Here is a 142,901-nt window from a genome sequence, read left to right on the forward strand (position 1 = left end):
CACTGCTTCCCTGGGCAGCCTGTTCCAAGGCTCAATAACCCTTTTGGTGAAGAAATTTTTTCTGATATTCAAACTAAACCTCCCTTAGCACAACTTGAATCCATTTCCTCTTTTCCTGTCAGCATTTTATGGTTTCAATACCAGCATGTGGAATACAAGGTATGTGGAGTAATGAACTGAATTCAGCTGGTAATACCCATCTGTTTATCAGTGGAATTAAATGACACCTTTTTTTCTTTTCCTGTAAGAGAAGGGGTGAAGGCAGCCTTACAAAAGTACTCCCAGCATCCTGAGACGTTAGGCCTTTCACATAAAGAGAGATTGTCTCTGCACCATATCAATAACAAAATAAAATTACTTTGTGAAGGAAGAGGAAAATCCAACGGTTTCACATTACAGAAAATCCCTTTCATCTTACAATGGAAAATAACAATAACAGACCCCCCACAGCTCAAGAGATTTCTTGTTCTTGCTTTTCCCCCTAGCCGTCCCCAACCTTCAGACTCTAAAACTGGCAAGATCTGAAGAAGTTGAATGCTTCATCTTGGCACAGATTGGAGCCCAAGCATGATGTCGTTTACAGAAAAAAAAATTAAAAAGAAAAGAAAGAATGAAAAAAAAAAAAAGAAGAAACTTAAGAAACATGGACAGATTTCACTCATGCAACCTACTTTCAGCATGGCAGAACAGATAGCACCAACCCCTCAGAGCTCATGTTCCAGACCCTTCACTGAGAGGTCTCAAAACTAATTTCACCCAAAGATGCTGCTGGGTGATGGCCCACTTCAATAGATTTGGCATTCCACGTGCACTGGTGCTCAGGCACACCGAAGGAGGAGATCTCAGGCAGTGCCCCTGTGCTGGGCTCAGCTCTCTCCCTCTGTTCAGCAAATGTTTGCTGGGAATCCTTCACCTGGCATCATTCCCTGGGCACTACGCTCCTCCACCACCCTGGGCTCGAGGAAGTCCTCACTGGACCTGTGAAAGCCGTTTTAAACCTGGGAGAAGGGCTCAGAGCCAGTGTTTGCCCCTGCAGAGCGCTCTGGGCTTGGTGCACCGTTGTTCTGCAGCCTATCTGGTGTGATCCATGCTCCAGAGATCAGCAGTCCTCTGGCCCTCAGGAGTGGTTTGTGTGCTGTGGAAGGGCTGAGAGCTCTGCAGCCAGGTAACATCCGAGCTAGCAGATTCTGCTTCCCATTATTCCTCAGCTAATCAATCCCACAGATTCTTTATTTCAGTAATGTGAAGGGGACAAACTCTGCCCTCTTAAGACCAAGGCAGAGTGCCTCTGCTATCAAAGTGTGCTGGGGATGGGACAAGTGCCACAAGATCAGTGCCTGGCTGGGACCAGAGTCCTGGCATCCCCAGGACAGGCAGCACTGCTTGGCAGACAATGTGCTTTGGTGCCATGGCACATTACAAAGCACAGGTAGCATGTCTGCTGTGCCATGGTATGTCAAGAGTGATGGATAAAGCTTAAAAAAAATCTCCTGAGAGGGGGAAATGTGGGAAATCAATTCAAGTAATGTAAATGAAAAATGCACACACACTGACGAGTGTAACTTTGACCCGATTACTGCTTGGATATTTGATTTTTACTGCTCAAAGCACCAGGGCTTCTTGACAAAACTGCCAGAATAATCTGGGATTAACCTTCTTCAATTACCCTCACAGCAAACTGCTGTATGGGACCCACTGGATTGCTGTACCTTGTTGCAGTGAGGCATCCCTGTTCGTGCAACCACCCCACAGAAGGACCCAGCTCACCCAATGCATGCAGGAAAGAAAGAATGAGCAGGTCTCTGCATGCAAGCTGGCACTTACAGCTGCCCTCATCCACACCTTCCCTCCAGGCTGGATCCTGCAAGCTTTTCCCTTGCAGCAAGGGTGCTCACAAAAGGAGAACCCAATCTCCCACAGTTTCCACCCCAGTGAGTGAAGAAAGGGCAGCAAATACACGCTGGTTCCCCTCAATAAAGCAGGATGCGCTGCCTGCGATGGCTGTGCCAGACCTCCCTGTCAGGGAGTCACAGTACCAAGCTGGGAAGAAGACACAGGCTGATTTTTATTGTTTTTTAACGTTCACACCAGCTGTTTCAGCACACAGGTGGCTCAAACTTTGTGTCTGGCTGTGCTGTAAATTACTATTTGAGCTGGTATGTTGTAGGCTTCTGCTGGCTCATAGGGCTGGGAGCACTAGTCCTGTTTTCACAAGCAGCTTAGGCTGGCAGGGAACTGCAGCTCTGTGGCTGAGATGGCCTCGTCCTGACTACCCTCACCATGACCCCAGGACAGAGAGTAGGGACAAGGCAGCACCACATGCAGCAGCACTGGCTGCTAAACCAGGCGAGAGATCAGGTAGACACTGCTGGTATCCAGCACCTGGTAATACAGCCTGGGCTGCGTTTTCCTTTTTTCTTTTTATTTTTGGTGCTATTACATGGGAAAGGTTGAAATGCAGCAACGATCAGGCATTCAAAAGGGACCTGCCTGAGCTCAGAGGGCTACAGTGTTGTAGGCCAGGGTGCACATTTACAGCATGCCCTGTCCTGTTCCCCTGCCTCAGAGGGCTGCTGGAGCCCTGCCTCTCCCCACAGGCAGGGCACCTGTGCTCCCTGCTCCGGGCATCAGCAGTGCCAGGGTGCAGCTGAGGACAGCCGGCTCCCTGGAAAGCCTGCCTAATCAGGCATTTTGCTATTTGGCACAAGTGACTGCATCGAGGGGAAGATGATTTTCAGCCTGTTTCTTATCCAGACAGGACAGCAGTGCCCTGTGTTACCTGGGGAGCAGAGTCTGACCTTGCATTCACGGGTGGGGCGTGGTAAGTGTGAGGTTCTGAGCTGGCTTCAGTGTATCACACAGAGGCAAGGCCTGAGGACTTTGGTCCTAGAGGTTTTGCAGGGATCCACGGAAGTTCAAACTGTTCTAATCTTAAAACCACAGTGACAAGGAGAAACCGAGACAGTGCAAACGTAAGGAAGTAAGTGTGTGTCAGGATGACGACACGCAGATATGAAAATGCCCATGTAAAAGGGATGAATCAAGGTGTGAAGTGGCATATCTGAGAAGCAGCACTTCAGCTCTGCCTCCTGCATGAGGTCTGCTGGGCATTTGTCTCGCCAGCTTGAGAAATACAACTAAAGACTGACAACCTTTAAGTGGGTTTTGCTTGTGAGAATGTTGTTTTGATTTTAGTAATCCACAGTTGATTCCCATGATGCTTGGTTTCCAAGATGCAGGCTTGCAAAAATCCCAAGAATTACTTCCACATGGTTGATCAGAGACGGACAAATCTCACTCTGGAACATTTATCCCTCAGTGCCCCCTTGGAATCTAGTTCAACACTCTAACCCAGGAAAGAAAAAAAATAAACAAACTGGCTTTTCTTGGACATCTTTGTGAGTCTCATCAATTTACTGGCACCTGCATCAGCAGAGGGATCTGGTGGATTGAGGGCACAGGGAAGGGACAGGTCCCTGTTGACAAAACACAGGCATTAAATCAGCTCCAAATGCTTTATGTAATTTCACCCAAACCATTGTGTTCAGTCCTCTCCTGCCTTTAAGAGTGAAGTAAGGCAAAATCACCCCTGGTGTGCCCTAGGAGCATGTAAATGAGGAGTTAATTAGAATCAATGAGCATGCTGCTATCTTGCAGCCCACATTCCTACCTGCAATTTTCCCATATGGACAAACACTGTATATTCAAGTGTGAACACCATTCTGACACAGATTTGTATATATAATGCAACACTGATTTCCATGGGAGTCACCTCCAAAGAGCAGAACTATAACCTTTGCTAAAAGCAGAGTTGAAAGCACTACCTGTAATCAGTGCTGCTAGGCATTGTTGATCTCTGCTTTGGTTGTGGTTAGGTTTCATTTTAAAAATTTCATCTGCTGGGATGATATTTTTCTAGTCAGATATGGTTTGGACTGATCTATTAAAAAAATCCACCAAAAAAAAAAAAAAAAAAAGAAAAGAAAAGAAACATCTATCTCTAAGACTAACAATAAGAAAGTAAGAAAGTTTTCTTGCTTATGCTTGGGTTGTACTTGTATATCCTTAATGGGCTCTGGCTTGTTTCTGCGTTGGAACAAGAAATTCAATGGTCAGAAGAGCATTGTCAGGGCCCCTGCTTTCTCCAAGACTTTGAAAAACTGTGCCCATATGTGTGTTAGAAAGCATTAGATGGCTTCAGTTTGCATATGTTCAGTAGAGGGATCGGTACAGAAAGCCTCCAAAACCTCCATCTGCAGCAAGGTTGTGCTGGCAACCTGCACACTGGTCACTCCTTGCATTGGAGTGGTTTTCTTGCCAAACACAACATTCTTTTGGCAGATTTGCTTTCTTAGAGATGGCTATGTGTCTGTCCTTGCTGATGCATCAGCAGACATAGCTCACTCTGGTGTACACACGAATCTCTTGGCAACATGGGAGGTGCAAACTCAGGGCTTTCAGGAAGCAAAGCTCAAAAGGACTCAATTCCAGAAACCTGCCAGGTTGACATTTGACGGTGGGAGGGGGAGTTCAGGACAAAACAAACAAAAGCAAAAGCCCCGAAAGCCTGAAACAAGAACCAAACCTGAAAACATTCGAACCTCAAACCTAAATGTGGTGTCCAGCTTTGGTTTGTTTCTTTTCCATTTGAACATAAAAAACATACTTTTCTGTAAGTGTGAGATGTGGGATTTCCCCCCTTACATGGGCATTACACTTTTTTTGATGGAAACTCTCAGACTGCTGGGGCATGGGTACCTTTTACTCGGATCTGCCTTCCTTCAAAGGCCCCATCCACTAGCTGTGGAACACCTTCCTCTTTTTCTTGGCTACACAATGGTGAGAATTCATCATCAATCACTCCAAACTCCCCTTACTCTGTAATTTCCGAATGACAGTGGAAAAGCTGGGAGCAAAACATCTTATGGCTACTCTCTGCATGCACAAGCTTGCACTTTGTGCTGCTGACTTGCTGATTTGTATCCTATTTCCCCTATTCCAGTCCTTGGTGCCATCAGTTCTTCTTGTCCTGTACGCTGAGAAATCTTTGCAGTTATTTAGCCCTGGCAGAATCTGATTACAGCTTGTTTTCCTGCTGGGTAAACAAGATCACCCCTTTGAGGAGCATCATTAATAACCCCTTTCCACCCAGCTCACTTCCCTTGAGGCAAACCTTCTGACATCTTTCCTTTAGGTAAATCCTTACAATGCTCACATTAATCCCCTGTTTCTCCAGCTTAATGTCTTTGCCTGTAGCACTGTAAGGACTGCCTTTCTGAAGTCCACTGCCTACATAGTCAATTATCTTATCAAAACAAACCTACTATGATAGCCAGGCATGAGATAGCCTTGGTAAACTCATTTTGCACTTGATCTCATTTCCCATTTACCGAGGTCAGGCTAGTTGGCTGCTTGGGGATCCCAGCTCGCACACCTCACCAGCCTTAGTTTCTTAATGATAACAATGACCTTTGCTATGTTTCTCACTGCTGGTAGAAATTCTTACCACTGGACTGTGTTTTCACATGCCAGTTCCTGAACGTGGGGGTTATGCTGCCCCCCTGATTTCCCGCTACCATCACCCATGTATACCAACCAGCCTTTTCAGCAAGGAGTGCAATCAGCTCTTCTGGTTTGCTTCCTCCTGGCCAGGGCCCAAGGTGCTGACAGGTTCCTCGTTTATGGCTGGACACAGTTGTGCCAGTCCAAGCGTGGCCTCACAGGTTTCACTATCACAGCCAAAACAAGTGGAGCCACGCATGGCTAGGTCACATCAGAGCGGCTGGCATGTCAGGGATATTCAGGGGAAGAAAATGAGAAGGCTCTGGAGGCTGAGGACAGGACAAGCAACATTTTGCTTTTCAAGCACCAGTCCCAGTGCAAGCAGATGACTGAACAGCATGCAAAAAGATCTCACACTCCTCTGTCTCTCACAGCTCCCCAGCTACGCCAGCGCGGCGGCAGCTTTGACAGACCGGGAACCAACGCATTTCACACACTCAGCAAATGCCGGCTCTGACACAAAGCCAGAGCCCTGAGCTCGTGCTCTTGTCACATCCGTTTCAAACAAGAAGCTGTCCTGTGTTCCGGCTGCTGAGGGTTTGGTGTGGAGCACAGGGATAGGTGCTTTCATACAGGATGAAATCACAAGTGTGACCTTCTCCTCTGCTTCAAGCAGAAGTGACTGCTCGGAGGCCGTGCAGAGCCACAGGTCCATACTGCAGAGGTATGGATCACAGCAGTGCTGGACCTATGAGAGGGGCAGCATCTTTATTGCCATACTTCTCTCTGTCTCCTGCAGTTATTTCCTTAACTTTCAACTTTTGATCAATCAAATATGTTTGTTTTTTTCCCCAAACCAGAACAGTGTCTTACAGCTTTGTGCAGTCACATACCTGGCAGATCACTGACAGACCAGCTCCTCCCAGACCTCGAATACTACCTCAGTTTTAAGAGCAAGAGGTTTCACAGTCAGAAGCTTCCTTTCCCTGGTCATTGCTGCCAAGAGCTTGCCTATCCTTTCTGCTGGACCAGGGTCATCCTGGCAACACACCAGGGGACTAACCATAGCACAGTAAGGTCTTTGGTGGCCTCCTCTAAGGCCTTCATTGCCCTGCAAACTTGGGTGAGGGTGAAGCTGGAAGAGGGAATGCCAGCCATTGATGGCCTTGCTCCTCCTTCCAGGAGCACTTTTCCGTGCATCAAGGCAATGTCACCACTGAATGGCATCACACGAAGTACGTAAACAGAGAAAGGAAGCACAGGCAGATATTTTTAAGCCTTGTCAGACCAATGGATATTGTCAGACATATGAGCAGATAAGTGGTCTTGCTCATATGTTCCTCTTCTGTCACAAGCCAGCACTTCCCAATTCTCTGAAATCCAATTCATGAAGAATCAAATGCAGAAGTAACTTTCTGAATGTCCTGTTCTGCTGTTCCTAAGCCCTTTCCCACGAATTCTCATGCCCCTTTGTTTTTCTGGCATATGGTCAAAAGAAGGGGTCATTCCCAGGAACAACAGTGTTATGAGAGAGAGCTATGAGAAGAAATAGCCAGAAGAGAAAGACAGGAGAAAAGGCTTTGGTCACAACCCAACATCAAAGAAATCCCTGTGGTGGAAAATAACAGCCCAATTAAGTAACTTAAAGCCACAGGGCTTTTCCTAACCTATCATACCTATGATTTTGCCTAGTTTCAGATTAAGTCATTCAAGCTGAGGAAAGTCATCCTTCAGCCTAGTTGGTCCTGGTACTATAAGCCCTCCCTGATAAGCCAGTGTGAATTTCTGAGCACCATTCTCATCCACCTGCTTTCCCAGACCTCAGCTAGTGCCTCCAACTCTTCCCTCCTCAAGGTTAGCTCTTCACCTAACACTAGTTTGGCAGAATTGAGGGTCAAATGAGCTTTACACTGCAGACCCTCATAGCAGGAGGTGGATGCATGAAGCTGGGAGGGGGGGAAGCTGGAGGGAAAGAGGAGGAGCAGTAGTTTTTGGAGGAGTACAGTGGTTGATTTTCCTTGGGTGTTATGTGGAAGCACACTCTGCCTGTGTGAACCACACATGCTTGGCCACATCTGCTGCTATTGTAAGACCAGAGACTCAGCAGGGGATTGCTGTGCTTTCTGTCCCAGAAGGCCGAACTCCCTCTCCTGTGGCTCTATTCCTCATATTCCTTGCACCTGACACATCTTTTCTACGCTGTGGACCGCAACTGTGTTCCTCAGACTGTGTCTTTTCCCACAGAAAGGAGAAACCTGCTCTGAAAGCAGAAAGCACATTCAAAACATCAAACATCGCTGCTTGCACAATGCAGGAAGAGCATCACTGTTTCAAAACCTATATCATGATGCAACCTTCTTCCCTCCCATCGTCAAGCAGATGGCCACATGTAACCCAGCACATCCCGTTAGGGCTTACTTTCATTGCTGAGAACATCCAAGTTTAGCCTGCTGGTGCTGTATGGTGAGTTGAGACTGAGTGTAAGGCAGGCTTGATGGGCCCCTCTGCTTGCAGGCACAACATCCCTCTGATGGGCTTCCCCAGTCCCGATACTCTCAGAAGGAATATGGACACAACTGCCAGCAGCACATGGAGAGAAAGCGGCAGAAGGGGCAACAACACAGACCCTCAGACTCTGTTACCATGCAGATGGGGAGCACAGTGGGGAGCACTGGCATGCAATCCAAAATGAAAATGTCACTGGATTTACATCAAGGAGCAACCGGCCTGTCAGCCCTGGAGCCTCAGATCCACCGCTTGAGCCAAACCCCAGGTCCACAGGAACCATCCGAGGTTGCTTCGCTGATGGCCCCAGGCTCAGAAGCAGGACTTGGAGACTACTAGGGAGGCCTCTGGATCCACACACTCTCATTTGCCAACATGTCAGTTATAAACCTAACAAAGGGCAAGTAAAGATGAGTTTGCAGTTCCGTTTGTTAGATGTGGACAAGGGAGAGGCGATCGCAGCCCTTAGCTCGCCACAGATGTTCCCTGTGTCCCTGACCTTTCTGGTTGTCCCAAGCTGGCATTGCAGTGCCTCTCTCTGTGGTAAAGCAATTATCCTGCTTATCTTCTGCCCTGCAGAATTGTGGTTATCTGAAAAAGCTAGTCTACGTTGTATTTTTTTAAATTTTCTTTTTAAGTCTGTGTTAAAGATGGCTTTTGGAAGCATTCTGAGGAGAATGGCAGGTACCACAATGAACAGATCACACTGATTTTCCACCATTTCCCTTTTGCCCTGGGCAGTGAGTCAGGCCTGCTCTCGGACAGTTTGTGGAAGAAGGCAAGCCTGGAAAGAAAGAGGTGGCTATTTCTGCAATGAAGTCTTCTTTCTCCAATAAGAGACCAAAGTCCAGTGCTCCCTGCAACCAAGTTGCTTGCCCAGAGGCGCCTCTTTTGCTGCCATGTCCAGAACTTGCTTCAGCCAAGCCCTTCAATTCCTCTCCCACTATTCCACACAGGATCTCATGTCTAGGCAAAAGCCTCTGCAACTGGCTTTGCTCAGGCTCAGGCTATACTTGCAGCTGAAGCTCTCACCAGCTGTGTTGCTCTGGACAGCACAGAGGGATGCCATTACCACGGGATGTCAGGCAAGAAGTGAGGGTCAGCCTACCCAGGTTAGATGGAGAGAGCAAGGCCCTGTCCTGCTGAGGGCGAAGGAAGTGCAGAGCCAGAAGTAACTGCTGCTGCTGGTGCCCATTCCCTGCTGCAAACATCCAGCCAGATGAGCACAGCAGCCCTGAGCATCCTGAAACAGCGAGTGCTTCCCTCACACATGCACCAGGGTCACGCACCGCTGCCTCAGCAGCACTCCTCACCGAGCTGCTGGTCCCAAGCAGACCTCACGTGGTGTTTGCTGCCCCTGCTTTGAATGCCCCTGTTATAGTAGATTGTTATCTTTGTCACTGGCCAGTGACAGACATGCACCTGGGGACTGAGAATTGGGGTAAGCCCAGAAATATTCCCCACTCAAATAAAAAAAAATCCTGCTCTCATTACAGAGAAAAAGGTGCTATTAAAAGAATGAGGGACTGTTAAGAGTTTGGCGCTGGTGCAGAATGAACATGTTTTAGAGACCCAGAAGGTCCCGTGGAAAGGCACCTTTGAACCTTGGGGGGGAAAAAGAAGATGAATAGGAGAGGTGAAAAATGAGAATTCTAGATGTTCCTTTACAGTCCCGTTTTGAGGACAGCTGTAGGATGTAGAACTCTGCTCTGACCCAGCCATGTTTAAGAAGTGTACCATGCATTTTTAGTGCTCAGCACCTGGCCTGAAGGCCTCACGTAGTTCTGAGGAAATATCCCACAGGGTCTAAACCAGTATGTAGCTCCAGTGCTGCAGTGCTGCCCTTCACAGCCCCTCTGAACAGCAGCCCTTAATCCTGGGCTCATCTAGAAAGGTACATTTTTTTAGTCAGAAAGAATTACCCTTTTTTTTTCCAGATGAATATAAAGGAAAATTCTGAGTCTAAGCAAATGCTAACCACAGTGTCCAACACATGGCAGGGGCATGCCAGCAAGCTGCTCCAAGGTGGTACTTTCCAGAAGGCATATCCTGGCCACTGGTCCAACGCAGCGTAAATTTTCATTAAAAAATTTTCATTAAAAAAAATACAACAAACCCCCCAGAATGGTGCAACATAGTAAGTCTTTAACTCTTTGCATGGGGCTCAGCACTAGAAGGCCCTTATTGCAATGGGGGAGCAATCGTGCCCACCTCCCCATGCCATGGGCTCAGTCAGGGCAATGCTTCTCTGCAACATCTTGGAGCTGGAGGTGCTCCCTGATGGAGAACACTCTCCTTGTACACTTGTGGGCATCCCATAGGACTTACACAAGGAGATCCCTTGGGGATCAATGCATGCATTGGTCCCAAAGCCTGAAGACTGCTGCTCTCCCCACCCGTGGTTTGCAGGCTCCTGCTGCTGGTTCCTGCTGCTGGCTCCTCGTCCACTGTCTGCCTGTGAGGAGCCCTCAACATTTTTCTGTGATATATCTCAGACATCACTTAACTGCACTGTGCACCTTGGTTTCATTTTTTAGGAAGCTGAAAGAGTTCAGGAAACAGGAAGCAACAATGAGATCCAAACATCCCAGTGTCACAGGCATTTTTTTGCTGACATAGAGGTGTTCTCCCATCTTCCTGTGCTTTTGAGGAACCCTGCAACTTTCCTCTCTGTTCCTCTGCCCTTCAGGCTGGAGTAGAAGCCATTCCTCAAAGACTGCAAGTCAAAAGTGGGAAGGATTTTCCCTCTCACAGGCCCAAACCTTAGGAGAGAAAAACCCCACTTTGCTTTTAAGCATTGCACCAACCTAAATAAATTCAGAGCTGTCCTAGAGAAAACAAAATGAAGCAGAGAAGCAGAAAAGGTCACCAGGCACTGCTGGCAGTGTTGCCACACTGTCAGCTTCTTTTCCCACTTCCTTTTCTGTTACTATTTTCTTTACCAGATGCTTCTCAAACTCCACATTCGTAGCAGGCTGCAGAGGCTGCCCACATGAATGGGCATGGCATACCAAACTGCTCCTGCACAGCACTGTGCTCTCAGCTACCTGAATTCCCCCAGGACCCCACTCCAGCCCTCCGCTCTCACTTGCCCCCAAATTCCCCAGGGACTCTTCTCTGACCCAGCGCTACATTTGTGATTGCCCTGAAATCCCCCAGGGCTTCAGCTCATAAAATACCATGGCTTTCTCTCATAGGCATCCAGGGGGAATTTTTTTTTCCCTTCATGTAAGAGGTGCTGCTGCCTTCAGAGGTGAACCAGGGCTCTGGAGATCTGGCACACAGAATATCAAGTGACTGCCGGTTGGTAAAAAAATTTGTCTTCCACAAAGTGCAAGCCCAGCCGTGCTCTGTCCTGTTTCTTACTCCTGATTTGTGCTCCTGTCTCTTCCTCATCCACTGACTAGATTCCCTCAGCCACCTAGCCACCATCATCATTAAAAACAAAGGATAAAGCAAGGCAGTGGGATCACCAGGCACCTCAGGACACTACATAAAGCAGCACCATGGGACACAGCAAAGACCAGACCTGGTTTGGGAGAGGTTGGGATCACCAGGGAGCTGAGCTGGGCCACGCTGGGGCTGTGGGGAGAGCACTGGCCCCAAACACCAAAGGAGGTTGTCTCACTGAAGGAGATGGTCTAGAGAAGAGGAGGCTTAAGAGAGACCTCATCGCTCTCTATAACTACCTGAAAGGCTCTCTACAACTATCTGAAAGGAGGTTGTAGTGAGGTGGGGGCTGGTCTCTTCTACCATGCCTACAGTGAGAGGACTAGAGGAAATGGCCTTAAGCTGAGACAGGGGAGATGTAGATTAGATATCAGAAAAAAATTTTTTGACTGTTCAGGTGGTCAGGCGTTGGAATAGGTTGCCCAGGGAGGTGGTGGGAGTCACCATCCCTGGAGGTGTTCAAGAAATGTCTGTTTCTGGAACTGGGTGATGTGGTTTAGTGGGTTAGGGTGGTGATGCTGGCTGGCTGGTTGGACTGGATGATCTTGAGGGTCTCTTCCAACCTCGATGATCCTATGAGGGGGCAGGCACACGAGCAAAGGTAAAGGCTGGAGAAAGGAGTGGAAACACAAACCAAGGCCAGGGAAGAAAGGTCTGTCCCCAGAGCAGACACCGAGAGGGGCCCTGCTCCCACCACCCCGCAGGGGCTCAGCCAGCAGGAGGGAGGGAAGGAGGGAGCCGCTCACGCAACCCGCGAGCAGGGGAAACGCTCAGAGCGCCTTTCATTTTTACTTCATTTTATATTTTTTTTTTTTAAATTAAACAGCCCGTTTCCGAGCGGTGACTTCACCTCCCACGTGCCGGGAGCCCCGGCTCCTGAGGGCGCCCAGGACCGTCCCGAAAATGAAAGCGGACACAACCCGCGCCGGGCCGACCCTCCGCCCGCGCCGTGACGGGCCGGCCGCGGGCGGGGGGGTTGTCAGGGCCGGCGCCGGCGGGGCGGACCGGGGGGCGCGTCCCGGGCCGAGCGGGGCTGCCGAGGCCGCGCCGTGCCCCATGTCGCCGGGCCGCCGGTGGCTGTCGGGCCGGCACAGCCTCCGCCGGTACCTGCTGGCCGCGCTGGCGGTGCTCGCCGGCCTGGGGGCGCTCGCAGGGCTCGTCGCGTAAGTACCCGCCGGGGCCGGGCAGGGGCCGCGGCTCCCCGGCTCGGCCGGCCCCGCCGTCCTGCCCCGCCTGCGCCTGTCCCGAGGGAAGGCGAGGAGCAAACGCCGAGCTGGGGAGCGGGTGGGAGCTCTGCCTGTGCCAGCAGCCGGCTGTTGCAGGCCCGAGGAGCGGGGCCGGGCGTTACCGCCATGGCCCGGGCCTGCCAAAGCCGAGGAGCTCAGCATCGCCTTACCCCGTACTTACCCCGTACCTCCCTTGCTTTTGTACCCTGGGGGTCAGCCTTGCCTTACTTCCATACTTACCCCATAAAACCCTTGGTTTTGTAGCCCTGAGGGTCCGTCCCTCCTTACTTCCACACTTACCCCATAAATCCCTTGATTTTGAACCCCTGAGGGTCAGTCTCACCCCATACTTACCCCTTAGATCCCTTGGTTTTGTAGCCCTGAGGGTCAGCCTCTCCTTACTTCCATACTTACCCCATAAATCCCTTGATTTTGAACCCCTGAGGGTCAGTCTCACCCCATACTTACCCCTTAGATCCCTTGCTTTTGTACCCCTGAGGGTCAGCCTCTCCTTACTTCCATACTTACCCCATAAAACCCTTGGTTTTGTAGCCCTGAGGGTCAGCCTCTCCTTACTTCCATACTTACCCCATACCCCTTGCTTTTATACCCCCGAGGGTCAGTCTCGCCCCATACTTACCCACACATCCCTTGCTTTTGTAGCCCTGAGGGTCAGCCTTGCCTTACTTCCATGCTTACCCCCCACCCCTTACTTTTGTCCTGAGGGTCAGCCTTGCCTTACCCCAGAGTACAAAAGTCGCTGGGTGCAGTTCTGAGCTGGCTGCCCTTAAAAGGGTGGGGAACATGGTTGTGGTCACATAAGCTGCACACGCTTCTGCAGTCCTGCCCTTGGATCTCGACCTTTCAGCGAGGTACGACACGTGGCGTTGTCTTGGGCTGCTGCCACCGTCCCAGCAGGACATGTCTGGCTGCCCCTGGCCCAGGGCTGGGCTGTCTGGGAGCTGCCACGCACTTACAACAGTGGGTGCACAGGGAAGCATGTGCTGTGAAGAAAGAGATCCTCCGAGTGAGACGTAGGTGCTAGGCAGGGTATCCAGCCTGCTGGAGCTTAGCAGTACAGGCCTGTACTGAACTGGGAAAGACTCTATTTTCAATGTCTCTCTCTCTCTTTTTTTTTTTTTTTTCCCTCCCATAGGGTTTTCTACTTTGAATCAGTCCGGGGGCAAAAAACGTCTCTTAAGAAGCTGGAAAACTATGTGGCAGCGATGGTGCTCAGCGCAGTTGCTGACACGCTGGGCTATAACAATGGGAAGTGGGAGTTCCAGCAGAGTGGCCCAGCCATCCACAGGGAGCTGGCAGAGCTGGGGGGGGTTGGCAACTTGAGCATCGAAGGTTGGAGAGTCAGCGATGACACGGTGATGCACTTGGCCACGGCCGAAGCCCTCCTAGCTGCTGGACGTTACCCCAGGCTACAGGATCTCTACTCTCTGCTTGCAAAGAACTACAAGGAGTGCATGAATGACATGGAGGGCAGAGCTCCAGGTAACCCCTCCATCACACTGTCTGGGCAGGGCTGTGCTGTCGCTAGTGTCTCTCCTGCAGCTTGGAGCTGAGGCTGGCCCTGGCCCTGGCCCTGCTTTTGGCTGTTCACCTAAAGGCAAAAGTGTTCCATGCTCAGTATCTGTTTCAGGAGGAGCTAAAGAGGACAGCATAAGGCAAGCTGGAGTGGTTTGGGCTTCTCCTGAAAAAGATACTGTGAAAAAGTACTGTTTTGCCCATGTTTACAGAACATTCTTACAGGTGTGTTTGAGGCCTAGCCTTGAACGCAAGGGAAGGATGATGGCTTTTGCACTGAGGATGCCTACACTCAGTGGATAAAAAAATGCAAATCCAACCACGTGTAATGCACAGCCTGAGATGCTGTGTTAATGCAACACATTTAAACAGAGAATTAATACAGAACTTCTCCTAAAAAATGCAAAAATTCCATGCAAAGTATAATTAAAGTCACAAAGATCTTTGCTTGGAGTAATTATGTTTATTAAACCCAAAGTCTGCTTGTGGCTTGCTTGGCACATCTACTTTCTGCGACAGGATAGTCAGGCCACAGTCTTCTTCCCTGAACCCTTTATTTCCAGCATCTCTCTTTTCTCTGCCTAGACACAGTGGTGCTGGGTCTGTGTCACAGGCAGTGGGCCTGGCATTATTCAGGAAGGGCACCTTCACAGGCTGCAGTAGTCAAGCCATGTACAACATATCCCTGTAGTTCCTAGTTCAGCCAGACCTGCTGACCCAACTCTTCCCCGAGGATCCTGTCTGTCTCTGTGCTCATGGCCCAGCCTGTTCTGGATGCTTGAATTAAATTGGAGTGCTGAGGCTGGACCTCTAATTTGACTAGTGCAGGAAGTGTGAAGTATCCTGGAAACACTCAAATTCAGCAATCCTAGGCAAAGTTTATACATTGGAATTGTATGTATGCCTGGACCTGCTTATTTGGAGTGGTCAGAATACATGAAGAATGTTCTTGCTTGACATTAAACATGGGAAAGGCCAAATCCTGCATTGCCACTGAGCATTTCCAAAATAAACCAGGTTGGAGACTTGAGCAGGAATTTATTCTGCTTACCTTTCCACAGTGACCTCCTACCCATGGGTAAAGAATTAAATTATCAGTCTTCTTTAACACAGGTAGTTCCAGTTGTTGGCCTAATTAATAAAATATTTAGGAAGGAGTAATGATGCTTGTCAGGATAGCAGGAGTTGGCAGGTTAAAATTCCAAGAGATTCACTGCTGTTTTGGCAAAGGAGCATCATTTAGTTTCCCCAGCTGATGGGGTCTGCCAAGGTGGACTAACCACGGCAGGGAGCGAGACAGCACGTGGAAGGTATTTTCACCTCCACCATCTAAGCTTGGTGACTAAACCCTGAAATGAAAAGAAAAAGGACCTAAAGTTTAAATGTTAGTAATTAGTAGCTAAGGATAATAACACACCTGCTGCGGTCCTTCTGGGAGTAACTGAACAGCAATATGCCCAAAAGCAGCTCCCATTTGGAAGTGAAGAATTTGAAAGCAAATTTGCTATGGACGCGAAGTGGAGTGACAAGGAAAGGTCAGGTTATCTAGCTAAAGAAAGAAATGCGCATTCTTTAGTGGGTCCAAGGACACTTGAACACCGTAAAAGTTTGGGGGAAGTGGGGAAAGAAATGTGGAAAAAAATGGAAGTCTGTTGGGAATGTTTTTGCAGCAGCCTTCCGGATTGTTCCTGATGCAGCCACAGGAAAGGCACTCAGTTCTGAGAGCTTAAATCCTGACCCTTAGCAGTTTAATGCCCACTGATGTGCTATCAAAGGGAATACCTAATCCACATCCTCAAAAGCTGTCTGCAGTCTGGAGTCTCCATGCCGTATTGATAGATCCTGATGATAGAGGTTGCACGCCAATAACTTCTTTTGGCAGCTCAGAATAAATGGATTTTAACTGAGAACATAAACCATGGTGGTGCTGTTCTGGCCTAAGTAAGTGCTCACTGGGGAATTGCAGCCCTGAAGGCTGAGAATGGAAAGTTGCTGTTGGAACTTTCATCAAACAGAGAAGAGAGTTCCCTGTAACAGTAGGGGAAAGTCACACTGATCGCCCACGAGGGAGCCCAGACCTGAAAACCAAAACCTGCAGAAACAAAGGGATTCCCACAACGTTATGAGTCATTGGACAGCCACAGCAGAGTCCCTCAGGGATGCAGCCCCTGAAGTGAAGTCATTATTGCTATTTGTGATGCACCACAGCCCCAAATTCATTGTTCCTTGCAGATTACAAAGCCAATGAATTAAGCAACACAAGCATGGAGGTACTTCTTTTTTCATGGTTCAAGTTACATCTGCCTCTCCAGGAGGCCTTCTGCTTCAAAACTCTGTCTTTCAGTCCAAGTCCTCTGCTTGTGGAATTATTTACCACTATGTGGTTAACTCACCTTTTTTCAGTGTATTGATCAGTCTCAAACAACTGTTACTGTCTGTGCTCATGATGAGTCTAGATAAGTGGAATGGAAGCCTATTCCAGAAATAGTTGTTCCTGAAACTTTTTCAGGTTGCCTTTCTTCACACACTGCTTTTTGATTGTATTTCTCCTTTCCTTAGACCAGAAACCCCCTCAGGTTACTTTTAGCACAAAGGATTCCTAACCAGGATTTGGTGGATTTCCAAAACAATTTCCTGATTCAAAAACTCCTACAGCAGTTTTTTTTAAGAACTTGTTTTTAAAAAGAGAACTGACGTGATTCCAGCTTAGTCTTCCTAAATCGGCTTTCAAATGTTTTAATATTTTAACTGTTTAAAAGCATGAGGATAATACTTGTAATACTTCATAAATCCTCAAGAGTCTTAGCTGTCATATGTTGGTTCGTTCGATTTTTCCACTTGCAAGTTATCAGTAGTCATCTCCTAAAACGATACGCACGGGCTTAAAGCTGCAAGCAAATTGTAATGCAAAATAACCAGTCTTTCTTTAGTCTTAAAGCCTTGTCATCTTCCTCATTTTAACTACAGTTAATGCAAGAACAATCTCACTTTTTATCAAGGACTGAGGTGTGTGGTCTCAACCTGCCCAAACATGTCCTAAAGAAACGTTTTTCTCAAAGTTCCAGCCAGAACATGAAAAGTCGATACTTCTTGTAAGGGTTAGAGGGGATTTTAAGGAAATTGTCTAATGGTGGTTTAAAACAAAAGGAAACGCCTTCCATAACAAAACTGTGGGTCTGGTTACCACGGGATATTCAGACAAACCTGAACTCCAGCAAGGGAGAGCTGGAAAACATTTCCTAACAGTGAGGCAGTGGGGTCTCTGCCTTTAAAAGATCCTGTAAACAGGTTAAACAACTGAAAAAGCAGAGTTACTTAGACTTGCCTTGTGTTAGGGATCCTACAAACCCTTTTGGGGGGGGAAAGGGGTGAGAAAGAGAGAGAAAGAGATGTGTATATATCTAATCTATTAGTGTATATGTTTTATAGATAAGTTATTAAATATCATGAAATGTAAACATAAACAATGCCAGTAAATCAGCAGTGGAGTGTTTCTTACCTCCTAGACTTATAAATTATTTTCACAAGCAGTAATTATCAGGTCTGTTTGGGAGGATACAGGGTGCTGCAGCAGTTTAAGGCAGGATACCCAGGTGTGCAGACAACTGGTGTTTTTAAAAGGAATCTCAAATCCCTTACAGAGTAATGCTTCCTTCCCCACCACCTTGCCTGTCTTCCCCTAGTTCCCAAGCTACGCGACCCTATGTCCTACTGACGTGTTTCCTTTTGTTTTTCCCGGGCTCTGCCGCTCCTGTCCAGGTTTGACGTCTATGGAAGGCACAAAGAAGCTGCGCCCGGAGAAGCCGAACGGCTGGAGGATCCCGTTCAACCCGCGGGCGGGAGGCTGCGGGGGTGCCATGCGCGCCATGTCCATCGGGCTGCGCTTCTACCACCCCGATGAGCGGCACACCCTGCTCCAAGTCAGCATCGAGAGCGGCCGCATGACCCACCACCACCCCACAGGCTACCTGGGGGCCCTGGCCTCAGCCCTCTTCACGGCCTATGCGGTGAACGGCGTGCCCCCCCAGGCCTGGGGCAAGGGGCTGCTGGACACGCTGCCGCGGGCGAAAACTTACGTGCGGAACAGCGGCTTCTTCGTGAAGGAGAACATGGAGCACTGGTGAGCTGCGCTCCCAGCACCGCGCTTTCCTAAAGCCCTGCTTACCCTGAAGTGTCAGTAATTCTGTTATGGTAAACTCTAGAGCAGCACATGCCTGCTGTGGGATCAAATCAGTTCAGAATACCTCTAACCTGGGGGGGAAAAGAGACAAAGGCAGCTTGTGTTTGAGTCACATAGTTGTGACTTTTTTTTGATCCGGTATGAGGTAGGTAGACTTGTCATCTCAAGCAACCATGATCTGATGAAAGAGGTGAAGCAGGGCTGGGGAACAGCATCAGGCTTAGGGCTGAGCTCAGTTTGAAAGTTATAATCAAATGTGGCTGCAGATCCACTGTGGCTCTGTGTGCAGGGGCACAGAGGTAGAGTTACTCTGAATTTGGGAGGATGACTCACCTCTCACTCTGAGCCTTTGAATCCTGTGCAGCACGACAGCAGCAGGTGCTGGGCTGCCTTCTCCCATGTGGCTGGAGGGAGGGAAAATCTAACTCACCGAAACATGTCCTTGTGCCTCTTACTGTAAATCATGTCCCTAGTCTGACCAAGGGGGGACACCTACCATTTTGCCGAGCCATTGCTCCGAGCTCTTGGCGTGGCGCCTGCGCAGAGCTCAGGTACGCGCTCCTGCCCTGGGACAGCTCCATCCCGTCTCCTGTTTTACAGGTACTACTTTGAAGAACAGTGGAGAAGATACCTGGTGGGGAGGGGCATATCAGATGGGGTCTCGTTGCCCACCTTCCCCGCCAAGTACGGCGTGGAAGAGAGGGACAAGTTCTACACATCGCTGAGCTACGACGGCTGGGCGGGCAGCAGTGGGCACGACGCCCCCATGATCGCCTACGACGCGCTGCTGGGCGCGGGCGACTCCTGGACTGAGCTGGCTCTCCGCGCCTTCTTCCACGGGGGCGACAGCGACTCCACTGCCGCCATCGCAGCCTGCTGGTGGGGGGTCATACATGGCTTCAAGGGGGTTCCCCTGCCCCTCTATGCCCACCTGGAGTACAAGGACCGCCTGGAGAAGGTAGCCAAGGGCTTGTACGAGCTCTAGGCAGGGGGCAGCACGGGCGCGCTTACCCACCGCCCCTCCCCGCTTGCTCTGCAGACCCACTGGATTAAAGCTTGTGAGCCTTTTCTCTCTGCATGTGTGTTGGCTTCAGTGGGGAGGCCATGTCGGCTCTCGGTTGGGGCTGGTGGGTGGGGGGAAGCAGTCACAAGGTGGTTTGATGGGAGCACACAGCAGTCCCTTGAGCAGCCAAGCCCCGAGACATCCCTCCTCCGCTGCAGGGCGGCTGCACATCGTCTGGTCCTCAGGGGGAGCAGGAGCACCCACTGCAGCACTGCTGGTCCTGCTGCAGCAGCAGGGCAGGCAGCAAAACTCACTCAGGCTGCCCCAAACCTGCCCATAGGAGCGTGCCAGGGAATCAGGGATGCACACCTGACCACAGGGAGTGTACAGTGGGCTGGCAGAGATGCCTCCTGGCAAAGCTGCAACAGCTCTGGCCCAAGCTTGTCACCTGATACAGGGACACACTGCCACAGCACTGGGCACCTGTGGAGCTAAAACCTCTGCTGCTTAGCACAGAGACCAGAGCAGATGCACCCCAAGGCAACCTACTGCAGGGAGAAGGGGGGATGACAAGAGTTTTGTCATACAATTATTTTAGCAGAGAGTATTTTTTTGTTTTAAATGAATGTGGAAAAAAACCTGCTCAAACCCGACCTGTGTGAGCAGTGTGTTTTGCACAATTCCACAGCACTTCTGCACTGCAGGTAGGGATGCATCATGCTACTTCCCCATTTCAGTCAGTGTGGGAATTCAAGACTCCTGATCAAATCCTTACTCACAGTAAAAGTGGGTAATGAGAATGAACAGGTTGCATTTTGCATCAACTTCTGTAGTGAACTATATTCTTCTGCTTTCATCAATGTTACTAAAGATTACTTGCTTCACATTTGCTATGCATAATTCTATATAAAAGAAGGGTTTTCTTCAAATCCAGGCTATGACACAGCAAAGTACTTACTGTTTTCGGAGCAATTAAAAAAACAGTGTATCCCATTCAACAAAAAGACCTGACAGGCCTCTTTTAAATGTTATATTCTGTTATGGTATGAATTAAGGGAGATAGAAGGGAGAAGTATGAAGAGCCAGAGGGTGCATGGAGTCTGCAAGCTCCAACCTGCAAGAGAGGAGAAGCTCTACTAGGGTGAGAGTTAATGCACCAAGGAATGGTGGCAGTGGAAGAGGGAGAGGTTGCCCAAGAGGGGGCCTCCACACCTTTATGCAGGGAGTGCACATAAAGGCATAACAAAAGCCCAAATCTGACAAAAAGCAGCAGCAATAGGATTCACAATTTCAACACAGTTTACTACAGCTCTCGGGTGTGTTGTATAAAACATGTTTTAGTGCAACATAGTACAAAGTTTTTGTTGTTTTCTTAAAAAAAAAAATCCCAAACATTTTTCCACATCATGCATGGATAGGGTATCTCTCTTTCTTCTCAGGTTCATTACAGAAAGTTACAGCAGAGAGAGTGGTTTGAAAAGCTCCACGTTAAAACTTGTTACAGGAAGAGAGTCTGCCTTATAAAAACAGAGAGAAGTCTGAGACTGGGCAACACACTGCCAGAGCAATGGAGAAATGTCACTGGCAAGGTACATTCAGGGACCAGCGTGGGAGCTGCTTCCCAGGACAGCCTGGGCTCTGTGCAGGAACCGCCAGGCTGGGAAGGGACCCGTTCCATCCAGGGGGACGGGGCCATGGGACAGCCCTGCTGCGGGGCAGACAGGCTGGCGAGGAGGAGCGTGGCTCAGACGCAGAGCAGGGCTCTCCCAGGGAAGAATGGCTCCTGCTGACTTCATTTTCTCTTCTTCCTTGGAGTTGGAATGAGTCGCGGTCCCTGCCCGGGAGCAGTATGTACAGGAGATAGTACATATGAAACAATACCCACTGGCTGCAGCTGCTGCTGTTTGCACCTCGGTTCTTCATTTCCATTCACTTCTCACCCCACTCCTCTCTTTGCAGACACCTCAGCCAGAAAGGGGAGACAAGTGTGCGGGTGTGCGATACATACATACATATATAGGAGTGTGACTTTATGCATATGCTGGGGCCAGCAAGCAGTTACGTCTCGAGGAGGCAGACTTTACAGAGGGACGAGTGAAATTTGGGCTTCCCAGCAGAAAAAGAAACCTATGCTGTTCTGGTAGAGGTGCAGAGGTGGCCAACTTCAAATGCCTTAGCACGGGTTAATCTGCAGCCACGTGGGTCCTCTCCCACACAGGAGAGGCTGCGTGGTGTAGATCTCCTACCTGAAGCTTCACCACCTCTGAAACACCAAGGCATCAGGGTCTGACTAGTGCTACAGAGCATCTGCTGACGTCCCCTCTGTTCACAAAGAGCAGTCCGACCCTCCCAGAGAGGACAACGGCTGTGGGTATATGGCACCTCTCACACGTGAGGCAGGGGGGTCTTGTGGTTGTGCCCATCCACCCCTGGTCGGCTTCAGCCATGCTGCAAAAATACAAATGGCCGGATTTGCCAGGAAGACATCGAGGAAGACAACAAAAGGTCGTTTTTGGCAAACATTTCCTTCCGCCAGACGTAACGCTTAGGCCGTAGGGGGGAGGAGGCGGTTTCCTCCACAGGACAGGGCAGGGGTTCTTGGCATCAGGGGTACAGGAGTTCAGGTGCCCCACGTGGCGAGAGCCCTGGTTTGGTTCATGAGAGCCATATCTTTCACAGAAAGAACAAGCATTTCCTGCCACAGCGGCTCTTACAAGAGCAGGTGACTTTGCCAGGAGGGGGAGCTTACGGAGAAATGGTTTTTCCTCCTGAAGTCCCAGAAACGAAAATCAGCAGATGCACACACACACAGGGGAAGATTTCTCTTGGCCAAAGGGCAGGGAAGCCCCCAGGGTGCTGATGTGCTGCAGGCTCCTTGCCTTGTCCAGGCTTGCACCAGGAAGTAGTGCAAGCCACAGGAAAACTCGTGACCCGTGGTGGTGAACTGCATGTCCCCGCTGCATGGCACGTTTGCTACTGGGCTCCTTGGCTGAACCATCTGGGGACTGTGAACCCAACCCGTGGAGCTTCCCCTTTCCTCCTTCCTAGAGTCATTACTTTGGTCATGTTGAAGCCTTCAGAGACTGGATCAAGCCTCTCATCCCCAAACGACTGGAGCACAGAGGGGATCTGCCTCATCAGAGGTGGCAGCATGGACACCAGGGAGGAACATGGCTCTGGTAAGCCAGACCACATGAGGACCCTCTTTGCTACCAACCAAGTCAGGGCTTTCAGGTGTCCTCCTTCCTTTCCCCCCTTCAGTTCTCTGAGACACACTAAACTGCTTTTGTCCTGATCACAAGCGCGCTGAATGTTCAGTCTCTCCAAGACCTGGGAACTCTCCCAAAAGGTGAACTGCTCCCTCCTGAGAGAACAGTAAGGTGGACACAAGAAGAGGCTGAGGCTACAGCCAGTCTTTGCAATGGACCTCCCAGAAGACATCCCAGTTAACCCCTCTGGGGACAGACCTGGCTTTGTCTGTTTTGGAAGAGCACACCTTGAGAAAAGACCTTCTTCATCATGGCACTGAGTCTGAGAAGGAAAAACAGTCTGTTTTGGAAAACATAAACATTTACTTCCAAAGAGATTGTCCGAGGACCAAATGACCCCTGGGAACTCCACACTGTGTGGAGGGCAGGGGAAGCCTACAGTTCTCTGTGTGACTGAAAAAGAAACAATAAAAAAGTAACAGCCCAAAAGACAGCAACTGATGGGAGTAAAGTGAGTCCAAGAGGAACATCCTCTATGTACAGCAAGTGCCTCTGTTCATCAGGATGAGGGGGTGCATTTCCCGGGTGCTGGAAGAAGTCTTGGACCTTCCCGCTCCTGCTGGCTGGGCACCCCACACAGCTCAGCCTCTGCATCAGAGCACAGACAGGGAAACAAATGAAACAAGAACAACAAAACCCACTCTGTTCCTTGGGGTTCCCAGTGTGTCTCTGCTTTCTTCCCTCTGTGCATCCCCCCAGGTGCCTCTGCCTCTTTAGTCCATGGTTCCCGGGTGGATGCTGAGCACTGGTGGCTCCAGGCAAGTGGGAGAGTAGTTGAGGTGGGGTTCTTTGATCCACAGCAAGGGGACCCCGTTCTTGCCCTCTGAGTTCTTGCTGGAGTTTCGGCTCTTGAATCGCACCAGGAGGATGGTGATGATCAAGATGCCGAAGATGGGGAAGGGGTAGAAGAACACGAAGTAGAAGAGGGCATCGTTGGAGCAGATGACTGACTGCAGGGTGGAGCCTGGAAAGAGACACAGCACGGTCACATTTCACTGTTTGTTTGTAATGCAGGGCACACAAACTTCTTCAGAAATGTTAAAAATCAGACGCTCATTAATCTGTGTCAATGCAGGAGGTGGGGCTCTGAGAAAAATACCAATGTTAGAAAACAGAGCAACAGAAGAAAGTTATCACAGGGCATGTTTCAGCTTTACCCCCAAGAGTCTAATGAGTGATACAGTCCTACCTGGTGGAGATTTTATAATATCTTATAAAGCAGGGAGCCTTGCAAAGCCTTGATTTCCACAGTGGTGCTACACAAAAGCAGCAGCACCCCAGAGTATCTCCCTTAAGGGCCCACAAAACCCTCATGACCTCAATTATCTCTGGGGCCTGTACACCCCCCGAGACTCTTGTGCCACAGCCTGCACCCCTGTGCAGAGCTAATCCAACTTCCAGGGTGTTTCCCAAAGGGAAGGGTTAAACCTCAGTGGGCGACAAAGTCTGCCCCTACTGAGTGAGACACACGAGGTGGTAAGTGCCATGGGCTGGGCAGCCCTAGCACAGAGCTCAGTGCAGTATGGATACTCCAGCCAAAGTAAGAGATGGGCAATGAGCCATCGAGCTGATTTGGAAAAGCACTTGGCACCACAGACTTGCCCCGGTGCAGGTGAGACCCAGGTCCCACTCACTCCTCGGCCTTTTTCTCTTGGCTGAACCGAAGATGCAGGGGATGGCAGGGCCACGACCCCAAGGCAGTCGTCACCTCTCCTCACCTGCGCCCTGTACGTGAACAGCGACCGTGCCCGACTCCTCCTCTGCCAGCCGGTACCACACGCCGTTGGGGTCTGCCAGCCACTCCTCCACGCGGCACGAGTAGTTGCCCGTGTCGGCCCCGCCAGCCTGCAGCACCGTCAGCCGGAAAAGCACCGCCGAGAGCCTCTGGAAGCGCAGGCGGCCCTCCCAGCGACCGGCCTCGGGGCTGAACACGGCGTCGGGGCCCACGCTCAGCACCGCTTCCCTCTCCTCCTCCTCCTCCTCCTCCTCCTCCTGCTGCTGCTCTGCGTGGTCGCCCGCCTCTTTGGCCCGCAGGCTGTACCACGTCACTGCAAAGTGGGACTCCGGGCTGGAGCGGGACAGGATGCTGCAGTCCAGCGGGAAGGACTCCTTCTCCTGCACCGTGAGGTTGGCGGTGGCTGTGTCCACCTGCAGGGTGGGATCTGAGGTGACAAAAGGAGAGGAGAGCACTGAGCAAGATGCTGTTGTCAAAGCCATCCCGCAAACTTGACTGGCACAAACCTGGTGCTGGGCATGATCCAGACAGAACCCAAAGGCTCGATGCAGCCTGCCAAGACCTCTGTGGTCAACCCCACAGGCACAGCATCGTACCCCCCTGCCCATACAGACCCTCACACCAGCTGAGGGGGGTGTGTGGGAGAGGACAAAGCTGCCGCAGCTCATCCCAACACACTACAAGAATGTGTCAGGAGATACCAGAGTTTGGTGCCTGTGCTGAGGAGCAATGTACTGCTCCTCCCCAGCTACTCCTGCAAAGAGCATTGCACTCCCTGCTTATTCTTTATTGCTTTGAGAGCACTCAGAGGACTTGAAAATCAGTATGACAGAAGAGGAGAGGATTTTTTCCAGCAGTTTGGAAAGTTATTTAGGTAAGAGGTTCTTCCATGGAGATGGCCTCAACACTGACACAGCAAGGACACTCCAAAAGTCTTCCTCTCTTGCTTTTTTTCCCCTCTAGTGCTTTCTGCGAGGCTAAAGAGATGTTTTTACCTAACTGAGATACAGTGGCCAGAACCCAAGACAAGCTGATTAAAGGCTGACTTCAAGAGCAATTAACATTTGGTTTAGTCATCTTGCCAGGGAACACGTACTCCAGGGATCACAATCAGTCTGGATCTAAGCTTTCATTTAAAGATTAAAAAGCCCTTCCCGATGCGGCAGCTGAGCAGGAAAGGACCAGCCAACAGCTCACTGAAGAGAGGTGCTTTCTCCTCCAGTAAGGATAGCTGGGCAAGACCTCCCTTGTGCAGACCCTGGGTGTCCCTGCAGGAGGGGGCTGCTGTCCCCCAGCTCTCATCAGCCAGCCCCAGGGCTGCTGTGTCCAGTGGGCTTCTCATTATGGCCCCTGCCCAATGCTTATTTTAAATGGTCCCACAAGGAAAACCTTCATTAAGGCCAGAGCTCTTCAGGCCGTAGGCAACGTGAGTATTTTCAGTTCACATCTTCCCCAGGAAGACTCCTGAGCAGAAGCAGAAATGAGGTAAATCCTGAGATTTCAGGGACTACTGAGGTGAAAGGGAGGAAGGGAAGGAAATGGCTTGTCAAAACCAACACAAAGCCTCTCCCATCTCAGCAGAAAGAGGAGAACTGCTGTCTGAAGGTGCTCAGAGGTTTTTTTCCCCCCTCTTCGCTCATGATTATAGTCCTGATAGATGAGCATGGAGATCCTCACTAATGAGACATGAGTCACAAGCAAGATTAGTCATTTTGTTAAGTACTGACTGCTATGAAACAAAAACAAACAACAACAAAGCACTTCTAGAAAAAAATTATCTCCTCTCTTCTTCCCACTCCACATCCTTCTGCAACTCAAAATGAGCCTCAAGGATTTTCAGAGTTCACTCCCCCCTCCATGAGGGCTGGCAATTTTCTCAGACTGGATGGAGAGCTGCACTTACAGCCGAGCGGGCATACAGGGCACAGGGACTGCCCGGGGAGGTGTCTCTGTCCGAGCCACTTTGGCCAGCAAAACTTCCCGAGCAAGGACCTGGCAGGTAGGAGCTCTGCTGTCCCATGAGAATGCTCCTCCTCCACAGCACAAATCTCTGCCAGGAATGACCACAAAAGCCTTTCCAGAACCTCACCCTTTTGCCAGCTCTGCTGCAGAGTTAAGAGGCTGACACCTCACTGGAATGGGCAGGCATGAAGCACCACAGCAGTACTTGCAGAGTAGATGCTTTACAGGCTGGAAAAGTACCCAGTGAATGAGGACTGTGCTGTAATTTGACCCACAGCCTTCAAGGCAGACATTTAATCTTGAGTCATATGCCTCAAAAACTAGGGAATCTGTATTTGCAAAGGTAAACTGCCCTTGCAGCTTATCTTAGCAGCAATTTAGCAGAGTGCTCTGGAAAACTGCTTTTGAGGGTTTAGGAGTCCATCAGTGCTGGTTAGTCTCAAGAACTGCCTTTTAGAAGTACAGGAGCAGACAATTCCACTGTGTCCTAAGATAAGCAAGTGGGCTAGAAGAGCAGCTTGGCTGAACAGGAACGTCTTGTGGAGCTCAAGGGGGGAAGGAAATTGTATGATCTCTGGAAGGGAGGTCTGTGTAATCTTCCTGAGAAGATTACACAGCTGTGATTCATTTATGCGGGGAGAAGACACAAAAGGCCAAAGCTCATCTAGAGTTGAAACTCACCAGTGCTGTGTCAGCTAACAAGAAGGGCTTTTTTAAGGATGTTAATAGTCTAAAGAAAATGCTGGACTGATACTTGTTGATGATGGTCACCTGATTAATAGGGATGAAGAACAAGCAGAGGCATTCAATGCTTTTTTGCCTCAGTCTTTAACAATACTGACAGACCTTGGGGTGCCCACCTCCCTGTGTCAGAGTACCACCAGTGTGGGAACAGCACCTTTCTATCTGCAGACACTGAAATTGTGAGGGGTCAGCTGTATCATCTGAATGTTCACAAGGCCAAGGGGCCTGATGAGATTCATCCCAGAGTACTGAAAGAGCTAGCAGATGTTATGGCAGGACCCCTCTCGAACACAATCCAAAGGCCTTGGGAGTCTGGGGAGGTCCCTGATGACTGGAAGGTGGCCAACGTTATTCCAATCTACAAGAAGGACATGAGGGAAGACTCAGGAAGCTACAGACCTGTTAGTCTAACCTCAGTTTCTGGAAAAATTATGGAGAAGATTATACTGGGTATTACTGAAAGGCATTTAAAGAGCAACACAATCACCAGGCACAGAAACATGGGTTCACAAAGAGAAAGTCCCGTTTAACTAAATATCTTTCTATGATAAGGTCACTCGCCCAGTGGATGAAGGGAAGGCACTGGATGCAGTTTTTCTGCATTTTAGTAAGGCTTTTCATACTGTCCCTCACAGCATCCTTTCACCTGTCCAGCTGTGGGATGAGCGGGTTCATGGTGCACTGGGTAAGGAACTGGCTGAAGAGCAGGGCTCAAAAGGTGGTAGTGAATGGGGCTACATCTGGCTGGTGACTTGTCACCAGGGGAGTTCCTCAGGGTTCAACGTATTTATCAAAGATCTGGATGCAGGAGTTGAATGCACTATTAGCAAGCTTTCTGATGATACCAAACTGGGAGGTTCTGTTGACTCTCTTGAGGAACAAGAGGCCTCATGGAGTGATTGAGATAGATTGGAGCACTGTACTTTGATTAATGGAATGAAAAATTTAACAAGTTGAAATGTCTGGATTTTGCACCTAGGACAGAGTAATGCCAGGCACAAATAAAACTGGGAGAGACATGGCTGGAGAAAGGCCCTGCAAAAAGGGATCTGGGGGCGCTGGTTGACAGCAAGCTCAATATGAGTCAGCAGTGTGCCTCTGCTCTTTTCCTGCAAGGACTTTGCCCCTGGGGCACACACCTGGGAAGCACAGGTAGCTTCTTCTGTCTTACTCTCAGTCAAAACACGAGTAAAATCAGAAGCCTATCCTATTAAACCTGCCAAAAGTGTTGAAAAAAAATAACTTGCGGATGCAGTGGTGACAAAATCCCAAGCCCATATAGCTGTGTTTGCAGGACTTGCTCTACACCCTTCCCAGAAAAACAAGGGTGCACCCAAGAAGACAAGTCAAAAAGGATGAGCACGGTCTGTCGAGCAGCAGTCCTGCCCTCAGTCCAGACCCACTGCTTCTGACAGATGGTGTCTTGTGCATTTGCTCCAAGAGGGCACAGCGCTGCTCAAAGTCGATGGCACGAAATCCTCCTCACCTGGCTGCTTGACAGTGAGGGTGATGAGCCCGGAGATGTCCTCTGCCCGCTTGTACCAGCGGTCGCTGGGGTCGAGCAGCCACTCCTCCACGCGGCAGTTGTAGGCCCCGCTGTCCCGCACCGTGGCGTTTTGGATGGAGAGGAGGAAGAGACCCGGGGATGGGCTCTCCAGGTGCAGCCGGCCTCGCAGGTCTCCTGGCGTAGCCAGGTCCCCGTAGTGCAGGGTGCTCTGCCGGCTCAGCCAGGCCACCACCTCCTTCTCCGGGTGGCCCGGCCGCCACACGTACCACTCCACCGAGAGCTGGGATGAGGGGCTGGTCCGGTTGCTCACCAGGCACTCCAGGGTCACCCAGTCGTTCTCCAGCACCGTGATGTTCTTGTGGGTCTGGTTCACCTGCAGGCGGTTATCTGTGGGAAAAGGCCGTTAGAAACGAGGTGACCGAGGGCTTGCAAGGGTCCTTTGTCTCCCCACGAGCCTTTTCCTGCATGGCCACAATCCTGGAGTGTGATGAAAGCAATGAGGAACTAGAGGAAGAAACTGATGGAGAAAGGAAAGGAACAAAAAAAAGAAAGAGGAAAAGAAAATAGGACTCATGTTTTTTTAGGGTCTTCTGAAAATCTCAGGCTAGACACCAACAATGCCCCATTCGGCGCGGGGAACTGGAAACTCACAATCTCCCAGTAGGACCTGGGAGGTCCTACGTGCACAGACACCTTATGAAGGGAGATCACAATTCATTCTTTTCTCACTCTCCTCCTGGGGAAAGGCAGTAGCCTGGTCACACCCCAACCAGTAAGCCCTCCTGTTATGGAAAAAAAAGGAAAAAAGCAAGGTGGAGAACAGACAGCTGATTACAGGGAACCGCCACTGCAAAACGAGAAGTGGCATAAGGGCAAAGTGACACACAGTGTTCTGCTGTCTTGGGAATGTCCCTGGTTTTTGCTCCACAATTTCATTGATAACACAGTGGGGATGAGTGGAATCAGCTCATTTATGCGAAATGACGTGTTGTACACTCCTAACTCCTTCATGACATCTTTCCAGGGGCACTGCCAGGACTTCCCTGGGATGGCTGCTTCAGCAAGCAAGAGACACCGTACTTCCCAGAGAGAGGTGGGTGATGTAGAGGGGGCAGATCACAGCTTTCCCTTCCCTGACCACCCCTCAACTGTCTTGGGACTTTGCAGACAGAAATGAGGAGTGGGGACTGGTGGCAAGCAGCACGCTGTGGCCTGCTGTGCTTCCAGAAACAGGCACCTGGAGCAAGCAAGGACAAGGCAGGCTTCCTCATGAAGTACCAATGCTCTGCCTCAGTAGCACACATGGAGTGCAGGCTGCTCTCAAGAGATAGTGCTTGCCTCCCTGCCTCTCCCTTTGCACAAAGGAAGGCTCTGTCCCAGCTTGTGGGGGCCATATTCCATATTTAGCTCCTTCATGAGCCCACCTTTACCAGTGCTGTCCGCTGCCACAGAAATCACTAGCAGAGCAGATTTCTCCTTTCCTGGCAGCCAGCTCCCCACCTCATTAAACTTGTCATTCCCATCTCATGTGCACAGCACAGAGGGAAAAGAGACAAGGCTCCCCGTGCCTGCCAGGATACAGGCACTGAGTAAAATTAAACTGTGTGCAAGACATAAAAATGCTTTCCTAGGCAGGCACACACGGGTTCTCTCTCAGTAGGTCGCTAGTCGACACTCTTGCTACATGATGCTCTTGAGGATAATGAAACCTGGCTGGATACAGTGGCCCTCTAAACTGTGGGGGATGGACAGCCTTCATGTGGGGACACTGAAATGCACACCAGCCCAACCTAAAGGAATGAGGGTCACATCAAAGGAGGGAAAACGCTCCTTTTGTGCAGGGACGTGCAGGCATGAGGATGCAAGGACAGGGTGACAAGGCTGCAGCGGACAGAAGAGCAGAGGATCCTTGTTGCCCAAGAAAAGCTTGCCAAGCGCACAGGAGTCGATGCCAAGAGGGCCCCACTGGCAGAAGCACGTGGTACCTGGCTGCTTGACGGTGACCTCTGTCCGCCCCGACACCTCCTCTGCCAGCTTGTACCAGGCATGGTTGGGGCTGAGCAGCCACTCCTCCACGTGGCAGTAGTAGCTGCCGCTGTCCCGGACCTCTGCCCGCTGCACCGTCAGGCTGAAGAGCCCCCCGGACGCGGAGCGCTCGAACTGCAGCCGGCCCCGCAGCCCCTCCTCCTCCGCATAGGTGCCGTACTCGAAGGCCGAGCTGTGCGTGGTCTTCAGGATGAGCTTGCCATCGGCGTCCGAGGGCTTGTGGACGTACCACAGCACGGCAAAGTGCGAGTCGGGGCTGGTCTGGGACTTCACCGAGCAGTTGAGGGGGATGGGCCGGTTCTCCACCAGGGTGATGCTCCGCTTCGACTTGCTCACCTGCAGCTTGGTCACTGTGAGGGAGAAAGGGCAGAGGATGGGTCATTAACACAGAAAAGAAACTCACCTGATTTGGAATAGGCCAGTGAGTACCTCCAAAACTGCAGGCATGGCTGCTCTTGCCAGGGTCCCGCCTGCCTTTAAGACAAAGGCATTTATTTAGATATTCTTCTACCAAATCTTCTCTCCTCTTTCTCTCCTACTCTACTCCTGGATCCTCCCACTGTATCCCTCAGCAAGAGGCTGCTTTTTCACAGTCTGACCTTTAAAAGAGTCTCTTTCTTAACTCACAGTGGTCTCAGGCACCAAACATAGCAAGAACACTACACCCAAACTCAGTGGTTTTTCTGATGGGGAAATCATACCATTTGCACCTCAGGGCAATGAACTGTAGACCAATTCCAGAGAAAACCATTTCCACGATGAGTGAATTAACAAGACTCTACCGCTGTCACATGCCAGCCATCTCGGTGAGACACAACCCCCACACAAGCAATACCTACGGGAGCAAACACAGGCACAACTGGAAAAGAAGAAAGAACACCAGACTGTAAGGGATCAGCAGGGAGCAAGCTCTGCTCCCACGTCCAGGAGATCTGGCTCCAGGTCCACCACAGACTGCACAACCTGGGACAAGTCACAGGTATGTCGCCTCCCTTGGCTTCCCAAGCACAACTGCAGCTGCCACGCAGGTAGCGAAGCGGTCACACAGCGCCGAGGATGACACGGTAATGTCATGAGCTCTTGTCCCTGCACGGAGAGAGACACAGGGGTTTCCACTTCCTCTCTCCCTGCAGGATCAGAAGCCAGAGCCTTCGTTGCAGTGTGTGCTCAGGCTGTGCTTGTCACCCAAGCCTTGGCCCAAGGCGCTCCCGTCAGCATGGGAGGGCACGAAGCGCCCTCCTGTGACACTTGTGCTTGCTGTGCCCTGGAGCCCTGCTGGACACAGACAGGGGAGAGGGGCAACCCAGCCAGGCAGACACACCACTCCTCCTAGCAGCTCTGCCACCACGGTCCTCCCCTCCTTTGCCTCTCCTCACAAGGCAGCTCCCCTGTGGAAGGGGAAATGCTGTCTTGCTGCCAGGCGAAGGGATTCTGCTGGCAAGCAGCAAATCTCTTAACAAAACCTAACTGAGAGCACAGGGCACAAGTGGCACGACAAGAGTGCGGCCCCACAGGTACGAACAACGGAAGGCTGCCAGGGGAGCTGTGCCCATCCGCACCCTGGAAACACATCCCACGCATCCTGCTTTTGCGAGAAAGCAACGTTGTCTCCTCTCCCTTACCGAGGCATGGGCTCCTTGCTTTCCATCACGCTTTGCTTCCAGCTTCCCTTAGGCACCAGGGTCTCGGATGCCTGTCGGCACAAGTGATGAGTGATGGTGCCAAGGGAGAGAACGGGCACAGGCAAACAACTTCAAATGGGAGGAACTCCCACCACAGCGACACTTTCTGCTCCAACACAGCATCTGAGACAGGCACCCTGGTACCGCATCAGACGTTCCCCTGGAGCCTGGATTGCCCGTGGCTTTAATCAGTATGCTAATAAAGACTCCATGGCTGTGGTATGGCATGCAGACACTGGAGGAAGGGAAGGAGGGAAATCGTCCCTTGTTTTACCTCCCTAAGGACTGCAACCTAATGGAAAGATTCAGCATCACCCTGTTGTATTTCTGCCACACCCCAGACACACTTCTTCCCTTTTGTTTCGCTTTAGGATGGCAGCTTTAGCCACCACACCCACACTCATCCCACCTTCTTGGCTCACCATTGGTTAAAAACGGTTGTTTTGAGCATTAATCAATTTTCCAAGTCCCTGGGAGATGAACCAATAAAGGGGGAAGGTGATTCTCAGCAGTTTCCTTTCTCCCCCAGCCCCCTTTCCAAACAGTTTATTTTTAATTGGTACTGGATTATTTTCTGCAACCGTTACTAAGGAAACCTCTGTTACTATAGCAACTGTGTATGTTAAGTCAGTAGCCCTATATCTATTAAAATGCAGTATATACACACGCCGTGTGTGTGGTGGGGTTGCTCAATATCAACACACCCACACAGACAAAGCCAGGGTCTGCACAGAGCAGAGCTGCTGAGATGCAAGCACCCCTCAGTGCTCTTCTCACATCGTGGCACCTCCAGGAGATGAGAACAAGGAGGATGGGCACGGAGTAATTCTGAGCCTGGTGTTTGGGGCAACAGACCTGCACCTTGCACGTGACAGATGTATTTCACCGAAGCAGCAAGGGCTTGTTCCCAGATCATAATCACAGCAATTCTCACTGTGCAGAAACAGCACCAACCCCCCAGGTCATCCAAAGACCCTTAGATGGCCCCTGTGCAGCTCTCCCCACTTCCATTCAACCTTTGGGAAGAGGTCTTCTTTTGTGGGGGTGAGAGTGATGAGGAAGCAATCTTCTTAACTCCAGCAAAAACGAGATCTTAAATTCCACGTGTGCACCTCAGCTCTCCAAGCCATCCCTGGCAGCCACTGCAGCCCGCAGTCAGGAATTTGCCCACAAATTGCACTGAGTCCCCCAGATACTGATGAGATGATCACTTCTGCTGCTGCTACCAGTCCAGCCAGCCCTGGCAGGGAATGACAGGCTTTCCCTTTGCTGGCCCGCACACACTTGCAGAGGTTCACAACACCGTGCGCAAAGTCTCCTCTAAATTACAGGTATCAGTGATATGTAATGACACCCCTGCCAATGCACTTTTCACCAAACATGGCTTATTTTCCTAACTCAGGCACACCACGGAAGATGCAGGTTTAGGTTTTGTTTCCCCTCCCACAGAATAAGAGAGGACATTATCAGTCTTTTCCGATCTGTGAAAGCCAAATTCTTCCAGATCCAGGTGCTGGCTCCTGCATAGTGTGCACGCACCCACCTCTTCTTCATTACCTTTTGCAGATCCTATAGGAATAATTCACGGCTTTTACAGACCACAGGCTGAAAACTACTATGTTGGAAGCACTGTGGCACACAGGTTTACCTTGGGGCAGCTTCGCCTTTGGGCTGTTGGTTGGTTCGTTTGCTTGTGCAGGGGAGAGATCCTCTGCCCGCAGTCTGGTTAAGACATGGGAAGCTTTGTGGTGCAACCCGCACTTCTGCTGTCCCACAGGAACGACCATCAGCCACCATTCACAGACATGTAAATTAATCCAAAGGGTTCATTTTGCATTTGGGAAAAAATATTTAAAAGAGGGGAAAAAATAATCCTGAAGTTAGTGGTCCAGGGTGATGAGAACAGTCCAGTACAATGCCAGGAGTCCATCTCTCCCCATTCTGGTGATAACTCTACTCCAGTCTCTCTGTGCCCTGTGCAGCTTGCCAGGTCATGTTTAAAGATGCTGCCATGACACGGAAATGATTGTAAACGAGTGAGATTGCAAGAAGTCTGACACCCCAGGCACTGAGCCAGCTAAACCTCACCTACCTGACACAGGGGAAACTCCCTTTCCTGGCTTGAGGATTTGCCTGGGCAGAGAGCCAGTAAAGGGCTTGGCCTTCAAATACAGAGTTGATCCAGGCTGCCCCAGGGGCTGGGGTTTCGGTGACCCATGGCAGGGTTGCTCCAGCTCTCCGTCAAGCAGCAGAGGTGGTGGGGACAGCGGTGTGAGCAGGCAGGGTTACGCGGCGTTTTCTGCTGTGCTGTCAAGAGGCTGATGTTCTCTTAACAGCCTCCCGAACATCTGCTTAGTGAGGGAAACAGGTGCGTGTGTCTAGGTGAAGTTATCGTGCATATCATCTGCAAACCGTAATCCTGTTGCCACAATGTCTCCTGGCTCCCTGGAGAGTGCCAGTAAAGAGGATATCGTACCTTGATGTACTGTAACTGGCCCCGCATACGCTATTAAGGCTTTCAATTTACACCGGCAACAAGTCATGGTTACAACCCTCTTAGTTTCTTTAAGCCAGGGGTTCCCAGCCCCTGTGAAGCCACGGAAAACGCGTGAGGAACATGTGTAGGTGCCAAACCCTGCAGTGGTGCTCAGGCAGGGTCCTAGCAGGCAGCACCAGGACAGGAGCTCTCTGAGGGTATCCTAAAGCAACTGCTGGAGCAGCTTCAGGAGGTTCAATGGGTGATGACTCCAGAGCCTGATCAGGACGTGGGGGAAGGCTGTTACACGCTTGTTGGGGTGGAGAGGCTGGCAAAGATGTTTGGTGTCCACAGCAAGCCCATACACTTACTTAGACACTTCACCTCACAGACAGTCCTCCAGCACCACAGTCCCCTTGCACTAATTCCCAGGCTGAGAAAAATGTCCTCACTCACAGATACCCTTTGTCTCAGGATGCCTGTGGCATCTTCTGGTCCTCAAAGTTTGCACCTGTGGCTGGGGGGCCAGGTCAGTCACACCTTACAACCACAGCAGGCTATGACACAGATAGGTCCTCTACAAGCTGATATTTAGTAGGGGTTTTCCACACACCATCAAGCAGGCAATCGTTCTCCTCCGGCTGAGCATGTGGTAAGCACAGTTATACAAATATTTGGGGGAAGGGAAAAGCAGTCATCAGAGGAGGAGGACAGAGACAGTGATGTGATTCACAGCTTTTCTGCTGACTTGCTGCCATACTGAAGCCACTCGGCTCCCTCTCCTCTGTTTCCTAATCATCAAGCTGGGGTTGCAACACTTACCTTTAGCAAAGTGGTTTGCAACCTGTACCTAAAAATGCTGTGATGAAAAGATGCCCCATCTCAGACTCCTTACATCATCTTGCCTTGTAGGCAGCAAGAAAATAAAACAGCAGGAGTTTACTTGCCACCTGGGAGCCACTATTACCAAATCACGGGAATGGCAACGTTTAATTGCATCTGAAGATACCGTTCCTCCAAAAGAGCCCCATACAAAACTCCAGGATGCTGCCCTGCAGGGAAGGAGGAGAGGGGCAGTCAGGGGAGGAGTGAGCTCCACATGAGCCAGCAGCCATGGCACAGAGGGAGTGGGCAGGAGGATGGCCACCATCAGCCCACAGAGCCACCAGGGAGCCCTGTCACCACAGTGGGGAGGCAGCGTTCCACTTTGGAGGCTGCTGCCCTCTGGGGAGAGCTCCTCCAGAAGACACTCTCGCCTGGAGAGAACTGATGAAGTGTTGCAAAAAGTTTTCCCGGGGAATGTCCTACTTTTAAAAGCCTCCATTGGGATTTCACTGTGCTGAGGTGTGTGCGCAGGGGGGAGCAGAAACGAGGCCAACCCAACCTGAACCCAGCCCTGGTTTAACACCATGCACTGGGTTTAGCAGGCTGATCAGGAGAGACTCCTTTCCAGGAGCACAGCCCCAAGGTGACCTCCTGCAAGGAACCCATCTCTCCCCAGCACCCTCAGTGTACAACCCTGAAGGGCGCTGGCCAGGCTTTTGGCTCAAACTCAGTCATCCCTCCAGCCTGTGATCACAAACCAGAGGTGCCTCATCGTTTCCCTCACTATGGCCCAGAAAGCACTTGGTGTCAGAATTCCCCTCTGGGGGATGTTTGCCTGGGATTCAAGAGACCAGCGTGCAGGTCACTGCCACAGGCTTAGACGTGTACTAATGCTCAGTCCTCTGCCAGCCCTTCTCCCTTCCACAAAGCACGGCTGAAGAGCCTCCTCCACCTCTGCAGACACTGCAAGGGCTCCTGCATCAATGACCATGGGGAACTGGGGCAATGGGAGTCAAACAAGCACACACCAGCCCTCTGACTCAGCACGGTGAGAGCTGGGTGACTCACGTTTGTTAGGTTATTTGAAAGCAAACCGGTGTTCAAAAGGGAAAGATGTGCAAGCCCTTTCAGAGAAGAGGCATCAGAGGAAAGGCATTTGCAAAGGGAAGAAGACGAGGCACTCCTCGGAGGACTGTGCTCATTAGGCTTAACCATAGTACAGAAGGAATCACAGCAAAGACAAAGACGTCCAGCAATAGGGCAACCTCCCCAGAGATGCCAGGAACATGGCAGCACAGCTCCTGACTCTCGCTATTCTCTTTTAACAGAACACAATTCCTCCTGAAACTGGATTAGTGGGATTGCAAATTGCATTAGCCAACCTGGGAGGCTGCTGGTGCAACAGGAGCAGGAGAAAGGGAAATAGCATTAGACTTTGCCTGCCATTATTACTGCCATTATTAACTTGTCACTTTACTGTAGTGTTCCTATAACAATGAATTATTGCCTGCAAACAGGCTGACATGATTGAATTACTGGGAGAGCAGCTCCACGGGAAGGAAGGACAACATTAACCCTTTCCTGAGGAAGACTCAGCTGCTGCCCCCTCCCAAGCAAGCAGACAAAAGAGGTTTTGACTTTGAACACCACCAAGTGACCTGCATTTCAACATGTTCAGCAAGCTGCTGCAAGGTCCACAGCCCAGCAGGCAGCCCAGACATCCCCCAGTCTCCCAGCCTGCTGCTGCAGCAAGATGAGCTGGGTACTCAAACAGCTGTGCATGTCCATGCTGACCATCACCCGCCCAACATCCAGCCCCAGGCACAGGCACGGGCTCTGAAGGACACTGCACTACTGCAGCTTGGGAAGCACAGCTTGGTGCACTCAAAATACTGCACAGGAGCTGTGGCAAAGCAGAACAGGCATCTCCCCTCAAACCCTGTGGTGGGACCCACTTGCTCATCCGCACCCCTGCCAGCTGCAGCCCCACAGAAGGTGAGCACCACAAGCAGCCTAACGCCCTCCCCCTCCCCGAAATCAGCACAGTCAGCCTGCAGACCCACCAAACACAGAGGCAGTGGGTCAAATCCATCGCTGCACGCCTCATGCCGTGGCACAAAGACTGCAGGCAGTGACAAGGACATCTGCTCAGCTAGGGAACAGCCTGGGATTACCAGCCATGCCATGCCTGAGCCTGTGGAGCAGCCAGCAAACTAGCAGGTAACCAAGTGAGGCCTTGGGGAGGAATGCATATGTGACCCAGAAAGGCTCTTTAAAGCCCAGAAGCCATACATCTGTCAGCATATACAGAAAAGGCTGTGTGTGTATCTGCAAGGAGGGAGAAAGCTGGGAAACCCACAGCCTCCCAGGTCCAGCCATGTATAAGCCAGAGACCACCGGCTGGGATGTGCCACTGGCCTGGAAAAAGCAAGACCTTCCCCAAGAAACTGAAACCACATCTCTGTAAAGGATAGCAAGAAACAAATATACCCCAAAGCAAAATGCCCCACAAACCTAAAATCAGAAACCCTCCTGCAAAACCCTAAAAGGCACATAAAAGTTCTGCACAACAGAGAGGAGGGGAGGAATAAAAGATTCCCAGCGTGAGTTGTGCCTGCTGTCAGAAAACAATATACGGCTCACTGATCACTTGTAAATTAAAATATGGAGATAGGATCACTGGAAGATAAATTCAGTACCAAGCTACAGCCACTGAGGATAAAGAAAGAAAAAAATAACATACCAACATGTTTAATCAACTCCTTGTCAGAAAGATTTCAAACAAAGGAGCACTCCCTCAATTAGGGGGAAAAAAAGTAATTAAATGTACCCAAAGAGCAAGTTGTAACACACGCAGAGAGCAGCACCACACACCAACTCCCATGCCTTCTGGAGGCTGGCTGTGAACGGCTTGGATTTCCTAACAGGGTGTCACAAAAACACTCGACAATTTTGTGTAGGCGCACGCCAAGAGTACAACTGCACTACTGCTGAAAGGCTGACTGCTGGGCAGGGAGGGATGAGCTGCTGAGGGCGGTGTGAAATGTCATCTTCTTGCCATGCAGAGAGCAAGGTCTCCAGACGGACCTCAGGCAGGATCGGGAGATCTTTTCGGATGCTGCCCGCACCGGCCCTGCCAGCCCCGGGTTGTCAGCGCTGCCCTCCGTGCAAAGAGAAAGTCCTCTGAGAAGGACCCAGCTGAATCCACCCAAGCACTACCTCATTCCACTCACCTTCAACTATTCCTTTCCACTGGGCCAGTTTTCTGCAGGTTTACTGAACTGAGCTGGCACAGAGTGGGACTGATGCTGGCACAAGGAATGGGACAGGACCCTGCGGCCAGCAGCACGCATCAGGGATGAGGATCACCTCCTCCTGTGCAACCAAGGGCTACATCAGCTCCACCTGCACCCTGAATGCTCATGGTGCTGCTGCCTCCATAACTGGCAAATCTGACTGCTGTGCAGAAGAACAGTCGAGTGAGACAAGCCATCTGTTGCTTAACAAATTGTCTTGAATGTCTTAAGAACCAAGGAAGTATTTCAGCAGGATGGGCTACAGATCCCTGCTTCTCTGCTATATGCAACTATAGGAATTTTCTTTACCAGCATCCCAAATGCCTATTTAAGAAAGTAAGATGGCCCTGAGAGACAGCTTTTATGTATACCTGTTAAAATAAAACACCCTGAGCCATAGGGTCAGCATATTTGGGGCCTGCCATTTTGCTGTAAGGAAGCAGATCTCAGGTTCAGCAAACCCAGGAATTCAGTCTTCAACCAATGCCAGAACAAGCAGAAATACCAAAATAATCAGCCCCTTATGACTCAAAGTTCTGAAAAAGCATATACATTCATATATTCTGCTGACACATCCGTATTAATCTCCCAAGGTAAAAGTCACCATGGGAAGAAATGGCCCCACGGCCACTCACCTTGTGAACACCAGTGGGGCAGATGAGGGGCTGAGGCTTCATGCCTGGCCTGGAGAAGGAGAACGGTGGCCAACACTTTGCTGGAAACCCACCGATCACCAGTGCTCCCTGTCCCCCAAGGGCTGCCCCTGCTGACTCTGCTTTTCAAGTCTTCAAGGTCATGAGGGATGTACAAAAGCTTTAGAGCTGGACACCACCTAAGTACTGTTCACTGCAGAGTGTTTTAGTCCAAGGAAAGCAAATAGAGAATCGATGAGAGGCTAAAGTGTGTGGAGAGAAGCTGTTCAAGACAACATCAAAGAAGCTGCATGTGCACAGACTGCAAACAGGCTGACACCGTGGTTTTGTATATGCATGCTGCAAACGGGAGAGGAAAACCGCTCAGGAGATATCAAAGACAGAAGTAGAGAGTGCTTTGAAATGGAAGGGAAAAGATTGGTCCTAAAAAAGTAACCATGAAGAGAGTTAATTTGAACAGAGTAGCATATTCTGAACATGGTCCAGGCCTCCTGGCCTTATCAGTCTTGTTGGGGGCTGAAAAGCAAGACTGCCTGCAGTAAGATCAGTGGGCACACAGAGTACACCGAGTCGGGTTAGGGTCCCACCAGGTGCAAGGACGCCTTCCCACACTCTTGTGAAATGCATCCAAGATGCTTCATACATTAAAAGTTTAACTTCTCAGGTCACGGCTTTGGGTGTATTTTTCAGGCTGAAGCCCCAAGGGAAACCCTGAATGTAACCAACTGCAATCAGCTCAACAAGCTTGGCTCTGACAGAAACATTTCCCAGGCAAACCTGCAGAGGAGCCACGTATCACTGCTCCCAGATGGAAAACCAAAGGCAGGGGATGGTCAATCATAGCTCTGACCCCACAAGGCCAGTGTCACCATCCCCAGTACAGGTCAGGAATGCAGCAGCACATCCAGCACCAGCCCCCTCCCCTGCAGCTTGCACTGATGGACTCCTTTTGATGTCGTAACTTTTCTGTGGGGTCAAGATGGCATTTTCTCTGGGTACTTCAGCTCTGCTGACACCGGTGCTGACACCATCCTCACATGGATCAGTCGCCCACAGGCAAACCCCACAGTGGCAGTGAGAAGAGGAGGTTCTCAGGTGTGTGTGACAGTGATGGTACACGGGGGAAAGGGGATGTCTGGAGCAGGGTGTGATGGCCAAGCGTGGAGAAACAGCACCCCGGGGTGCTGGCCTGGGATAAGTAACTGTGCCAAGGAGATGACAGCAAATCTAAGTGGGAAATCTGTCCCAGAGGGCCTGGCAAGTGTGGGGACAGAGCTCCCCAGAGCAAATGGGCAGGGGTAGGAGACTACCAGAGGTATGAGGTGGAAGAATCAAACCCACCTCTGCTACCTGGAAAAGAAAATGGGCTCCAACTGGGTCACTAATGCAGGTCTATGCAAGGGGACAGCCCTGGGTCACGCAACACTGCGCCCCTACATTTTATGTGTTCAGTGTGCTGGAAGCTGACAGAAAAGGCAGAACAGCAGGTCTGACCCCACTGGCAATGAAGGGAAAGGAACAAATCCCTGAGCACACTGGGAAGAGGAGACTGCTCTGCACCACAGTCCCAGCTGCTGATGAACAGCCTCATCTCTCCTGAGCACTTCTCAAATTCCTTCATCACTCAAGCAGGAGCACAACTATTTGCCAGATGGAGCAGGCAGCTGTAAAGCAGGGAAGCAGTGCTATTCTGCAGAGCAAAACCACTCTGGGATCAAGCAAGCAGCAAACTTAAGTTTCCAGACTTCATTTCTGTAAGGAAGTTTCCAGCTCATTAACTTTCCTTGTTTAACTTTATTGCTGGATGCTGCCAGAAGCAAGAAGTGTCAGGTTTTTAAGAAGGCACTTTGTGGCCCTTGAAAACACTTGTTTGAGCTTCCATTCTGGAGTCTGGTCAGTACCCCACTGGCCACCCATCATAGAAAAGGCATCTTTCACATTTATCCATCAGAGCATTCCTCACACACAGATATTACTAAGAAATGAAACAGAAGAGAGGCAATAATGGTAATACCTGATTTTCATCCATTGGAAAAAGCCTCTCCTTATACTCCACAAGTGTCTTGGTAATTGTTTGAAAATCGAGACTCCTCTCCCAGCATTAAGTGTGCCATAAAGCAGTCTCCTTGTCCAGTTCTCCTCTGCCTTGTCTCCTCCTCTTCCTCCCAGTATCCCCATTCTGCACAGTCACAACAATCCCCTGCTTGGTTGCTTGCTGGTAAGACCAAGAAGAGTCTTCTTGGTCTTCAAAGAGAAGGAAGAGTGCAATACTGAACAGTCTCTCTGGCTGCCAGGGATGGGCTTGAAGGAGGAGGTAAGGGTCCTCCACTCTCTGCTTGTTAGGTTTCTCTGGCCATTGCTAGCTCGGCACAGCCAGCCCCCACTGTTTCCTGTGGACAGCAGGAGAGTGGCAGAGCACTCTGCACTCACCTGAGTGCAGGGCTTCAGAGGAAGCACAGCTCTGGCTCACTCCACCCTCAAAGCAAGGTTCGGGTAAGAAGCCACCTCCACCTTCTCCAAGGCCAGCTTGACGAGCCTCTGCCCTCCCCCTTCATGATGTTTTCAACTTGACAGCTCCTAATAAACCAAACTTTAAGAAGCGGCCCCTGGAGAGCCCCTGGAAGCTAATTAATGCTCTAATGAAGAGCATGACTGCCTTATTTGCTTGATGGCTCCCAGGTCAATCAATCTGCTGTAGACAGGCTTGCAAAAAAGCAGTGAGGAGCCCAGCACCCCTGGTGTCTGCTCAGTTATCATCCCCTGCCATCCCTCCCCATCTCTCCTCCCATGTTCATTACTGTCAAAAACCCAGCAGCAAGAGGACAGATTTATAGAGGCGACTGCAGCTTCTCCCTGTGCACCCGATCCAGGATTAGTCACAAAGGAACTGGACGAGGGACAACGCAGGGATGGAGGGATGGGAAGATGCATGGGGAGGTGGGTGTGCTGAGGTCTGGGCCCGAGGATGAAAGGGAGGAGAAGGTGCTCTGGGGGTAGAGGTGTTGCCACAACCCCCCGCTTGTGTGAAAGCCCTGCTTTTTCATTCTGCTGTTGCCACAGAGACTCCCCAGTGCTCAGACTCCAGCCCCTCTCAAAGTTCTGCCGAGTCACCCCCTCACTTGTGCTGCAGGGAATGGCAAGTGTGGTAATGCACACAAGGACAGTGACAGTTTAATACACCAGTACAAATCTGCTGAAGCCTCCTTGCCAAAAGAGAGCCCTACCCAGACACCCTGGCCTGGCCAGATTGCAGCACAGCCCCCGTCGTGCACTGTGCTGCCAGAGACTGTCTGCTGCCCTTGTCTGAGCCCTGCAGACCACAGGGACACGCACTGCTCCCAGACAGCACCTGCTGTCTCAGCCACTCCATCCCAGAAAACCTGGCAGGGAGAAGCAAGATACAAGGAGGAGATGGGAACAGAGCCTGCCTGACAGCCCTGAGGTCTCCTCTAGACCCACATTCATCTATCTACCACCTTCCTCCCTCAGGCAGGACCCAGACAGAGCCCAAGTACTGTTTCCCCCCCATGCTGCTTGAGGAAGGGGGTAGAGAACAGCAAGGAGAGCTGGCATCCCAGCATGAGCACTGAGAGCTCAGCCTGAACCCAACTGATTCCAGGGTCACCTGCATTCAACAGGAACCGCCTGTACCTCTGTTTCCCCTAAACCCCAAGAGACCTGTAAGTGCCAGGGAGTCACCACTCCTGTCCCCTCCCCAGACAGGACACAGCTATCCTGATGGATCTCTTGCAGATCAGCCTGGTAAAGCTTGCACGGTGGATGCTCTTCTCCACCTGGAAAGAGTCAAGGCAGTGTGTCTCTAGAAGGGAAAATGGAAAATGAAACCTCAGGGGACAGGGATGGTGGCCTCCACTATCCCTGATGAAAGAACCAGGTTTACAGAGGCAGGCCAGATACCACAGCAGAAGGGGAGCCCCAAACACGAGGATGCAGGAGGGTAGAAATCTCCACCCCTGCCCTTAGGGCTTACTCCAAGTTCAACCTGTGCTCCTGTGCATGGTCTCCTGCCAGCTTTGGTTTCGGGAAAGCAGCTGGCGTGAACCGAGATGTGCTTTTATTGTTCCTCCCCCCCTGCTGCAACATGAGCTCACCAAGAAAGCAACAACAGGCAGCTTGAGAGATGGAAGTCAAAAGGAAAGCACGGCATTGGAAGGACATCAAACAGCCACAGGCAATCTAGCCAGTCAGGTCCACAATCATGTCCAACAGACCCTCACACCAGGCTGGATTTCTGCCCCAGCCCACAGAAGTTAAAACCCAGCACTCGCCCTAAAGCAGTGCAGGTTTCTGTCCCTGAAAAGCACACACAAGTTACCTGGGCCTGTGCCCCTACCTGTGCACAACCCTCCCTCTACTTTGCAGCCCAAGGCATGCAGGCTTGTGTGACACTGAGGAGCAGGCCATGAAAGGGAGCTTCAGATGCCATTGCTGCTGCTGGTGATTTTTTACGATACCTAAATTCTCTATAAGCTCTCACACATACAGCCAGCACTCTTTATAGGGCATTTCCTCACAATGCCAGTCCTTACAACAGCTTCATGCCCAAAGGGTCAGGAATGTCACACTCAAAGGCTAAATGTGGCCAGATGTCATGCAAGACACTTGTGCCATCCTGCCTACAGACCTTGTATTCAGAGCTGTGTTAGTGCTGCCATTACCTCCCTTATTCCTTCCCTCCTTCAAGATCTATGTGTTTCGTTTCTCACACACTGCTGATTTCTTCCTGGGACCAGGAAAGGACTGTATTGCTGCTGACATTCCCTCAGCATTACCTGTGGGCCCATTGGTGAAATTACTCTGCACCCACATTAATACATGCAATTTTAAACCAGCACTGCCAACTCTGCAGTTACCTCTCAGCACGGATGACATCTAGAAACACTACCCACTGCAAGAGTGCCAGGGAGAGACAGCCTGGGCACTGAAATGGCAAACCGACATTCCAGGAGAAGCTCCAGCAACCTATTCCTTGAGAATGTGGGATTTCATAGAGCAAGGAGATTAATGAAGCAATCAGGCAGCCACTATTTTACCTTTCTCACCTGAACACACTTTAAAGGCTGACATATATTGATTGTCATGTCTGCACCTGGAACCTGTCAAATAGAAAGGTCACTCTGACAAATAGGGAGCAGGGGTTTAAGAGGAAACTAGAATCCCAACAATCTGGAAACACACTCTGGCTTCATCTGCCAAAAGACCCCCAGACAAGCCTTCTTTACAGTGTCCCTCAGTGGATCAGTAGTGGAGAAAGCTCACCCCAAGCTTACTGGCATATAGGTCAAGGCAGAAACCCAGGGGTAATGGCAAGGGAAAGGAGAAAGGTAGGACCAAGACATCAAATAGCAGCCTGGGGTTATCTCAGATTAAGGTGGACGTACAGGCACAGACAGTGCTCTCAGGTGCTCAGTCGTTCAGGTGTCCTGAATGACCCCTTCTGAAGAAGCCCTGGATACCAATCTGAAAACCAGTATCCCCTTCATCAGCACAGGTTTGATTGTGGGGGCTCTAGGACATTCATTCAGAAGTGTCTGAGGAAGGCATCTCCCACATCATCCTGGATCCTCTCTGGAGATTATCCAGGCAAACACCTGGCAGTGACACAACACAACCTTCTGCAGCCTGCAAAACCGGAGAGAACCAGAGCAGCCACTGGTAGGACTGCCAACACTGCATTCATGTGGAACATCAACCATCCGCTCTCAGAGACTGCCTGGGACATGGAAACAAAACACAGAGAGTGCAACCACAGTGCTGGGAATGCTCTGAGGAGTCCCTCTTCTCTTCCATCCCCACTTGTGAGCCATAAAGCCTCAAACATTATGCAAGGCTCATTGAACTGACAGCTGAGATTTGTGTCGCAGTAGTTTGTTGAGCAGCTGGGAGACAGGGAAAGTAAAAACCACGGAGACCTAGATGACTTGTTCTGTTAAGGCATCACTTGATGGTTACTGCTCCAGTAAAGAAAAACTGGCTGCCAGAGCACAGTTTAAATGTCCTGCTTGCCACCCCGAGCTGTGACACACAGGCTCTCCTCTGGAAGCTGTTATCAAAGATTTCTCTTTCTGTCTTACACAAGGGCTGCGAAGAAGCATATTACTCCAGGGATCATATCCATTCAACACTGTTTCCTAGGGAAATAAGCTAAAATGATGAACATCACCAACTTGACCTTGCAAGCAGTAAAACATGTATTACAAGGCAGGATAATCAAGATAAATGGAGAAGATTAACCTGGAGATGAGGGCGAGGAAGAGAGAGGGAAGAAGGATGATGGTGAGCTCATGAGGTGCCTGGAGCTCACAGCAATCCCTGACTTTTCTAAAGACATGCTAAGGGTTGGGGAAGGTGGAGGAGAGTGTGGAAAGGGATCCTAATGGGAAAAACACAAAGCTCAAGCTAGAAAACAGACCCTACCAAGGAGTCCTTCTGCATAGGAACATAAAAGGAGGACTAACATGGACAAGCAAGGACCTGAGCCAATAGTCTTGAAGGTGTTAAAAGCCTCACTCCAAACATCAACTCCAGCAATAAGGCCAATAAACTGTTCAGCTCAGTGACGGCCCAGAGCTACCCTGTGACCACATATCTTTGCACTCTTCATGCACAATACAGGCACCACCAAAATACCAGTGATGAGGCCTACACAAGGCACCTCACTCTCTCCACTGGCTGTACAGGGAGCATAAGCACCTTGTAGGTTTTCTGACTCTCCCTGCCACACCAGGTGTTTGCTGCCTAGTTCTTGCACACTCTGTGTGGACACCCATGGCCCTGGTGACTTATAGCCAAAAGGGCTCAATTTCTGGTGGGGACGAAAGTCAGGCTCTTTGATCACCATCTGCTTTTGAAGGTGCCCCCAGCAGACAGAGAGCTGCAGCACCTTACCTATGGTGCATGTGCATGGGCAGGCTTTGGTGACAACATGTCTGTCTTCTTTGATCCTCCTTGTCCTGTTCCTCTCCTCTCTTTCCTAGGTTGGTCTGCCCTGATCAATGGAGGTGGCAACCTGAAAACCACCTCTGTCTCACAAGAACAGTCCAGAGACTGGACTGAGCTTCAGCCACCTCTCTTCCCAGAAGAAAACCCTATAAAGAGCATACAAGAGGCAAGGAGAGGACCCAGTTTCCCATCCAGAGATGGATAAAGGAACTCCAACATATCTGTGGCTGAAGAGCTGGGCAGTTCCACTTGAGCCAACCACAAGTGCGAGACGTCAGTCACAGCCACAAGAGCAGTCTTAACTCAGGACTGAGACCAAGCCCTGGCACGTGCCCCATCCCCACAACAGCCTCCCCAGCCCTTCTCATGCACTCCTGGCACTCACCTGGCCGCAGGACCCTGATTTCCAGCAGGTTGGAGGTCCTGTCCGCCAGCCTTGTCCAGCTGCTGTTGTAGTTCTTCCTCCAGAGCTCAGCCACGCACTGGTACTTGCCGGCCTCTGTGTCGCTGGCCCGGCTGATGCTCAGGCGCACGTTGTTGGAGGACTCGGCCTTCTCGATGGCGGTGCGGGTCCGGAAACCCGCGTACCTGTCGCCCCACTGCACCCCGCCGTCGCGCGTGAAGGTCACCAGGTCGTGGAACTCGGTGCTGCCCGCCGGCTGGAAACGCCACGTCACCGACACCGGCACCCAGGACGGGTAGTGGGGCTTGATGATGCACTGGAGGTCGAAGGACTCGTTGTAGGTGACGCCGGGGGTGCGGGAGATGGCTGTGACGGCAAAGCCGGCCTCTGCGGGGAGAGAGAAAGGGGCTTTGAGAGACGCCTGCCTGGTGTGGTCCTGCTGTTAGCATGCAAAAGCTAGAGCGTGGCCATCCAGCTGAAGGCCTGGAATAATCAGCTGCCCGTGCTTGTGCTGTGTTGGCTTCTCATGTGCAAGTGCGAAGTGGCATGAAAAGCGGTGGTGAAAACAAACTTAAGTGCCTGCATAGTGGTGACTGCCTGCCCAGCAGTGACTGCCTGCTGAGCACTGGCTGCAGTGTTAGGACGACTGTGCTCGATTTCTGCCCAGACGAATGGGATCCCCCGAGACCCAAGGGCGGCCACAGCCAGCCTATGCAGGCTGCCGAAGCTCCGTATGGAAATGCAGCAGCACGGAGACAAGGGAGCAGCACCTGGCAGAGGAATTACCCAGCACCAGCCTGGCTGCTCTCAGATCCCATGATTCACATCCACCTCTTGGGCAGGGGGTCCCACCCCATCCCCCACCCCAGGCAGGCAGTGGGTTGCTGCAGATGAATGAAAAATGAGGAAAGCAAGAAGCAGCAGCCTTCACTCATGCATGGTAGAGGTGGCAGTGGTTACAAAACCCCAGGACGGAGGGAAAACAAAGAGAAGCTGGTTGCTCCTGTTCTTCCCTTCCCACAGCATGGCTTTTGTTCTCTTCCAGATCACGGCTCCAGGACGGCTTTATGCAGTTATCCTCACATGCCTGCCACTCTGCAGGCCAGTCAATACACTTTGACTTGTCTACCCCCAGCACTTTGTTTGTTTTGGGGAGTTTAAACCAGCAGTCCTTTAGTAATTTGAAGATAACATCTTCCCAGTTAGTCAACTGCAAACCAGTCAGGCTTACATTTTGGGTCAGAATATTTCCATTGCTCATTTGTGCCAAGCTGCAGAGAGAAATATTTTCTTCTCTTCCAATCATTTCAGTGTAGCCAGCAGACTTAGTAGCAACCTTGTTTTCTTCTGCCAACATCCCCAAGAAGTGCTCCCTTCCTGGGAAGGTCTGTGAGGTGTCCCACACGGGCTGACAGTTCTCCTCCCTCTCCCTGCTGACCCTGCCAGCCCCCAGCACAGCCTCTGCCGCTTGGGGAGACCCCAGACAGTGCCCAGTAGGAACAGGAACATTTTCTGATCAGCACGTGCAGTATCTGCACACTTTCAGCAAGTGCCTCTGCAACCCCACGACGTCACTGTGCCAGAGCTCCAGGATGTGTTATTACTGAGAAAACAGGTCAGTCTTCGGGATTAAAACCTCTCACAACATGTTCAGTGATCTCCCAGGAGAGGAGAGTGAGACCCAGGCTGTCTCCCCTGCAGGACTGCTCTGCGTCATGCCCATGTAAGCTCTTACTTTCAGACCCTCCTGCCCCAGCACGTGTGTTACCAGGCCCAGCTCAGAGCACCACTGAGCCATCAATGGCCCCAGAAAACACACCTAATTTCACCAAGACCAGCTGACTTCGACAAGTGTAGCCAACCAGCTGGCCTGGGCAAGGAAGCTTCATGGAGAGACTTTCACACAACTTCTGTGTGAAAGCCAAGTGTGTTTCTCAGGACCTCAATTCCACCAACACAGTCACGGCTCTTAGGTTAACAGGCAAAGGCCCTTCTTCTTTTGGGAGCTGGTACAAAAGGAGAGAGAGAAGCCACGCATAAAAGTGGGGAGATTTTCTGTAAAACCTCCCTACTACTAGAATACAGCAGTCTCCTGTCCCCTCCTTCTGTGGCTAGCCAGGGACTGAAGGCCCTGCCATGCAATCCAGATCCTCAAAAGTTCAGGGACATCTACTCTCATCCGACAGCACATCTCTCTTCTGGCTATTGCTTCTGAGCCACCCTGTAGACAGATTTATGGGTTTGAACAGCATCTGTGCTGGTTCAGCTAAAGAGTTTCTTACCCTGGCAGACTGGCAAACGATTAGACCTTAACTTGAAATGTGAGTGTCACTGAATTTACTGCATTTTTTTTCAACTAGCAATTTCTGAAGCCATAAACCTCTCCTGCTCTTTCTTAGCACCTTCCATTTGAGTATCTCAGGACATTATGCTCTCTCAAAAACAGTATGCTTAACAAAAAATATCGGATTCAGTAACAATGAAACAATACTTGGTAGTTTCTCTATTATATTTTACAAGCTACTTTAGCTTTCCTAGTTATAGAAAGGGACCTAAGAACTTCTTTGGACTTGACAGAACATGCTCAACAGCCGGTGATTTCTTCGGGATGAGGAGTGGAGGATGAGGGACCTTTCCATCACATCTTCTGGAACTGCTGTGCAATTCTGAACATCTTAAATTTTAATAAGAGTAAAAATGTCACATTTTAAAATCTCAGTACTTAATCTCAACACTGCTGCAGGTGGCAGAGTAAAGAGAAGGGCTGATACTTGAGACTTGTAGAGGGCCAAATGCTGCTGACCTCATGAGGAAGATACTATTGAAACCAGATAAGAATTTGCCTGTTGTTCTTTACAAACGAACATCCCTACTTGCTTTTGGAATCTATACAGAAAAGATTTCTAGCTCCAGACAAAACAGCCTCTGAAAGAAGGTCAAAAGTGAAAGGGAGGAAAGGAGGAAAAAAGCAAGATTTTAATCAGAATACAATACAACTTTAAAGTCTGGTCTCATACATCTTGTCAAAGCTTAAGATTAATACTGCAGAGCATCAAAAAACTACACAAAATCCCCAAAAATCCTATCTTGACCTTTTAATAGAGCTCCCAGCATTCTGCAAATCAGTGGCCTCATAGAAGCAGTCATCCCTTCTTCAGCCTCCTGAAAATCACTTTGGGAACTAGTCCAGGACTTAATATAGCAAGGCCAGAGCAGGACCAAAGTAATTCACCATCCACTCAAAATCCCTACTGCCCTACCTGCCCTCTCCTAAACTGATGTGGTTTCACTGCATTTGAAATGGAGGAGCCCCTTGGCAGAGCAGAGCCCCAGGTGCAATGATTCCAGGCACTAGTTCACCTTGGTCACGGACAACGTTGCAGTTCTGGACCAGCAGCTCAATGCTTCCTTGCACAGGCAGTGAGGACCATTCCTGACTCAGGCTTTCTGAAGGCTTCTGGTGCTGTCACAGATGCTCACCATTTCTGGTGGCTGGGCCAACAGACACCCAGCATTTTCCTCTCCTGGTCTGGAGAGCAGAGGCAAGGAGGCTTCGATGCCCACAGGCTGCCAGTGGAGCACCACCACTGCACTGACCATAGCCCGGCTCCAATGCTGGGGGGACATGACATGGGACTGGAAGCCTCTCCCCTCTGAAGGACCCTGGAAGCACTGTCCCTCTCCTTAGCCACCCTCTGCTTTGCTCCTGCCAGCCACAGCCACCCCTCAGACTCTGCCCCCAGACGCAACGGTGCACGCAGACGTTTTGCACCAACCTACCAGGAGCCGGGCACCTCCATTCCGCTGCCAAGCAAGGGCAAGCATGCCGAGAGCAGCCCCAGTTATTCGCAGGTGACCTTCTGTGGGACAGCCAGGCACAGGGGGGAGCACGGCCCCGCGGCCCCCCGTGCCTCAAGTACTCACCCAGAGCAGTGATGGACACCGGGGTGCCCGCGTGCCGCTCCCCAACCATCTGCCACTCCCCATCCAGCGTCCGTGTCCACTCGGCCACCCGGCACTCATAGTGGCCCTCGTCCGCCTTGACGCTGTTGAAGATCTCCAGGGTGAAGGAGCCGGGCCGGACCTGCTCCACCTGGATGCCCCCGTAGCTGCTGCGCTCAGCGTACGAGGGGCCGGGGTGCAGGGTGCCCTCCCGATCCAGACGCACGATTTCGCTGCGCCGGTTCAGCTTGTCCACCAGCTGCCAGGTGATGGAGAGGCGGCTCTGGGGCCCGAAGCCCGAGCGCACGTTGCAGCCAAAGCGCAGGCTCTCTCCTTCCAAGACATTGCTGGCGTTGTTGATAATCTCCAAGGAGATGCTGGTCTCTAAGGAGAGAAACGCATACACACACAGGGGAGATGACACACACTCGCCACTTCTCGGGCTGCAAGAAGGACGCTGCTGGCCAGAGACGCTTTCCACCAGGTGCAGGAGACTGCCCACACATTTGGGTCCAGGCATGTTTTAACCTCATGCCACGTTTTAACCACATCCAAAACCAGCCTGTGGGCAGCGAGCTGCTCCTGGTGACTTGCACACTCAAAGCAGACGTAGGCCAAAGCTGGGAGCCTGCGGCTCACGAGACATTGCCGTGTCTTCTGGTCACAGGTCCGGGACGGGATCTCAGCAAAACTTGAGGGAATTTCTGTTGCTACAATATGCACTGCATGCAACTGGCTCCTCCCAAAAAAAAAAGCTTTCAGCTCTCTGGGGTTTTCAATTCATGTCACCCTGGTCACCATCTTGCTACATCCGTTCCTGTAACACCTTTTGGGAGAAGGTCTCCCAAAATCCCACAGCTAGTGACACTGCTGGTAGCTATCACTGTTTGGTAACATTAAAAAAAAAAATCTGGTATCCTGAGCTTCCCAGAGATGTAGAGGCTTTATGGCTGTTTTTGAGAGATAGTGAGTGCTGGTTACTCCTGCTGTCTTCCGTTGGAGTTTTGGACACTTAGCACCCTTGAAAAATCATCACATTTTTTCCTAGAGCTGGTGATTTATCAAATGGCAAGAATGAAGCCTGTCTGAAAGATGGCTGTGCATAGAAGCACTACATTTTAGACACTTGTCAAGTGCAAGATTTCTAGCTAGAGTAATTTTCAAAGCCAAACAAATGAGACCAAATATCAGTAGGAGAGGAAAGAAACAGAATTTCTCTTGGAGAAATGAGGAAGAGGGGAAAAAAAGCTAGAGGAAAGGGCTGCATTTCCTTACAAACTTAAGAGATAGGAGACAAACATGGCACAAAATCCTCTTTCAGCTACCCTCTGTTTGGCCAAAGCCTCCTGTCAGGGTAGCCTGGGCAACACGTGCACGGTTCATCATGCCATGGCTACCTGAATTTCAGAGAGCAAAACAAGGAATGAGTCAGTGGACCCTCTTCTCTTGATCCTGTTATTTCTGTGTTTTATCATGTTTGTCTGACAAACACAAAAAGCATTCAGGCAAGACTCCAGCAGCTTGTTTTCATCAGAGCTGGATGACACACGGTGACCAGTACAGAGCTCCCAGAGTACTGGGGCTCAAGGAGCACACAAACCCTGGTTTCTCCCAGTACAGCTGTCTTGCCAGACAGCTGAACAGCCGCCACTGAACAGCCTGCAGGAACCCAGGATTAGGATTATTAGGATAAACCAAGGCCAAGCCAGTCTCCCCACTAGGCCTGCTGAATACTTTAGAGCACCCTTACTCCCAGTTGAGTAAGGCGAGGAGAGAGGTGTGAGGAGCAAGGCTGTCACATGTACCTTCAGCTCAAGGACAAAACTGCCAGCTTGGTGAGGGCGTGATTCCCCACCTATGAACCTGACACACAATCCCTCCTTTCCATACCCTCCTCAACAACAAAAATAAATCTTGCCAGTTGGGATCCCAAGCCTCCACAGCACGCAAACTCGGATCCTCCCTCTCCCCCACTGTCTGGGCACAACACAGCTTCCCCAGCTGGCTGCCCAGGACAGCACAGTCCCCAGGAGGGGATGGGCACGTCTCTACTTACTGAGCGGCATGACAGTGATGGGGATGTTCTTTGGCCGCTTGCTCTCCTTGTCGATGAAGTCCCCCGTCACGGTCTTCTCCCGCTCGGTCACCCGGCAGTTGTACTTGCCGCTGTCCTCGAGGCGGAGGCGGTAGATCTTCAGCACAAAAACGTTGTCGCTCTCCTTGGCCACCTTGAGCTGCCCCAGGGCCTCGCGCTGGGCAAACTCGTTGTTGAGCACCGGCACGGCGTTGGGCCCCAGGCTGGCGATGAGGGAGCTGTTGAAGGCCCAGGAGATGGAGAAGTAGCGGTCGGGGACGTTCTGAGCCTCCAGGATGCAGCGGAATTCCACCGGCTCCCCCACGATGTACATCCGCTTCTCCGTCTCCAGCCGGACGCTGAACTCCTTATCTGGGGAGAGACATCTCTCATGCATCAGCACAGCAAAGCCCACGAGGACAGCCAGCACACCTCATGTGATGTGTTTACAACTTGCTACTCCCTCCATGGCCAACATCCCTTGGATGTGCATATCCATAGGTGAAAGGGTTTAGGGACTTGCTTTTGCCGTGAGAGGCCAGATGGGCCATTGCTGTCAGAGAGACAGCTTCCGGCCCAGCAAGCAAAGAGCTGCGAGGCTTCCTCAGTCACAACCCTTCCCTCCAGCCTCTCCTCCTGGGAGCAGCTCTGATGTGACAGCAGCATTCAGCAGCACTGTGGAATATGACCTGGAGCCTAGTCCTAAATCACACCCTGCTCGGCTGGAGTCAAGAGGCAGAGCCTTTGGGGATATCACAGAGGAAGAAAGAGCTCAGCTGGATCTTCAGATCCTTAGCAGGAACTGTGCTGTGGGCTAGAAGGATTTCAACTTGCAAACGGACCTTGTGCAATACAGAAGTGCCTGCTGAAAAGTTTTAGTTTTATTTTCTGCTGTGTCACTCTTACCTCTTCACTTACCAAAATTCTCACTGTCTGTGCTAGCACCAAGTGCTTAAGGTAAATGTTTCAGCTTCTGTGTCAGCCAAGATGGCTGACCACACCAGGAGACACCCAGGCCACCCAAGCCCCCAAATTTAAGTTGCTCTTTGCCGACATTTGCCGTGCCCACAGGCAGTGCTCGGGCCCTCCTTTGCCCTGCTACACCCAGCCAGCAGCCTCGCAAGTAGGGCACGTGGCAAAGCAAGAAGCCAAACCCCAGCCACCTAACAAGGCACAGCCCCTTTTTCCACCTCCTCCCACCGCCCAGCCCAGTGAGAAGAGGCCGAGGAGACACTGACCAGTGGCTTGCACGTTGACGATGGCGCCCTGGGAGCGCTTGCGGGTCATGGCGTACCAAGAATCGTCCGGGTCCTGGATCCACTCCGCCGCCTCGCAGTAAAACTCTCCCTGATCTGACGGGTGGAGGTTGTAGATGGTGAGCTTTGAGGTGGTCTCCCCAACTTTGTCCAGGCGAACGTCCCCCGTGGCCTGTCGCTGGGCGTAGGCGCTGCCGGCCCGCAGGACGAAGTCGCGGCTGAGGGAGATGACCTCCACAGGCGCCTCGCTGCCCCGCTGCCGGTACCAGGCGATGGAGACGTGGCTGTGCTGGGCTGTGCTCTTGGACACCTCGCACTTCAGCTCCAGGGAGTCGTGCTCCACTTTGTTCAGCGTCTGCGGGACCGCCGTCACTCGCAGCGAGTCGGGGATCACTGCAGCCAAGGGGGACAGGGAGACACAGCCCCGGAGTCAGCAATGCCAAAATGCTGAGTCTAAAGCCCAGACACACTAAAAGAGAGCTGGGGTTTCTTTTTACAGTGGCAATTAATCATTATGTATTAGCAAGGCCTTGTTAACTCACATCTAGCCCCTAAAAAGAGGGGAATCGCCCCAAAAGCCGTTAGCTGGGAAAGGCCATATCCTGCTGCACATACTCCAGTGCAGTGCTCAAATTCCTGCTCAGTGGGCCCCAGCAATGGAACAGAGTTTTCCATCACGCTACAGAGCAGTACAGCTTAATATATCCACTTCCCATTGAGGCATTTTGTCACGAGCAGCCTCCCCTTCATCATGTGCCCCCCCAGCATGCTCTGTGACCCCCCCCTCTTGCCCACATCCCTCAGCCTCTCCTTAGCCCTGGAATGGTCTTTGCCCCTCATCACTGGTGGGGCCAAGCTGAACATACTCAGTTCCTTTAATCTTCCCTCATAAAAAAGTCAGGAGATCCAACTCCCCTCTCCTTTGTTTATATCATTTCATCTTTTAATGACCCCCTCAGGCCAAACGAAGGGGTTTCTGCATTCAGAGGGAACTGGCTCCTCTGAGGGCAGCAATGCAATTGCACCCTGACCAATGCCTGCTCCCGGGACACAGCTATGTCAAGGCACTTGGTAATAAAACTGCTGGCTACTTTTCCAGTTGATTAACCAGAGGAAAGGAAGTCCAGCTGCTAAAATCAGGATGAAAAAAAAAAAAATTGCAGCACCTCGACCTTGCTTGATTTTAGCAAGAGGCTCTTCTGCCACCAGATGATAAGACTTATTTTTTATAAAGAAGCCTTTCTAGACTTTGCTGTCTCAAGAAACATCATGTGGAAAGACAGAAGAATGTAAACCTTCTCCCCAGCTCTGCAGACGAGGCAGTGTTAGCAAGCCTGTTAATGCCCACGGTTTTGCCACGTACCAGTGGAATATAATTAACATATCTCAGTTCAGTTTCATTGACAGCACTGGGTGGTTTGACAAAATTAGCTGAGCTGCCAGAAGCTGCATCTGTTTCATTCAGGCACTGCTACAGAAAGCAATGAGCTGTAGTGAAGACAACCACTGGGATTATTTATGGCAGAAAAGTCAAAAACGGAAGAGAGGAAAGAAAAAAGGCATGAGTTGGGAGTAAACGAGAGGGAAATCTTCTCATATCCAGCCTGGATGGGAGGATTTGTTTTTACCACATACTGACTACCCTGACTGCCCCTGTCAGGGAAAGTACCTTTGTAAGGCTGTTCACATCACAGGCTATTGCCTCTGTCCCGCTGGCCACATCCCCTACTCCCTCCCTTCCCCTCATCTTTCCTGCTGGAGCTCCTATCCCCTGCTCCCTGGTAACAGCTTCTGGCAGACCATGGCCAGGATCCTGCTTGCTTCACCTTTCCCCCTTCCCCTGACTCCCAAGCCAGTGGTGATAGCAGCAACTAACCTTGCCAGTTCACACTGCCTGCACAATAAGCTTTAAACTTCTCATTTCAAACCTCACTGAATAATTTCCAGAGCTGCACAGCTCCTTTCTCTTTGCCCTCCAGCCACGAGCTCCTACAACTTTCCTTATGTTATTTAAATAAATTAAACCTGATCATCATCTTGCTGAAGTGACTTTCCCGCTGAGGTGCTTTTGAAGGCAGAGCTCCCCGCTACAGCAGCCTCCACGCAACAGCTTGTGAGGTGAAAGCGGGTATCTGTGAAGAAAGTGTGCCTGCTCTCCTTCCCCCAGTCTGAGAGCCCTGTGCACCCCACCTTGTGCCCCCCAGCCTTGCTCAGCAGCAGAGCTGCTCTCTGGGGAAGCACAAGGCAGAAAGCAGAGGATCCCAGGAGCCTGCCTGGCTATGTGGGACAAGCCAGGTCATGCTCGAGTAGGGGCCAGGCACTTGGCTTGCCAGACGTGGAGCTGCCCATCCCTGGGAGTAATGCTGGGAAGCCTGTCTGAAGGCTGGGCCGTTCCCTGAGCAGGTTGGAGGTTGGCATGGGGGTCATTTTGCCAGCTGGAACCATGACTTTGTATTTCCAGGTCATAACCCGGCTGGAGGGTTAGCACCTTTTGTACAACACGGGCAAGTTATTGCAAATTGCACTCATGGAGAAGAATCAGGAGGTGCCAGCGTGCGTTAAAGGTGTAATTTAACTGTGGGAATGCCTGACACACTGTGCTGCATTCTTCCTGCTCTTTTGGTCAAAAGAGTCAATCAAGATCCTCCCAGTTAGAGGAGTCTGTAGGAGCTTTTGGGTTGCACGCAGCCTGGAGGCCGTGGTCTTAAATCAGCCTGGCAAGAACACACGTTCAGTCAGTGTCACCTTCTTAACCAGGAGGACTAGAGACCTGCTGGCTAAATGAAAGCCCATTTTCCAAAGGATCAGATGATCAGGGAGGGAGGGACAAGCCAGAGTCCTGAGGTGGCCGGGCTGGAGGGAAGGCTCTGTGCTTCACACCACCACCCTCACGCTTGGCCAATGATGCACTAACGACTGTTTTATTTACACTGCAAGATGCGGCTCGGGTAGCAGGTTTGGGGAGGGGGAAAGTTGGCAGGAGAAAGGGGAAAATGCTGTTTTCCAAGCAGGTCACAGCTCATTTCAGAAGCCAAATGAGCATGTCATTCCGAGTGCTGCAGAGCACTGGGGACTCCCACAGCAGGGACACAGGTCTGCTGAGACCCACACACCACCCCACGGCACAGACCCCGCTGGCCTGCACCAACAAGAGGGCCACAGGCACGGCATAGCCCATCAGGCTGGAACAGACCACAGCTGGAAGTCACAGAGAGGGAAGCAAGCAGGGAACACTGCAAAGGTGCTCACTAGGGTGGGACACAGCATCATGAGAGTTCCTTCCAAGCCAGTCGCCCTGTTTAGGCTTCAGAGACACCAGTTTGCATATCAGGACACGAGTAACTTTGCATGGTGCTCACCTGGGAGCCCTGGCTCTGCTGCCAGCCATCACACTGCTGAGCTGCCCACACATTTATCCTGCAGCCACCTGCCACAGAAGAACCAGGTTTTCTGGGGACATTCTGCAAGCTGAGCTTCATTTGAAAGCAAGTTGGTAAGCTTAGATGAGAGTCACTTCACTGTGTGAAGGGGAGCAGAGCCACATCTGAGTCATAGCTGCAGGACATATCCTCTTGCCCACTCTTTTTCACCCAGCTCCTGCCTGTTTCTCTCCCCTCTTGTCAAGGTGCCACCCAGGCAGACTGCTCTGCACTTCCCCTGCATCCAGTCTTGCTTCCTCCTTGTCCTCCAACACAAGTCCATCCCTGCAGCTGTCAGGACCCTTCAGAGGTGTCAGAAGAACTCTGTTCTCTCCAGCATCAGTGTTAGATTTGGCAGCAAGTGGCTGGACAAGGAGATGAGTGACTGAAAAGTAATCTCTGGGAGCAAACCTACTGCACTACCGCCATCCCAGATCCAGTCACAGCTGACAGGTTTGAGCTTGTACTTACAACACTGAAGAACAAGAAATACAGCATGTCCTATTAGTCCCCAAGCCACAGGTCACTGCAGAGGGCACTGGGATAGACACTCGGTGCTGGGTGGGGTGCTAAGCACAGGATGCTCACAAACCACCGTCAAGTTTTGAAAGCTCCTGAAATATTAAATATAAATATTTCCACTAGAGGGTGTCAGGGACCCAGCCAGGGAGAGTCCCAGGGCCCAGCTGCCAGGACAAGGAGTGGGGAGCCTGGAGATGCTCCCCTCTCGCCAAGGCATCCCTCCTCAGGAGGGCTGCACACCCAGCTCCAGCCAAACCCACCTCAAATGCACACACTTCACAGTCAAAGAGCACTTGGTGAGCTAATTATGGCTATTAACTTTAGGACAAGGAGCTGGCTTACAGTCTCCCAAAACACAGGCAGGGAACAGACTGGAGTTCCCAGGTGCAGACCTTTCCTCCGAGCCCCAGGACCAGCTCCATTTCCAGCAGCTCCCGGTGCCATGCTGAACTCTGCCCACGCAGACAAAGATGATCCAGGCATCTCCTTTTTCCCTGGGCTGGCTCTGGCTCAGCCCTGGGTATCCAGAATCACAACCAGCTCCAAGGGGTAGGCTATCAAAGCTTCTATGAGCCAGACACAAACAAGAGCGCTACCAGCATCTCATGTAGTCCCAGGCAAGGCAGCAAACCTGCCCGAGGTGCTGTTTCCTTGCTAAGTGATGCAGGGGGAGCATCAGGCTGGGAGCCAGAGGCTCTCCTGCTCCAGCTGGTAAAACAGTGCTGTGAAAAATCACTTAGCACCATGGTAGGTTTACACTGCAGGCTCCTCAGGAGTAAAACAACTTAGACAGGCTATCCAATACAGCTGGACCATCTCAGGGCCACTGCAGGACATGCAAAACCCACCAGTCTCTTCTCTTGGATTTTGTTATAGCTTTTACTCACTGATACACTTTTGAGACAGTCTATGGTGCTACCCTGTGTCCTCAGCTGCAAACTTCATACTGCCTGGACAGAGCTAAGCTTACCAAAATCAAGCATGAATTATTCAGGAAGAACAAATACATGTTTTCCCCACTCCTAAGCAGCTGCTTCTGGCTAAAAAATACCTCTCTGGATTTTGCAGGGAATTAGTGCTAGAGTTATGTTTCCATCTGCCCCACAACGTGTTGTTGTCCTGCAGGGATCACAGCCCAGCACCACCACCAACCTCCTTCCCAGCCCCTCTGGTTGCATGTGCAAGACAGAAACAAGCTGCTCAAAGGAACAGCAACGCCAGAGCCACCCCGGCGAACCCAGAGGTGAGCACTGGCATGCACCTGATGGGTAACACGGGTGGGAGTGTGAGGCACAGGGACACAGCCTTATGCCATCAGCCTCTGCAATCTGCTAACCCTTCTGTGGCCACCCATGCCAGAGAAGGAGGCAGGGTCTGCCATGGGAACAGCTGGAAGGGATCTGCTGTCTCCCAGTCACTGCAAGCTCTCAGTGAGCCATGCTCCTCACACCCCTCCCCACACCGCTCCTGATTGCCATTCCTCATGGGATCCAGACGTGAGTGCCCACGGGTGGCAGCAGGAAGGGGGTGGGAACAGTATGTAGATTAGCAGTGTAATCCTCTCGAGCTCTCGTGCCTGACAATTAGCTGTACATGCTGATCCATACCTGCTGCAGCACATCAGGCACTGCTCTCCCTCATCAGTCAAGTGCCTTCAGCACGGGGGAAAACACAAACTGTGTTACGCTGCAAAACTGATGAACACCCTCAATGTCACCTTTGTAAGAGGAAAAAATCTGAGCTGATCGTGCCATCTTTAGCTTGTCTAATTTTTTAAGTATCACGTAGAGATTCACAGGTGGCTGCAGGCACAGCAAAGCTTTTTTACTTTTAAGTTTCCCCCACTGCCCATGGTCCTACCGGAGACCAGAACTTGAGGAGGCAAACCTACCACCCCAAAAGGTGCTTTCACTGTGACTGAGGGTGTGGGGTCTCTATGCAAAACTTTACCTCTTCTCTTCTTTGCTCACCAATATATAGCCACAGGCTCCTGGTACCACGGGGAAAAGCAAGTGTTAATAGTCTGGTTCTCTGGGGATTATTTTCCCTCAGTAAAGCCCCATCTGCGCCGAAAAGTAAGGATGGTTAAAGGCAGGTTTAAATGAGAGGCACATAAAAGACTACTAATTAGTTAAGAAAACTAAAAAACAAGGAACATGCTTTTCTGAAATAGTGAATTTCCTTCAAGTTCCTGAAGGGGTGAGCAGAACTTCTGCTGTGGTCTAAAGAAAAGCAATCAAAATATACTTTTGGTCTTCACAGAAATACTTAAGCCTTATTTTAAATGAGAAATTTAACTATGAAGTCCCTGTCAGTTGCTGCACACTCAGGAAATGCACGGTGAAGCACTGAACTTGCTCGCATTTGTATCACTGCAGCATTCTGTGGCAAGAGCAAGAAAAAACAGAATAAAATAAAATAACACATTCCCAGTTTGCATGCAGCTTTCTAAATTAAGGGCAATTTGCTACTGATTCAGCTACTGGCAGAGGACAAGAGGGGAGCTGAAGAGTTAAGTGAGACAGCATGGCAGTTGTTTCACAGCAGTAGTAATAAATCCTCCAATTACAATAGTATCCTTGTTGGTACACTAACGACCGGCTGGAATGATTATGCCAATAGAAATGCGTCTCCCAACGCAACCCTGCGAGTTGAAGCAGCCAGTGAGAAAGGGCACAGGAAAAAAACCCCAGAAGTAACTAATGTAGGAGAAAGGGGAAATGAGAATCAGACAGAAGATGCAAGAACTGGAAATTAGGTCAGCTTTCCGACTCAGGGCCTGAACTTCCCGCGCTTGCTGCGGGCTCCGTTAGTCACCCAGCCTACCCACTGGAGGATGTGGCTATGGTCCCTCCCAGGCAGGGGCAGAGGATCCCACTGCTCAATCTGCTCTGTCTCCGCCACGTGCCTTGCAACAGGAGCTTCCCAGCCAAAGCTGCACACACGAGGTGTCTCAGACCCCCCCAGTCGGATGTTGCATTGGAAGCCAGTGCGCCCACCCAGGGCACGTGGGACAGCGATGCTCTCCTGCAGCTTCCCGTGCCCCCACACCATGAACCCACAGGGGCTGGCAGCAGGTGCCCCATGACCCCAGCAGCAACGCCCTCCCTGTGTGCCTGGGCTCAGCCCCAGCTCCTCCTTCTCCTTGATGGACCCCGGGGAGTTGAGGATTTCCCAACCGCCTGTGAGTGCTTCAGCTCCAGGAGAAAGGACACCTGCCCCCACGCTTTTCCCCCGGGCTTTACTCTGGTGCTCCAGCCCTGCCAGCACAGCACGGTTTAGATGATTTCCCTGAGTTTTCTCCTGCCTAGTGAGCGGTGGGTGCTCCTCCCAAAAAGCTGGTCCCCTTCCCTTGACTGCTTTGGGTGCAGAGTGGCAGATGCTGGGAGGGCACTCACAGCCGCTGTCCCTGCCCTCAACTAAAACCACTCTGGGGAACAGCAGAAGGCAGGCTCCTGCTAACAAGCTCCTCCCTCTATCCACCCATGTCCCAAAGCATCCCAAGGAGCATCTGGTTATTAGGACAGCTAATTTAGGTGGAGAAGTTCAAGTGACCTCATTAAAACTGGGAAAAAAAAAAGAGGAGAAACCAGAAAGGGGTGGTAAGAGGACAAGGTGGCACCCACCATTGTTCATTAAGCAAAAATTATCCGGAGCATCGGTGGAGCAAACCCTGACAATAGGCAGCCCAAGGGGTAGAGACACTAGAGAAGGAGAGGTGGCCAAACAGCACAGTGAGCCAAGGTGTGTGGCAGAGGCAGAGAACACAGGCTTCACATCGGCCTCCATCTCCCAGCCATGGCAGAGAGGAAAACTTTTCCTTCCTTGCACATGCACACCTTTTTTTTTTTTTTTGCAATCCTGCTTGGCAAGGCAGATATTCCCTGTAGGAACAGTGCAAACCAGCCTGCAAGTAAAAAATAGGCTCAAGGTGGTGGCAGAGATGATGTCCAAAAGGACAGGCGTTTTTCCTTCTCTGCAACAAGGAAACCTGTGCTTGGTGACAGGCTGGATGTCCCTACTCTGCCACCTGAGAGGACATGGTTCCTGGATGGGCTCTGTGCTCGCAGCACAGCCATTCAGCAGGCTGGCACTCCAGGCAGACCTGGACAAGATCCAGGCACTGCCTCACTCCCAGAGCTCTGTTGAAGGTGACGTTCCTACACTGGCCTCTGCCTCGTGTGACCCTGGGATCCCCCCGTGCCCTGGCTGCATTGCTCAGTGTCACCTGGCCAGGCTGCCAGCCCAGCCCAGCCCAGCACTGCCAGGCACCTCACAGGCCCCTCTGAAACAGAGCCCAGGGGAGACACCCAGGCAGAGCAGCAGCGGGGTGCAGACCACCGTGCACCACACCGACCACTCACCTGTGGAGGCAATAACCTCCAGCAGCAAGCCAAGGTGAGTCAGCTCACAAATCCCTCCTCTGCCTCCCTCCCTCTCCTACAGTCTCACCTCTGTGAGGGTTTAGCTCTACCACTGATCCTGAGCACCAGCAGTGAGCTACCACAGCTTAAGGCAAGCCTAAGCCGCTGCAAACACGGAGAAAGAGAGCATCAGCACGCACCTCTTCCACCAAGGGTTAAGCTGATGTGTTTTCCTTAACAGCACTAGTGAGCTGAGAGCAGGGATGTGGGAATCTGCTGCGGCTTAAACCAGCACAGGGCAACCTGCTAAGCCACAGCCTCCTGTAGCCCACAGGACAGCCAGGGAAAGTAAAAAAACCAAAAACCCAGGAAACATGGAGCTGAGGAGCTGACACAGCCCAGGCTCCTCTGAAGCTGTGCACGCACCACTGTCTTAAAGTTTTACACCTCTGAAGCCAAAGTTAAGAAATGACAGAAAGTTGGAGGCTTAGAAAAACCTCTTTTCTCCAATTTTTTTTTGAAAGCTTGATTTCATTCCACCCAGCGCACTCAGGCAGGCAATACTAACAGCACCGCAGGGAGAGTCATGTGGTGTTATTTCAAAATGCATCTCAGGCCACATTCCTCCTGGACTATAATAACATTTGTGGTGCTCCATAGTCAGGTAAGTCGCCCTTCTCAAAAATCAATCTTCAAGGAGGATTCATTCTCCTTTACTTCAGCTATACAAGTAACACCAGGAGATAAGAGTGCAAGAGCTGCTTTCAGAGATTAGTGCCCCCACTTCAACAGCTCAGCAGAGATCACACAGGAGGTCAAAGTGTGCACGTGAGAGCTGTTTTTCCTTCATTTATGCAATAATGAAGGTTTTGAGACCCTTGAGTGACTGTCTCCCATCTGCTTTTGAGGGTCTAAGCTGTTCTTAGAGCTGCAAAGCCCAGGACCAGAACTTCCAATGTCCCATTCTCACTCACTCAAAATGTCCCAATGGCTCCTTAGGCTCAGCAGCAATGATTTATTTTTGCCTCTGGGGCAAGACAAAACAGACCAAGACACACTTGGGAGATGATTTTTGCTAGCAGCAGTTCTTAAACTAATGACTCTAAAGGCTCCCAAACCAATCCTCAGTCCATCCCCTCCAAAACCCAGTTTCCTGCCGAATGTGCAACAACGGAGCGCTTCAACCCTCACAAGGAAAGTACCAAAGGAAGCACAGAACTAGGCTTCATTCTCTACTACAGTCCAACTTTCTGTTCAGCCCGGAGTTTAAGTTTCCATGGAAAGACAGAGTGAAAACACTGGCAATCCTGATGCACAGACAAGGAAGGAGAGAATCGCATCCTTCACGTGCAGATTACCAAGACACACAGGGTAGCTAACGAGTAGATGAGAAGAAGTTTTGAAACCTAAGAATGAAAGAATCCCCCAAGCAAACTAAGACAGTGAAAATCTTTTCTTTGTCTATCAGTCCTGTTTAAAGTATGGAAACTCCTCAAAACACATACATCCTCACCAGACAATAACCATCTAGTGAGCCACAAAGTCAGCATGAGCTAGAGGGCTTTCTGGAAGCCGAAATGAAGGGTGGTGGCTCTTTTGCACATTTCCAAGCTACCTTCCTCCAACAAGGTTTTGGCAGCTCAGAACAGTTATTCTGAAGCTGGCACTCTCACGATGAATGAAAGGCACAGTCTGGCTCTTGTAGGATGGAGTCCAAGTTCCCCAGCCACGAGGACCACCTGCTCTCCTCCTGCACTAGAGACTGAGGAAAGCAGAATTAAGATGAGTAAAGCAAATTCAGTCAAACAGTTGGCAGACTTCTTCCATCTGGTCAAGGTAATATAGATAAAACCAGGTAACATCCACTTCTGCAAATCTGTTTCCTTGATGAGAGTTCTTCTACTGTACTTTTGCAATTTTGCCTCTCACACACATGGCTATGGTCACCTCTCCTATCCAAGCTCCCTGCTTCTTCTGGTTCAGGTGCTGGTAATTTGGGGGAGAGAGGATAAGTAGAAGGGAGGTGAAATGTTGTGATTTAAAGGGCTTTTGAGACTGTGCAAAAAGGTGTTCTCTTGCTCCCATGTAGCAATCAGCTAAGTCTGGAAAAGCTAGTCTGGCACTCACGAATAGTTGACTTTTGATGCCTGGCATCACCTCTTACTGAAATCTTTTAATAAATGTATTTATTTTTATATGCATTGATCCGAGCATTTCAAAGCACACTATACCCTTCCTTTCTCCCCCTTCTCCCATTCCACTTCCTCTCAGATTTCTGTGAACCTCTCTCGTTATCACCCCAATGACAGATGGCCAACACCAAGTTGCTCTCCCTGCAAAAAGGCACTGTCACTGTCTGTAAGGCTCAAACAGCATTCCCACACACAGTTTTATAAGGGGACACCACTTTTCTCTACAAACTGTGCTCTGTTTGAAGGAGATGAGGAAGAAGACAAGGTGTGTCAAGTCAGTGAGAAGAGCTGTGAACAGGATCAGCTGATGGAAATAATGACAGCTTTCTGTCATGACATTCTGCACTGCCTTGGTAAGGTATTGAGAAGAAAGACTCTTGTTCCCCCAGGTAGGTCTCCTAGGGCACAGTGCTCCAAGTTTTCCAAGATACCCCAAATCCTTTGCAGGAGCCTGCAGGTGTTTAAAAATAAGCATTCAGGAAACAAATCTCACATTAAAATAAGAAGGTGCTTTTGGTGCAACTTTGGTGCAACTCCAAGGCACACACTGGATCAAAGCAGTGCATTAAGAAACCCGCTCAAAACAGTAAAGTCACAAAATAAACTAGTAAATAGGAAGTTTCCATGGTGTCTCCAGTGCAGGATCAATAGCAGTGACTCCTGCAGAACCCAGGACTTTATTTTTAGAGCTTCCAGCCTTCTACTGGTGCAGCCTCTGAGTGAGAGCCAAGCGCAGTTGACACGCTGCCGTCCCCAGGTCTACAGACAGCTCCTGTTTGCCCAGTCCAAGCTTGTTTCACCACTGCACCCGAGTGCAAAAGGCTCTGCAAGCTGTCAACTTCCCAGCTGCTGCTCGCTGTCCTGTAGGTCAGTGGCAAAATGGGCAGCACGAAGTGTTTCGCTTACGCAGCAGCTTCTCGGGAATGCCCTCGGCAGAGGTAGGTCTGGAGCTGTGACTGGCTGAGACATCCAGGGAGGAATGCCCAGGAACAGCAGCACAAAGTCTGCTGGTTGGTGTCTGCTCAGCACACTGAGCGAAGTACAGCACAGTGAAAACATCACCAACTCACATCAGCCTGAAAAGACCCCCAAAGCAGGAGGAGGGAGAGGGAACTTCTTCTCTGCAGTTATGAGAAGAGGGATCTCTAAATGTCCCGGACTCCTGTGAAAGAAAAACGAGGGAGGAAGACAGAAGATAATGCTTTTAAGACTGCTGAAAGACAGGAGTCTTCAGGAGGCTTCTCAGCACCTCAGGATTCTTGGACAGTATCTTCTTGCAGATCTGCCTTTTGTACCAGCCTCTGGCTGGTAAGAGTTCCCAGGCTGACCTGCTCCTACGGATATTTAGGCTTCCAGAGGAGACAACACCACCTGACAATGTGTTCACCTGTCTCCCACAGAACTGTAGCAAGTGGCTACTGCTTTGAGAGTGGCTAAAGCTCTCAAAGTGAGAGATGGACAGGAGTTTAAGAGTAAGTTTCACAGGTTTCATTAAATAGCTAGAGAAGTAGAGGAGATACCCACCCCAGTAATATTTAACTATGGGAAACAATGCAATGTTTGGTCAACCCCCAGATACCAAAGAAGTCACGTGGAAGACAACCATGGGGGGTACCACAATCAAGGAAAAGCAGTGACTGCACTTGATTAGATACTTAACAATTTGACCATGAAGCAAAACCCACGAGAACCCAAGCTTCACCAGTCCTCAGCTCACATTTACTCTCCTTTCTTTTATAAAAATAATCTTCATCAAGGTTAGCACTGGTATGAGCATTCTATCCTGTCTTAAAACAGGGGACCCACTCATCCAGTCAAACAAAAAAATCACTGAAGGCAGATTCAGAAGCCTTGCTTTGTAGCATAGCTAGGACATGTCCTCCCTCCTTGCTTATCAGTGTTTTGTTCCCTGTAACAAAGCAGGACAGTTTTAAAGGCTAATGTATTTCAGATCACAGCTAAATTCCTATAAACACAACCTTCAAAAAAGAAGAAGAAAAGAGCTTTAGACTGTTTCTTTTTTTTCTGTTACATTAAAATGGCATGAAGGATTTTTCCCCCCTGTTAATTATTCTGCTTTTTTTTTTTGTTTTCTAAAACCCTTGCTTGAGCACATTAGGTATTCAGGTCTCTTGTGCCCTGGCCGACTCAAGGGACACTGAAGAAGTAGTGGAATCATGAGAGCACAGATGGGAGAGTGGGAAAAATCAATAAGGGAAGGGACCTTCAGTCAGACTCTTACAGCTCCCAAGTCCTGGCTTGCTCCTATTAATAGGCACACTTGGGAAAGAAATTCCTTGGGAAAGACTCACTACCTGTGGTCTGTTAGCAGAGATGGCCACACCTGAGGCTCCAAACACCTCTTTGAGGCTGGTTCTTTGAAATGCCACCATTTTATAGCAGAACAGATTATACAGCAACACTGTACGCTACTCCCCCAAAATAAATAAGCAGGGGAATGATCTAAAAAAAGAGAAAAATCAAACAGCCTTGCTTAAGAAAAATGTCCATTCTTCTAGCCATCACTGAAAAAAAAAAACAAAAACAACACAACATAAAAGGGACAGAAAGCTATTTCCCCTTAAAATTCATTGCAAGTTTATTTGAGTACTCGATCATCCTTCGACATTCTGGATCTATTAAGGTCTGGTTTATGTCAGAAAAATCCACACAAAGTGATTTCAGTTAAACTAATGCAGCCTCTTACACTTGCCTGTTAAAACAGTTTTGCAGCAGACTTTAATCCACACAGTTCACCTTGTTAATTTAAGGACTTTAAGGGTACGTTGGGGTAACAGGATTGTGGAAGAGACACACAGGCCAAATGCAAAAATTCACTACCTCACAAGTTGCAAGTGAAAAGCCAATTCCTTTCATGCCACCAATGCAAATTCGACCCCCAAGAGTGCCCAAGAACAATATGAGAAAAATGTGAAGATTAAATTCCTAGGAGTCTGACAAATGCTCCTCCTTTATGCACCGAGCTGCTGAGGTGCACACCACCACAATGAGAACACTGGGAACACAGCCTCCCACGGGCTTCGCTTCTGTCTGACTCGGGAGCTCTTTCCTATGGCCCACAAGGTGCTTACACCCTGGAAACACAGGCTGAGAGTAGGCAAGAGGCAGCTACATCCCCAAAAAACACGCCTCGTTCGCTCCTTAGCAAGCAGGGTGCCGTGATCCCTCCCTGCCAAAACCACCAACCACCTCCACTGAAACACATCAAAACAGACCAAAACAGGACAGACAGCCCCCCGCAGCCCAATACTTTTGGGTGGAGAACAGCAGGATTTCACCAAGGTATGATCCAAGTCCCTTTCCTTTGCTGTCTGGTGGGGAGCCAACCTTGTTGGCTGTGCAGTCCCAGGCAAGCACTGGACTGCTGTCTCTCCAGCCTCCCTGCCCCTGGAACAAAAGCCAGCAGTGCCCTGGGAGAGGCTCTGCTTACTGTTGGCAGCAGCAGCTCCTGACATACAGTCCCCCAGGCTGGATTGTAACCTGCAGCCCCAGAGACATGCAAAAGGAGGACAATGTCAGCTTTACGTGCTGAGGAAACTTCACCTCATTGAAAAAATAATTGCAAGGTTTGGGCTATGTTTGTTTTTACAAAGCCCCCAGTACCTGTCACATTATTAGAGCACATTACAGAGCATCTCTGCTGACATGCTCAATCGTACACACCTGTGAAAACCTCTCATTTTCCTTTAAAATATTTCCCTCCTTCCTGTCTTCCAATTCTTATTATTTTCATTGTTTCTTTGCAGCCTCATTTATCTTCAGATTCAGCCATTTAACTTTTAATAAAAGGCTTCACTGTCTATCCCCTTTCTTCTTCAAAGGCCCTGATTTATTTTCCTGCCTCTTCTTGGTTCCCCCAGCTTAATTGTTGTTATTATTTTTAACCTTCAGTAGTTTCCTGTGCTTTCTTCTGCATTCTAATCTCTCCCTGCTCCTGTTTTCCCCTCTCTGTACTAAGCCCCTTTCATCCCTCACCTCCCTCTCGCCCCCCGGCCAAGCATCCAAATACTCGCGGAGCAAGCGTAACCAAACATAAATATGAAAGGGATCATCCAATTTCAGCAAAACGCTTGCCCCTACCTATTCAAATATTTAAGTTGCAATGACTAAGTCCAAGAAGATCATAAATTTTTTTTTTACAGAGCTCTGCAGGTCTTTAATAAGCCTCAGCCTCCACCTCGATGACAGCCAGGGCTGCAGTTGCTGAGCTGTTTCCTATGCATTACAGCAGATTTGCTCCAAGGTAAGGGAGAGACAGGACGCCTGGGCTCGAATTAGAAGCAAGGAGATTTCATTCCCAGTTGCTGGTTTATTGAAATTCCATGCTTCCCTCTCACCTGCCGCTTTGTTATGCTAACCCCTTCCAGCCAGCCGAAGATTTCCAGTCCCTGGTGAAAGGCAAGCAGCACTCCCGTCAAACCCAGGGAATTGTGTCCTGCAGGTCACGCTCCCACCACGCCTGCGGAACTGCACCCTGCAGCAAGACCCGTGGGTGACACTGCCTCTTGCAGGGCACATCTCTGTCCCATCACCAGACCCTCTCCTCCTAAAGGGAGGCAGACATGGGGGTGTCACTAAAGGCACTCGGTGCCAGGGGACACCGGACGACGGCCACATCTTGTACCACCCGACGAGAAGGGCACGGGGAGCTCCTACTGCCTGAGCAGGGGACCCAGGGGTGTTCCCAACCCCTCGCACAGAGCAGGGATCCAGGGTCTTGCACTTCTACTGCACAAAGCCTTGCTATCCCCCCAAACAGCAGGAACAACCCTTCATCCCTGAGGACAAGGAGGAGGAGAGGAAGCCGTCTCCTGCTGGTAAGGTACAGCTCCCATCACGTTTCCACCTCCTGAGAAGTGCAAGGGCTCGTGCACCTGGCAGAGCAGGAGTTCAGGGTTGGGCAGCCAGCTGGTGCCTGGGATGCCAGCTACCCCAGCCCAACTCCCCAGAGCCCTGTGCCACACAGTGACGTCTGAGAAGAAAGATTAAGCCCACAGGCAGCTCACAATGCCCTGGGATAATCACATTCAGGAGCCTCCAGCCCCTTTCACCCACTGCTCTGCCTGGGGAAAAACACAGAGGGCACAAGGAGGGCATGTCGAAGACACAGACAAGGAAACCACATTTGATGTGTAACGGAGCCCTTGCTGGAGACTCATGCTGCACTTTGCAAACATTTCATTAAAAGTAAACCCTCCCGAAGGGAAGGAAATAGCATCTTTCTGTTCCAAAGCAGGGAAAACATGCAAAAGCTGAATCGTACATGCCCGTGGGTGAGGCAGTAAGACAGAGCCTATTCTATAAATGCCCACCAAGGAGTTTTGACATAGCACTGCCACAGCACTGGCAAAAATACTGCATTTGCAGAGCAGAACAGAACAAAGTAATCTCCTAACTCTCAACGCCTTCTCCCCGTTTCTAGAGGAGACAGAAGGCTGCTGCAAACTGTAGTGAAGATTTCACTTGTGTCCAATCTGGGTGGACAAACCCAGCTGAAAAACAAAACAGAATACATCTATTTTTGTTTTACCAAGATTGTGAATTAATTCCCATGCAGTCACTAGGTTTGACACTGGCTGTTTACACCCATGCCCTCAGCCATGGAGATACGCTCAGTAACGTGGAAAGCCTTGGGTGAAGATTTGCTAGAGCAAGCCTACCTCACCCTTCCAGATGCTGCTGCCCCACAGCAGCGCCGGAGGGGGCTCTTGCCTGCCCAGCACAAACCCTGCACCACCAGCAAGGACCTCAGGCTCTGCTGGGAAGAAGGTACATCCCACAGGAAAAGCAGGTCCTGCCAGTACAACCAGCCGGCTGTGAGCTCCACAGAGGGAAAGCTTTTAAAAACACCCCGAATTCCCCAGCATCCCTTCGTCTGCTTTCCCACACGGCAGACCTCAAACCAGCCTCTTTGCTGGGAGGAGATAAATAAATAAAATAAAATACACCCATGTGTGGGCTCATGCAATTTTAATCAAACTAATGTCTGCAAAAAGGGGGGTAAGAGGGGCGGGGGGCAGGGAGGGATTACAGTGCCACTTGTTCAAAGCACTCCCGTTTATTCCACATCTGTGATCCCTTCTGAGCTCCCAACAGCAGCGAGGGGCACGAGACGCACAAAGTGAGCGCGGCGCTCGCGGAGTTGTCTCTGTTCCAGTCACCGTCTGCTGCTCATGTCAGTGAGAGAGCACCCCGGGGAGCCACTCCTCGGTGCCGTGCCAGCTAATTACACACCGACAAAAGCACCTGGAGGGGGGGAAAACGATAGGGAGGAGGAAACCGAGCATTCTAAAAAAAAAGGCCAATGGGTAACACGTCAGGGGGCAGGAGCCAAGGAGACCAGACCTGCTTCCCGTGGGGCTTGGAGAGAAAGGGTAGTGCGCAGGAGGACAGAACTCCACTGGGAATGGTCTTGCCCCACAGGAAGAGGGAAGGGAACAACATGAGAGCCCTGACCAGGCAGCAATGCAAGGGGGTTGCAGAGGAATGCTGAAAAGGCAGTTGCAGCTATCTCTAGGGGTCCTGGCAGAAGGAGATGGCAGCAACATGGAGCAGTGGCCTGAAAAGTTTTGGGGATCACTACCTGCAGAAGTGCCAGGCAAAAAGCTGCAGCTGCAGGAGGGTGAGAGAAGCTGGTGGCTTGTGGGGGTATAGTGATGTTTATGCAAGCTGTGTCCATGCCAGGTGTGTTTCAGAGGTGAAGGAGAGGAGCTCCTGGCAGAAGCAGGAGAAAGGAAGCTGCATCTCTTGCCGGACCACACAGCCCTGTGAGCCCCCATCCTTGACTCTCTGCTGCTAAGCCAGCAATACCAATGCTCACCAGCCTCACAGGGAACACAAAATGCCTAATAACCATTTGGTAAGTGGTCCATTCACCTCAGTACCTCCTGCATGGATACATGAGAGCCACCGGCTGCGGGAGAGACAGCTTCTCCTGTGGGGGCTCAGGTATTAACCCGCCCCCAGCCCCTGGGACCTGGACACAGCTCCCAGATGGGGATTAAAGCCAGCAAAATGAGAATTTCAAACGCACATCCGGCAAACCCCGCAGCGGCAAATAATCAGGTGCCAAGGAGGAGATTAACCCTGTGGGGCTGAAGGAAACAAAGGCGTAAGAGCTGGTCTGTTTAAGAAGCTGCTGCTTCTCCCAGACGAACACAAATCCGACCAGGAGGAATCCGAGGGCAGTGCCTGCGTGAGAAATACTGATTGCTAGGAAATATAAGCCTCTGATTTCATGCAGATCCACAGCCAGCAGCACGAAGATCCCCGCAATAGCTGCTATGGCAGAGGTGGCGAGTCAGGTGTTCTCCTACCCAGGTTGTACCACGGGATGAATTGCTTTGGAGCTTATTTTAGCTGATGGTGAGCAGGCCACAGGGCCCCTTGCAGCAGTCCCTACCCTGCTGACTTCCAGACAGACAGCAGGCAGTGCACAGTCCCCTTGGGCACCCACTGCCGTGCCCTGACAGATGGGCAACAGCTCCTCGTCTGGGGTCAAAGTGACACAGGCTACTGACAGAGCAGTGGGGCTGTAGGGATGTTCTTCATAGGTCACAGGGGCAGATTATTTTGGGGACACACCAGCCAAGCAGGAGGGGTCGCTGTACTTGCAGAGCTGGAGAAGCTGTGTCCTGGTCAGCATTTGCCTGTTCAGGGGACCACCTGCTCACAGCTGAGATGGGGCATCATCCAGCACAGAACTGACCCCCATCTGCAGGCAGGCACAGCCAGGGGTTCTTTAGGGAAGAGGCTCCTCCTGCACTCTGCTATCAGTCTAACAACTGTGAGAGACATTCCTGGGCTCCTTACTCAATGGCTAGCTGTGTGTCATGACAGGCTTCAACAGACATATCCCTAATGCTCGTGCTGCTGCAGCAGGAACATGGTTCACAGTCGAGCAGCCTCCAGCAATACCACCTTGGGCTGTGATCTTGTCAGGTTTCATAAGCTTAATCAGGCTCTGCTCTGGCTGGCGTACAGGGGTTTCACGGGCAGGCTGGCTGTCCTACTGCTCCAGAAAGCGTCCCTGAACACTCAACAGCAGTGCTGTGTCCTGGCAGTCAGCAGGAGGATCCGCATTTCGGTCCTGACAACTTCAACCAGCAGATAATAAGTGACAGGATGGGTGGCCCCTGGGCATCAGCTTGGTGGACCAGTAATAGGACTGGGACCGTGGTGGCTGGCTCAAACCCATGACACTTCAGCAGTGATGGAAAGCACCTTCTAGCCTTTCAGGGAGAGATCCAAGGAGCAGAGGGCTCTGTGGTGACTCCTGGGGGCACACATGTCATCTAAAACATGTTATTAGTGCAAACTGTCCACAGTTATCCAGCTTGACTTAGCCCTGCCAGCGCATCCTGTGGCCTTGAACATACCACAGGAGACAAGTCCATCTTCCTGTACTGATGGTCTGCGACAGGGCTTCCTCCAGAAACTCATCTCAGCACCCCTGCAGCACCTTGAGCCCGTGCAGTGCTTATCTACAGCAACAGGCTCTGGCTAAGCCTGACTGGGTGAGTGTGATCAAAAGCCACTGCACTGCTGCCCAGCCCAGCACACCTCTGGTGTCCCTGTTCCTCCTCTTCCTTTCCTTCCACCCACATCAGACCCTCACCATGAGCCCCTCTAAGCAGAGGAGACCTAAGCGGTGTCTCCAAGGATGAGCACACAGCACATGCTGCTCTGGCCACAGACACAAGGGAGCTGAAATGATCTGAGAGTGCTGGGCACCAGCATCTCGCTCCCCACTGCTCACCAGTCCCTGTGACTCACAAAGTCACTTCAAAAGGAGCTCCTCAAAGCACCATCACTGCCTCTGACATCCCAGCCACAAAGGGAGAGGAATAAAGGGTAGGAGGCGGCAGTGCAAAGGTAATTACTGCATCCTGACAGCCCTGATGGAAGACAGCACTGAATCCCCCATTGTCTGCTCTGGAGTCAAAAGCCTGAAACAGCATCTAGGGCACTCGAAGGACACATGGAAAGGGTAGGGGAAGAGCCCCCACAAAGCCCTGCAGAAGGAGGCTAGATGGAGAGGGAGACCCATGTCTCTGGTAGCTTTGGGCCCTCCTCCCATTGCAGGAGGGAGCAGGGACGCTCTTTCCAGCCCAGCCACAGTCCCTCATCAGTCATCCCCACGTGCAGCTCCCCCTGCTCCTATACCTCCAGCTACCCTCCTACACACCCTGTGATGTTCTTCACAGCACAAAATCTCCTCTCCAAGGTCTTCCACCTGCCACTTCCACACTACCTCCTTCTCCTGCTTTCCCAGTGCTGCTGTTCCTGCTTTCACTCCTGCTCCCTTTTCAGCTCTTTTTCCCTCCTCTCACCTCTTGCTTGTTTTTAACTCCCCCAACTCCATCTCCCTCAGCCCACTCACCCTGTGCCTTGCATGCCTCCACTTGCTCCCCTTCACGTTGCCCAGCACTGGGATGACCACAACCTTCCCTTTCCCAGAAATTCCCCCCTAACCCACAGCAGCCAAAGGGTTCCATCTTTGGCCTAGCTTACCCTGCACCCCGGGACTCTTCCTGGAGGCAGGAGCCCCTCGTGCCAAGGGGTGCTTTTCCCCAGGGCCACCCTGCAGCAGTCACCATGTCCTCCAGATATGCCCTTATACTCAGCTGGCTTCAGCTGTGTCACAGCTTCAGTGGGGCTTTCTGGATGACCAGCATTGCTCCCAGCTACTCATTAGATAAGCTCTGCAGAGCCATCACACAGGTGAGGCCTGAGTAGCAACCCTGGATTAGTGACACATTGGCACAGGATGTGACGGCAGATGGGAAGAGACTGGAAGCATCCCTGTGGCCACAGCAAGTCTTCTGCAGTGTCCCAGAGCAGCTGCCCCTCTCAGGGTGGCCCTTCTGGCCAGCCCCCACAACAAAGGAGCTCCCTCAAAGCCCAGAGCCTCTCCAAATGCTCAGCTCATTCCTCTGGTACCCCTACCTCTCCCCCTGCTTTCCCTTTCTGGTATGCAAACATTACTGTGCCAGCGCTCCCACCCTCCAGCCGCCAGTGCCAGGTGGGCCACACAGCCACCACCTGCAGTTTTGCAAGGATGTCCTGTCTGTGAACAGGTGGCATCAGTACACCTGAGAGAGCTCAAAAGGTGACAACAGACTGCTAGAGTGCCTGTGGTCATCCGTGGCACGCTGATGAAATTCTTCAGCAGACAAGAGCCCAACATTAACCCTCCGATAAGTAACCCGCCACTTTGGGATCTCTTCATTTCCAAACAGTAGCACAATGCCATAAAGAAAACTGACCTCTTTAAACCTTCTCATCCTCAGTACGTTTGGCATTACAAGTTACAGCCAGGAAATGCTTTTGGTAAGAAAGCATTTCTTACTTTATTAAAATCTTGGTCTCTCGAATAGGCAGCTAAAAATGAAGAGTGACAGGGTCTGAGATTGTTAAGTGCTCAGAGCACATCGTGCCTAGGAGAGGGGCATCCCTGTCCAGAAAACCCTGCCTGCCATGACACACTTCCCCAAGACAGGCATCCCTAGCTCTACAGTTCTTTGTAGAGCCCTAAGCTATCATTTTAACTTGTGCACAGTAAGGAATGAAGCCCCGAAGGGTGTAGTACGTTGAAAGACAGTGTCAAGGAACCAGAGCAGGACACCGAAGGGCATCCAGCCCATTAGTCCCAACTCAGTCAGTGATGATCCCTTAAGACAGAGGCTCATTCAGATTTCAAATGGGGAGCAGAGCAGCCCCACCTCTTGCCTCCGCAGGGTTAAATCATGCTTCTCTCTGCATTCTAAAGCGCCTTTGTTCGGGTTCACCCTGTTAGCTCTGCCTTTGCTCTTTGTAGGCTCTCCAGAAACATCCCTTGTTGATGACAAGGGCAAGTGGGGCGGCTAATCCCATTCCATTAGCATCCTCTGAAACACTCCAAGGACTACGGATGCTGCCCGGGTGCAGGTGGCCAGAAGGCGGCTCTCGCTAAGCCAGCACGACTTCTGGTTGTGTGCACACACATCCAGCCCTGGAGCCGTCTGCTGTCAATAAAGCCTGCTGGAGGGAGGGAGAGGATAAAGAAACAGCCCACACGTGCCTCCAAAGCAGACTTTTCTCCTACAGGCACGGCTTTCCCAACGCCAAAGGTCGCCACTGCTCCTCCTTTCCCGAGGTGGCAGGAAAACCTTAAACTGGGGGGAATGTGTTAGTGTAAAAACAACTGAGTGCTACCCCACAGGGGCCAAGGGAGGGTGGGTGGGACACCCCCAGCCCCCCATGCTCCTGGGGGCTACAGCAGCACAGCCCCTGGTACCCCAGGGGGCAGATCTACAGAAGCCATCCCCTCCTCAAAGGATGACCCAGCACTGCCTGCAGCACTCTCACATTTCTTGCAGCCCTCCTTCCCATTACATTTTCCATTTATAAACAGCTGTTTGGCAGTATTACTAATCAGTGCTGCATGGAATAATGTTACGTTTCCCACCACATTACTATTTTATCTACCTTCCTCCCCACCTCCAGCTGCTGCTTTCCTTCCACCACCCCCAACCTGGAAAGAAATAATACATTTCTTCATTTTATTCGGGCTCTTCTTCTCTGATAATGTAAACAATTTACTTACAACCCATGCACCAAAAAAAAAAAAAAAAAGAGGAGTTTTTTTAAAAAATTAAATACTGTTAAACCCACTTAAAATAAATACTTGCTGAAGGAGTATCAGCTGGAGACTGCTCTCTGACTTATAATAATCCCACTGCACCCAGGGAAATCCTCTTAAACCTATATCAGATAAAGATTGTAAAACTGTTAGAGGGCTAAACTGACAGGGCATCCACAGAATCAAGATGGTTTCTCTCCCCAGCTTCTCCCTACCAAGGGGCAGCTCTGCCCCAGTGCAGGTCAGCACATGAAGCAAAACCCTGCACGATAGCAGGAGCTGAAGGGAGAAGAGGGAAAAGGCCAGTCCTGCCAGGGCTTTGGGCTGGAGGAGGAGGAATAGGCTGCTGTGGAACTCCAAGCCTACCTCTGAAGCACCAAGGAGTTTCTTTCCCTTTCCCGCCTCTCCAGGAGGAAGCAGAAGCAGGGCAGAGACCCTCTGGAGCTTTAAACCTAAAGAAGTCTCCCCCGGCCCCAGGATGCTCAATAGCAACATCTCTAAATTAGCTGATAAGGATTCCAAATCATCAGAGCTGGGGGGGGGGGACAGAAGCAGTAGGCTTTCAAGTTTACTGTTATCTTATCTGAGAGGACAAAAAGGATCTGATGTAGATTGGTAGTGCTGCTAGGATATTTTGGGCCCGTGCTGCCCTGCAGTTTGCCTGAGCATTGTCCACCAGTTTGTTTTGTAGTTTTTCAACAAAATGATGTGCACCCACACCACAGTGAGCATGCAGCTTTGTGGCACAGAAGCAGCCTGGCTCAGCAATGGGCACTGCACTTTCCCTCCACTACGTGGGGACTCGATTGTTCACCACCAGACCTACTTGTTCTCCAAGACAACGCAAGAAAAGCCTCGGCATCAACAGCAGAAACAGATGCCCCTGCCTCTTAGGGCAGGAGGCTGACAGAAATGCAGAGCAATCCAGTCTAAGGGGCTGAAACTAAAGAACAAATAAAGCAATCCTCCAGGGAAATTAAAAAAAAAAAAAAAAGAGAAAGAGGAGCGGGAGGAAGAGTAAGCACGGCAAAAAAGCTCCCCAGGGAGGCAGCAAGAGAAGCAGGCAACTTAGAACGTGAAGTTTCCAGCAGTAATCGAATAACCATTGCAGGGTTTCTCAGTGTTGCAGCTGGCTGGAGCCACGGGGACCGTATTCCACTTTCAGAGTTCACTGAGCAATTGCTAAGGCAGGGGACGGGTGCCATATGTTACCAGCTGCGCTCGCAGCCACCGCTTTCCCCATTTAACGCCGAGAGACTGTTTGGAGGCGTGCGGGCAGGGAAAACCTGCACACTTTGTGCCGCTCCCCTGCCACCCGGCGTGCTGGAGAGGCCGCCAGAAATGCCAACAGGCTCCTGCCAATGACACTTAGAGCAGGTCCCCATGCCAGGGAGTCACCAGGCTTGTGCTGGCTGCTCAGAACCCATCCAAAAGCAGGGAGGTGCAGGTGGAAGGGGATGGATGCCCCTCAGCCCCCCTCCAGCGAGGTGGAGGCAGCCCCTGGAAAGCTGCCGAGTGCGCAGGAGGTAGGAGGCAAGGTACCAGGCTCTGCCCATCCCACATTACAGCCTGCTGCCTCCACCACCTGCTCGCCTGACCCAGCCCAGCTCCTTCTGGCTCTCTGTATTTTTTTTTGTCTTCCAGAGCTTCTCTCAGTTGTGCTTATAGCAAAAAAGTCACCATTTGGGGGGGGGACTGTTGGGAGCTGCCCAGAGAACATTAGGAGGAAATGTTAAATTCAGGATGGAAGGTAGCATTAAACTGTTTTCAACACCAGACAATGTTTTGTCCATGACTTGAACCTAGGGTGCTGAGTAACCCATCTGTGGTAGAGTTGGCCTTCAAATGCACCAGGGTCTCCGACTAAAGATTTTTCTATCCTAGTTAAAAACATTTGCACTCTAACTCCTACCAGCAAAGCACCCAGACATTATGGCAATATACAGAAAAAGCCTATACCACCAACCCCTCTTCTCAGAGGGACAGACTGAGAGGTATCCTATAAAGCAGTATGACAATTAGGATTACTGATACCTCATTTTACCAGGGACTGGCAAAGCACGTGGGAAGAGCCAGCAAGAGAAGAGAATAGGGCATGTGGGCTGAGCAGAGTGCTGTTTTCAGCCAATCCTTTCAGGGCAGCAGAGGACCCCAAGCCTTGCAGCCTCCAGCCTCACTGACACCGAGCAGACAACAGGCTCAGCAAAGGGCAAGTGCCACAGTCCCATCAATCTGAGACGTCCAAGTGGAGCCAAGCACAGCCAGAGCAGACTAGAGGGCACGACTTGGAGCTTTTAGAAAAGAGGTTTTTTCAGGAAAGATTGCTTTAGTTTCCAAAGATCATTTTAACTGACTGGTCTGATGCTACCGCATGGAAACCTACCCAAGCAAAACACGGCAGCTCTTTACAGTCTGAAGGCAAATCAGCGTTCCATATTCCATGCCTCCCTTCCTGAAAAGTAAGGGACACAGCAAGCCTGGAAGCGAGAGGGCTCATTTTAAAGACCAGACTAGATCTGTGAGCAGAGGGCTGTGCAATTGCCTGAGGCTATGTTAATTTACATTTTTAGAAATGCACTTTAGAATACATTTTTTCTTACAATGCACTGGTACAAGCGCACAGACATGTACGAAAAAGGACACGTATTCTTATTGTAATTCTTCTCCACACGCTAGCTAAATTTAAAAAAGTACCTCTACCTCAAAAGGGACAATACAGGAAAAACATATGGAATACAGTGATGTGCCCCAATTGTGTCTGATGCCAGGCTTTTGAGAAATGGGTAGGTGGACGGCATAAAAAAAGAAAGAATCCATTCCCCAGCTGAGAGCCCTCCCCACAAAGCATGTCATGCCACCAAGTTGCCCATGGTTTTGAGGGATGGGGCAAAAAGGCGAGGGAGGAAAAAACCAAACCACAAAACAGAGAAACAAGAGAGTGGATACAATGGATTATCCATTTTTTAGGCATAGTTTGCCCACAGTTTGTTCCATTTCTCCTGCGCAGACAGAGGTACAGAAGTGACATAATGTAATACAACAATACGAAAGTCAAAATCAGGCAAGCAATTCCAACAGGAAACAATAGGAGATGGCATACTTGCAACAAAACAGGAGCAATTGGAAAGGTTTAGCAGGAAAATACAGTAACAGGGGATGAGATAAAGACACACAAAATGAGTGAACCATGTCTCACTATGCAGGGACACGTATAGAGATTTCTGTTATAAGCTCTCAGTTATAACCTGAATTGTATCTACAAAAAAGTGTTTTAGAAAGCACAAGGAATAACCAGCCATTGCAATTCATTGCCAGATTGTACATGACTAAAGCCAAGACTATAAAAAAAAGAAAAAAGACAAAAAAAAAGATCCCCAACCAAACAAAACCCCCAGGAAATTTAAACAGGTCTCGGTGCGTTCCTTTTTCCAGTGGGAGTTTCAAATCTGGAAGGGGCATGGAGCCTCTGGACTGGCTTCCTGCGTGTCCATGCCACAGCAGGCTGTAAGGAAGTAGCCCCTCCTGCCAGTTCCAGAGTCACCAGCTGCAGGGTTGCCTGTGCCAGGCTCCCACATTCCTACCCAGGGCACTGCTGACCAACCCCCCTGTCGGGCAGTGCCCATCAGCCTCACAGCTTCTGCAAGGGGAAAATTGGGTAAGCTTAGGCAGCTATACTTTCAGGATATCAGAAATGACTAAGCAGGACTGGAGATGAATCCTATTCAGCATCATTACCAGGCAAAGCTGGAATATAAGCCTTTGTTTCTATCTCCCGCTATCTGAGGAGCTCAAAGCACATCACAATTATTTGGCTTAGACTTTGTGAAAGGCTTGTATGCTATTATCCCTAATTTTACCAGCTGGAAAATGGTGGGGTAGATGGAGAGTGCCATATCCAGGGACATGCAGCAAGTTGGAAGCATGTTAGGGCCCCGATGTCTCCAGCATCACAAACCAGGTGCTCTGGTTTGCTGGTGCGATTCCCCACGGCGCATCCATAGGAACTGCCAGAGGTAGATATGTTTACCCCTCCTCATTCCTCTCCCATTAACAGACAAACTCCTCCTTCCCATTCATAGCAGGAACAGAAAGAAAAAGCAGAGAAGCAAAGGTCAAATTTTACTTTGAAGGTTATTACAGAGATTTGGGCATATAAAGGGGGACAGTAAGAATAAAATACCCCGTGTCTAGTTGCAAAAGACCACTTATAAGAAGGCATTTGATTTTTTTTTTTAAACCTCTTTTTAATGTCAGCTAAAGGGTAATTTGAAAGTGAAGGACATTTTACTCCTCTGGGGAGCTAATTACTGCAACAAGCAAAGCCCAAACAGGCAAAGATGAATGTAACTCACAAAGCACAACACCAATCCTACAGCTCGCTGTGGTTAACTCAGAGGGCTTGGCCAGATAAGGCACGCACAAGCCTCACAGAGGTAGCCAAGCCGCTGAGATGGCCTCAGAGATTAGGACATCTGTGCTTAGGATTCCCAAGTTCTACCTTCGTACACCACAGCAGAGCAATAGAGACAAACTCCTGCAACCCCACTGAAGAAATAAGAACAATATGAAATACAGAAACTACGCCAGAAAAAAAGCATTTGGGGATGTACAATAGGTCCTTGCCGTTCTCCCCAGGTTGAGATCACCAATGTTATGCCGTTATTTAGCACTGACCCTCCAAACTCCATTCTTTAGCACCCTCCCTCCAAACTGCTGCCTAAGAGTGGTTCCTACTGCATCACAGCCAAGCAGCTCATCACAGGATCATGGGACAATTTGGCGTGGAAGGGACCTTGGGGGTCTGTAGTGCAACTACGGGGTCAAGCAGGGTCAGCTATAAGGCTGCTCAGAGTTTGATCCTGTCAGATCTTGAAACCCTCCAGAGATGAAGCCTGTGCAACCTTTCAGGACAGGCTGAACTGCTTGTTTCGATTTTTGCCTGTTGTTCCTCATCTGCAAAAAGCCCAGTCTCCCCAGGACACAAGCTGCTCACTCAACTACAGTGACAAACACTTTTTTCCCTGTCTCTCAGGTGAAGAGGAAGAAAAACAAAAAGGCAGCACAGAAAGAAGAGCCCCCAAAGACTTCTATCAAAACTGGTAGATGCTTGTCTGTGAAGCTGCCATCTCTCTCTTCGACACCTCCCTCAAGCAAACCCACCTTCAGCCCAGTTGACAGCTGGAATAAACCAGCAGCCACGAGGTCCACATGATAAGAAGTGACTGCTCTCACCCTGAGTCCCCCCAGGTTCCCAGGAGCAGACTGTACTCTCCCAAACCTGGCAAAACTGTGCCGTGACATTCTCCCTCTGCTCTGTGCACAGACAGATCACGTATGGCAGCAGTTGACAAAGAAGAGGGGGAGCTGCTGGTGACATGCAGCAGCAGCTGGTATGGACTAACAAAAGTCCTGGGTTTTTTCTTTGCCTCCTACATGCTCTTTATCTCTCAGCAGAGAGATTCCAGAGGCTTTTGGTGGGGAGTTCAACGAAAGACTTGTTTTCTTTTCTTGAGTGCTTGTCTGAGAGACATGCAGCTCCTTTCCTTCCAGTGCTCAGCATCTGGACAGCACAAATCCTTCTTGCAGCTCCTGTGCCACCAAAGCCTCAGACACACACCCTACAGACATCCTCCCTGTCCCAGCCATGGGCCACATAGTTATATGCCACAGCTGAAGGGCACAGAGGACAATCCCTTCAAGAAGACTGGTTATTGGTGTGCAGAAAGCTACAAGCAACTTGGGCAGCTCAGCATCAGGAGACAAGACCTCACCAAGCAGAGCCACAGCCAGCATGATCTCAGGCAAAGAGGCAGCTGGCTCTTCATCCCATCAATGCCCTTGCCCACCACCACTCCTAAGCCTGGCACGACACTGAAACTCCACTTCAGTGGGGCTGCCAGCCAAAAAAAACCCCACATCCAGCCCCTGGGAGCCATCACAGCCATGCAGGACCAGGGGGACAGAGTAGAGGTGAAGGCACCAGCCTACCCAGGCAGGGTGAGACCAGAGTGAAGTAGCAGAGAGCAGAAGTGTGGCCAGGCTGAGAGGGCAGACAAGGGAACCCCTGAATAGCACCTAGCTAGCACAAAGCCTCTCTGCCTCACTTTCACCTAAGCCTGGCAGGAAGGAGATGCTGGTGACCATCCCTGCAGGCACTACCAACTACACAGCAGCTCCTGCCCGCTGCAGAGGCAGTTGTGTCTGAGTGCTCCTTGTTTTTCAAGTCTGCAGTGAAATGGCTTCTTCCCAGTCTGTGGTACCGTGGTCTCTCCTCCCATCCAAACCCCTTTCATTTTTTTTGCTTTATCTTGTTTGGGTTTGATGCTGTACAGCTGCTTCCCCCAAAATAAAGAGTAAAAGGGCTGCCAGCCCCTCAAGTGCTTTGAAACCTTTCCTCCTGCTCCATCACTGCCTGTTTAAGAAAAACCTCAAAGCTTGATTTCTTCCCTCAAATCACTTACTCTGAAAAAGAGCTCAACGTTTTTGGGAGCACAGATGAAAAAACACGGAGATAAAAGTCTGAAGCTTCTGAAGAGGTTAGACCTGGGCCCCTTTGCTGTTATCTAAGTAAGGGTACAGGCACACAAACAACTCATTGCAGAGACACAGTGGAGTACAAATCTGCAGTGACTCACGCACACTGAAGGAACTGCCACGTGCTCATTTCTGCCCTATAGCAAAACACAAGTTTACCCATCAATGTGAGAAGCACAAACCAGCATTTATTTCAGTTTGCACAGCCATCCCTGCAGCTTCACCACCTAAATAACTGCACAAGAAAACTCCTCTTCTGGAAAATACTGCTGTCCTGTCAGCGGTCACGCTGTGTTTCTGGGATGCTGCTTCCCTTCACCTGCAAATCCTCTGCTGTCCTTAACTTCTTCCAAAAGTGAATAAACAGCCCACAGACTTCTCACAGCCTGCAACAAGCAGGCCAGGGTCCCAGTACAATTGCCAGTCAGGTGTATATGGTCCCCAGGTCCCCTATTCAATCAATCAAATATAAGTTTTGTAACTCCCCTCTTCAGTATGCTCAAGTGCCTTCCCAATTCAACCACAAAGCCAAAATTCCCATCAGTTGCTCAGAAGACTCATGGGGGAAGTTTCTAAAAGTAGCCAAGTCTTCAGCCACTACTGCCTAGCATGAGTCTAACATCTAGGCTCTCCCTTTAGTCAACATGGAGAAGGATGCACTTAATTTAAACAAACGTGAATTGCTCTCCAGATTTGTCTCTCTCTGTCCTCTGATGGCAGATATTGCCTGAACATCTATCTTAGGCAATGAGTCTGGTGCTAAATGAGTGGGAGGCCACTTGTGAGATCTTCCAAAATCTTTTCCCCCCACCCTGAGTAAAAGAGCATGAACCAGCCTCAACAATTTTGCATCAGCCTCAAGGAACTGAACTCTGAGGGCACACAAAGTTGCAGACCTTGCACATGGGTTAATCCTTTCTCATAAATCAATCACAAGGCCGTGGTTCCACCACATCCTGAAGAGCTGCAGCCCCCTTTTTTTTTTTTTTTACCACCTCCCTCAGCACCCAAAATTCAGACTGACATGTCCTAAACTCTTCCTCCTAACACACCTCACAGCACAGGTACATCATCTTCCCAATGACACAGCTCAGGTGGTGATTAGAAAAGGAGCAGCAAGATACAGAAAGGCTTGTTTTTGAAGCAAGGAAAGGAAATCGGAGACTGGTGAAAAAGATTAAGCCTTGATACACATGTTTGCATGGCAGAAGGCCCTTGAACCACATGACTGGCCTCATTTCCTAGCTTCAGTGAGATTAGTACTTGTGCTGCATGCCTAAATTCAGATAAGAGGCCCACAGAGTGCCTGGGGAGTACTTCTTACTCCAGGCCATCAGGTCCTCAAAGCAGTATTAGATCCTGGCCAAGATCCCAAGGAAGGAAAAGGAATCTTGAGTGGAAACACCAAAAATGGGAGAGGGAGAACCAACCATGAGGTGGACAGAAGTGTACTTTCAAGCCCACCTGGCACACTGCTGAAGCTGACAAGATTATTTTTTAGCAGCTGCAGAGCTCTGGATACATGGCTGTCAATAATGCTCACGATGGTAGGAGCAGAGACATATCCCAGCTGCTCTGCTGCGAGCTGAGATGTCCCAGTGCAGAGACAGCAGCCCCACGTGCTGCTGCACCAGTGTCCCATCCAGCTCCCCCATCACAGGGCTGTGTCACACAGGTGGAAAAGGGGAGGAACATTCCTTCACCTCTCTACTCAAACCACAGGACACAACAGGTCCAAGGTGCCAGAGCAGCAAGTCTAATATCAACACTGCTTCAAACCCATCCATTTCACACATAAATGGAGAGAACAGAGACGCTAACAAACCTGCCTCCCTTCAGGCTTCGCCACTGCCAAAAAGGAGCCACTCAATCTAATGAGTCAATTAAAAATTCATAACTGGATGAAAGAAAAAAAGAAGTTTGGTTCTGGTTCTGAGAAAATGAGAACAATAACTCTCATTTAGCTCTTGTGTACCTTTTCTTGCACACATTGTCTGGAGAAACAAAGCCAACTTGAAAATCCAGGACCTGCAGCTGAGAGCTAAAACAGCAGGAAAAAAGAAAGGACACGTGCTCTGTCCTGCCCTGCACAGAGAAGCCCATTTCCCTGGCAGGACTTCAGGGTCCAACAGGGCTGAAGTCAGCACTGGTTCACAAGAGTGGGAGCCAGAGGGAAGGCTCTTTGTAAGGGCCTGTTGTCTACAGGAAGCACTCTGGAAAATTCAGTTTCTGTCAGAGTTTGTCTAAACCACAGAAAACACCTTACACAGATGCACACATTCAAAAGCCAAGTGACCCTAAGTCATCTCTCAAGTGAATTTTCAGAAATGAATTAAGCCAAACCAAATTAGGACCCCAAATCCTGAGCGCAAGCATCCATGAAGGGGCATAATGTGATTTAACTAATCCACTAAAAGTTACTTTAGATTCATTTTCTTGAGTATCTCTGACACATGTAAGCCCCGAAGCCAATGTCCTCAAAGCATTACTCGTAGGTGTCTACAGAGTCCCAGATCTTACAAGCATATACCTGTGGCAAGGGCAGGTCAGAGCAAAAGCGAACCAGTCCAGCCTTGGCTGGTCACCAAAGCAGTTGCTGAGCTGTGGTTACAACCAGGAGCGTCCTGGCATCCCAAACCTCGGGAGAGCAGTGGAGGAGCTCCCCGCTGTCCAGCCATGGGATATGCTTGCCTGCATCCCCCTCCTGAAGAACTTGACCCCACTTCATGGCTAACCCAGGTGCTCTCACTTGATCCAGTGCCTCTCCTGTAAGGACCCAGCTCACAGGTTTCCACAGGGAAAACAGCTCCCTGGCAGAGCAACCCAGAATCCAACTCTGACTGCTGCAACCTCACCCTGCCCACAGGTGCTTTTTTTCAGCGGGTGTTGGTTTCAATGGGCTTCACTCCCTCAGGTGACCTTACAGCAGCAGTGCTGACTCAGTCTTGTTTAAACTGAAGTGGGAACTGCAAATCCGGACACCCGAAGCAAATCATGGAACTACAAAAGAACAGAAGAGTATTTAGGCATCTACTTCCGCGCTGCTCATGGACATCAGGTGGGAAAGCAGGCAGCTAAATAAGCACCTGCACCCATACTGTGGGACTTCACCCGGGAGAGTGGCTGCTCTTTTGAAGAGCAGAAGCCAAGGCCACACAAGCTGGAAGCAGAAAGCACAACCCAGAAGGGAGCTACTGTGATTTAAATCACACCTTGGCTCCTTTCACACTGGGTTCCCTGTGTCAACAACGCCTGAACCGGCAACGCCCTCACCGGCTTGCACAGCTGGGTAACTTCCAAGTGGTTTCCAAGCTGCAGGCTCACAGACATCTCCTCCCCAAGAAAAGCAAGCCTGCTTGCTGTCTGTGGGCTTAAATTTGCTAGAGGGGTGCCTCTGCTGCAAAGGAGCTCTTTTAGGGGTCCTTCAGCCAAAGAGTTTGACGGAAGCTATTTGACTGCTGTTAGCTGAGTTAGACGCTTCAAATACAACCCTGTTGTGAGGTATGAAAAGCAAAGCTGAAGCTTGGAAAGGTCAAATCAGCTAGTCAGAGGTGCTGTGGAATTACTCCAGATTTTAAAGAACCTCTTTTTGATTTTTCTAACACAGACCAAAAAAAAAAACCAACCCAACCACCAAACCAACTTCCCCACAGTCATCTACGAATAGCTCAATCTGATCAGTGTGCTGTTTTCAGGCTGCATTCAGCACTGCCCTCTGTTAAGACCCTGAAGACGACCATCTCTCCTGTTCCCTTTACGTGCCACTCCTCATCGCTCCTCTCTTCCCCGCTCCGCTATTTCACCACCTTTAGCACACACAGCTCTCTCCTCTGTGGCTTGTGCCATTTGATGCAGACTCCCTACTCCTCTTCCTCTGCGTAAACCAGTTTCACATGTGCCTTTCTTTCAGCCATGGCTTCAAACATTCCTCTGCCCGGCTATGCTGCCTGGTGTCTCGTTTTCGTAAGGGTCTTACTACCAGAGAAAGCTCGGTATGTCCTGCATCTCTATACCATGATTCCCTGCAACTCATACCACTGTGCCATCTGTTCTCTGGTCCTGTTCTCCTCCACAGGTTTTTTTTTCCCCCATTGCACATGGGGGGTCCAATGGTTTGTGTCTCCAGCTGGGAGACACCCCCCGTTGCCCCAGACAGCTTACCCACGAGGTTCATCTTGGCGCTGTAGCTCCCGAAGTACCTCTCGTCGGTGTTGGGCGTGTGGCACTCGTACTCGCCGGCGTCGCGGTCCTGCAGCTCCGTGATGTGCAGCAGGACGGCGTCCCCCTGCACCCGCTCCACGTAGATCCCGCGGCCGCGCACGCGCTGGGTGTAGATGGCGTAGGGGAACGAGGGGTCGACGGTGCTGACGATCTGCACCTCCCGCTCGGGGGCCGAGGGCAGGTAGATGGACCACTGGAAGTTCTGCTCCGCCGGGCCCTGGTAGCCGCTCACCTTGCACCACAGCGTGACGTGGGAGCCCTCCGTGCGGTACAGGGGTCCCTGCTGCACGGTCACTTGCCGCTGGGCCAGTGCCATGCCTGTGGGAGGAGAGGAGCCCAGTGTTACTTCCCGACAAGCAATCCCTGCACCTCACCCGGATATACCCGTCCTACCCCTTCCACGGCAAGCCCTCACACCCCATTTACAGCTGGCACGTCAGGCTCAGGCACAGCACCCCCAGCTTTCTTGCTGACCCAACAGAAGTGTTTTTTAAAATGCCCCATGAAAGCAGCAGTGCTGAGGTAACATAAACCCCTTGTTGGGCAGCGTTAAGAATCCACGCATGAAAGTGCACTGCACTGTGCAGTAACAAACCAGAAGCTCGAGGCGACAGGTCTTTGTTTTCAGGACTACTTTTACTTTTTAACTCAAGCATGCTGTGATTCCAGGCACAGGTTGCTGCCAGGGGGCATGAGGAGATGTTAAGGGCAGCCACGGAGCTGCTGCTTGGGGCTACTCTGTTCAGCAGTGACTCCCTCATCTCCTGGCACAGCCCAACCAGGATTACCTTCTACCAGCAGAGAGGCCCACCTGCAAGCCAGGAGGCCACACTCCCTCTCCTTCGGCGCCTGGGCCACCCAACTGCAATGCCCCAAGCACCTGTCCTCCATCAGCAAACCTGCCAGAGGCTTCAGCTGGTACAAAATCCCATTCTTTTTCCCACAGACCCAGCACACCTTCTCCAGTCTCTGCTACGCTTGTAAAGGCACACAGAGAAATACCAGGTCTCCAGCACTGCCTTTCCAAGTCCATTTGAAAGGTGTGTATTTAGTACACAACAAAACCCATTAAAGTAAATGGAGGGAGTGGGCACTGTTACACTCAGGCTTTACCGCCCCTGGCAGCTGGAGCCGAGACCCGGCGCAGTGCGTTGTACACACACCGACGTGTGCAGCACCAAACAAAGACAACCCCGCGGCACGGTGACTGCCATCCACTGTATTTTTACACAGATTATGGATGGCTGGCCCCTGGGCTCATGGCACATTACCAGCACAGCCCTCCAGGGGCCGGATAAATTACAGCAATCTATCTTGTTTGTTGCTACATCAAAGGCTCGAGGTCTGGAGACCACGGTGGGTGTTCATCGGTTATTGAGTTACCAGCAGCATGCACACATGGCAAGGCCAATCATCCTGGCTTCTGTGACTGCTTGCTTGCCATCATAAAACAGCAATAAGCCGATTTAAAGCAGGTCCTGCATAATCACGTTTGCAAATTTCATCCACTCTGTGTGTATGTTGGGGGTTTCCCCCCCACCCCGTCCAATTTTCAACAACAATGTTCAAGCACAGAGAAGAATTTAACCTTTCAAAAACTGGCATCTTGCAGGTGAAGAGGCAGCCTTGCATCTGGGGATTATTGATTCAATCCCACCCTCTGGACAGGGATGTCCAGATATGAAGTTTTCCTCCACAGCCAGCCTGGACTGGAGCCAGGAGAGATGGTTCTTAGCAGCTTAAAACAAATTGTGAAAAATGGGTTCAGCACATCCATCAGGGCATGCAGCTGAACAGATGGAGTGCAATTCAAACTATTAACTTGGGCTCAGCTTGCTGCTGCTCCAAATTATGTTTCTTTTTACTCTTTATGAAATAATATGATTTAAAGGGAGGACCAGGGAAAGCTAGCACGTTTGAAACAAACAGGGAGAGGAACAACAGAGGCAAACACTCCCCCACTGTTTGCTGTACCAATGCCTTCATCCTGAGGAAAGGTACCACCAGAGACAACTAACACATCTAAGTGCAGACAGCCTCTTCTCTCACTCCATAAAGGCCAAAGGACAAAGCAAATACTGCAGCCTTTGAAGTAAACTGTTTTTAAAGCAGCAGGAAGGGTAAGATCTTTATTACACACTTAAAGACAGCTCATAATCCAATTTTTGTATTCACATGTAGCCTTGCTACAGCATGCAGATAACCCCACATGCAACGACACAATAAAAATTGCACCACAAATCTAACATGCAGCGGTAGGAATTAAAAGTTGCACACACGACACTCATCCGGGTATTAGCCAGCTAAGTGCATGACCTTGTTGTGCAATCTTTTAATACAGCGCTGGATTTTTTCAATGGGAATTCTTTGAGGAGTTTTCCAGCTAACCAGTTGAAAAACATCATTTTATCAGGCTGGCACTTCCAGAGCTCATTGGCAATATCACAACCTCGGAGACCCACAGCACAGATCTCCGTGCCCTGATGGAGGCAACCTGTTGGTAGATGTCAAATCCCACCACTCCCATGGCCAGCACTAACATGCGCTTCCTTTCTTCCCTTGCCAGTGGTTTCTGGGACCTTGACTGTTAACCCTAAAACCTGGAGTCCTCCTCCAGGTTTAGAAGAGACATTCCTCCTCTCCTATTCCCTCTTGCTGCACCTTCCTAATCCAACCAAAAGTGAGAGAGTTAAGAGCCAAAGAGTTCCTTTATTCCCATTCTGGCTCCAGGAACCCAGGCAGCTGAGGGGACAGAAGAAGACAGCGCAGGAAAAACTCCTGCCTAGCTCCAGTGCGGATAGAAGACAAAACAGCCAGAGTTTTGTTACAACTTGCAGCAAGTTGCTGTCCCAGAAGTGAGACAGATGCAAAGGCTGAGCAGTTGGAGGAACAGGCTGGATCTCCAGAGGGGCAAGGAGCAGCACGTCCACAGTTCTGCTCCCTGTGCCTGGCTGCAAACTCCTGCTCCAACACAGCTGGGCACAAATGCTTTTCAACACTTAAAAGAACTCCACAGTGCAGAGGCAAAGATACTTCTCCAACAAACTATTTTAATCAAGAAAGGGAAAGACAAAAACAATCAGCCTGAGGCAGACATCCAGCACTACAAGTTCTCTCCTCAAACAGTTGCCTTTTGTATGATGTTTGGCATTTTTCAAGCCCGGGGAATTGCTATATCCACGAACACACCGTAATCCAGAGAAGAACTGCATTTCTTAGCAAGCAAGCATTCTGGTTAACAAAAAATAATGTGCCTGAGATCCCATTTTAAACTCTTATCTTTCCCTCTTGAAGTGAGAGAAGAGCTCACTGGAGGAGGAGCTGTGCACTCCACACCTTCCCTAGGACGCCCAGGAGGCAGTTATGGTGGCATTTGGCTGGTACCATGCTGGCACAGCTGGCTTTTAATTGCAAATCCAACATGATTTACTGACAACGCAAGGGCTGACACGGAGGAGGTAGCGAGCCAAGCACTACTTTAAAATTAATAAGAAATTATAGATTTGTGCGCCTGTTTTTTTCCAAAAGACAGCAAATCTCATGAGATAAGGAGGAAGTGTTCCCTGATCCTTATCCCCTACAGATGAGGGCTATTGTTGCCAGCCTTTTGAGCTAAGAGTAAGCCAAACAACAGTCAGGCAGCTCTTAACACTTCCGCTGGCTTACCCGTCTCCCAAGCCCCGTCTGGAGTCAGGAGGTGCATGGGGGATAAGAGGAGGCAGCAGTGGCAAGAGGTGGGTGATTAGACTCAAGGTCAGGAAACAAGGGACAATGCAGGACCTAGGAGGCTGCAGATGCCTGGTCCCTGCACTTCCCCTGCGCCAACCCGCCCAGCAGGCTCCAGGGCCACAGCAAATGTCAAGGGAAGCAGCTCTGAAAAGCAGGGGAAAGGCAAAGGAGAAATGCAACGTCAGAGTCACACAGTCATTCGAGTCTCCCTTGTCCTATCACAGCCAGGACTCAAATGCCTCTCCATTCAACCTATGGGCAAGAAAGAAGCATCAGGCATCCCTGCCAGCCAGGCATCTCACTCAGGAGTGCTGCAGCTCAGCTTCTGAGCACACAGTGTCTCTGCAAAATCTGTACCCTCACAGCAACCTCAGATAACTATGGCGAGATCTGACCTTTCCATATGCAGAGCTCAGGTTTTCCACATGCAATTGGTCATTTCAGGTGCCTGATTTGAAGCAGTTTGAAGAAGCTGCGTTTCAGAAAGTGCCAAACATTTACCCTTTGGGAAGGAGGTGGACTTTCAGGTCCCTTTCAGAAGAAGAAGCGTGTGAAATTGTACCTGAGAACATTGATTCAAGGCTTATTGCAAGATAAGTGTAATGAAAGAAAGGATGGCTGAGCACACAGAAACTCTGCAACAGCATCAACACATCAAAAGAATAAATAAAAACTCATGACAGGATTATGAGGAACCTCTTGTGCAAACAGTTTCCCCATCTCAGAACAGTGTAGGTTATGTCTTCACCACATCCAAAGGCACTACAGCAGTTGCATCAAAGTATCTTACATATCAATAATTATTGCCACTAGTCATTTAATCTAAAGGAAAAACTTGAGCTCTTAGGAGTATTATCCTGGGTCTAATCACTAGGAGCAACTAAAAAAATCTTTATATTTTTCCATATCTTCCATAAGTGTAGGGCTGACAGCGCTGAACAACAAATGGATTACGTAGCTTGAAGGGGTGTTTCTACCCCTGCAGTTCTACAGCAGTTTTCCTTCACTTAGAAGCTCTAAAGCAGTATTTGTCAACAACTGACAATACTAATCCTAAATTTCCTTTAAAAATTAATTTGTGCCTTTGAACACAGTTATTAGACAGAAGACATTTCCAAAGAGATCCCTTTCCCCTGCACAAATACACAGCGCACATCTGGGTTTTGTTGCTGTTGCTATTGTTTGTTCCATTCACAGGTGCTCTCAAGAACGTGTCAAGAGAAGAGCAACAATGCTGACAAACACCAGGGAATGGCTTCTATGTCAGAAATAATGGAGCCTGGAAAACAAGATGACTTGAAGGGGATCTGGTAAAGGTTTACACAAATACGTATTCCATGGAAAGGATGGTCAAAAAAATCAACCATTTACCATGTCTTCTAGTTTAAAAATCGAGGGCGTCAATCGAAACTGGTCAGATCCGGCTTTATAACAAGTGTGGCAGTTCTTGCAGCTGCACATAGCATATCTGTGGACGTCCTTGCCAAAGGATGCCGTGGATGTGGAAAGCTGACACGGGTTGAAATACGGGTGAGAAAAGTACTTGAAAGAGGGCTACTAAATAGTCAAGTCACACTGGTTTTGCGAGGCTTCCAAAACAAGCCAGAGTTGCACAGCTGCCTGCCTACAGCTTTTTGAGGTGTGATACTGAGCTAGGTGGAGGACTTAGTCTGAACTGGCACAGCTGCCCTCATGCCCCTTCGCAACCCATGCCATCGCAGGCTATGCTCTTCAACCACATGGGTCACATCTGGTCTGCAGACTGTGCACTGGCTGTACTACAACAGAAGCTAAAAAATGGCACCATTCCAGCTTTTTCTCTAGAAGCGTGGCTATCTCTGCTCTGAGCACGGCCATCTGAACTGGCTCCCTCCACACACTCTGAGCCCTGACACGGGAGCTTGTGCCCGTACACAGGGAAGGGAAGGGGAGCGTGCATAAATCTTATTTGGCTACGACAAATCAGCATCTGCAGCAGACCACAGGACCTGGCAGAAAGTCCCCCAGTAATGAAGACAATTCAGACTCAAGTGCTAAAGAGCAGTCTTATCTCCTTGAGCTTGAGAGATGCTCTGGGCACGCAGAGCCCCAGAGCAGGTGCCACAGCCAAGTGCACCACGGGCTGCGGCAACTGCTGCCCTCCTGCCTCCGAGCTGCAGCAGCCCCTGTGCTGGCTGCCCTCACAAAGGGACGGGGCACACTCGGTTACCCCCAACCACCACACAGGTCTCCCCTCGACTCGCTCCTCCTCAGTGCTTCCACTCCCCCACCCCAAAACAGGAGCATCCAGCCCTGCGCAGGCCTTCGCTTCCAGTGAATCGCTCGGGGATAATTAATGCGCTCCAAGCTCATATTCCATCTTAATTCAGATTAATTTTTCAGTCTCCCTCACACACGAGGCCTCCCAGGGGACCGCCCTTCTTCTCTCCTTTCTGTCACCCAGAGAGGATGCAGCTGGCTCTTGCCAAAGCCATCCCATTATACTTAGTCCCTGATCCCATTACTTAGCCCCGGCTTTTTCTCTGGACTTCACAGTGGGGCTGATACCCACAAAACACTAACTCGTTTCAAGAAGGCTCTTCCAAGCTCACAATTGTCCAGCCACTGAGAACATTTCCCCCAAGCAGCCATCACCTTTTTTTCATGGGTTGAAGACCAATATAATCTCTGAGGCAGACTCTGTCCCAACAGGCAACACCAGAACAGAGACAATCTTCTAGCAACACACACCTGCTATTCTGTGAAGTCTCCTGTTAAGGTGCACAAATAAAAATTAGGTTCGAGCTTAATTTTTGCATAAATGAGTCACAGCAGGGACAATCTCTGTACACTGCAACCTGCTGCCAGATGGAAAAAAACAATGCTATCAGAAGAAAACATGTGGGAGCCCTCCCCCTATTTCTGTAAAGCCTCATTCTGGGAAAATCTAGTATTTTGCTTGGTATATTTTTTTGCCATGCCAGCTGAGTTCAGTGTACTGAAAGCCTGGCTGGAGCCACCTGCAGAACAACTCTGTCCCCATCCTCCACCCTTTTCCTTTGATGTTTAAATCATGCAAGCCAAGGGTGCCTGATCCCCTATCCTCCTCCACTCCTGCCACCATCCCACCACTCCCAGCACATGGACCATCCTTCCTGAACCAACTCTAAAAGCAATTCACTCCTCATTCTAATTCCTCCCACTGCTAAGCCAACTAAGGGTGGCTAAGTGGAGAGGTCAGCCAGGGTCAATTTATACAATAATTGGTATGGAAATACCACAATCAGTGGGGAAATATCAAAGCATGGGCAAACGAGACAGGAGCCGCCAATGAAGCTCTTTGTTCTTCCAACACAACCGCTTTCACTCACCTCTGCTCACTGCTCTGTCTCACAGCAGCTCGCTTCCACAGCAGATGTTTACTGCCTTTTAAGAAAAATGTTTTCAATAAATGTGAAAGAGGTGACATTTCTTTTAATCACCATAGATTGTTGTGGCCTCTGCCGAGCTTCCCAAGTTCTGACTGTAAAAGAGGTCTTGTACCTCTGCTATAATTATGCATCCAGTCAGACATCCAACCCCTTCGCCAAGATCAGAGCCATTTTATATCCTTTGGTTCTTCTCAGATCTGGTCCTTTTATTGACAGAAGACTTCCTTACTTTCCCCAGTGTGGCACTGGTATTCTACAGTGTGAAATGTGATCTACCCTTGTGATTTTTTCCCCCACTTTTTTAAGCAAAGCACATACTATATGGATGTCACATTCCCCTAACTGCTCCTTCTCTGTGTCTACAATTAGGCATGTTAAAATATGCTAGTTTTAACACCACCTTAGAACGGCACATTCTTGAATCACGCAGATCATCTGTATTACTACAACCTTTAAACTTCTAAAAATGCTGAAAGGATGAAGGAATAATTCGTTATCTACGCTGGACACTGAGAAGACAAGATTCGGGTTGGTCATGGGAGCTAGCTACATGTTCAAATTCCCAGGAGCAAGGAAAGTGAGGCACCAGAGAGACTGCTTTGTGAGATTGAGGTCTCTCACACTACAGCTTCCTCTGACAGACATTTACTTTCCTCCTCTGATAGACATTTACTTTTTTCAAGGACAACAAAGGCAGAACCTGCCCCAGGGGACGCACGACACGAGATCTCCCTGCTCTCACAGTTCTATCCTTCTCCATCATCCCATCAGAAAGTAGATTTAAAGTTACTTTGCTGCACTGAAGTCTGAAACTACTCTTTAATCTAGTACAGCTTTACTTTGAAAAGTCACAGAGCTAAGCCTCCAGAAGCCAGCCAGCCACTCCTGTGGTCAGAAAAAAGAGCAATACCCTCTAATTTTGTATTAACAAAAGGAAGGAGGATGGCTGGGCACACAGGTCCTCAAGCTCTGGAGCTCATGGTGCTCACCCGTCTTACTTCACATGGACTTTGAAGCAGCTGGTGGAACAAGGTGTACGCGACGTAGAAGGTGAATAACAGCACATGCTGATGTACAAGGGACAGACTGAGCTGGCTGCCCTGCTGGTTCAGATCCATAATGGGAAATGATTGTTGGAGGCTCAAATATCTTTGTGCAACACACTCACTGTTTATTAGTTTTACTGTTTTCCTGCAAAGATCCTGAGAGGAAACAAAAAAAAAAGTCCCTAATAATCTGCAATTCTTGTATTCACCAAAGGCAAGACCAGTTTTTGAATAACCTCATACAAGGGCAGAGAGCTCCAGTACCACTACAGGCTCTTTTCCGTACTTAAAGTAGAGCCCGTCCCACGAACCTATTTAATCAACTATTTCTCTTCCCCCAAGGTCAGAACAGAAGTTTTGCAGCCCTTTTCCAACTCAGATCAGCATGTTCTTCGCATACTACACCACCGTTACCCTGATCATTATGGGAAAAATACACAAGCAGAAGCTCCCTGGCAGATTATACTTATATTGGGAATATGCAGGCAGGAAGTGTTGGATTGCCCACGCAGTACTTCTAACTTGCACTGCTCCTCGTGTCTTATCCTCAGGAGTTTATTCTTGCTTACAGCCCACTGAATACATGCCCCAGTGACTTACATCACTACGGCTGGTTCCAGGTCTGGTTAAGCGCTACAATACACAGCAGCATTTACAGCGGTCTGCTGGAATGCCCAAGGCAATGCCTACTTTTATATTTTCCAATGAAAAGCAGTGATGGTTTCATTACTGCCTCCCAAGCCTGAGCTTTGAAGCTGTAACCACAGTACTCACTGTAAGATTTAGTGTAGACCTGCACAAAAAGTGAAGTCTCCTAAGATTCCTACATGTGGGGGTTTTTTTTCTTCTGTTCTTTTAGCTCTTACAACACGTGTAAGGACACACCATTTACCTTGGTGGCCCTAACACTGTTCCCAGATCTCTGAAAGATTCAGCATTGCCATGCTAGTACCAAAGCTATGGAGCATCAACACACATTTCAGAGGGCTGAACTTTTAGCTGGTACGTGTTCCCAGCCTATCAAGAGAAAGAGGTGAAATGGAATTGTTCGAGCAACAAAGCTAGGCAGGAAATTTCTGACATAGTTCATTATGCCCTGCAGCCCCTGTATTTCTTTTTATTATCCTTCTTTAGTCTTCAAGTCCTACATGTTCAACATCCAGGGTCACTCTAAGAACTGTCAAACATTATTCCCTGTGCGATCACTCACTCTCGGACAATAAGAAACTTCATTTTGTTTCACAGTCAATAACGTTTTAATGTCACTTCTTTTTTCGTTTTCCTGCATGCTCTGCAATCCCTCCCAATATTAAACAACAGAATGTCCCTATTATTGCTGTAATTCAGCTCATAACATCCCAGATGCTTAAAATACTCTCCCAGGAGAAAAGAGTGCAGAGTCATAAATCTCACCTTCACATTATCCTTGCCAAAAGGAAACAGCATTTACTACCCAGCCTCTCATTAAAGGAATTCCCTCTCTTTCATGAAGAGATCTACTTCTGATCCATGGAGAGCCTGGTTCCTTCTCTCAAATTTATTTTTCCTAAAGAAAAACAAAGCTTCTTGCTCTCATCATTTGAAACAGAAGGAGGAAGGGCAGATACACAAGTGCTTTCCTCCATCTCCACAGTGAAACTGCCTCCAGTGTTTTGGCCCATTTTCCATACTCCCAGAAGATGCTTAATTTGACTTCCGTCCCACTCCCTTGCTCTGAGTGACTCCAAAGATTTTCCCTTACTTTGGTATGGATGACATTTAGGAGTTCAGTACCCTTATTGTCTCTCAGACCTTTACTTGCATACTTGTTCTTCTGGGCAGGGCCAGAGCATCTCCTTTTCAACCTCCAAATCAGCAGCCACAGGCAGCCATTTATTAATTGCTTAACCCCAAATCGATTGCCTTCTACAGAGAGAAACTTAACAATGATCTATTAAATATTGGCAGGTTGGAAGAGCTGATGACAAACAGCCCTGCTGCACATCCCAACCCACCCCCCTGCCTCCCAAAGCACAGCATTCCTCCAGCACTCCAGCTCTGTCTTTAGGGATGGGTCTGCACTTGCTCCTGTCCTCCTTTGGAGCACACAGTTCTGTAGGAATGGCAGTGCAAGAAGTTATGAAGTGTAATATCCAGAAATAAATGCAGCCAAGAGCAATCTCTCACGCTTCCTTCTGGCTTGCTGAAGAAACATTTTCGCCCCTCAGCCATGGCCATTAGCATGAGAGAACACTCAATTTGCAAGGCAAAGCTGCCATCTCGTACTTCTTCTTCAGCAGAAAGAGCTTTCAGGTAAACATCGAATTGACTTATCCCCAAGGTCAAGCATATTGGCTAAAAGCATGCATTTCTCCAAAATAATTTTCCCACCCCACCACAAAGGATCGCGAGAATATGAAGCACAGCCGTAGAACAGCAGTTTCCATTTCCTTCCCACAAATTTTTCCTGTTTTCTTCCCTGTTCACTAAGCAGCAGTAAGACGCTGCCTCTCAAAACCTTTGTGATTCAGTCAGACAGCATCCCCTGAAAGACAGACACAGATCCAGGAAGATTCTTCAGCTGCCTCTTACTACTAATTAAGATGTTAGAACTCCTCGTCTCCTTACACTGTAATTTATTAGTTTGACATGCTACAGAGACTACCAGCAGTTGTCACCAAATTACCAAGGCTCTCATTTCAAATAAGAGGACAGGTGCTTTCTAGTATTTGGAAAAGGAAAGAAAAAAAAAAAAGAAAAAGGATGCAGAGGCATTTATGTTACTGTTGCTTCCAGTCTCGATGGGAGAAAGGTACAATCATTCCCTCTAAGCACATTCATAACACAATACTACTACCAATGAATAAGAAGGACAATCAGATGTGATTCTCCTCCCTGAGGAGGAACAAGTCCATGCACCAGCTGAAAAGCACAGGAGAACACTTTTTACATTAAACAAACAAAAAGCAACCCACAGTTGTGAGGGTTCCCCAAAGAGGTTGTGGAATCTCCATCCCTGGAGGTATTCAAAAGCCATCTGTACATGATCCTGAGCAACCTGCTCTAGGTAGTCCTTCTTGAGCAGGGCACTTGGACCAGATGGCCTCCAGAGGTCCCTCCCAATCCCAACCCTCCTGTAAAGGTCACTCCAACAGGACTGCATTCACTGCTGCTATAGGCCATGAGTTATTTAGCTCGCCACAAAACACCTACTCAGAGCAGCCTCGCTGTGCCAGATCCCCTACAGAGAAAACAGTGGCAAAAACACCCTCAGTCCCAGGAGATTCCGTTTAAAAATGTGGTTTCACAGTGCAGTTAAGCTAATCTAGGTACCAGCTGCCTTGGGAAGAAAAGCTGTCTTGCTTTCCCACTCACTTTATTGCTAGCAACACACCCACCCCCCTCCCCATGCCTGACGAGCTGAAAAAAGAATGACCCAAGGAAAGAGTTATTTGTTTTCACTAAGACAGCAGGAACACTTTTTTTTTTTCCTTTGGGAGATGGGGGTAAACAACCCTTTTCATTAGCAGCTACAATATTTCACTAGCTCAGCTGTACTATGAAACGGCACCTTCAGACAGGCAAAAAATGGGTCAGGAGAGGCCAGGGAAGAGGTGAGAGCAAGGCAGCTTGTGAGGAAGTGCCAAGGTCTCTCTCTGCTGGGAGACCCTGATGGCAGGTCTCTAACAAGCCTTGTGGCAAGGCAGCAGGTGAAGCAGTGCTGCAGGTTACTCCCAATCACACAGAGGAAAAATAAAAGGGCTCCAAGCCACCACTTTTAGCAAACAACCATAAGAGCAGGAGACTTAATGAAGCCTGGCTTCCTACGCCTTCAGGAGGGAGGCTGTCTCCGAGACTAATGATTTGACTGCAAGCTTCAGCTGGAGCTTCTCCTACAGCTGGCACAGTCATTTGGAGGCACTGCTAAAGCCCTTGAAGAAAAGGGTCCCCCTCAGTCCCCTGCTGACCCCCTGACTCAGCTACTTATTGTTCACAAGACTTGCAGGAACTCGTTTATTTTCAAGCTCTCTACGCCTGTCAAATTTGACTAAAATTGGCCAAAGGGCTTCCAGGTTATCCAGAAAGGGGCAGCAGAGGCAGCACCATCAGATAAGTCGTCTTCCTCTGAGAACCCAGCCTGAGGAAACACAAGGAGAGGCAGAGGCTGGGAATCAAAAACCACACAGAGGGAAGAAGCACTAAAAAAGACAAGGTAGAACAAGGGTAAGAAGGGCTTTAAAAGGGAAGACAAGCATATTGCATTTGGCACAGCAGAGGAGGAGGAACTAATTTGAGAGTTCAGGGGAACCGGCAGACAACAAAAAAACCTGAATGAATTTCAGAGGCAGAGATGGATAGGAAATGCTGCAGCTTACACTTAAGCAGAAAGACACAGGGGCATGCACATGCATATAGGTAAGCACCAGAGACAGAGGTTAAGATTTTGATTTGAACAGAAATACTACCTTGTAGTATCAGCAGAGAGAGCCAGTCCAACTTTTATGAGTGGATAAAATTACCAAGAGGGAGGGACTGTAGGAAGAGGTGGAGAACATCACAGAATAGGCCCCTTATAGCCTCAAAAACCCCAAACCCTGAAGCTGGGCAGGGTATACTCATGAAAAACATATGAAAACCTCTGTCAGAGAGGTAGAAGGTGGCAAAGACAACACGACTTGGAGGAAATCATTCCAGAAAGAGACCAAAACTGGTTATCACATGGGCAATTGCCAAGTCGAGGAAGGTAATGCTGGATCACGACTGAGATGTAGAGCAGTGGGGGCTATTAAGAACACCCTTGCAAAGTAAATCACAGAGACAGACTAAATTGGCAGAGAGCTGGGAGGCAAAAGCTCCAGACAGAGAATCCCATGGGGCTTGTGGAGGACAGAGCAGCTGCTGAGGAGGAGGGGATAAAGCAGCTTTGCATTGAGGGAGAGAGGATATGAGCAGCAAAACAAATGACAGAGACAAGGGAAAATGACCTGGGACCCTTAAGACAAGCAAAAAGGTTAGAAATTCTACCTTTGTAAAAAGCGTGGAGAAAGAAGCCGGACTGAGCAAACACACTGGTAAAGGCAGGCCCTTAATTTGTATGCCAGTTCTCTTTGTAAAGTTGCTATGGTTTGAGGAGCAAACTCGAAGGTGGACAAGGGGCTACCCAGGCTTAGGGGGAAGTATTCAGTAAAGCAGGAGAAGTTATAGTGTTTATGAGGGACAAGGCAGAGGGAAGGAGCCGCACTCTGTCTGAGACAGGGAGGTCAGCATCGTCAGAGGACTCGTGCTGGCTCCATGCCACTGCAGGACAGCAGGAGCAGAAGCAGCAGATGGTGGAGCCAGGAGATGGGAGAGAGGGTGTAAAAAGTGCCCCAGGGGTGGGGGCAGATGCCACTGCGTCAGCAGTGTGAACAGCTATGGGGCAGAAATGCTGACAAAAGAAGAGGAGCGGGGCGAAATCCAAGTCCAGGGTGCACAAGAAAGGTCGCACCAGGGGAGGAGGAAAGCAGAAAGATCCTGAAGGGGAAGAGTGGTGCTGGCTGAAAACCAAGACACACAAAAGGCTGGCTGGCAAGCCAGGTTCCTTGTTATAGTATGAGACATCTAGGCACAGGGAGGAATGACCCAGGACTAACCCAGAGCATCTGCTGAACAAAAGGGGCCCCAGTCTTCGGCACCGAGACAAGAGCTACACACAAGAGATGTGATGGAGAAAGGGACACGACTACAAGTCTCCCTTGATGTATGGAGTCTGGAAAAAGCTGCAAGTTGGATTTTTTCAGGATTACAGAAGCAGCTCAGCAACACCACACCTCGGGCACAAGTCCAAACACTCTCCTGCCTCCCAGAGCAGCACATCTCGGCATCCATGTGATAAGATGGGGCAGCACAGCCCAAGAGATGCTCCAAAGGTGATATGCCCTGACTTCAGCAAGAGCAGATTTGCCTCTTTGTAGGTCTGTGAGTTTATCTGAAGGTCTGGAAGAAAGCAGAGCCTCAGTTTGTAGACAAGACTATGTGTCTTGAGGGTGACTAAACAGCATTTGTCACTAAACAAAAAATCTTTCCTCCTCAGCTGAGAAAAGGAGAGGTGGGGATGAGGTAAATCCTTCCTCTGCTGATACACCACACTGAGCATCCTCCTGCCTACACTCCCTGATGAGCAGATGTATACAGAAGTTTTCATCTTCAGCTACTTACTTAGCAGAGCCTAGTCCCCTCTGATCAGGGAGTTAAGGAAAGGCTTACATAGCTACCAGGGAGGGAGGGTTTTATTTATCTGATTCCAACATGCCCAAGTTATCAGACTCTAGAGGAATTCAATTAATGAGAATAAAACTCTTGTTTGATGCAAGTCTGGAAGGGTGGTGTGTTTTTTTCTTTTTTCTGTAAATAGCTGCACCCCAGAGATTTTTACACTGATTATAAGCCTTAACAGCAACCGACTGATCCAAGTTTAACAGATACAGCAGCCATACCAAAATGCCACACACGCTCCAGATCTGTCGGGGACTGACAGAGCCGGAGGAGACCAGCACAAAGACAGGGAGAAGGGAGGGAGAGGGATGCAGGACCAGGAAGCTGGAACACCACGTCCAAAGGAGCTGCTGAGGCCTTTCCCCCTCCTCAGCTCACTGCAGTGGGCTGCAAGTGGTGAGGGTTGCCACTGGTTGTTTCTAAGCCCCCACGAGCACAGCTCTGTGAGCACCTGCCTGCAGCAGCTGTGAAATGCCACCTCCCGACATGGAGGCAGAATTAAAGCTCCTAAGGCAAGGCATGGGCACCACAGGCACTTGGCTGCTCCCGGGCAATGCCCCACAGCACACAAAAGCCATCCCCCATGCCCAAGCCATGTCTGTCCCTGGCTGAGGAGGTGCCCCCATGCCCACACAGGCAGTCCTTGGGGAACCTGGCACTTGCTCCTGCAACCACAGCATCCCTTGGGTCTGCCACGAGGAGGGAGGATGACCCCCGGGGGCAGTAGGGGTGAGGGGACCATGGCACACACTGTCTCAGATTCCCATCTCAGGCCAGGTCACTCCAGGTAAGGCGCCAAGTTGTCACCACCTGGGACAGAGCTCCTTCCCTTTCTGGCAGGCTCTGTCCTCGCTGGCTCTGCCAGGGCCGGGCCCTCTCACCCACTGCCACCCAGTGAAGCAGCATGAATGGGGCACAACCCATCTCCCAAGGGGATCTGGAGAGCCCAGGGGTTGACCCCAACACATTAAGCATAGCAATGGATCACATCTGGGCCCAGCCTGGCCTCTGGCACTGTGGAAGAGGGTGAAAGAAGGAATTCTGACAGCAGTATAAGCTTTGGAGAATTTTACTCAGATAATCCTCTCCTAAGGTTGGCCAGCTGGCTCTAAAGGGAACAGACGGAGGAACATTACAAATCACTGAACCGATGGGAACCAAACACAGGGCACAAAACTCTTCTCATACAATCTTTTTTTTTTTTTAAATCCTGCCATGAAGATAAGCACAGCTCCCAACACCCGCTCCCAGGCGGTGCTAGTCCTAGGAGATTCACCCAATGTTTATTCAATGCACATTTCTCTAAAACCCCCATGGTATATCCAGCCAGGAAACCGAACAAACATCCATAATTTCCTCTGACACCTCCTAGCTATGCTGTTCTGACAAAAACAACCAGAGCCATCCAGTACCATTGCATGCCAAAAAAAACCCCAAACAAAAAGACCCAGTTTCCTTACTAAACCCCTTCAACGCAGCAAGCCAGCAAAAGGGAGGAATCACAAGCTGAACCACCCAGAATCCATCAGCTGACTAGGACAGCACCAATAATCCCTCCTGGCTGTATACTTGGGAAAGACATGTAGGTGTTTCCACAGTCTACTTACGCGGAAACCTCAGGAACTCTTCCCTTTCTTCCCTAAGGGAGATTCAAGACATTTGAGGTTTAACAGCTGCAACAAACAGTCTCCTCTTACCAGAGAAAATATTCAGGAACAAGATAACAAGAGACACAGTTACTGCAACAGGATGAAAACATGGAAAAAGCCTCTGGGGTCTAAGTGCTGCCCTAATGACTGCAGACTGCTACTCAGAAAATCTGAATTCAAGTATACAGCTCTCATCACCACTGCAGATCAAACAGGAATGGCAAGATGCAAATCTTGCTGCCTGCAAGAGAGGTAATCTAAGACACCATTTGTGAGCAACCTGCTAGCAATGCCACAGTCCCTGCAAACACAAAGAAATAAAAAGCTGCAAATGCCCTTGATCTTGCATTCATTCCCCAGTAGATTACTGTGCTGAACCCAAACATCACGACTTTTATGTCTGGGGGAGTTGAGGGCACAGTCCTTATTACACTTGAAACGGCAAATATATTCTCTATTCAAATTTGATTGCAGACATGTGAGATGGGTTAAAAAGATGGCTTAGAAGGGAAATAATTCCAGCTATTCTCCTTTAAAATAGTTTTAAGAGCAGTATCTTACTTATTTCACAGCCAAGAGGTAAAGCAATTCTACAAAGCCAACTCAAAATTAGCAGATATATTTTCCCTGTACACTAGAAAAGAATGCAGATGCTAAACCCATTATATAGACAGCAAAGTGTCATCAGAGCAAAGAAGGCAAAAATAGCTAACTTATCAGTAAGATGACTAAGCAAATGGATTTTCAAAAATATGCTTTCAAATATGACACCCTTTTCTTAGAGCTGCACACATCCGTTTAGCTTTGTTAATTTCTCAATTCTTTCTTTTGATAATTTATTTTTGGCCTCCCGCTAGCATACTTCCCCAGAAGACTCACTTCACCCTACCCACACTCGAGATTCGCATCCACATACGGAGGATGATTTGGAAAACGATGCTGATCACCCCAGTAACTACGAAGAATCTCTACTGCAGCACTTTTAGGATCATGTACATGCATTTCTTTTACATCTGTCCATCCACTGGAAAACTGAATTCCCGCTGTCTCCCACCACCCCCACCTATCTCAGGGGTCTTCATGGCTCCGGTGGTATCTTCCAGGACTGATGAACCCTCCCTTCTCACCTGACCCTTCCATCATTTTTGCAGGTAAGAAATGGCCCACCTCTTTTATGGCCTCCACCTGTGCCAGAAGAGGAGGCTACATATTGGCAGCTCATGAACTGCAGTGGTTAGAAGGAGAGCAGCAGAGCCAGATACTGCTCCTGCAGCCACGGTGGGAGCCACACCCCCCAGCACCTCTCCCTTCCACATGTGCTGCCAGGAGCCAAGCTGCTGGCCATGCTCCATGCTTCCTCTTTGACCAACACCCACGTTCCTCTATAAGGAGAATTACCCTTTCCTCAGATTACATCTCTTCAGGGACTCAGCTGGCATGCAGACAAACTGCATTCGCTGGTAATCTACATCTCTGAGGTAACAGCAGTAGTTGGTGCTTGGCCAAGCCTCCCAAGTCATTCCTCTGCCATGCCAAAGCCCCGAGTATGGCTGCCCTCCAGCTTCTCCTCACAGAGGGATGGGTACCTGCTGGCACCCTAAACAGGGTGATTAAACATTGGAATGTTAATCCAATGGGCTGCCCAGGGCGGTGGTGGAGTCACCGCCCCTGAAGGCGTTCAAGTGCCAGTGGAAGTGGCACTGAGTGCCACGGTCTTGTTGGCAAGGCGGTGTTCAGTCAAAGTTGGACTCAATGATCTCAGAGGTCTTTTCCAACATAACTGAATCTGAGGCAGCTCCTGCTGCCTGACCCGTCCCCTACCAGCAACCCAGTCCTCCTCCTCCAGGAGCCCAGCACACAGCCCTGGGCTCCCCTTCCTAGCAAGCGGGCTTCCAAGGCTCAAGCCCATTACACTGAGATCATCAGGATGCTTTTAGTAAGGTATCCCACTGGATCTGCTGGAGCAGCTATTAGGCATCTGACACATAGCAAATCTTTCCTCACACTCTCCCCTCCCATTCCTACATCCTCCCTCAAAACAAGCCAGCCAAAAAAACCCCAGGGGGACAGACACAGCTTTGTGATCCAATGGAGAGCCAGCAGAAGGGTGATACAAGCTTAACATGGGCATGCTTCCAAGAAGAGGTAACAAACCTCTCCGAGCTCAGCCTCTTGCCTGCCCTACACCACCCCACACAGCTCAGGGCAGCCTCAGACAGCTCTTCCCCCTCTGCCAGAAGGAAACAAATCTCCTTCCCATCACATATTTGCTGCCCTGCAAAGGCTAAAAAAAAAATCAAATAAAAAAAAAAAGAAAAAAAATCAAATCAGCCCAAGCACCAGAGCCAGGAACAAATCCAAATAACCACTGCAGGAAGTGCTGTCCTTCCTTCATTCGGTGGTCACGGGGCAGTGAAGGTCTCCTGCCAAGCTCCCTGAGAGCACCCAAGCTAAAGCAAACCTAGGGCACCCCCATGTGCATAGCAACTGGAAGCATTCACCCTTTAATTTTGAAAAATTATTCCATTTAAAAGGTAAATGGGATCCTGCAGGCACAACTGGAAAATTCAAGAAGAGTGGATGAGGCGCAAGGGCAGCAGAAACTAGAAAAGGAAAAATAAAAACCAGGCATCTCAGGCAGGACTGAAACACATGCAAGAATCAAGACAGGGTCCCTCTACACTCTAATGACGACAGCAGTACCTGAGAGATCACCTCCAAACACACCTCTCCTCACATCTAGGCAAGGGGAAGGAGGTGGGAGTAAAAGTGATGTGAAATGAGAAGAAGGTGTTTTGGTATCTACTTATGAAGATGAGGAGGTAGATTTACACCCTTTCTGTAGCCCTTCAGACTCCAGACAACCTCTGCCCCTGTGCAGTACAGGTATCTGAGGCCGAACTCTGATCCCTACTCACAAGCACCTGAAGCTGATCCTGTTCAAGTCAGCCTTATTTACAGCAGAAAGGAGTAAGTGCTTGGTGACTCCAAGCATTTGGCAGCTACACACTCTAGATTAGATTTAACTGCCAACTAGCTCATGGCATGGGACTGATTAGACATAACAGCTCCTTACATGCCAGTGACCCATAGATTAACTGTGCTGCTGTAACACTGAGGGCTGGAATGAATCACAGCAGCTCCAAATTACACTCACGTGGGCCGTGCCCCACGAGGTGGCAAGGAGAGCCTGGTCCCATTCACGCAGGATAAGCGAGAGAGCTTGTGCGGGTAGAGCTCAAAGTAAAAAAAAAAAAAAATCAATTTTCCTTCTTTTCCTAACACCAGGAGTGAAATCAATCAGGGCACAACAATCTCTTCCATCCTACACTTTCTTCCATGTGTAAGAAAAAAGCAGCCTGTTTGCTTAAAACAGCAAGCAAGACCTCAGCCCTAGCACTGCATATTTCCTCACAAGAAAATCCCATGACACCTTTTAAGCCACTCTCTCTACTTCAAGAAGCTGAGAACAGAGACGGAGTGACTTGCCCACAATTATATCACAAGTCAGAAGAAAGCACTGGAATTTGCATGCTGTGACTCCTGCTGTAGGCGCCGGATAACACCGCAGGCACAAAGGTCAAACCCTTCAGCAGGAGCTCTTAAGATATTGTCTGCAGGCCACAAGCAGTCAGCAGAAAGCCGAGGGATGGCACAAGGCCAGCCCAGTTCCTCTTGGTATCCACGTCCTTCATGGCAAAAGCGCCTTAGCACCTGGCAGGGCAGTTAAACAATCACGCCCTGCAAGACAGAGCAAACATCCCTCCTCTGTAATGGGATTAGACAGAGGGGTATGGGAACCTCCAGGAGAGGAAAGCAGTGCTCAACAGCATATTCAGGAGGTGGAGGAAGCTGAGGACCAAGGACTGTATGAGAGGGGAGGGAGCAGAAAGCCCTGAGTCAGGGAGATGGGATGAAACAACACGGTGAGAGGGGGCAGAGTACCTCAAAAGAGATAAACGCATTCAGATAACTGCTTAGAAGGGAATAAATATTAGTAAGTACTATAATTACCTCGAAAGCTTCACAAAGCTGTAAGAAGAAACACGTCTTTAAGAAAGGCTGGCGCACACACTTCTTGGGAAGCTCCTATTTCAAGCTATCAAAAAGGAACCAACGAGGCCTGACACCCAGGTTGGTAATTTCAGCTTGGCAGCCAGCCAGAGCCCTTTGGCTAGATCCTAGGTACTGGGTAACTTGAGTTAATAAGTGCCAGATTCCAGCAGTATGATTTTGCAGAGTATCGAGCTTCTGGATGACTTCTGGCAACAAACAACTGCCTTCCCCTCTTGCCTTATACTTAAGGTCCAGCTTCCCTTTCAGAGAGATTTGGAGGAACCTGGGCAGACTCCTGTGTTGATGACGATGATGCTGAATGAAGACAGAAAGATTAATGCAAGGAGACAACATCTCAGTTCATCTAAGCAGTCGAATCTCGATAACCTTGCTGTCATGAGAGATCAGAGCCCTTTCTTCCCAAAGAAGCAAACGAAAACTTCTTTGCTATTTTGGGGTTTCATATCTCATCTTCAACCCTCTGTTTCTCTAAAGGCTTCAGAAACCATCCATTTCACACAGCAGCCTGGGTCAGTGCTGAGCTCCTCTCAAACACAGAAGAGATATCCAGCTCTACAGAGTCTGTCAAAAAACTTATCTACCTCACCCCACTCTCCCATCTCCCTTTGACAAGCTTATCAACTTCCATACAAAGCCCAAAAGCCATTAAAGGGGACAGTGGGCCTCAGCCAGACAGAAGGGGGATGCAATGGGGGTAGGGAACAATCACCAAGGAAGCAAATAAAAAGAAAAAAAAAAATCCAAAATCTCAGATGCATCACCATTCCCTGCTATTCCCCCTGTAATTGCAATGACTCCAGAGAGGAAGATATTTGCCTGGAAGCAAAACTACCAGCTTTTGTGAGCAGAGTAGGGAACACTAGGCAAATTACACCAATTCCAAACTCACACCACTAGTTAAAATAACCCCAAAACTTAGCAGTGCCACAACTATCAAAAATTACCTCCAATCGAGTCAGACCCTGATGAGCTGTTTTGCAAGGGACAGAGAAACAATATCCAGAACACCAAACCAAACAACTGGCACGAGTGTCATGCTTGCTGGTGCTAATGGTTGTGCAGCTGCCCCATGTGCTGGCCTGCAGAATATGCTCTGGATCCCAATGGAGTCAATCAACATTGTCACAGGGAACTGCACAGGAATCTCCTTATCCCTGCACTTCAGCAGGAGCCTCATCCCTTCCTGACTGGCAAAGTCTTAAGTCTGCCAAGATCAGAAGAGACAGGAGAAGCACTAGCTGATTTTGCAAGTCCCAGATGGAATCAGTTTCTTGGTAGGAAAGAAATCAGTCGAGAGGAGCAGTAAGTACACTGCTCAGGAACAAGACAACAAATAGGGACAGATCCCCACTATCTCTTTCCATCGTACTTGGGAGTCTTTGATGCTGTAAAAGCTATGGACGTGGTGCAAGGCCCAGCATTCAGCAAGACTCATCCTCTAGAGCCTGTTTTCCGCTTTCCAGTCATTTGGGTTCTCCCACCTTCCTCCTTCTCCCACTGCTTTCCCTTGGCTCATCTTTTGGAGCAGAGAAGGCTCCAGGGAGACCTCACTGCAGCCTTTCAGTACTCCAAGGGGACTTATGAAAAAAAAAATGGAAACCAACTTTATACACAGCCAGACAGTGATAGGACAAGAGGGAACAGTTTTAAACCAAAAAAGGGGAGTTTTAGACTAGATGTTAGGAGGAAATTCTCTACTCACAGGGTGGTGAGGCACTGGAATAGGTTGCCCAGAGAAGTTATGGATGCCTTGTCCTTGGAAGTGCTCAAGGTCGGGTTGGATGGGGGTCTGAGCAACCTGGTCTAGTGGGTGGTATCCCTGCCCACAGCAGGGGGTGTTGGAACTAGAGGATCTTTAAGGTCCCTTCCAACCCAAACCATTCTATGTGTCCGTAATCTTTTCTCCACTCCTCCACTTACCGGTGCACCAGTTCTTCCTTCCTTCCCTGTGGACCATCACCCAAAAAGAGCTGGAAACGGACCTGGAAACACCAAGGAACCACCAACAGTGGAGTAAAATCAGAAAGAAGCTGCCATAGGAGGGTACAAGCAGTGGCCTCAGCCTGAAACTACAGATTAAACACTAAGCAGGACACAGCAGCAGCCTCTGTCAGGAACTGGTAACAGCTAAGAGAGCGGCTGGGGTCAAACACTGGACTCACCTCACCCCTTCGGCAGGGCTGAGCAACTGGTGGCACATCCTGGACCCAGTACCGAGGCCCTGGGGCATGGAGCACACACATCCCAGCAAACTGGGGTAATCCAGCCAGAGGAATTCACCATGCCCTCCAGCCACCTGCCTCCCTAGCACCCTTCGGCCCCCACAACCATCTGCAAGACCACACAAAAAATGGACCTACTTTCATAGCAGGCACACCCCTCCAGTCCCTTTATGCATTTATGCATTAACTCAAAGTTAGCTTTGAGATCAAGCAAATCCCTCCAACTGGTCCTCATGTGAGAACCTGGCCTGCACCCTCCCCTCCCTGCCACACTGGGCAGGAACCAGGCTGGCACACCTCCTTTCAGGAGCAGCCCTGCTTTTTGGCATTTGTGCAAGTACTGTGCAGCAGTGATTCGAGTCCTGAGTGTCCAAGCATTTCCCCTTCTCAAGAAACGCTTCCCATTACTTAGCTGAGATGGTCTGGCTGTGTGCTAGTGTTCAATTACTTACTGAAATGTGACTGTAGAAGCAGCTAGAAAGACAAGATTTCCTCTTGTCTCATTGTCATTTCCTAATTAAACCTAACAAGAAAAAGCTCATTAACTTGTATCATTTGAAATGTTCTTAGTACACTGATGGAGACAGGGTGAGCAACAGGTTAGAGCTGGAAATAACATATATGCACGCAAACATCCTAGACCCACCAAAGGCAGCTGCAGACCCAATTTCTTTGCCTTGTAATGTGTCAAACCCCACTTTGTGAGGACAGACTCCATTTTAGCTCTTCCACAGCCGATAAAGAACAGATGCTAAACGTCTCCTAACATTCTAACACAGAGGACTATTCTTTAAGAAGATTTTGTATGACTGGGAAAGAGATGCCAACATAAAAATGGAGTCAAAACCAATTTAGCAGGTTATCATTAAAGAGTATTTAGGAACTTCAAAGCCAGAGGCAAATCGCAACACTGCAGTTTTTCAGACACTGGCTGGAGGGCCTAAACGTCCTTGATACCAGTAGACAAGTCAAATCACGAGCTGAGGAACACTAGCAACAAGAAGAAAACCCTATTGTGCTTGAAAATCTTTCCCCTCCTTTCAGGCAATTTTCCTGGTGCTTAAAGTTTCTGGGCAGGGTCTGCAGATTGCTAATTATCAGACAGCAAGAAGCACTTTTTCAAATCATAGCACTCTGATTCATCTAAGATAAACCAGTGAAAAAACTTCTGGCTTCATGCTAGACTGTATAACCTTTAAGCCAATGGCTGAACCCCTCACTGATTTTGTAGGGGTAAGAAAGAAGACAAGAGAGACTAAAAGAAAAGCTTTAAAAGAATTTTTTTTTTCCAAAAAAGGCAATTTGCTGGTCAAAAAAACTCCACAGGCCTTCCAACACTGAAGAGATGTTCTCCCTGTGACCCTCTCTCTCCCACCCTCTTTCCTGTGGTCTGCAGGGCTGTTCATTCTGCCTTTCACTTTATATAATGGGTCTGGTAAAAGTGTTCTAAGTACACATTCGATTTACAATAAAAACTGCTTTAATAAAGACATCTAACTTGACGGAAGGTCAACTAAAAGACAACAATTCGCATAAACCAAAACCTCCTGTGTAAATAAACAGGATTTGCAGGAGCCTCCGGATGTCAGACAGTCTGGCCAAAGACTGCAGGGAGGGAGTCTCCCTGTGAAGAATTACATTTGGGGATGCGCAGGAGCAGAGCCTGCCAGCCCAGCACCGATGGCCACAGCAGCCTCCCGCCACACTTGGGAAACCCAGAGAGCCAGACGAATCACATGCAGAAACGAGGCAACAGCCCGGGCCACTCGCAGAGCCCTCATTCCCCAAAAGAAGCAGAGCCACAGCCCACGGCAGCACACTCGGGATGGGTCCGGGTTCGGCACCGCACACCACAGCGATCTAGAGGCAGCAAACACGGGCATGAGGGCAGCAGAGCTGGCTTGCAAAACGAAGCTCGCGGCGGAGGACTTTGGGCAGACGCAGATGGAGAAAGCACGATCTTGGCCACTGTTGCTAACAATGCATCGAGGAGCAGATGAGGCGCCAGCAACGTTCCTGGGCCGCTAGCTGCGTAAACAAAAACAACCCCAAACCCCGTGTGTGCAAACACCCGCGATGCTGTTTTCTCCGCCTGTTCCCCTCCAGCCAAGCACCCTCCAGCTCTATTGCATCTAGACCTGTGTGTCAGCCACGGCCCCCTCGGCCCCCGTGCATGGGCAGGCAGCAGAGGAGCAGGAGGGCGCGGGAGCGGAACACTTGAGCGGCAGCCAACTGCTCACTGCTGCTCCCCGGCCAGAACCTCGTCCCCCTCCAGGAGTCAGACCTCTAAGACCATCCCTTCTCTCTCTCCAAGAGTCACCTCTGCATCGTTATTTCACTCCAACGTGCCATTTACAAGTGAGCTGCAGCTTCAAGACCTTATGCATGCTCTGCTCCCCTCTAGGAATCGCAAATAAATCACCAATTACTATGCATGAATAGAGAGAGGAAGAGGGTAATGAGTCTATGTACATATATACATATGCAGTGTTTGAACACAAAGAGCCGTAAATTGCATTCACAGGTGGTATTCTGGAGACTGCAAGAGACTCAAAAGCAGAACTATTCATAAACCAGTCACTGACATGAATGAATTCAGCATTCCCCAGAAGCCTATTGTGTTTCCTATATATTACACTATAAATATGAGGAGTATCAGACTTTGCATTCCTGTAAAAAAAGGAGGTAAATCTTGCAACTACACACAGGATTAGCACTGGCTGGCACAAGTATTAATGGTCTCATCGCTGCATGAGGATTATTTACAGCACTTGCTCTATTTTCCCATTTTGTACTTGCTGTGATGAAGTGCCACTTGTTTAAAGAACCCTGTAACAAACACTGCAGCAAGAAGGGGAAAAAAACCAGCAGAGATCTACAAATGTTACACCCACATGCCAGATGTGGGTTTTCAAACCCTGGCTTCACAGTTACTTGGATTGTGGTAGGTAGTTAATGCTTGAAATATTATTTTAAACCATCCACCTCCTCTTTCCATAACCACAATTCCTCCTTCAGTGATTTTAATGAGTTTGCAAAAGGAGAAAGAAAAAAAATGAGTTGCATTTCTTTTTCTGCGTATTCAACCCACAGTATGTTATCCCTATATTCTAGCATTAACGTTACTTGTTTGGAAAGCAACAGTCCTCTTCTAGCCAGTCACATATTTTTGTTACCAAACAGGGATTTTTACTCCAGTCACTTCTCCACGAAGCCAAATGATGTCTTAGTTTTACAAAGAGCAACCTAAAGCACTTCTGTGCGACTCGAGGCTTTGAGGCACGGCCGCACATCCCCAGTTTTATCAAAATCAGCAGCTGGGCAAACGCGGATCAACCGGCTAAAAAGAAGTCCAGGTGAAAAACACCAAAAGAAAACTAACTCCAAGCGCACACGTGGCACGCTTCCTACCGCTAAAAGCAGCCTCACGCTTAGCACAGGGAGGCCAGCACAGCGTTTTTACGAACTAGCTACATCCGTGGGATTTGGGACCAGTGGAAAGCAGCCGATCCTCCCCAGCAACAGATGACACCTCAGCAGCTCATCCCCCCCCGGGGGGAGGGCAAAGGCAGGTTAGAGCCAGTTTCAGGTCAAACCCAGAAAGCCTGTTCCTGCAAGCAGGGAGGGGTGGGGGGGGTCGGGGCAGCCTTGGCAGCGGGCCCGGCGCCGTGTGAGCACCAACACGGGCTGGTGGGTTCCCACTTCTGTACCGCCGCGGGGAGCCTTCGGCAAGACGATGGATGCCCTCTGCTGCTCCGCCGCCGCAGCGGCTGGGAGTGCCTCGGAGCGCAGGCAACAGACCGACCGACCGACCGCTCCATATTAGGAATCCCTAATCCAGAATGGTGTTATTGTTCTTCAACGGGAGAGATTGAGCGTGCGAAGACAAGGCAGCGAGCGAGTGCCCTCCGCCTCCACCCATCTTGCGGGCTGCGACAGACTCGCGGAGCAAAGCCACCCCGGGCAAACTTAGCTTGAAGACAGCTTTTTTTAATTTAGGGAACCCAAGGGGGAAAGCTAGTGGTTAGGGGAAGTTTGAACCTCCTCCAAAACCATCTCAAAGAGTTCTCTCTCTTTTTCTTTGCTAAAGACAGACAGAGTGCATGCAAACACACACACACACAGGCAAATTACAGACATGGAAGCACGACTGCAATTCAAGCAAAGACCTTGTTCCCCAAATTGGCAGAGCAGGTAAGTATGTGACAATTCTCAAGACAGTGAAAGTGCCAGCCTTGCTGCTTCTTCCCTCCATGGCATTGCTGCTTCTTCCCTCCATGGCATTAACGCCAGCAGAAAATCATACCAATGAAAAGGCAAATCAAAACAGCTCCCCGTTTGCTCTGTACATAAACAGGCAGAAAGCAGCATGAGGTTGCCGTACAGTATTTCCCACAAATGTTCCTATCAACTCATCAGTACTTAAGCCTGGCACATGGTCTGCCACTAAAAACGTAAGAGGCATTTTAATTGTCTTGTATTCTGCTTTTCCCAAATTTGTAGGAAGGGATCTTGCATTGCTACAGCCTCTCTCATCCAGCAGCGGGGTCCCAGAGGACTTTACAGAACTGCAGAGAGTCATCCCCGGGCACTTGTGCGATGGGACAAAACCACGCGTTTAACGGTTCGCAGGGTACGAAACGCAGGCAGGGCGAAGGGACTACGGGAGGAGTTTGAGAGACAGCACAAAGCAATCAAACTGCATTTCACGGCAGCAGCGACTGCCTTCCCTCCACATTTCAACGCGCTCTTCCGACAGCCAAGCAGAGCACTTTGTTTCTACAGCCTACCTTACCCCAGGCGTTTTCTCTGCCTTCATTGTGCAAGCTCAGCACAGACCCGTATAAACTCCCTACCCTGACGGCTCCCCTCCGAGACGCCCCCCGACCCCAGCAGGAGCAGACCGCGGCCGGTCGCTCCCCTTCCCCAAGTTGATGCCGGAGCCCAGGCGCGGAGGAGGTGCCCGTCCCCTCCGCTCCCACGCCCTGGCTGGACCCCGCGCCGCGCCCTGGCGAGGATGGTCACCGGGGTACTGCAGGTGGACATGAAACCATGACCGATTTGTTATATACATATACACATATTTTTATATATATGTTTAATTTTTTCCCCCACCCCATTCCTCCCTCCAACCGCTGGAGCAGCGCGGGCAGTGACAACTCCTGGGGACACGCGCTCGGCGTTCGCAAGGGGTGACCCTCCCGCACGACCCGCCAGCGACGGCACCCACCGGGAGGCGCGGGGGTCCCGTCTCGTCCCACCCTTCCCGGCCGACCCCCGTCCCATCCCATCCCATCCCGTCCCGTCCCACCCTTTCCCCGGCGGCACTTACCGAGGAGGAGCAGGGAGGCGAGCTGCGGCCGCAGGGTCCGCATGGCTGCCGGGGCGCGGGGCGGCGGCCGCCCGCCCTTACCTCCCGCCGCGGGGCTCCGCGGGGCTCCCGGGGCAGGCGACGCGCCGGGCCCGGCGGCACAAAGGGAAGGCGGCGGGGCCGGCACGGGGAGGCGCCAAGGCGGGCGGGGGCATCGCCCCCGCACCGGGGCGGCCGCCGCGCCTCCCCCCCCCGCCCCGCGCCGACGGCTCCCGCGGGAGAGGCAGGAGGAAAACGGAGAAGGAAAAAAAACAAACCACGTCTCCTGCAAGGCGCGGAAAAAAAAAAGGGGGAGCGGAGTGGGGGAGAGCTCACGAAGCAACAACAAAAAGACCCCACCCCGCAAAGTTACGCAAAAATAAAGCGGGGCGCCGCGCCCCCCCCCACTTCGGCTCGCCCCGGCCCGCCGCCCTCACCTGCCCGCCCGCCCCGGCCGCCCGCTCAGCGCCGCCGCCGCGGGGTGCCCGGCACTGCCTCCCGCCGCCAAACCCCTCCCCCGGCCCGCCCCGCACCGCCCCGCACCGCCCGCAACCCCCCGAGCGGGGCGGGCAGCGCCCGCCGCGCCCCCGCGGGGCCGGGACGGGGCCGCCGAGCGCGGCTTTGGAGCGCGGGTCGGGGTCGAGGAAAGAGCTTGCAGGGGTAAAAACGGGTTCTTTTGTTTTAAAGGGGAAAAAAAAAAAAAGAGAGAGAGAGTCCTCGGTGGCGCGCTTCGGAAACCCGGCTTCTTTTGGGACGCGGCGTAAACGAGCCCTTTTGTCCCCGTGCGAACCAAAAATAACAGCGGGGCTTGCTAAGTTTCGACCAACTCGTGGGTGTCCCGCTGCGATGCGCTTGTTGTGGAGACCCGAATCCTGGTATTAATGCCAGGTTGCCGGATGTGAGCCTCCCCCCCCCCCCCCCCCCCAGCAGTGTGCAGGCACTGCTGCACTTGGGATGCTGCCCAGGCAATCAACACTGCAATGTGTCAATGGCAGAAATGCGTTAGAAGTACATCCAGGTAACACTGAAATATGCATAAATATGGCAACACTAGGGACTGGGGTTTAGGTTGTTTATAAATAAAGGACAAATGAGATAGCGCTTCCCAAGGGTGCAGATGTTCAAATGTCTTTGCAAACAGCCCCCCCAGTAGCTTGTTTGCTTACAAAAATAAGAAAAGAGGCCAGGAGCAACAACAATAGCAGAATGAGGTATCTTCCTAGTCCTCTCGTTCTGCAAAGACCCTTTGCAGGAGACCCTTCTGCCTACACAGAGACCCCAGTGAAGTGTTGGTGATGCAAATGCAGGAACCCAGCCCTTCTGTGCCACAGACGGGCAGGAACCAGCACAATCACAAACTGTCTAATAAAACATGCCAAGTCCTTAGAAGCTGTACCCAGCAGAAGTCAGAAGCTGTCTGTATTACCATATGGTCTTGCTTCCCAACGTGGCTGTCGTGGCAGATGCGTTGATAGCCAGCTCCTACTGACCCAGCAAATTCTGTTTCTGCAGGCTAATAATGTTAAGCGTGCCGTTTTCAGAGTGGAAGGTTTAGTTTGCAGCTTTGCCGTGCTCTCTGAACAGAGGAACCAAAGAACAGAGTAAGCAGAGACGTGGGACAGAAAGGGTTAGTGCTGTATTTGCACTGAAAATGAAACTCACGCTTTGGCCCTTAAGCTTTAATTGCATCAAGACTGCCTTCAAGTGAGGCTTGGAAAAGGAACAGGGGTAATGATAAGAGTTGATAGAAAATACCAGTCTATTTGGCTTTTCTCTTAGGTGATTTGAGGGTTGAAATGTCATCCAGTGTAATATTGCTCAGCTTGGCCAATATTTTTCACATGCGGCGTCCTATTTTAAGTCCTCACAGACAAGCCTATGAGTATTCAGAGCAAGCACTGTGGGGCTACTTTGAAGGAAACGCCCAACATCTTTTAAATGGATGCAGGATAAAGATAATTTAGTCTAATGCTTCAAAAGATTTATAACTAGAGAAATAAATAATAGCAAAAGGGAAAAAAGGCAAATTAAGAAATACAGGATAAACTCAATAAAAAGGAATCATTAAAGCTCGGTGATACAAGATAGGTTTTCTAGATGGCAAGGGATATAGACCACAGACTCACAACATTCCTATATTATTTCCGCCTTCAGATGAAGAGACAGAGATGAAAAAAATGCATGATTCAGGTGAGCTCCCGGGACAGGTCAGGGACAAGCCTGGTTTCTTGGCTCTGAATACATTGCCTTTGCCAGTGGAGCCTCCTGGAAGATAATTCAAGATGAATTTTTGTGTAAATTCTTGCTATTTCCAGGCACTGTGTGACTTTACAGCGTACGAGCCTAAGAGGAGCATAAAAATGCCCTGCAAAAATGTTATCAGAGATTCACTAAACTCACATCCTCTTCTCAGAGCTCTTGCAGAGTATTGCATTAATGCATAGTAACAATAAAAATATAAAAAGACCATGGAAATGACATTATAGCATTATAAGATTAATCCAATTCCAGTCAAATTAGATTATAATAAGAACTGTGTGTGCTAAAGACTATTAATGGGAACCTGTGTTTCAAAAGCGCCGTCACCTTTGCACGTGTTCTCCTCCCTGACCCCAATAATAAAAATAGCTTGGTGTTCACGAGAGCACCTTTCCTCAGAGGACTCCACGAACACCTTCTTGTCTTCTGGGGAAAACACTGGCCTCACTTCTGCATCAGTGGAGAAACTGAGGCTCAGGCAGGACAGCTCTCCCAAGCCTAGGGAGGCAGCCAGCCCTCCCTCAGGCTCGGCTCTGGTGTTTCAAGCTCCCGCAGTGGGACTCTGACTCCCTGTGTATGTCTGTCTGTCCGCGTGGTTTATTCACGCGGCTGAATGGAAACGAACGCCACAGTCACCTCAAAGACAAAACCGTTTCAAGCACAAGGTTACTGTGAAGTAGCTTTCCAGGAAGACAGATCTGGGCTGCCTTGTACTCCCAGCACAACTGACTCATTCAGGAGCGCCGTGCTCAGCAGCAGCCAGATCATTTTGGTCGGGCCACGCGGTTGCTCTTTGGCAGCGGGGTGGCTGTAATAGCTGGAGGCAGACGGGTGTGACTCAAGTGATGCTGGTGATACACTCGCTAGGTCGCAACCCACACTGCTGTCGTTCTTGCTGCTCAGTCACTGCCAGCAGTTTGCTTCCCCTTGACAGGCAGGGGTTGAGACTGGACAGCGGGAGCTCGCTCTTAGGGAGAAGGGGAAATGATCCCACGTGCTGCCGAGCTGTTCCGTGCTCATACCAAGTCATAGCTGCTTCTCCTTCTCTTCTGCAGGAGAAGCACAGCCAAAGGGTGCCCACAGCCCGGGTGAGAGGCCAGGCTGGGCGGCTGCTGTGTGGCCGAGGGCCATCAGGGCTGATACATCCCAAACCTCTGGGCTGCCAGAGGCTGCTGTAGTACAACAGCTGTGACTGAGAGCTGCATCCTTTGCCCAAGGGAAGCAAAGTGACATCAACATCCAGACTCTGAATATGCTGCTTGCCCGATGTGCACAGGCTTCCCATGACCCACAGATGATGAGCGAAGTAAAACTGTTGTCTGGCCCTCAGAGAAAAGAGGTTTGGCAGAAGCGCAACGTATGTACGTTATTAAATAAGAATGCCGGTCCTTCTTCCGGACAAAAGACTGCACTCCCTCAACTTCTGGACCCAGTGGGTATTAGCCCCACTCCTCTGATTAGCAGGCAGGGGAGGCAACAATCACAAGACAGATTTGCATCCTTTAGATTTTGGAGCAGGCAGTAACCTGGTGACTAATGGTAACAAACTAAATCAAAAAGAGGACTGGGCTGAACCGAGCAAGGCAGGCAACTCCTGACTCCTTGGCAAGTCAGAGGGAATGATTTCCTTCCTGTAGGGGAGGGAAAGAGATGGTGAAGGGGAGGAGGGGGAGATTTAACCACAGCTGCAGGAGTGACTGCCTCCCTGAGGGCAATGTCTCCGGCCAGAGCCGGAGAACAGAAAAGTCTGTATGGTTTGCACAGCAGGAGGTGTATCCGCATCCCCCTCCTCTCAGAGGCCACATGAGCATTTTGGGGATTGAGCAATCAGAATCAAACCATCTAGAAACAGAAAGCACTTAAAAAAAAATCATCCTATGTGATTTGCCCAAGATCACGCAACACAATCCACAGAACTCAGGGTCTTAAGCCTGAAGATGTGCTTGGGAGAACGTCACAATCAGGTCAAAGCTCCTCTGAGAGGAAACACACCTAAAGCTCTGGTCTCAAGTGGGGAGGAATGGCCAGAGCCATTTATTTTGACAGAATCATTGCCTAAAACATTTTCTCCAGACCTTATTTACACTGTGAAGTTTTGAACATCAGTTTCACCCAGAGGAAAAAGAAGATATTTATATTTAATGGCCAACATTTAAACTCCTTTAAAACGAGCTGAGAGGTTGCAGTTGGAACAGAAAGAAAACCCCTACTGCCCTGGCACAAAGCAGCACTGCTGCCATTGCAGGGAAGCTGGCATCTAACTAGACTGAGGTTTTGGGTCTAGCTCAGCCTAGATTGCACCCCAGGACCAGTATGCCAATCCATGGATGGCACCAAGGCACTTCCCAGGCAGCCCTATGGATTTGAAGGAATTCCCATTAGTGTGCCCTGGAAAGAGGGATGAGGAGAGGGAGAAGTAGAGAGAACAAAAAAAAAAAAAAAAAAAAAAAAAAAAAAAAAAAGAAAACAACCCCGTGTAAAGATAGATCGACACATTTCCAGATTTCCAGGACATCTGTCAGCAAGCCCCAGAGTGTATGGCAGCTAATCCCTTTGCAGATTTTCTTTTAACTGTTGCTTGACAGAAGAGTATGCCAATTTTTTCATAAATGTACCCATATCTGAAGTTGCACTCTGCCTGAGGTTAAGATCTATCTGTCAGGAAAAACATTACACTACCAGCTTGGGAAATGACACTGGGGAAACATCTCAGTGAGAAACACACAGCAGCTTTGGGTTTTGGAATATGTGCCGAGTGAAGGGTGTTTCCTGATGATGAAGAAGGCGAGAGGCAAGGTGGCTGCCTGACTAGATTCCCGGAGTGCTCCCACCTTCTCAACACCCTGGCTGGCTGCTGGCTCTCTCCCTGGCGGAGCAAAGCCAGTGTAGGGGAGAGGGCTGGTGCTGCCCAGCTGGGCTGACGGTCAGAGCTGCAGGACTAGAGAGCTGCAGAACTTCTCCTGCATGCCCCCTCCAGACACAGCCCTAGCAGCAGGGCAGCTTGGTGCCCACTTCAGGGCCTGAGAGAGCAAAGAGCTACAACAAGGCAAAAAGCTTCCTTTGCTCCTGATTTAATTCTCAAACGCTGTGTTTTGCGGCGTTCAGCTATTGCATCGTTCATCTCCAAGGACAGGCAGAAAGCAGTCCAGGAGAATATTCTTCTGTACTGCAGTGGTAAAATGTCTTGGTCCCGACACGGGCACGCACAAATTACAGGGGCAGAGAGCCCCTTGGTGCCAAGAAGGCTGGGCTCATTAAGCACAGATGACAGAGGCGAGGTCCCAGGTACTCCTTGGCAAGCTGCTGCAGGCTCTGCTCAGTGGGCAGCCAGACCTGCAGCTGCTGCTGGGACCTTCCAAGCTTCTGTGGGCTCTGCAGGAATGAACACACTGCTTTTCTGCTTCCTAATCCTACCTACCAAAATCAAGCTCCAGTCTCAGTTTTGTGATGTTTTGCTGGTTAATTCAGGCCTCTCCATGCTTTACAGTGTGTGCCAGAATAAGGCATGTGAGTAAAATGTTGACTCCAAGCCTCACGATTACTGATGGAGCAGAGGTTTATCTTTGTTGTCTTTCCACCCTGGGAAGAAAAGTGACATAGAAAAAGGGGGAAATGGACATTTCCATAACCAATTTTTTCAATGGTAAACAGCAAAAAATTGGTGTTTCAGCAGTAAAAAGAGCAAAAAAATCACCCTTGCCAAATACACACTCAGCCTCTCATCCCACAAGAGTTTCAGCTCCTGGTTGCACTTCTCATTTTTCCATGGAATCATTTTGAGGAAAGAAAAATCTATTTCTTGGCCCAATCTAACAACGTGAGACTCTTTGGGTGTGTCTGAATTCTTTCTAAACAGTCCTGGGCAACTGTACCAAAAAAAAAAAAAAAAAAAAAAAAAAAAAAAAAAAAAAAAAAAAAAGAAAAAAAGAAGGGGAAAAAAAAAAGCAGTCTTTCAGCTGCTGTCATTTATCTTAAAACATTTCTTTCATCCAGTTAGCTATGATAAGCACTTCCATTGTTACTCTGGAAGAAATATGTTATCATTAGGTTTCAGAGTCCACACCTTCATTTCTGTGACTGAAGCCAATTCATACCTCTCTCAATATTGTCCTGACAACAAGGCAGCAGCTGATACTGGAAGATAGCAGCAATTCTGCTTGCATTTTGCTGTGGGTGTTGGTCACCTTTATGTCATAACCAAATGGTTTGGGACTCATCTAGGAGGGAGAAGTCCAGGACACCATGCCCTTACTCTAAGGACTGTTTTGCATTTTACATTTGAGAATCATTATATAAACCTTGAAATATTCATGACAGCAGGAATGAAAGCCCAGGAGTCTCACCCTCTACTGAGGTTCCTGAATGTTAAATTGCGAGACTTGGTCCCCCGTTTATCCCCTCCCCCAGCTTGTTCCCTTTCTCCCTCAGCTTTCATCTCCCACTCCAAGGAGCACACCTCCATGGGGTTGCCATTCCCAAACACAGCAGGCTTTGCTATCTCGCTTCCAGCCTGAACTGAAAGCACACAGCACAGGCAGCCAGATATCTGCCTGCAGCGTGCACAGGCAATGAATGGCTTCTATACTACACTGCAAATGACTCATTGCCTCCAACTTTTCAGCTCCCAGAGTCTCCCAAGGGAGGCAACAAGTTTTGTGCATTAGCACTGCAGCCAGTTATTTTAAATTAGTGCACGGGCAGAGTAAACACTATCCTTCTCCTTGCAGTGAGCCATAGGTAGGAGCTTGTCCAAGCATCCCTGTGTCACCTTCACAACACTAGAGCCAGGATGGAAAAGCAAACTTACGCCTGCAGACCAAAATGTAGTAAAATATCCTTTCCAGAGGACCAGGAACACCTTTCTCCCCCTACGCTTTAATGTCACCCCCCTTCAATTCTGTGCAAACAAGAAACCATGGTTGACAAAGCCACTGGTTTCGGTATGGAGCAGGGGTGACCTTGGTTCACAGCTTTCTGTCTTGCCAACATGACAATATCTTGCACCCCTAGAGACATCGTGCTGGGGGAGGCGAAGGGGCCATCCTGCTCCAGGGCTTCCTCAGCTCTCTCAGCTGAGCCTGCTGGCAATGTGCTCATGAAATGTCAACAGCCGGTGTGGTTTTGTGCCGATTCTTCACTTCCCAATGCTGTTTGATGCGTGCTGAGAAGAGCTTCTCCACCACGCGGGTCATGGGATATTTGTTGCTCAAGAATGAGGAAAAAATAACTTCCCGAGTCTGAAATCTTCTTTGGTGGGATCCCCCCCCCCACACCATGTCACTTGTTCACAGAGGCCCTGGCGGTGTGGAGGAGGGAGCCCAGGGAATCCTTCTGCTGCTGCCCTCACCACACTTTGCCTCCTGCCCCAGCAGCAGCTGCATCACTGGAGATGAAGCGCGTGCAGGGTGAAGCTGGGAGAAGAGGCAACAGGTTTGCAGGATGCTTCTTGCCAGGATGATTTGCTGTCCTCAGCAATTTCCTGCCTGAAAGCAACTGCTGTGACTAAAGCTGGCCCCGATACAGACAGTTACCAAATCCTGGGGATATTATCTTACTCCAACTTTACCCTGATGGAAAAGACAGTTCAAGTGACACAGCAGGAGAGAACAGAGGTCATGGGCTCCCCTGAGGCAGAACCCAGTCAAGGCCCCATCACAAACACCCAAGGGATGCTGACTGTGACTCGTTATCAGCCAAATGACTCTGGCCAGCCAGCTTGGACAGGTTTTCTTCTGCACTGCTAGAGCCATGCAGATCTTCCCACCCACATGGAAATTTGATTTAGAGCAGGGCTGCAAACTGAAAATCTGAACTGTTACTCTGGTAAAACAGGTGCCAGATTCTGTTGCTAACCTCCCATGACAGATAAGCTGTAACAGAGCCTTATTCCCTAGGGAACCATCACTTGCCCTAAAAAGGCTTCTGGCTCCAGCCAGTGGAGTTCACCGGCTGCTTTTCAAGAAGAGCCGTTTACTCTGCTTTGTTTTCTTTCAAGTACTGTTTGAATTCCTCTGCAGACTCGCACGTCAAGCTGGAGCTAATCCTGCAAGGGGAAGCCAGAGCTGAGAAAAGAGGGTCATCTGCTGCCTGTCTACCAGCACCAGCCCCATCCAGGGGGGACAACACTCTTGGCAGCAGTCGGCGCCAAGAGATGGGAAGAGTTCAGCCCAAACACTATGCCCTAACCTTATCTTTCCTCCTGGCTTGCTTTAAGATAATCAGCTCGCTACTGCACCCCTCTTTGCCTTGGTTTCCGCCCCAGTAGGAAAAAGTAATGCTCTCTGCAGTATTTCATGAATTTTTTGGCAAGCACCCCTGCCAGAAGGGGAAGAGATGCCAGTACCTGCACTGGTACTTGGTCTGGGATGCATGGATGCAGAGACAGGCCTCACCTCAGGTGTCTGGACAAAGCCAGGAGAGACCAGGTTTGATATCATCATACTCCCAAGAGAAAAAACAATCAGAAAAATTACCCAAAGTGCTCTGGTAGAAATACAGTAAAATGGGATTTTTGGAAGTGTGTCATGGACCAGTGACAGCACCTGAGAAGGAGAAATTCAAGAGTTTTGCAACCTGGTTATAATCTAGCTCCGCTTTCACCTCAGCAGCCAAATACAATGACAGTATGATGAAAGCACGGTGTCATCTTGTTTCACAACTCACACGGATGGGATGGTCCTTAACATTCATAAGAGGAAGCTTCCTTGTACCAGCAGGATATGAGTTGCTCTGCCCGTGGGGAATGGAGTGATTTTGGAAGCTGTCATAGCCCGTAGGAGCAGCAGGCACAGACTGGAGCTTCCATGCAGGCAGGGCAGAGAAGGGAAGAGGAAATGCCCTGATTCACAGTTATCGATCTGAAAGCCAAGCAACAGCAGATGGTTGTGGATAGAGGAGCATAAAGAAGCCATGAGGCAATGTTAGTCATTGTGATTAAGGCCCAAGAGTGTCTACATTTGCAGTTATTTAGTTTACTTGTTTGTAGACACACATGACAGGAACTTAGAGGAGATGTGAAAAGGGATGACAGCAGAGTATTGTGGGTACCCTTGGCAGGCTCCTCCCTGGCAAGAGTGGTCATACAGGTACAGGTACAGCCCAACAATGTTTGTCTGAAGAACTGTGAAGGGAAGGCCTCCATGCCTCCCAAGTCACTTGGAAAAGGGCAACCCAGGAACAGCCAAAGAGCTGTCAAGGCATGGGAAGTCAAGGCAAATGAGAGGAAGCCAAAAAGCCAAGTGTGAGGAGGATGACCCAGTCCAGCATCACTCTGAGTGAGTGGTGTCTTCAAAGCTCTCCTGTCAAGGATGGAGGAAAGAGCATGGGCCATTCTGAGATGTCAAGTGTCTGGATGAGTGTTTCAGTATGCCCATGGCTAGGGAAGACTGCACATCAGCAGCAGAGTACAAGATAAGGCTGTGTGGATGGGAAGACAGCAAGGCAGACAGGGTGGAAGGATCAGGTGCACAGCAGCCCTGAGTGCAGGCCGTGTGGTGTGTTGTGGAGAGACCATGAAAGGCATCAGTGGGGACCGTGGGCAAGAACAAGGTGGTCTTAGCATTGCTGAGCTTGAGCTTTTGACAGCCATCCACAAAGAAGCAACACAGAGAAAGACTAAAGACAAGGGATGTAAGGGTGAGACGTGGGTTGTCTTGTGTTCAGCATAAAAGTAGTGGTTGGACTTTTATTGGTAGAAGAGGCTGGGGACCTGAGGGAAGTCCTGTTCTACCCTCTCAAAGAGGCAGGAGAGTTGCTGAGGAAGGAAGGTGCCAAGCTGAAAGATAGTAGATCTACTTGATCTCCTGAGGTGTTCTGCAGGATCTGTGCTGAGAAAGAGAAGGAAAAAGTGTGGCTCCATATTTTGTGTATCTTTCCCCCTCTTTCAGGACCATCAGCAGCAGCCCTGCAGCAGATACATCCTGAAAAGAACAGCAGCTATCCCTCAGCTTCAACACACAGCAGCCCTACGTCTGCTGGGTGAAACTACCAGCCCTCTTGCAGGGCAGTGCATGCATAAAGTTTTGCAGAATGGGGTTTGGAACAGGGTGTAGTGGGATACATGTTGGGAAGGACTCATCACACTGAGCTATCCCATTTGCAGCACAGACCTTGCAGTCCATGCCAGACAGAAAGCAGCATAACTAGGTAGAGCTTCCCAGAAGGGAAATTGCAGTCCAAATACATTTTCTGTATAGGAAATCCAAAAGAAGAAGAAGGAAAAAAAAGAAGCCCTTATCTATATTTATAAGATGAAGCTTTTCCTACACGAATAAACCTCTTAACACATTTTTCTGGGCACTGAGGTTATATATTTAATAGGTTTTTCTGGTATCACTTGAAAGTAGATCACCACCATGCAATGACGCCTGCTGCACTCTTTTTCTGGAATCCTCACTAGCTCCCTTCACCCATGCCCTCAGTAACTAGAGCACCACGTGTTATTCTCACCAGACTGAGAGGATTTTTCCTTTACTTAGGAACTTCTGCTACAGAACTGCTTGGTCACCTCCTTTTTTTGGCCCTCCATGCTTTCTTCTTTCCAACTTAACAAAGAACAGCGTAGGCGCTCTCCAGAAGAGAAGGGAAAGCACATACCCAACTGAAACCCTCCTCCTGGCTCTTCACGAGCATCCTGGGCATGCAGCTCGGCTGCTCTGGCCTCGAGCACAGATCACAGATAGGAGAAATATGCACAGGCCTCCAGTCAGCCTCACTGCAAATGAGGACCTGGTCCCTTATGCCATGAGCAGTGTGGCTAATACCTATATGGCACCTTCACAAAAGTTTGTAGAGCAATGAAAAAGGAAGTAGCTGCCTTATCAGCATTCCCAGGTTTTTCCACTCCCTACTCTTTGACTACCTACTTATCTAGAGAATGGCTGTCAAGGCCCAAGGAGCCTTCACTGCCCTGGTGAATGCTCCAGCACAAGCATCCTTTCTGGCAAGGCTCTACAAATTACTGATGGACATATTAAAGTACGCAAACCAGGTCCTTAAGGACTAAACTCTGAAGGGTTGTCTCTCCCCTTTGCCAAGACTACTTTGGTTTCCTCCTTCTTAGTGCCTGCAGTTCTGCATTGCAATGCAAAGAGCACAGCTTTTGCCATGGCAGAAAACTTTGATGGGAGAAATGTTAGCTGTAGGCAACCAAAGACAGAGTGCATCCATCGTGTTCAGGGCCAGATCTGTGGAGTAAGTGCTTTGTAACGTGTACACTCCTGTTTTCCACTTTTCAGTCTTGGCATTTGGACTTTTGTTTAACCTTTTCCCCCTTCTTGCTATGTTGTGGGCCAAAGTTTCATTTTGTTGCTTTATTGTCTCTCAGCTCCTTATTAAACACAATAAGTTAAACCCGCTGCCTTTACAGCCATCCCTCAAGAGGGAAGAAGTGAGTTACTGGGATGTCACTGCTGTGTTCCTGACCTAGGAGAAGAAAAATTGTGGGACTGCTTTCTTTTGCCTCTGCAAGGAATAAATATCTTGAGCTGATTCTTAAGCTGTAGCTCACTGTAGGCTCCTTACTGTTTCCTCCATTCTCTTCCCACTCTTTAGGACAAAATAACTGCCTCTTCATCTAAGGAGATTTATCTATTCACTTTCGTGCAAGGACAGAAAAAAACATTTCTTCCCCCGCAACAATGCAGCTAACTCTGGGGCAGATCTTGACAGCTATTTCACAGCACAGAAGGAGTGGCGGGGAAAATGCAGTTGTTTTTGCCTGCAGAGATGGAACAGTGGATTGGAATGGCAAAAACTGCAATTTAGCTGGAACCTTGAGAAATCCTTCACGGTTTTCATAATTTAACCCAAAGAAAAAAAAAAAAAGAGCTGCCTGTAAAGGCTGAATCGCCAAAGCACAGGCTGACTCAAAGGGAAGGGGTCTGTTTAGTGAAATGCAACACTACCTACTAGGGCACCCACATATTTCTTAGAAGTCTTTTCATCTGCCTAGTGAGTAAGCCCATTTCTGCTTACTTGTGAAAATGGGCAATCACAGAGGCAGGAGCATAAGGGTTGCAGGTGAAATAGGAAAGGTGTGGGTCACTGCTCCTTCACAGGGCCCAGATGCACCTCACAAAGCAGCCATCTCGTCTTACCTGATTAGAGAGTGAGATACTCATGTGAGAACTGATCACAAGCATTATTTCTCCTGGTATTATGTCTAACACAGGCATTAACCAATATCTCCCTTTCCCACCTCCCACCATTTCCCTGCCCAAACCTGCTCCAGAAAATGGAAGCTTCAGCAGAACTGTATCTCCACCAGAGCTGGCTCAGGGACTGCGCTTAATTGAGGGTACAGTAAGGTGAAAGTGCCTAGATATCACAGCAATAAGCTCAATATAATTATGTGCTCAAGACATTATAGATGACTTGGGGGTTTTGATCTTCTCAGTATACAAAAGCAAACTCTCTCTACACTGGTAAGAGTGGAAGGTCAGGACAGAGGAGAGGTAGGTTAGTTAAACGAAAGATCATCCTTGAGTAGGACCTCATATATCAATGTCATTCATGTATAACATAGTAAATAGAGTAGATTTTCTATGTATATCCTAAATAAGAAATCCAGCTAACAGCCCTATGTCAGCCCTGTCTGCCAGCTTCCTTCTCTGCTCCTTCTGTGGGAGGCGCACCAGGAATTACAAACACAAACATCTCTGCATAACACCAGGAGTCAGGCGGGGGAATATGCTCCTTGATTTCTCATGCCACCAGGAGCTTCAGCACCCAAACAGCTCAGAGGAGTGCTGGATGCCCTTGCTCTTCCTGACAACGTCCCTGTGGTTGCAGCCTCCTTCAGAGGCCAGCAGGAGCAGGGTGGTGGATATCTCTGCCAGAGCTAATTTTCAGTGCAGCGTGTTTCTCTGCCCAGCAGCTTCGTCCGCCACCGTAGGAGAGCGGCTTGGCAGAAAGATATGGAGCAACAACTCGGAGTTATCATCTCATCCCTAAGCATGGCTGCTCTGCTTTTCATACCATGGTCCTTGCCTCTTGCATGTTACAGCACTGGGCCGTGTGCTGAGAGGGCTCCCAAGAGGCAGAGCAAAAGATCTGAGCGCCCCGGGGATGTCATGAACAAAATCTGAAGACTCAGAATGGCAGACACCTCTCCCACTGCCGGAAGTCAGCACTAGAGAAGATGCATGATGTGAGTTCCAGTTACTTCCCCAGCACATGTGCCCTCTCTCCAGCCTTGGCCATTATTTTCCACCGTTTGCCTGGAAGTATTTTGCAGCAGAGGTCTCTGAGCAAAAGAGACTGGATCAGAAGTGAAAGAGTGACTGTTGCATTATGCAGCATCCAGTCACAACAAGGGAGTTAGATTTTGATCTGCTTGCTGAAGTTTGCTGTTTCTGCTCTGGTACCTGGTGGTCAGTTTGTTGCCAACATCTGTATAACATCAAACGTTTGCATCCATATGGAGAATGTATAATTAAAGCTTTCTGCATACAACAGTGAAAACTTTCTCATATTCTCCCTAAATTGCACTGCAACCCCCAGATGAGGGCTGGGAGCCAAAATATAAAAAGTCTGGCATAAATATTTAACTAACTTGAGATATGTATTCTTTAACTATTAGCTAATTATTTTGTGCCAGCCGTAAATGGCATCTGGTTCGTTAGCGCAGGACACACAAGGATGCTGCAGGTTGGGCACATAAGTGGAAAACAAAATGTGACTTCATGCTAATTAATATTAATGAATGGATTGAGAACCAACATCTCTTTGGAAATATGAGCTCAACAGGAGCCCAAGTGTGATTCATTATGATTATTGCTGGGGTGACAGCCATTACCAATCTCAGAAAAGCCTGTTTCATGCAGCATCTCTTCAGGAAGGACTTAATTGGCTTCCAGGAGAAGTGAGGATGAACAGGGGAGGTGGTTTCAGAGCAAAATGCAGGTATGTATTTGATTATCACCCTGGAATAGGAATAATAGTAACAATTCCTTTTGTGTGTGCGTGTGATGTGGTTACCTTTCTTTGGCTGGTTTGCCGAGGCAAGAGCTGTAGCCTGCCGTCAAAATCCTGCTGTATTTATTCCCATCCCTCCAAACTCAGTCCTTTCTTTCATCCCTCAGTCTCTTTTCCACAAAACTTGGTCCCTTCTTCCCTAGACACCACCCACTGTTGCTGTTCCAGACTGCCTTGGCAGCCAGCTAGCTCAGCTCTGAAGCCTTGTAACCTGAAGTGAGTGTTTTGCCTGGGAAGGAGGAAGTTTGTCCTCTTATTTCACGCACCATCTCTCTGGGATGTGCTCACTATGATACCAGGAGAAAGTCTGGATGGTTACCAGGGCTGTTTTCATCCTTAGCTGATATACAGCTATGTGGTAGGAATTGCCAAACATTTCTGTTCCCTTCTTTCAAGCCCGTGTGGGTTGCTCTCATTCCCGAAGCATGCTCAGTCGTTACCAGAAATATTTGTCCTCATATGGAGATCTTGAATAATCATCATTTGGTAGCCAGTTGCTTTGCTTAGCTGTCATGTTTGTACACCACTTGGCTCTAGCTTTGAGCACCTGTGCTGATAGATCTGCAGCTTCAAGCAGGGCTCAAAAGGAAATGCTAGACCCTTGTTCTTTGTTTAAGCCTGTTCAGTCAGGAAAAGGTCTCCAAGTTGATTTCTGCCCTCGAAGCAGCTCTTGGACTTGTATTATTATATACATTTGGGAAGTATGTTGGGTTTTTGGATTGCATCAACGTTTTTTGCTGCCTAGGAATTACCACTCATCCCATCATTTGCCAACTGTTTCTCTGCTGTGTTCTCCATTTCTCAGTCAATTTTCTAGTAACAGCCGAGTAGTCCACCAGCTAATTTCCCTCTGGTCTTGAACAAACATCAGCAAAAATCAGCTGAAGCTGAAAGCCTGGTGCAGCTTTACACTATAATTTTCCTGAATCAGGAAAGTATGAAAACCCACTAGGATCCATCATATATCTCCAGAAAGGGTAGAAAACCACCACGTCTGAATCATCGTTGCAGTTCCCATTAGGAGACCTTTAACACTGCCACTCCTGCATTATCTTCACCACTCCCTCAAGTCTTTGTAAAATCAGTCATGCCACTGAAGACTGACAGAAAAAGAGAGGGTGTGCAACTTATGGTGTGGGCTTCTAATGGGAATTGGAAGCTGGATCTAGGAATCCTTCCCCAAGGTAGTCCATCGTGTCTTGTGGTTTCATGTAAACCCCTTATATTTCTTCCCATCTTGCTTAAGACTGGATGGAAAATTGGGTTAACAAAAATGTAAAGAACCTCTCAATGCAGCAGAGACTGCTTCAGAGCCAAGCTTCCCAGGGGAAATAAATGATGAACAAAAAACAAACAACAGCACAGCTCAAATGTATCCTCCCCTCACCACAGTCCTGAGGTTTCATAATTGCTCCCTTCATGGCCATTTTGATTTGTAATATGCAGAGTAAAGATTTCCATTATAGCTGTGTTTACTTAATCACTATAATTTTTTTAAGTGAAGTTCAGGCTGTTGAAAGCACCAGGCTTCCAGCCCCGAGCAAATTAGCCATCAGTTAGTTGCACTAGAAGCTGTTCTGCTGTGGTCCTTAGCAAAGGATTTGCTCCCTAGCAGTCTCTTCACTCTCAGATGGATCATCCGCCTCTGGGAGTGAGAAGGATGTCTAGCATGTTACACCCTTTGCCTTATCACAGGCAAGATAAGGAGGAGGTTTTTTGCATTTGTGTGTAAAAAACCCCCATCAATCTCTGGGAATGGGATGATCATGTGGACATCTGGGACTGATCTGACATCCATCAGGGGGAAGCTAGACAACAGAGAAATGTAGAATTCACTTCAGAAAAGCAGCAGGACATTGACTGCATCTGCAGCATAGTCTTTCCAGTGAGGTTGCATTGAATATTCTCATCATGCATGGCAAAATATCCTGGCACGAATATTTAATCATGCAGGGCAAATACAAGAAGATTGAAATTCCAAGTGATGACAACTTTCACATGACCTGGGCCCAGACTAGAATTTGTGATTTCAGATGGGAAGGCTCCACCTCCGATTCCTGTCCTCCTGAGCCATTGATCTCCTTTTATGGGAACTGGGAAGCACCTTAGCCTTTATAAAAGCAGCAACAGCTGCTGCACAGAGGACTTAAGGCAAATGAGACAAACACATGGAAACAGTCAGTACTTGCAGCTGCTGGAATGAGGGTACTTCCTTGGTCGGGGTGTATGAGATTTGCTGTCGTTTGAGGCAGTCGGCAACATCAACATTTTCTTGGCGTTCCCATGGTTTCCAGTGCCGCAAATCATTATGCTCAAAACCAAATCAGGTTTTCATTGCCATTATCAAGATGGATTGACCTGAGCCGCTGGGCAAAGCCACCCCATCCCACGTGCTTGTAACCTTTCAAAAATAAAAGATCCAGCCTCTGAAACAAGACCCAGGAGTGCAGTAGATGGTCTTCCTTGGCTCTAGTGGATCTGAGGTCCCCAGCAGAAATCTCAGATTATTCTAGTGGGCCTCCTTCAAGCAGGCCTTTCTGCAGGTACTCCACCCTTACCTGCCACACTTCTCAAAGTCTTTACAGATGACAGAGGGATAGGAGAAAGAAGTGGATATGCATTGAATCCTGGAATCCTAAGTGTTGTAAAAGACCTCCAAGATCATCGAGTCCAACCTTTGTCTGATCATCACCTTGTCAACTAAACCACAGCACTAAGTGCCACATCCAGTTGGTTTTTTTGTACACTTCTAGGGATGGTAACTTTCCCGTCTCCCTGGGCAGCCCATTCCAATGCTTAACCACTCTTTCAGTGAAGAAATTCTTCCTGAACCTCCCTTGGTGCAGCCTGAGGCCTTGTCCTCTTGTCCTGTCGCTGGTTGCCTGGGAGAAGAGGCCGACCCTCACCTGGCTACAACCTCCTTTCAGGGAGTTGTAGAGAGCAACTCAGAGGTCACCCCTGAGGCTCCTTTTCTCCAGGCTGAACAGCTCCAGCTCCCTCAGCCTCTCCTCATCAGCTCTGTGCTCCAGACCCTTCACCAGCTTCATTGGCCTTCCCTGGACACACTCCAGCACTTCCACGTCTTTCTTGAAGCGAGGGACCCATTGGCTTGGGGAGAGACTGCAGACCAGCTCTAGGACAATATCAGGTGCCAAAATCCCATAGAAACAACAGAAAGTACACAGCTCAGTTCTTCTGGCCTGAAGCTACTGCAGCACTGGGAGCCAGTGCATGATCAGACAAAAAATATATACATTATCAAGAAGACAGGGCATTAACAAGCTTTTTCCTTTCTGTAGTTAGAAGGTCAAATTCCTCTAGTCCCGTGTTTAAATCACTGTAACTCATTTCATACTTTCTGTTGATAGGAATATAATTCAGTATTTTCAGCAAAGTTGTCCATGAGTGGTTCCTGCAGAGACAGTTCCAAGCATTATCCCCATTTCCTAGTGGGAGAGATTCAGAAAGTTCAATATCCCCTCTCTTTGCAGAAACAAATCCACATAAATAAAGCTATCATAGCAAATTTTAGCGCACGTATTTGCATCACGGGGGGAGGGGGAACGCAGGAGAAATTTCACTGTACAGGCAACAGGCAGAAATTAAAAGAGCACCAAGTGGCCAGGTGGTGAGGGAACTCACTTCTGATTTACAATTGCAATGATTGCGATGAATAGGGGGAGTTTGTGATTAAAGACATGTCTGAAAATAACAGTAATGATTTCCACTTGTACGCCTTTGATCAGACAATCTCACAGTATTGTATAAATGAAACCTCCCAATATCTCTGTGAGGTTGGAAAGCCCTCTACTGACATGAACATGTCAGAAATAAATAGCTGAATGGTGTTAGACAGGTGATGGCTTAGCTAATTCATCCTCTCTTGGAAGAAGAGCTTCCAGAGGTGGAATTTGTCCCAATTATAAGAAAGGAATAGATCCCCACTATGCTATATTGGACTACATGCATAAATTACCGTGCAAAATGATCATCCAGCCCATTCATTTCTCATTTCCGTAGGTGGAAATGCCAATAAGGGAACTAATCACCTGTCTGTAAGGATGACTTTAAAAGATGGAGACACTGCCCATCATGAGCACCACTGGGACTCATCAACTCTGTTTGAACAGGCTGCTGGTAAGCACCAGGAGGTAAGAACTGTACTTCCAGTCTCAGTGTCCACAGGATTAATTTGAATTAGCCATCTGGAGTGGAAAAAATGTATATCCATTACCATGCCCCCGTGCACAACATTCCCCAGCACAAAACTGTGCAGGACCATCACATCCAGCTATGAGCCTGATCTGGAGTATCCTTGATGCATCACCCCACCTGGCTTCTCTTAAACCAGGAGGCATCTAGGCAGCTTTTGCATGGGTTCCATTTGTGTTTGCAGCTAAATCCCATCCAGGGGCTGGAGACATCGCTGAATATTTGCCTTGCGAAAGGGGAGTGGACCCAAAAACTGAACAGAGTGCATGGCTTTCTGTGGTAAAGCAATTTTTTGTATTTGGAAAGACTGAAACGGTAGAGCTGAGAGGGTTAAATATGGCTTGGCACTTATTTCACTCATGATTATGTTCGTCCTCCTGTCACCAAGAAAAAAACCAAAATGCATTCTGATATTCAGATCTGGCTATTTTAGTTTGCACCTTTCTCTGTTATTCAGTAAATACAAAATTATTTTTCATCACTTCAGATGATATTTGTATAGTATTTTTCAAGGATAAGTTGTAGGGGTCAGACACCCCAACTTCACTGTTATGGTTGATAACCATAATTCCTGGTCTTTCTCAAGAGCCAGTAATAAGCTGCCCACATTAATCCTATTTAGATGTTTGATTTGGCTATATCTGTGAGGAGACAGATTATATAAATACAATATCTGAAGAAAAAAAATGCTCATGCTGACATATAACCAAGAGCAGTTTCACCCCTAGTCAAGAGAAGGAAAACATTACCCAGCTACTCAAATGCCAGAGATGCTCTCCAGGTGGCCAGAGGAACCTCTCTCCAAAAGATAAGGCAGTCCTTAAGCTATTTAGGGCAATGTCACAACACCACCCTTAAAAACTCAGAATTTAAATGTTTTGTGAGGAAAGATTAAATCTCCCTGAACTCCCCAAAAGCATTCCCGAAGAAGACTAGGTCTAAAACCAGTGTGTTGCTCCTCCCCTGCTGCTGCTGTCCCCTGCCCTGGGGACACTCTCCTACAAACGGCCTCAACAACATAGATTTAACCCAAATTAGTTCTCACCCACGTGCCACCAGCAGCAGCTTCAGTTTTTAGCATACACACATGCAACAGTCCAAGCCCTTCTATGTGCTGCCTACACAGTCCCCCAGGCTTGCCTGGCACTTCTCTAGCACCTTCCTTGACCTGTTTCAGTGCAGGAAACCCTGAGGAAAACAGATTAAAGCCCTGAGCAGGTCAGACGTAAGCCAGGTGGGGGTAAGGCTGGAGGAGTGCTCTTGGTGGCCCTTGGGGGAGGAGGGCTGATGGGCACCTAGCCCTAGTCCCTAGGGACAGAGAGGGACAGAGCAGGTGACCAATGACACACAGGTGGGGCTGTTTGAAGAAGCAGGTGGGTTTGGCCACAGCCGTGGAAATGCTGAGACACTGCAAAGCCCAGAGTATGGTCAGGGCTGCAAGGACCAGGTCAAGCCAGGAGGGGAGGGATGGTTGGGCCACATGGTCCAACACCCACTGCCACCCCGTGTCTGGATGTGAAGGCAGCATTCCTCCACCCCAACATTTTGGATGCTGTGGGAGCTGGCTGAACACAGCAGAAGGGATGGGGTCAGGGGCAAGCTGCCCCATGCTCAGCTGGGGCAAAGGCTTTCCACCAGCAGGAGAAAAGTAGTCTGCCCTCCAGCCAGCCAGCCCAGAGCCATGGCTGCAGGAGCACTCTGAGCTCTCTGATTTGTAGGCAGTCATTAGCAGCACCAGCCTCAGTGAGCATCCAAACACCCTCAGCTCCTTCTCTCCCAGCCTCCCTCACTGCCCAACTTCATGTGCTCCTCCGTGAGCCCAGACAGGGTTTGTTGGAAAGAGGAAAGTCTCACAGTTATTGCTCTTTCTGCCCGATTCATCCTCTTACCACTTTCTGTGCCTCTAACAGGTGCTCTGTTAAGTGGATCCTGCTGTGTTTAATAGTCTCCCCCACCCCCATGTAACCTACTTACATATTTTCTGTGAGTCTGCTGGCCTGGTGATATTCCAGTAGTCTGGGCTCTGGCAGCTGCTCCAGGAAGGGTCACATGGCTCCTGTAATTAAAACAAGGTGTGAAAAAGCAATTTCTCTGCTAACCCGGAGGAAAAAAATAAAAAAAAAAAAAGGCAAAAGAAAAGGAGATGAGGGGAGGGAGATCTTTAGCTGCTAAAATGAGGGATAACGAGACAAGGCTTGAAGGTCCTTAATTTAATTGTTAGCACAGAGTTGCACCAGAAGTCATCAGGCCCTGTGCTATCAACAGATCACTCAAGTAACAACAATTATGGTCATATATGGAAAAAGTGTGGTCACATTTGATTTCTCCTGGCCTTCTTCTTTCTCCTTCCCTTCCCTGGAATAACTCACCAAGGTCTGGCACACCAAGTAGAAACTTCAAATACACCCATTGTTGGCACCCCCAGTTCCGCAAGCAGCAAGTACTCCTCAGGAACACCATTGGGCACGAATCTCAGTTGAGCTTGTCTTGTCAGTTCATTATCTGGGGTTTTCCTATGTATATGGTGCTACCATCCTTTGCATTTCTTCTAGTGTACAGCTGTGTCTGATCTTGGTGTATTTCAAGTGGAAGCTTCTCAAGGCAGAGGGATACACTCCTGGGTAGGTCCTACTTGACATCCTGGCAGCATTGCACAGTGTTAGGGGCCACCTTTGTGTCTGACAGCCCACGGGATGCAGTGTGGGGTCAGTGTGGTGCACAGCAGCAGTGTTTGCAATGCACTCTACAAAGGGGCTGTGTTCCTGATGGGGTGAGGGCACACAGAAGGGTACAAGAGCTAGGTTTGAGAAAACTCAACACTGGGATGCTCTGCTAGAGAGGACTCGGGGCATGGCTGTGAGCTGTGAAAAAGCTGGGAGAAAGATGGGACCTGAGGTGAGAAGGAAAGGTGGGATGATGCCAAAGAGACCTTTCATGAAAGGGAGGCAGCCACAGAAGGGGACTGTGAGTTTAAAGTTCACTCCGGACAGCTGGTCCATCAACACAATGTGAGGGAAACCTCTGTTCCTTATAACCTGACAAGGGGGAAAATGGTCCTATGCCAGGGGCTGAATCAGTCAGAGGCATCATTAACACATCTGATACAGTCTCTGTGGGAGTGCTATAGGGTAATTCAGGTTGTGGGTGTCAGAAATAGTGCATTAGTTACAGGAGGTGGGGGTTGTAATCAGAAAAAAAGTACAGAATTTTTCTGCAGGTTGTTATGAAATCACTTAAGAGAGCATGTTGCAAGTCATTCTGCTGAGGAAGAGAACATCCAAAAGAGAAACTGCTGTAGGATGCTGAAGAACTCATGTACTGAGTAATTTGGAGAATGGTGCAATGGAAGTTTATGAGTACGCTTCAACTGGCTCACTTTGAGAAGAGATGGAAGCAGAGGCTGGAAAACGAGGAGTGCAGAGTCCCTCTTCTCAGCAGAGCTCTCTGTTTTCAAACAAGCTTGCAAGTACTCCATTAGTAGTCTCACAAATGCCAGGTGGCTGAAGTAATGCCACTCTGCAAATAGAGACCCTACATTAGCATAAAATAAGGGAATTTTGGAGATCTGGACTGAAACGTCACAAGCTGCTGTAAAATCCCCAGGATGCCCTTCAGCACTCTATTTTCACTCTGCAACTCTCCTGAAAAGATAGGGACATAAATAATAGACTGTAAGGAAAGGAGGGGTGGCTTCTTGAAACTTTCCTCTGCAGGGAGAGCGTTGCTAGAATAAACCCTTAGTTTGGACATTGAATGAAAGAAATCTGTGTCTGGTGGGAAGGGTGGTGTTATGGTTGCAGGCAGATGTTGGTGGAGCCTTCTGCTGTTTTCTCTCTCCCTAACATTGTTTCCAGAGATAGTAATCGGATGTTTAACTTTTATTTTGGTGCAGTAAACTAAGTGTGCTGTTAACTCTGTCTGGTAGTAAAATATAGTCTCTCTATAAAATAGAGTTTCAAGACCCTTTTTTTTTTTTTTTTTAGAGAAGAATAAAGTGATTCCCAAGTCTTTCCCAGCCAGAGTTAATTGGGTCATTCCCAAGAGCTGGGAATGTTTTACATTTTCCCACAGGGGTTGAGACCCAGTAACATTCGTTGCTACACCATGAAAAGGGAATTTCCACTCACTGTGTAGCAGGAGAGGCAGGAACATGGATTCTGATGCTGAGAATAAGCTGTTCATAAAAGGAGACTCTAAAGGATCCTTCAGACTAGTGGAGCTGAAGGTACTGTATGTGCTGGACAGGCTGGCCCCTATATATTAGTCCAATGGGCCATGAGGCTCAGAAGAAAATTTGGCCATTATTTCTTCTGACAGGGATGGAGGCAACATGGGGCCCCAGACACTGAGTTACCCATCCTGCCACAATAATTCTTCCCGGAATGCCATCATTCCTGAGGCCATTTAACATTTTGGCAGTTGTTCTGATCTACTCTAGGCTAACACTTGCTCAATAAACTATAATAAACCTATTAGATAGGCTTGCTGAAGTGAACTGCCAGACTGGGACTGAGTCATTTTTCATTGCATTCAGTTACATCAAAAGTAACGGACCAACAGGAATTAATGTTGATGTGATGGAGTGGTGCGGTCTGAAAATGACCTTTTCCTTTTATCCTCACACTATTTTCTGAAAGCTCTTTTTCTCTGGGGCAGAGCTGGTCTGCATGCCTCTGCAGAGGGGTCTCCTCCCCAGATGTGACATGAAGCTGCTGTTATCCAGGTCTAGGGAACCATTCTCTGGCAGTTTCTACATTATAGGTGAAAGAGATTTTTTTCTCCTCAGTATCTGAGGGCTTTTAGTATCCACGGTGTACCCTTTTCTTTATTAATTAATGTTATGTTTAAAATATAAGTAGGTTCTTATTTCTGCTTGGTACTTATTATAATGCCTTGTCAGCACGTCAGTGCCTTTCCTTTCCCGTCAGCCTCGGAGTTGGGTTCAACCCCTGATGTGTTAGGCCTGGTCAAAACTGTGGTGTTTGCAACACTGGCACTTGTAGCACAAGGATCAGGGTAACTCAGAACCTGGAAAGGGGAGCCCTGCACTTACCTGCAGGAGTGCAGATGAGGAGTGCCAGGCCATGCGTTCTTACCTGGTGTTGTATCTCCGTCAGGACTAAAGCAACTACTGCACTTTTTGCTAAAAAAAGTAAAAAAGAAAAAAAAAAGCATGGAGAGAAATCCCCACATGAAAGCTGATTCTCTGGGAAGCGGTTGGGCTCAGTGCACCCGGGCAAGCCGCCAGCCTCAGCTGGGCAGGACGCTGTCGCCAGGCTGGGCTGGCGTTTAACCACCAGCCGGAGAGGCTTGGGTCTGCCCTTTTCCAGGGCGGGATGTGGGATGGAGAAGGTGCCACATGGGCACTGCCACATCAGTGCACTCCGCACGGCCCCCTTCGATCCCTGGTGAGGAGAGACCCCTCGGCAGCGGGCAGGAGATGCGGGCAGACTCCTGCCCTCCTTCCTCCTTTAAAGCACAACTATATTTAGAGGCAAAATTGCAAACAAAGTGACGGTGAGCTGCTGCTGCTGCCGCTGCTGCCCATAAATTATCCAGCTGCGTGGGATGCGGATGGGCTCACCGACACCTCCCGCAGCTCCCGCGCCAGTGGGGGCAGGAGAGGCGCCCGGAGGGAGGAGACGCTGCCTTTTCCAATACTTGCAACTTCCCCCTGCGTTGTCCCTGGCCCCCATCTCACCCCCACTCCCACCCCCCAACCAGCGGGAGCGGCGGTTCCGCAGATGGTTGCCATGGGTTACATCCGCACCGTGGATATTCCCTTTCGAAATAGCAGCGCTAATTGAAAACAGGGGCTCCACGCTGTCACATCAAGGTTTGCTTCAGCAAACCTTTGCTTTCCAGCCCTCACTGGAAAGGCACAACTGGAGCTCACTCACTGGCCACCAGCGGGGCTCTTGGGCCCCAAAACCTCCTCACACCCTGGTGGCCTCACAGCATCCCTCCCAGGTGACGTTCTGGGCACGACATCACCTGGCCCAACAGAGAAGACCGTCCCAGAGCAAAGCCTGGGGAATAGTGCCAAAAGAAGGGGAGGATGATGGAAGGGCAGTGACCCTTGGCAGGAAGCAGCTCCACTGCACAAGGTGCACAAAGCTGTGGGTGGCAATATCTAAACCACGGAGGTGAAGGCCGTGTCCTGCATTACCCAGGTGGTCAGCAGCAGAGGTGGGAGTAGATCCCAGCTCTCTTGAGCATGGCCCTTTGCTCATGTTCCTCTGGTGAAACAGTGCTTTTAGGAGGAATTTAGTGGGGCTTTTCCAGACGCTTTGCCACGCTGACAGAAAGCCAGCGGGATGACCGCAGCATAAGGGGATGGTAATTAGAGAGGTGATGTGTGGTAGGGCACTTCAGGGATCAGTGGTAGGCCTCATCTTACTTTAACCTATTCCTTTTTTAGGATGATTAATGCAGGATCAGTAGGCTTGCAAAATTTAGATAGAGTAACCTGCTGCCACCAATTAAGCAAGGTATTTCTGTTCTGCAGAGGACTCAACACGTAGCATGGACTGTCATTATAGTTAGAACTTCTGCAAGCCAGAAGGAAAGCTGGTCTCCTGCTCAGGGAGAGTATTTCACTCCCACTTCCCCATTCCACCCTCCTTTTCAGTCTCTGTTTACCCTGCACTGTGAGGAGACTGTCCCTGCCTGGCCCAGGGCTGCTCTGAAGAGGCACTCACCTCTGTTTGGGAGACATGGGGTACGAGTCTCCACTTCAGGTGGGGTCAAGCATGGGAGGGTCTGTGGGAGCATTAGCAATGCTATCTCTGCATTATTACACATCTGATCTATTCAACTCCTACACCAGTAATGTTTCGCCCAAGGCTGCACCACTTTGTGTACAGATAAGACTGGTGGCTGACAGCACATTCAGTGTCTCTCTCCTGGTGTGATCCCTTCCAGAGGTTCAGCTCTGCCTTCCTTGATGCCAAACCAAACGGTCTCACCTCCCACTGTTTCAGTCCGAAGCACCTCTGGGTTTGGTCTCCAGCGCTGCAGGCTTCTCCAAGGTCTTGTCAGGGTTTCTTGGTGTTTTATGTGAGCTTAAAGGGCCATTTGCAGAACCCCGCTGCCAAAATCAGGGCCTAAAGGCTACCTTAGCATCCCCTCTTGTCACATCCCTAAAAACTGAAAGTATAGAAGAGGTAACTTCAATATTTTTAATTGATCAATCATTTTGGTGTTGCACAGTCTTGTTAGGAGATTTGGTGCCCTCCCAGTACTGCTGAATTATTTCATTGCTCCAACTCTGCAGGCTCCACCTTGTCCTTATTCCACAGACTCCTTACAAGATTTGCAAGAAGTTCTGCTTCAAAACAACAAACAAACAAACAAACAAACCAACCAACAATGAAAAAAGCACTACTACAATTACTCCTACGCAATCTTAACCAGCCTTCTTAGCTCCTGCAGGGTTTGCTTTGCTCTCTGCTTGCACAGACAAACTTTGGAGGTCAACACTGTTTTCGTTAGAGAAACCCATCAACAGACAGGAAGGTGTAGCAGAAACATTTTAGGTTATCAGATTCATTCTGCATAAGGCAATAATGGCATCAGGAATTTGACATCATCTGTGACATCTGGAAATCATCAGAATCTATGCAGTGAAGACCAAAGTATCTTGGCAGCACTGCTGGAGGAATTACACTGCTTGCAATGTGAGCACAACAGGCGACAGCGTGCCGGACTGTAGAGGCATTATATCATGCACTGGAGGATGACCAGTCTTTCTGTATCCACACAAGCTGGTAAATACCATCCAATGTGCTATACTGTCAGAAAAGTATTATACTACTAGGAAAGCTCAGAGGAGGTTTGACTTAGCAAAAAACTGAAAGAGTTTAAGATGTCTTTCCTGGCCAAACGTCAGCTGAGGCTGTATAAAATCCTATTCTACAAGTATCCTAGGAGGTATAATGACCACAGTGGGAGAGTAATTGCATCCAGAAACCAAAAGGAGAATTGATAAATGGAGCAAGATGAAATTGAGTTTAAAGAAAAAAAAAAAGGATAAAGATTTTCCTAACATCAAAATCTGTTGAGCCAGAGAAGAAGGAGCTCCCCTGGTTGAGCCATTTAAGAATAGACTAGAGAACATGGCCCATATTACTCTCTGGAGCAGAGCAGATAGTACATGCCAAGAAAGAGATCTTTTTCTTTAGTCACAAGCCCATTGGGATGGCAGCCTTTTATTTCACTTTTTGCAGCCACCAGAGAACAAACGCTGGATTTCCACGTCTACCTAGCTCAAGTCTGGCAGGACACGTGCAAATTTTAGGGAAAGTAGCCAAATCTTACAGCACAGCATTGCCAGTTGCTCCCCGGAGTAATCATCTCTTGCTCTCACAGGCACAGGTTGCAGTGTGGAGCTGAGAGCAGCGTGGCCATGGCCACTTGGCTGGCTGGCCGAGCGAGCACGTCTCATTAACAGGGATTCATCAGCACCGCTGTTAATAATGCAGGAGCTGCCTGTCTCTGGGGGAGTTCCTCAGCAAAAACTGCGCTGCTTCTGTATTTCAGACACAGCCTCTGCTGGCGAGATGGGCTTCCACGCTGACAAAGCATTTTGGTTATTTGTTATTCTCAAACGTATTCTCCGTGCTGAGCGGTGACCGAGACGAGAGGTACATCCAGAATAGAGGAGAGCAAATCCAGTCCTGTGCCTGTCTTGGGCTTAGCCCTATCTCTGCATCAGCAGGGACCAGTATGATTGCTGATGAGAGAGCTCTGGTCCCGAGGTCATCTTTGCAGAAGGCAAGAGCAGGAGTTCAGGCTGTCCTGTCATTATCCTCTGTTCCAGTCACTCCACTGTAGGGAGATGGGGTTAGCACACAGTGGTCCTGCTATCTCCGGCCCCCTCCCCTTTTAGGATGATCTCCCTGGAGCCTTCTTTATGAACTTTACATCTCTGCCAGCACAGGAGAAACTGCAGCTGGGGCCGGACTCTCTTATGAAATTGCTTAGTCCTCCCAGTATTGCAGCCCACATAAAGGATGGACAGATATTTTAATTCTCTGTTAGAATCACTTGCAAGCCTTATTTTGTCATTACCCACTTGTGAACCCACATGTGGGCTAAGGGATAATTTCACATGGCACAGCAGGGATGCTGCACTCTAAGGCCAGCCCGCCCACTGCCAGCCCATGAGCTCTGCTCCTGGTGAGGCCGGGAGTGTCCTGATGGAAGACATACCCTTTAACATTCACCCAGAGAGGAAACCTGATAAGAAGAGACTTAAAGTGAGCAACATAGCAAAACAGCCTATAAATGTCCGACACAAACCCAAAAAACCCCCACAAACTGCCCTTTGGCAGCTGCAGGCTGTTCTCCAGCCAGGCATCTTTGAGCATGCATAGAAGCAGCAATCTCAAAGAAGTTATTGCCAGGGCCTGTACCGTGGAGTTCCCCAGGAAGCATGAACCTCCAGCCAGGGCAGCATGCCCATTAAAAGCAAATGTTTTGATTGAGGTGAGATACCACCATCCCCCGGGAGGAGTGAGCATCTCCAGGCCTCTCTCACCTGGGCCTGGAAGGTGGAAACAGCTGCACTTCCCGGCTCAGCTGCAGGGACCTCACACACTGGGG

At 49.5% G+C, this 142,901-nt stretch overlaps 2 protein-coding genes across 3 annotated transcripts; one reads left to right on the plus strand and one right to left on the minus strand.

Annotated features, from left to right (window-relative positions):
* Positions 1-12,266: 12,266 nt before the first annotated feature.
* ADPRH (ADP-ribosylarginine hydrolase) lies at positions 12,267-19,475 on the plus strand. 2 transcript variants are annotated; one of them, XM_027719154.2, is made up of 4 exons: positions 12,267-12,620; positions 13,840-14,186; positions 17,979-18,339; positions 19,000-19,475. In XM_027719154.2, the coding sequence occupies exons 1-4, from the start codon at positions 12,361-12,363 to the stop codon at positions 19,382-19,384; spliced, it is 1,353 nt and encodes a 450-aa protein (XP_027574955.1). In that variant the 5' UTR covers positions 12,267-12,360; the 3' UTR covers positions 19,385-19,475. The 2 variants fall into 2 exon arrangements, with proteins under 2 accessions (XP_027574955.1, XP_039239301.1); XM_039383367.1 differs by lacking the exon at positions 12,267-12,620 and adding an exon at positions 12,824-13,717.
* Positions 19,476-20,683: 1,208 nt separating this feature from the next.
* On the minus strand, positions 20,684-115,085 carry IGSF3 (immunoglobulin superfamily member 3). The gene is made up of 10 exons (XM_027719148.2): positions 114,831-115,085; positions 87,072-87,449; positions 54,218-54,628; positions 52,962-53,351; positions 50,888-51,289; positions 46,946-47,350; positions 30,605-31,015; positions 28,599-29,006; positions 24,390-24,833; positions 20,684-23,635 (listed from the first exon to the last, which is right to left on the minus strand). The coding sequence occupies exons 1-10, from the start codon at positions 114,871-114,873 to the stop codon at positions 23,385-23,387; spliced, it is 3,543 nt and encodes a 1,180-aa protein (XP_027574949.2). The 5' UTR covers positions 114,874-115,085; the 3' UTR covers positions 20,684-23,384.
* Between the last annotated feature and the right edge of the window lie 27,816 nt (positions 115,086-142,901).

Source organism: Pipra filicauda, unplaced genomic scaffold, assembly GCF_003945595.2.
Source record: "Pipra filicauda isolate LSUMZ 115617 unplaced genomic scaffold, ASM394559v2 scaffold306_size1276767_pilon, whole genome shotgun sequence".
NCBI classification, from domain to species: domain Eukaryota; kingdom Metazoa; phylum Chordata; class Aves; order Passeriformes; family Pipridae; genus Pipra; species Pipra filicauda.

Excerpts from the sequence above, each read along its gene's own strand:
- ADPRH (XM_027719154.2), top strand. The coding sequence starts at position 12,361 with ATGAAAGCGGACACAACCCGCGCCGGGCCGACCCTCCGCCCGCGCCGT. Across the intron at positions 14,187-17,978 it reads CATGGAGGGCAGAGCTCCAG|GTTTGACGTCTATGGAAGGC; the intron begins GTAACCCCTCCA and ends GCTCCTGTCCAG. Across the intron at positions 18,340-18,999 it reads AAGGAGAACATGGAGCACTG|GTACTACTTTGAAGAACAGT; the intron begins GTGAGCTGCGCT and ends CCTGTTTTACAG.
- IGSF3 (XM_027719148.2), bottom strand. The coding sequence starts at position 114,873 with ATGCGGACCCTGCGGCCGCAGCTCGCCTCCCTGCTCCTCCTCG. Across the intron at positions 54,629-87,071 it reads CGCCAAGATGAACCTCGTGG|TGATCCCCGACTCGCTGCGA; the intron begins GTAAGCTGTCTG and ends CCTTGGCTGCAG. Across the intron at positions 53,352-54,217 it reads CGTCAACGTGCAAGCCACTG|ATAAGGAGTTCAGCGTCCGG; the intron begins GTCAGTGTCTCC and ends GTCTCTCCCCAG.